A 141,858-nucleotide genomic window follows, 5' to 3' on the forward strand; every position below is an offset into this window, starting at 1 on the left:
TGGTCCTTCCTATTTTTCTCCATCTCAAAACCGTTTATTGCCTTCATAGCTTTGTCACCTTTTTTCTGTCTTTCACCAGAATATAAACTCTATGAGCTCAGGGATTCTGTTTGTTTTATTCATTGTGTATACTGAGCACTCAGCACAGGGTCTGGTACATAGAAGATACTCAATTAAATATTTGTTGAATGAATGAAAACTAGCCATTTTTAAAAGTCTGCTTTAAATCACCTCCTTCATAAAGCTTTGAGTCCTCTAGGTGAGAATTAATCTTTTACTTTACTGGGCGTACAAACAGGCATAAAGGGGAAGAAAGCTTGGTTTACCCTTTGCCTGGTCTACTGTGGTGACATCTAGAATGAATCTGATACATCCTTTTGTATTGTTTCTTTATGTTAGCAGTTTAAAAATTATTTTCTATGTGTGTGTGTGTGTATATATATATATATGTATGTATATATGTATTTTTTTTAAAGGTTTCAGATTACAAGGTGCTGCTTCTAAATATTTCTTCTATGTCCAGGCTGTGAGTTTCACCTCCTTTAATAGTCTGTAATTTGTTTCTATGGCCTCACAATGTTCATGACACATGAGGGTGTCATGATGCTGAGATGAAGAATGACTGGTTTAGTTGGACTTGCCCTCACTGACATGTCCATGCTTTGGGGAAATGCAGGTACACAAATTATTTAGCCAAAATCTCCTAGAGTGAGTCTTGCCAGTCGGTTCATGGTTTTCTTTCAAATGGGACATCGATACACATAACTTGTATGCCTGAAAGCTACCTTCTCACCATTTGCTAATTGCTTTCTATCAGGTACACACATACAAAGATGTATGTTTACCTATAAACAGAGGACAGTTTCATTCTCAAAATAATGTGTTAACATTTTTGCTCATTGTTAACAGATTTTTGCTCTGGAGCTACTTTTAGAAGATATTTTGTCCTCTCCCCAGTAGCAGTATTTTTAGAGTGTTTCTTCCAGTCAGCTGATTTGCAGAATTGTTTAAACTAACACTAATTTTACTGCAGCAACTGAAACAAATGTTTCCATTTTGAAAATGTCTGCTGGAAAAATAAAGATTTGCAATTCAATTGAATGGGGAGATTGTTAGATTGTGTTAAGTAAAATCGATGTTTATACTTACTTTTTTTCAAGAAACATCACCCAAAATATTCATTATTAAATGTTTCCTGGATGGATATAGTAGGTTCTGTATAAGTCCTTATGAATTATGATTAATAGCATAGATGTCCTAATTCTCCATTCTCAATAGACTAAAAAGTGTTTATTAAGATGGATCTATCATTTTAGCAATTGAAAAGAAAGTGCACAGAACCAGAACACATCGCGCCATATCAAGTTAAGCACACAACACAGTTTTATTTCTTTTCAGAAAAATTATAATCCAGGGAGAAAGCTTTTATGCATTCCTCCCAAGGGAGTCTGTTGTTTTTTGAAGGATTGCTATAGAAATAAAACCTGATCTCAGTTTAATTCATAATTACCTAATACATATTTTAAAGTATTCTGAATACCTGAGTCTATGAGCTCAAGGTTTAGGGGGGTTAGTGCTGTTTGTATTAAATCAGTGATTATCAATGTGATTCTGATTTCTGGGCAATTTTGTTGGCTTTTAGAACATTGATTTAAGAAATAAGAACTGATATACTCAGCTGATTAAATCTTAATAGTGTGATGTCAGGCAATAATAAATATTTTAAAAGGTAAAAAGGAACCAACTCTTAGAACAGGGGATGTTAATTTATTTCATGTTTATTGACTGTTATGGACGTGGCACAGACCAAACTTCTGTGCCTCTCTTGCTGTCCTTACCCAGCTAGAGAATCCCAGAACTGTAAACCTGGAAAAAACATTCCAGAGACCTTCTGATTTCCTTCCCTGCCTTCATAAAGGAGAGAACCCAAACCCTCCAGACAATTCACTCATATTCTTCTTGAACACCTGCAGGGTTAGAGACTTACAATCTTTCTTGATAAAAGGAAACTTGTTTTTGTATCAAGTAACAGTAATTGCTACATGAGTTACCAGTATATGGTAACCATGAATTACCATATACTGTACACATGCAGCATCTCCTAATTCTCACAAAAGCCTTACAAGTTAGTTACTTATTAGGGCTATTTTATAGAGAAACCGGGGCCAGAGAGAGTAATTTACTCAAGGTCACACTTATACATACCCAAGTTCTCTCATTAACCCAGCTGCTTCTCAAAGGCAGTGTATTTGCCTACATAAAGGAAAGCAATAAAATCAATAAACACAAGCCTAAACCTATGTTTTAGGAAAAGAGTTTCCTTGGACAATACAAATTAGTGATGAGATAATCATACTAAACAACTCTTACTAAAAGGATATTCCACATTGGATAATTCAGAACCTCAAATCTGGCCGCTTTTAAATCAAATGTCTGTGTGCAAAACATTGACTACAAATCCCCAAGACCTGTCCTCAGTATTTCAACCCATAAATTAGCAAACACACACACACACACACACACACACACACACACACGCGCGCGCGCGCGCTCAAGCCTTGTACGGATAAAGTTCCAGGTCTTTCTTTGGGCATCAGTTTCGAGACTTCCATAGTCGCAGATGTGTGTGTGCGTGCGTGTGTGTGACTAAGGAAAAGAATAGCTGAATCACATCTAAAAGCGAATCCTCCCAATTAGAAATCTATAATAAAAATGAAGATAATTAGGCATTCCATCAGCCTTTCAACCTCAACAGCTCTTCTCCCCAAGCCAACCCAACCTACTCCCCTCTCCTCCCCTCCGCCCCCGGCCCCTGGGAAATAAACCCAAAGGCCGGAGGTAGAAGGGGCGACATCCTGGCCCGGGCTCCGCTTTCTGAAGCCTATCGGGGCACGGAATCCACCGGGGCCAGCTGGTCTCTTCTGTTGGCCGGGGGAAGAGGGGAGAGCGCCGTTCGTGGCCAAGAGCAGGGCGGGGACGTGAAGAGAGCCGGAGTTCGTGAGGGGCCGCAGCAGTCAGACGAGGGTCTAGGAAAAGGGAGCCGAGAGCCTTTTTCCAGGTTACAGAGGCGTGCGGAGGGCGAGAAGAAGCGCCTCCCGCGCAAACTCGTCCGCCTATCCCTCGGTACCGCCCAGCCGCACCAGCAACCCACCGCCTAAGCGGAAGGCAGCGCGGCTCAGGGCCCGGCCCAGGCCGGCGCATGCGCCGCAGCCCCTCCTCCGCTCCGGGCCCCCTCCCCTCCCCTCCCCTCCCCTCCCTCTTCCCCGCGGGTGTGGGGCGGCGGCGGCGGCGGCGGCGGCGGCGGCGGCGGCGGCGGCGGCGGCGGCGGCGTGGTGACGTCAGGGCGTTGGGGCAGCTCCTGTGACAGACGGAGCTGGAGCGGCGGGGCGGCGGCGGAGTCCGGCGGCCGAGATAGCGAGTGAGCGAGCGAACGAGCAGCGACCCCGGAGTCCAGGGAGCGAGAAGGAGAAGGAGGGGAGAGCTCGGGCGCGAGCGAGAGAAACCGCGAGCGCCAGGCTTGGGCTCGAGCCCCGGAACGGCTGAGGAGCCCGCCCGCTCCCCTCCCCTCCCCCTCCCCGGGACAGGGCCCAGCGCGCCATCCTCCCCCTCCCTCCTTCCCTCCCTCCCTCCTTCCTCCCTTCCCTCTCCCTCTCCCCCTCCCCCGCCGGTGGATGGGAGTGAAGGACGGAAGAGGCCCTGCGGAGGCGGCGGTGCAGCGCTCCGGTAAGGCGGCAAGGGTCTGCGCCCTCCCCTCTGTCTTCTCCACCGCGCTCCGGCGGCTGCGGGCCGGGCCCGGCGGCCTGACGATGTGGCTGCGCCGGTCCCCTCCCTCCCATACTCCCCTCCCCCTGCCGCCGCCTCCTCCTTCTTCTTCTCTTCTCGCTCTCAAAATGGCGGCCGCGACGGCCGTTGAGTGAGAGACACGGGAGGAGGGGGGACAGGCCGGGGAGGGCGCTGCCCTCGCTACTCTCCTCCCTGGCTCGGGTTCGGGGGGTGCCAGGGCCGCCGCGGCTCCACCCGCGGCCCTCCCCGGGAAGGGATCGCCCTCCTCCCTTGGTGACTTAGCAAGAAAAGTATTCTTGGGTAGGAAGGGCGTGGAGAGCAGGTCTCTCTCTGATCTTGGGGAAAGGGTTCGGCCCTCCTCTCCCCCGCCGCGGAAGGCGAGCTCCGCAGTCCCCACCCCACCCGCGGCTGGCGCTCAGGGACCGGGCTCAGCCCCAAGCCGCCTCGGCACCCACAGGCCTTCAGGCGTTCCGTCCCCCACCTGTCCTTAGGATGGGGTTGACCTGAGAACGATGGTCCAGCCCTTCCCTGGTCCCCCTGCGCAGTGGTCCAGCCTCTGCACCCACTGAGGAGGAGCGGCCCGACCCACCGAACCATCCGCAGCACCCACCCACCAAATCAGGCAGGATTTTCTTTTCTGCCACCGGCTCCTTCAACGGGAGTTGCCTTTTGACGTTACAGCACTGAGCTTCGAGGCCCTCAGCCATTCTCCTTCTAATCTAATCTCCCCACTGATTTAGGAAACGCAGTGCCTTCCGTAGCCTCCCAGGTGAGAAAATGCCTTTGAGGTGGTGGGCAAATTTTAACTCTACCTCTCTAGACAGAAGAGTGGAGAGGAGGAGGAGGTTTTCAATATCTGAGATAAGACAGAAAGGTGCCTTGGCTTTATTTGTGATTCTGCTTTTCTTCGGTGACTTAGCAAGAAACTCCTTGGGAGCAGGGCAGGAGATTTTCTTTTGGGGCTGGGGTTTGGGTCCAATTTATATCAATCCTTTGGTTAAGAAATTGTGCTTTGGAAGCGAAGAACCAGATTTGTGGTTTCGTTCTCAATGGGCGATGTCATGCCAAGGTCCCCCCTCCCCCTTTACTTAAGAGGCAGTCGGGAGAGAATAAAGATATTACTGATATTCCGACCTTTACTTTAACACACAATCCTTGAGATTGATAACGTTTTAAAGGCTAAACAAAAAATTTGTGCCATTTTTGGTAATTCTGTTTTTGTTGCGAGGTGGGATCGTTTTGTGTGAATTTCATTTTGAGGCTAGGGTGGAGGAGACAGCGCTTGGGCCTTTCATACCAGTAATGTCATCCCTGCCCTTTTGCTACAGTAGTATTTGCTTGAAAAAAATTTTTTTTTCGTTTTTGCTGCAGCAGAGCTTGATTGCTGCAGGGTCCAGTCTTTTAATCGGGAAGATTTCCCGGTTGGGTATGTCGGTAGTGATATAGTGTTGAATATATTAAAAGCTGTTACTTAAAAAATTATGATTTGGGTCTAAGGCATTAGCTAGCTTTTAATCTCTCATGGGTATCTTTCAGGACACAGTTTTGCAAAATAATTGGCAGTTGCAAATTGCAGTTTTTATTAAAGCATAAGAGTAATCTGTGTTTAGGGTGATTTATTCTTTCATGTTCTATTATAAATGATCATTGTTTGGATTGTTCACAAGGGGAGGGTCTCCTAAATGAAACAAAGCTGTTATTTTTATAAACCAGAATGGAACTTAATTTTTCACAAAATATTTCTGTATATCTTGATTTTGATGGAGTTAGCCCAATTTCGGTGCCTCTCCCACACCTTTTTTAAAAATGGGCTAATATTTGTGGTTGCTGTGAACAGCCATTGAGCCGAGGAGACTGGGTGGAGTAAGAGAGCAGAAGCTGTGAAATGCTAGATTGCCCTTTCATAGCATTTTTCTCTTGCTTATGTTTTGTAAGGTTATTTGATGCTAATTGGTACTACAACAAAGGCGTTTCTCTGTAGTAAATCTTAAAATCTCGTGTTTTTAGTTTCCACCTTTTTTGCAAGGTGGGTATTGAATGATTGGGGTAAAAAGCAATGTCCCTGCTCGAAAGCGAATACTTATTGTCTCTATGTATCTGTACATATACATACACACACACATATATGTACACACTTCTTAATGTTTTTTATTGTTTTAGTTAAGTAAGTGTAGATTAACGAATGCCAGAAATATTTGGCAAAAAATAGTAGTAGGAATATTGCAAATATCTAATGAGAACATTGCAGATGTTTTCTTTAACTTTAGTTTGCATTAAAACAGTAAATCTGTGATTTTTAAATAATGAACATCAAAGTGAGTAAGAAAGGATAAGATAATTTGTGTTAAATGCTCTTTATATGACCCTTTCTCTTGTGTTGTCCTTTGGAAGAGACCTTTCAGTAAGGTGCTACTGTAAGAGAGGGTAAGTCATTTTAATGTCTTGTATCAAGCGTTCATGTGAATAGATGTTCTCAGAAGAATGTCAAATTCATGTTGTAAATGTGATTTTGATGGGCCTTATGACTTTGTCAGTGTATGATATATTTTTACATTTTTGTTATTTTTAATGTGATTAGAAAGTAGAAGGGTTCATGTGGTGAGGAATGAGGTTATTATGATAATTCACTGTGTTATGTGTCTAACATATCCCCACCCCTAGTATTTGTAGCTATAAAAGCATACTAAGAGCTGAGATTTTTCAGTAGATTATTAGCTGATTAGGAGTTTAAAATAATTTGACTTAAGTAAGAGAGCTTTTACTTCTAAATGTGTATCTATGTGTGTTTCTGGTACATGTGGCAGAATCTTTTGCTTAATTTGGAGAGCAGTTTTTAAAATTCTTCATAATTCTATACCTATAAAACTTCTAATGAGATTGGGATGGATTAATTTTTTAGTAGACTTACTTGGTATCTTTTTTTCCAGATACAATTACTCTGGTATATAAAAGATTTAGAGATGTTTCTGGAAGGGAAAAATCAGTATCTGATAATTTTTGGTTTTCCAGCTAGAATATCCGTGTTTCATTGTCTATATTTTTTCAGTGTAAATGTTGCTCCCTCTTATGCAATAAATAATACTGTATATATGACTTTACCTTATGCCTCATATTTTCAGTGTCCAAGAAAAAATAGTACCTTACTTTTTGTTTACCTGTGGTTCATATTATTCAGAATTTGTCATCTTAATCTCAATAGGTAAGCCATAGAAACTGTGGCAGTTGTCAGCATTAGGATGGAGATATCTTAAAAAACAAATCCAAAGCAAAATCTTCGGGCATTCAGAGTGAATTTTCCAATTCTTCCCATTGAGTTCTAAAGCAGTGAGTCATGCACTCTTTTGCCAAAGGGACTTGAGGCTCAGTTGGTTTTAAACCACGCCTGTCATGTCCGCTGTGGTCCTAAAAGAGATTTTTTTACTTGGTTGTAAGTTTCTGTTGTGAAAATATTTCATTATGATGGGTAATCTGTTTTTATGCACTTTAGAGAGAGAGAAATAGTTAAAGTGGGAATTCTTTGCCACTTTTACTATACAATTTTTTTTTACTTTAAAAGTTGCTCTATTTAAAATAAAACTAAACAAAAACAAACAAAAAAACTGCTGATACAGGGACTTCTGAAAAGAAAAAGCAAACCTATTCTCCTGAAGATGCTTAGCTGTAGAGTGAATCTTAGTTGCTGAAGGCCACATGTTTTGAGAAATCTGTATTTCATGAAGATGCCATATTACATAAGCCTAACAGGTAACTGCAGTGAAGGCTTTTTGACTTGTTTTAGCTTTGTTGCTGGTTGATATGGCATGTTGGCTGGTCATTTAAGTGGAACCTTAGTTTAACTTCTGCTGTGTGTATAATTTTTAACCTTGCCACGGCAGTTACGAATTTTAATTGATATTGGTGAAATGCTTTATAGTCATTGGATGCAGGTATCATAAGGGCTTATTATTTTGATTTATTGTTTTCTCTTTAAAAGTTGGTGGCTTTTAGTTGAAACTTACCTAGTTAGGATTGATTTGTGGATTTGTCAAGGATACTTCTGGAAAAGTATCCTCTAAAGTTATTGTCATCTAACATTGTTGTAAACATTTTCCTAGAACTTTGTAAATATATTGAACATGGCATTTCATTTGTTCTGTCAGCTACTTTTTGAGATAGAATAGTATTTTTTATGGATGAGAGAACTAAAATTCAGAGAATTTCTTTTCCCAAGGTCACATGTTGGGTTAGTAGCTAGAATGAGGTAAATATTGTAGTCAGTGAATCACTTGGGTATTGCCTTGCATGATCAAACAAACATTCCTTTTTCTTTTGACAAAATGGACTCTTTTCATAACTATTTTTATGTTAATTTCTTTTCTAAAATGGTGAAAACTGGTGGCATTTATTGCCTGCATCATTTAAATTGGTATTTATTAACATGGTCTTGTAACTATTTTGCTTGCATAAGGCATTTGAATAGGGACTTCCAGAAAATGCCTAATACTGCTTTATAGTAATATTAATAAGTAAATACTTGCTGCATACATACAAGTAGTAGTAATAATATCAGTAAATCAATATTAAATCTTTTAAATACATACAAGTGGTATTAATAAGTAAATAAATACTTTTTGCATTTGATTGAATATGGGGTTATGTGAAAGGAAATGAGATATCCTATAGTTCTTTATAGTGGCTAACTTCCAGTGATCTCTCTGGAATTAAGGTGAAGGAGGGAAAAGTGTTCATACTTCCTTTACAGAGATTTTATGTTGTCCCAGGAACAGGGTCATACTTACGACATAGTTGTTTCAGGGCCACAAAACTCTCACCTATAAGAAATGAATTAACCCAACTGGATAAATTTCATTTGCGTTTCTGTTCTTTGCATTTTGATTAGCTGGTCCTTGAGCGCTTATGTGCTGACAAGAATTACTGACAGTTAACTGAGGCTGTTAAGAAATTTTCTGAGAGACTGTCTTTTGATAACAGTGAAATTAAGAATCTGGGAAATTTTTAAGGAATTTAATTGAAAGCTTATGTTATTAAGGATTTGCATGTTGTGGATTAATTCACTTTTAATCTGCGGCAAGATAAAAGGATATGTGTTATGATTTTAGTATTTTGTATGCATAAGGCATATATTTTATATTTTCATCTTCCCTTCCATATTTGTTTTTATTTTATCAAAAATATGCTGACTGCAGAAGAAGGGAAAGTGAAGATAAAAGAGTCAATTGTATTGGGAATTCCTTGGCGGTCCAGTGGTTAGGACTCTGCGCTTTTACTACCGAGGACCTGGGTTCGATCCCTGGTTGTGGAACTAAGATCCAACAAGCCACGTGATGTGGCCTAAAAAAAAAAAAAAAAGAGTCAATTGTATTGATTATTATTATAATTTTTTTTTTTGGTTAACTTATTTTTTAAGGGTGGGAAAAAGCTATACATTTAGCATTATCAGAGAAAATTAAATAAAGCTGTTGACTAAAACCAAAAATGAATATTTTAGATTCTAATCCTAACTCCACAATTTATCAGCTATGAGCCTTGAGCAATAAGCCTCAGTTTCCTAATCTATATATGGATAACGTTGACAGTATGTAACTCATAGGGCGGTTGCTATTATTGGATAAAAGGCCTGTAAATCCTTCAGTAGATATTTTTTTATTGTTAGAGACTTTTTTTAAGGAAGAGAATTAACATACAATTTAATCATAAATAAGCAGTTATTAATACATTAATATAGCTCTTATAGTTTTAAATGTATTTCTTAAGAATTAGTATTAGGGATTCTTTCCCCTTTATCCATTATGTGTATCTGAAACCAGAGATGGCTTCAGAGTTTCTTAGTAGGCAAGAAGTGCTATGTAAATCAATGCCAAATGGACTAATTCCTTTTTTTTAATATAAAATTATATTGCTCATAAGCATGTTATTTAAACTGCAAAGTACATTTATATCTTTATTTTAACAAAACTGTACTTTTAAATATTAATTTAAATAATCCCACGTTTTTCCTGTTTTTCTTTCTAAAAAAACCTTTTTATTTTGGAAAAATTTTAGATTTGTAGTCAAGTTGTAAAGATAGTGCAGAGAGTTCTTGTGTATACCCTGCACCCAATTTCCTCCATTGTTAACATCTTATGTTTCTGTGCTACGTTTGTGAATCTTGGTATTTACTATTAGCTAAACTCCAGACTTTATTTGGATTTCACTGTTTTTCCATTAATGGCCTCTTTCTGTTCAGATTTAATCCAGGGTACCACGTAACATTTGGTTGTCTTTTATCCTCACTCTCCTCTGGTCTGTGATAGTTTCTCAGTCTTTCCTTGTTTTTCATGACTTTTACAGTCTTGAGGAGTCCTGGTCAGGTATTCTGTAAAATGTCCTCCACACTGGGTTTGTCTGGTGTTTTTTCATGATTAGATGGGTTATGGGTTTTTGGAAAAAATACCACAGAGGTGAAGTGCACTTCTCATCACATCATGTCAGAGGCTACATGATATTTCATCACTTGGTTAACGTAGTGTTTGCCAGTTTTCTCATAAAGTTATTATTTTTCCATTCTCTTACTTTATCCTTTGGAAGTGACTCCAGTTCCATGTCGGCGGTGGGGGTGTGTGGGGGGGAGTGTCTGTTTACATATGTTATTTGGAATTCTTCTGTAAGGTGGAGTCACCTCTTCTTCCCCATTTATTAAAACAATTTACATCTTTATTTTAACTATCAGGAAAATTTTGTTTAGAATTTTAAATATTATTAATTTAAATAACCCCCAATTTTTTCTAGCTTTTTAAAAAAATAAAATATTTTAACAGTGGTTTGGAGAATAAAGATCCGAGAAAGCCTTTGAAGGAGCTATGTTTAAGTGAATTATATATCCGTCTAGAAATTACTCTGAGAGTAAAGTTCAGTGTTGGGATTTTAGAGAAGAGCTCCACATTTGGGGGCTTATTTGGAGGGAGACTGCTGTAATCTGAGAAGCAAAGCAAATAGGGTATCTTATTCATTGGTGCTGTGCTAGTATTTGAATCCTCCTTGTTCTTCCCTTTCCCTCAAAAAGCTTGTAAATACTGCAGCAGAAAAGAAAGTATTTTTGACCAATTGGACTCTTATTTTAAAAACAGAACTGGTAGATCTGTGTCCTGAAAGATATTTATTTTACACTAAGGAGAATTTATAACTTGAGTGCAAGGTTATTCTTGAGAATTGCAGTTATTACAGTTCTTTCAGTTGTTTTTATATCTTGCCCTTACATTGTATCACTTGTACAGAAAATATCATTGGGCTTCTACTTTTAAAAAAACTTATTCAGTACCATTACATATTTTTGTTTCTCTTTTAAATTTTCATCAATTTTTCTGTCCAGCAAACATTTATTTAGATATATTATATTCTAAGCACTGGGGATACAAACGTGATTGTCAGCCCTTGACCTCAAAGATCTTAAAATTTATGAACATGCAAAGGTAGCATAATAGTGCTACAATCAAAATATGTACTTGGTGAGATGAGGGCCCAAAGTTTTCTCTTTTTTTTTTTTTTTTTTTTTAAATTTATTTTTATATTTTTTTATTTTTTTGGTTGTGTTGGGTCTTCGTTTCTGTGCGAGGGCCCTCCCCAGTCGCGGCAAGCGGGGGCCACCCCTCATCGCGGCGCGCGGGCCTCCCACCATCGCGGCCTCTCCTGCAGCAGAGCACAGGCTCCAGACGCGCAGGCCCAGCAGCCGTGGCTCACGGGCCCAGCCGCTCCGCGGCACGCGGGATCCTCCCAGACCAGGGCTCGAACCCGTGCCCTCCGCACTGGCAGGCAGATTCTCAACCACTGCGCCACCAGGGAAGCCCTCTCTTTTTTAAAAATATTTATTTACTTATTTTGGTTGCACCAGGTCTTAGTTGCAGCACGCAGGATCTTTAATTGCGTTGTGCGGACTTCTTAGTTGCGGCATGCGTGCGAGATCTAGTTCCCCAACCAGGGATCGAGCCCCGGCCCTCTGCATTGGGAGTGAGGAGTCTTACCCATAGGACCACCAGGGAAGTCCTGAGGGCCCAAAGTTTTCAAGGAGGTCGTCACAAAGATGCTGGTTAAACATTTTTGAAGAAATCTTGTCATGTTGTTTGGGGAGTAATTTGTACCTAGTCTCATAAGTACACCTTGGTTAGTGAGGGAAGTTACATGTAGCTGTAGTTCAGTATGGCTGGAGTGATTGGTGAGTACAGAGGAGTGAGAACATTACCCTGATCTGGCCTGTAAAGTGGGTTGGCACATGGACCATCTTCGTTTGCAGACTCCATCTTAGACTCATGCAATAAAAAGCAATAAAAATTCCATGGTGGGGGGCACCAGGGATATCTGTATTGTCAGTAAGCTTCCTAGTTGAGAAGCTTACTGAAACCAGTTTTTACCCTTGAGGTGCCAGAGGATGATTTTAAGTTATGATAAGTAACATCATTAGATTTCCTTTTTAAAAAGGCAACTGTCAGCATTGTGGAAGATGCAGCTGTGGAGTGGATGGAGGTAGATAGACCTGTGGAGACTATTTAAGAGGCAGTGCAGGTTGAATGGATTCGAAAGGGATTGAGTATGTATAAATTAATAACCAGTTTGATATGGGAAGTAAGAGAAACAAGGAATGAGGAAGGTGAAGAATTGAGGTGTTTTTTGTTTTGGGCTGTTGAGCAGATATGGGTGTTCGGAAGGAGCAAGAAAGAGTTGAGGAGAACCAAGGTTGGGGGAAGTTTTTTTGGTTGTTGTTTGTGTGTGTTTTAACAGGATAACCGTTAGGTGTATTGGAGACTTGAGTTCTAAGATATTTGGTGTTTTCATGTTTTATATGTCTACCAGTGTAATTAATAGTAGAACATTTTTGTTTATTATTTCTTACGACGCATTAAAAATTCATTCTTTCATCAGAGTGTGTTCAGTGCATTCTGTTATAAGAACTGTGTTGAGGTGCTAGAAAGTACTCCAGACAGGGGACAGCAGTAGTAAAATCATAAAGATCACAAAATGAGGAGAGGGAAGGCATGCATTACAAGGTGCTCAGTGTTAACTGGAGTTTGAGCAAAGTGGGGCTTGGTTAGAAATAAGATTTGAAATGTGGGAAGGGACCAGATCCTAATCAAAGAAAGACCTTATAAACTGTGTTAAAGCATGTGGACTTCAGGAAATAGGGAGGCAGCATAGTGCAGTGAATAAGGGCCCCAATTGTGGAGCCCAGATGCCTGTGTTCAACTCTGCTGCTTACATAGCTGTGTTACATTACACGCACACACACACACAATATAAAAGCTCGTTATTTAAATTCTCATAGGTAGTTGTGAGGAGTAAGTGAACACTTCTAAAACATTTAAAGCAGTGACTAGCATATAGTAAGTGCTATTTAAATATTTGTTAAATAAAAAATAGGGAGCCAATGAAGGGTTGTTTTTAAATAAGGAAGAGATATGGTCGGATTGTATTTTAAATAGATAATTCTGGGGCTGAGTAGAAGATAGATGTTAATAGGCCAAGGCTAGATTTAAGAAGACCTGTTGAAATTGGTCCAGTCCAGGTGAGAGACGATGGTGTGAACTGTGGTAGTACTGTTAAGGGTATACAGAGAATAATTCAACAAATATTGAGGCAGTAAACTTGGCAGATCCAGGTAATTGATTGAATATAGAAGAAGAAAGAAAAGAGTCAAGGTTGATTCCAACATAAGATATTATTTCTAAAATTTTTAAAGCAGTATTCATTTAAAGTACTTTGGATCTTAGATGTCCTCTATGCTAGTTATATTTGAGGCTTTGGTGTATATTATGTTGCTTCCATAAAAATGAGAACTAATGGCCTGAGATAGTTTTTAATTTCTCTAAATGTATAGGCCTTTGCTGTTTTTCTCAGTAGGTGGAGAGAAATTTCTCTTTAAAGATCCACTGTTAACGTGGAAAACTCTCATTTAGCCCACGTCCAAAGAGCTAGAAAGCTTAAATATTGATTTTTTATGTTGTTTTTATATTATAACTTTATATTAAGATTTGTGATTATAAAAGTATAGCACCATAGTAATGCTGTAAAAATTTGAAGTGACTGCTGAATCATTAAAGAGGTTAAAATTTGTTAATTCTCTTATATCTAATTTTTTCATTGTTTATTCATATATGATAAATAACTTTGATAGGCAGAATATTCATCACCTGTTCATTCCTTTGATAAATCTTAACTCCCCAAATCTAGATTTGTCAAATTTTAAGAATATTTTTTCTTGCCGTTCAGTTTTATAAAAAGGGGAAAACTTGGTTGAAATTAGAACTTTCTTGAATTTGAATTTTCTCTAGATTCTTAATGAAATAATTAAATGGATAGGAAATTCAGTGTCCTTATATAGTATTTTAAATATGAGTCCTGGGTTGTAGTGGTGTACATAGTGTATGATATCTGTCAATTACGCTATTGCAGGGCTCATCAAATCTCCCCACTGAAGACAGTTGAGCGGGATGATATTTAAACTGAATCTTGAATGAATAATTGGAGTGGACATGGGAGAAGGTCGTTTGAGGTAGAGGGAAGAGCAACATATACAGATACAAAAGCATGAAAAACTATTATGTGTATGCTGGAAAGTAGTTTGCAGAGGGCATTGTAGGGTACATGTGAATATGAGGCTGGAAAGGTACATATGAGCCAGATTGATAGAATTTACAAATTCTGTGTGGTTTATAGGCAATTTGGAAGACACAATTTTAAGCAAAGGTGAGCATTATGATCAGATGTGTATTTAGGTAGTTTATGTAGGTGGCAGTGAGGAATACAGATTGGAGTTTGAAGGTCACTTAGGAGGCTTTTTCAGGAAAGAATGGTAAGTGCTTGAAATAAGACAGTGACAATGAAGGTTGTTGATTGGAGAAAGGTTTAGGAGGTAGAATTGTGAATGAGTAGTGTGTGATGAGGAGAGGGAAGTATTAGAAGACATCTCAGATTTGTGGCTTGGGTGTCTGGGTGGAATTGAGAAACTGGGCGTCATTAGCCATCCATAGTAGAGAATAAGAGGAGGAATTATGTGGGATATTATGTAAAGTGCCAGATTAATTTTCCTGAACCACGGTTCTCAAGTCACTTTCTTGCCAAAAACCCATTGCCAGGTTTTTACTATATTTAGTCAGCTTTGTATATGAATAAATGCAAAGGGTACCTTACTAGAAACATGGTATTTAATAGATGTTTGTTTAATCCTAAATGGACACTCAAGGTCTTTTCTTTGGTGTCCTAGCTCACTTGCTTATTCTTTATCTTCTTGCCTGCCATGTATCCGGTGATTCAACCTTATGAAGATACTTTCTGTTCCTTATGGCATTTTCACTCTTTACCACTCCCTCCCATCTCTTTTTCTCTGTGTATCTTCTGACCTATATATCCTTCAAATCTGCATACCAGGTTCTCCTTTTCCAGGCAGCCTTCCCTAATTTTTTTTTTCTAACTGAAAGAAATTTTCTTTGAATTCATCATCTTAAGGTATCTACTATTTTTGTCTCTTGTTATAGCTTATATAAAACTTTATCTGATATGTCAAGTGAGTTAATGTATTTAAAGAGCCTAGAACAGTACCTTGCACATAGTACTCAGTAAATGGTGGTTGTTATTATGGTGATGTTAAGATGATTAAAACAAATTGATGTAATAGTAATAGGGCAGTCTGCCTTTACCTTCTGCCTTCTTGTGATGGCAAAACTGATTTGTTCTCTGTCCTTGGACACTAGGAAAGCAGTGTCTCTTTTATTTATTTATTTATTTATTTATTTATTTATTTATTTATTTTTGACTGTGTTGGGTCTTCGTTTCTGTGCGAGGGCTTTCTCTAGTTGCAGCGAGCGGGGTCCACTCTTCATCGCGGTGCGCGGGCCTCTCACTATCGCGGCCTCTCTTGTTGCGGAGCACAGGCTCCAGACGTGCAGGCTCAGTAGTTGTGGCTCACGGGCCCAGTTGCTCCGCGGCATGTGGGATCTTCCCAGACCAGGGCTCGAACCCGTTTACCCCTGCATTGGCAGGCAGATTCTCAACCACTGCGCCACCAGGGAAGCCCCCAGCAGTGTCTCTTTTACATTGATAATGTATGTAGAAGTGCAAAAGGTACTGTGCCGTATCATCTTCAAAGTGAAGTTATTCTCTTTGTACATCTTCACTATTCTAGAACTCTATTGAGGGAAGTAAAATGGTAGACAAGCCCTTAACACTGATTATCTAAGCTTCACCACAGTTGTTTGAGTAGGTGGTGATGTTAGCTCCAGTTATATGTGGGCAAACAGGCTTAGGAAGTTTGAAGATTTGCCCAAGGTCAGTTTGTAGGTGGCCAAGTTGATATTTGAACTTCCACTATTTGACTCCAAAATTCTACACAGTAGGACCTCAAAAGTGTAGGATTTATTACTTCATTGCTTTCATATCATTTACATATTCAGCTTGTTTTAAGAGGGCCTATCATGGGACCTATACATAGGAAAGTACTTTTTGTTTTTTCTTCTAAATTTTATTTTACATATTTATAGTTTGTTTATTTTTGTTATGGAACATGTCAACCATGCAGGAGAAGTACCTGCAGTAATATAACAAAATATCCACATAACTACTACCTGAATTAACAGATGTTAACATTTTATCATATTTGCTTTAGAGTTTTTGTGGGGTTTTTGTTTGTTTGTTTTTTAAAGAAATATGGCATTACAGTTAGAGTTGATATCCTCTTTCTAATCCTACTCCCCTCCCTCCCTGTTCCCAGTGGTAAAGTTCTCCTAAAGTTTGTATATATTCTTTTGTTCTGTTTTTATACTTTTACTATACATATATGTATCCATAAACAATGTACAATAATGCTTAGAGTTTACATGAATGTTATACTGTATACTATTCTACAACTTGTTTTTTTCACCTAAAAAATGTTTTCTAGATGTATTGGTATATGTAGATCTAGTTTATTATGTTAAAGAATTTCTTATATATGATCATACTATAGTTTCTTTATACCTACAGTACAGAAATAGGCCTTTAGATTGTTTTCAAATTTTCACTATTACAGACAGTGCTGCAGTGAACATGGGAAAGGTATCTGCAGATAAGATGATAAAATTTGTTTTTTGTTTTTTCATTGCAGAGTTTATCTTAAGATTAATTAAATATTTGTTCTTTAGTAATTTTTATGCTTTGAATTGAATAAATAGAATGAATAATATTGTTGACATTGATTTTAGACCATAAATTCCTAAATTTTGTTCCACTTTCCTCAGTCTGTTCAACTGTTCAAAAACCTGTGTTCAATTCAGTATTGAGCCAGGAGTTGCACACTGGCGGCCTGTAGGACAAACTAAGTGTAAATGCTTGGCCTTGTATCGTTAACATTTTTTTGAGTCAATATTTTAGAGTTAGGTATTTTGTGTAAAGTCTCTATTTTTGGATTATCCTGAAAAATTAGAAGCTTTGGCAACAGTGGGGCCCACATTTTCCCATGGCAACAGTTGGCCTAAGCTGAGTCACAGCTGCCCTCCTTTATTTTTTTAATTTATTTTTAAAAAATTATTTATTTATTTATTTGGTTCTGCTGGGTCTTAGTTGCAGCAGGAGGGCTCCTTAGTTGTGGCATGTGAACACTCAGTTGCGGCATGCATGTGGCATCTAGTTCCCTGACCAGGGATCGAACCTGGGCCACCTGCATTGGGAGCGTGGAGTCTTAACTACGGCTCCACCAGGGAAGTCCCACAGCTGCCCTCCTTTAGATGGGCATAAGCTCTCCAGGAAAACAAGTTCCTACCACTTCCTGTTACTGTTTATTATTGCCCTTGCACTGTTGTTTATAGTGAAGAAATACTTTTCTATTGATGTTTTTATAAAAAATGGGGGGAAAGTGTAGCTAGACAACTGCAATATTCAAGAAAAGTAGAACAGCATATTTCTCTGGAAGTGAAGAATATTGTAATATGATTAATATGCAAACAAAATGAGTCTTGTATGGAAAGATCACAGCCTTGCCTGCTTCACTGGTTTATATTACCTGCATTGTTTTGAGTTTGTGATCTCTGCATTTTGTGCACATAGCTGTGAGGGCTGCCCCGTAGTGAAGTTGAAAATCAAAAGGATATGAAGATGGTTTGTAAATCGTGAAGTTTTGTGTGAATGCAAGATATTTACCTGTTCTTTTAGCTGTTATATACACCCTTGTTCCAGAAAGATTTTAAGCAGAGGGGTTGAAACTGGTTTAATCTTCTCAACCATCCTACCTTTCAGCACTGTATTTATTAAGTACCTTATTCAGAGGCTACAAATGGACGGTCAAGGATTTGGATCAAAAATGTGTTTTGTCTGCTCAGTGTTTTTGTTTTTAATTCGACTTACTTTAAAAACCCAGTTCTACCACTGTTGCCTTATTTCTAGCTGATTCACACTTTTACCTGCCTAGTCTCTCTAAGTATTTGATTTGTAACCTATTTAAGGCAATTTATAAAGATGTATGAACTAGAAAATATCACAAATTAAAAACAAAAAGAAAGAAGAAACGAAAACAAAGGGTAAGGATAAAATGGAATGAGAATCTAGGCCAAAAAGGTCTATCACAATGGTCTTGTTGCAGGCAGAGAGCACAAATTTGACTCTGAGCTTTTCTATGAGGTGGCATTTTTCATAAAGTCCTTAAGATAAAAATAAACAGTTCAGAAAGGTAACTAACTTGATACTATCAGACTCTAATTTCTCATAGGGGTCCTCATAAAGAGGATTATGTAATTATCATTTCCCTCATCAACATCTCTAAGGTAGATGGATGTCTAGTATTTAACAGCACTCAATATGGGAAGACCAACCACATCACATGAGAGTCAGTCTGAATGAGTGGGTAGATTGTCCTTTGGTGTCTGACCAATGGATATAGTTTCCCTCAATCCAGTTGTTGATATTTATTAAGAATAAGCTCCTTGACAAGTACCTAAAGTGCAGGTGTTCCATATATCAAACACAGACCATTCATACGTAGGATTTAAATATTTTTGTGAAAACTTAGTTTTACCCAAATAAAACTTGTGGGAGTGCTTGTAGGTTAAGATTCTTCTTAGAATCTGCTACATTCCTGTCTTGTTTGAAGGTGGACAAAGTAGTATTCTTCCAGAGTATACAAAACTGGTAAAGTCATTAAGAAATAGATTTAAAGAAAAAGGGGGTCAGTACACAACTCTGTTTTATGCTGCTGGAAATTAATTGCTTCAGCAGACCATTCCTGTGAAAATGGACTCCTGGTGGTTTTCAGCATAGATTAAATGTAAGGAGGTATTGTTTTTATTTTTATTTTTTTATTTTTATTTTATTTTATTTTTTTTCACGGGTTTTTAAAAGTAATTTATTTTTTTTCCCACACACACACACTGTATTTTATTTTTACAAGAGATAGATAGACTGACACCAAGCATTGTACATGGATGACCACAACAAAAGCAACAATGATTGCAATTACCAAACATGAAACACACTCATACTATGTCATAATATTGACATTCAGTCCAGTAATCCTCCACTTTAACAGCTCCTTTACTTTGCAGTGCAAAATTGATTTGTATATTCTTTGCCTCTGAGTCCTTGTGGGATTTTTTTTTTAATTCAGACAGAAAGTCACAAAAATTATACTCATCCTCATCAGTTCACTCAGTCCCATGTAATTAATTTTTTTTCCATCTTGATCTTTTGTTAGCACTTTTATGAGTTCATCAGTTTTTCATTAGAGTTCTGAAAATGCTTATTCATTCAGTTCAGCAGTACAGTCAGTTACCAGAAACCTGTACTTGTCAGAGTCTTTTCCATGAAGGTATTGTTTTTATTTATGTTTATAACAGATATGGTCTCTTCCCTCAAGAAACATATTAATATGTGGCTCGGCCCCTTCTCTCTTTACATGTGCTCGATTCCCCAAGTAAGATTTTTTTGTTCAACCCTACTGGAACTCAGTTTTTTATGTTGTTACCTTCACTACTGAATCTCTTGAATTCAGTGTTTAAACCACTCTGTTTTCTTACTGATGACTGCCCTTTGTATTTCTCAGTTTGCCATATGTAGCCTCAACTTTTTAGCAATACTGTATTTTTCAGCTGCTTAAAATAATTTTGCATTTGGTTATTTTGTATTCATGTTATAGTCAACATATTATTTTCCCTTTCTCTAAAACCTGCCTCAAAAAACTGCCAGTCATTTCCATCTTTAGCCTTTCAGTTTATAAAGCTGACTCAGTCAGTCCTGGGCTCATGTTATATACTTTATCACCTCCTTTCCTTTCTCCACTCTCCCATTTTACTCTAACTAGATTGTACATTCTCTTAGGGGGGTGGATTGCATTTTATTCACCTTTATTTATAGTAAAACCTCATATCACAGAGCCTAGCAGAATAGTCAATGAATGAATTAAAGGGTATGTATATATAGCTCAACATCTTCGACTATATTGTAAGTTTCTTATGGACAGGGACTGTCTCTCAACAGTGCTTTTAAGTCACGTGTAGTTATCCATAGATGAGACACTTAAGTTACATGGGACACAGATATGTGTTGTTTGATTTGAATACTTGGCACTTGGTAGATCCTCTGTAAATAAATTGAATAACTGACACTGAGAATGTAGTTATTTCTCATTATTTGTTTCAGTGGAGGCAAGCATTGGTGTGGATAGTAGTAAACTAGAAATCAGTTCATTTGAGAGACAATGGAAGTTTTCCAGTTGGATTGTCACAACACCTGGGCAGTGTCTTTGGTTGTAAACAGGGGATCCACCATTAGGACCAAGGTCATATCCTTGAGAACGCCATCTTTAAGACCAAGAGCAAGTAGTAGACCAGGTCAAAAAAAAATTGCACTCTTGCATAATTGCCGTTTGACTCTAAAGCTCTTTTTTTCCCAAATCATTCTCACTGCTTCCATCCTAGTCCAGGCCTCTTTTATCTTCTAATTGTAGCCTTCCCTTGCTCTAATATCGCCTATACATCTCCAAAAAAATCACCACGAAACATCAATTTTAGAACATTGCTCCCTTGCTTAAGAATTGCAGTGATTTCTGCATTGTCATAATTCCTTTGGACTATCTGCATTAATATTCACCATAACTTGTACTTTAAAAAAAAAAGGTACACAGAACAGTATGTTTTCTGTTATTGTTTGTATGCTTAGAAGTATTAGTAAGCTTTTTTCCTCTGATTTTTAAGACAGTGGATTTGTGTGTGTGTGACTTAGTTTTGATTTAAAAAAAAAAAGATATACAGGCTGTAGCTATGTTTGTCTAATTGTCACTTGAAAATGTAGCCTTTGTAAGCAAAAACCAAAAGAGTAATATGCATGGTAGAAGGTTAAAAGGTCTTTAAGTTTTAAAGTTTTAGTATTAAGTTTGAGACAGTCAGTTGATTTTTCTACAGGATTTTTAAATTGGTATACTTTCTCTGACATACATTAATTAGTGTTAAATCTTTTAAAAGAAAAAAATTACATCGAAACCAGCTCCAAGCAGCTGGACTTTGAATGTATTTTATTGCCCATATTTCAGAATTTGATTTTTGGGAATTTTAAAAAAGAAAGCTGAGAATAAAGTGATATAGTGCATCTTTAGTTCTGAGAACATAGTAAATCTTTATCTCAGTTTTACTGTGATTCCTGTAGCAGACATTTAGAAACACTACGTACCTACTGTGTGTTAATTACCATGGTATTTGGTAGAGATACAATGAGGAATATGTCAAGGTTGCAGCTTTGGAGGAGTATTGTTGAGGAGACATCAAGGAAGATAATTACTGTGTGCCCTGAGAAGTGTTAAATATATGTATGTACAAAGAACTATAAAATCACAGAGGAGCGAGTTACTCTGCTTAATTTTTTTGTCAAAACTATGTAAATAGGGCTTCCCTGGTGGCGCAGTGGTTGAGAATCTGCCTGCTAATGCAGGGGACACGGGTTCGAGCCCTGGTCTGGGAAGATCCCACATGCCGCGGAGCAACTAGGCCCGTGAGCCACAACTACTAAGCCTGCGCATCTAGAGCCTGTGCTCCGCAACAAGAGAGGCCGTGACAGTGAGAGGCCCGCACACCACGATGAAGAGTGGCCCCCACTCGCCGCAGCTAGAGGAAGCCCTCGCACAGAAACGAAGACCCAGCACAGCCAAATAAATAAATAAATAATAATTAAAGGTGCTAATAAAAAAAAAACTATGTAAATAAATCCCTCAAGTTATATTTTTGCTAGCTGCTGAGAGCTTGCTAATGGTGTTTAAACACCTTTGATAAGCATTAGGTTGAACCTGTGTAATTGCCATTATTGGCAATTTTATATGGTTTAACCCTAATAGTATTTCAGTATGGCAGTTAAAACAAGAAAATGAAACATGCTTAATGTCTTTTGCCAATACTGTTTGACAGTTGTTAGATAATTGATATTTTATTAAAATAAAGCTTTGAATATTGAATAAATGTGCCATTTTTGGAAAACATTTTTTAAAGCTCATTTGGTTTCTCTTTTTTAAAAGATAATATATGAAAGAATTTTAGTAACTATAAATTGCTGTGTAGTTATTTTATAATTGCTTGTAACCATGGAGATATAGTTATTTGATTTGGAAAGTTTTGCTTTCATAGCTTGACTCCATACAAACATCTGTTGGGTGCTAGATACTGTACCCGGCACTAGAGAGGCAAAGAAATTCAGTTCAGTGTTTGCCCCAAGGAGATCAGTCTGGTACTAGAGACAGCATGTATATAGTTACAAAGATTGTGGGAGGCAGCACAGGGTAGAATCAGTGATTTTTCAAATTTATTTTAACAGTGGAAACTTTTCCAAAGAGCTTTTATGCAGAAACCCAATATATAAACAGATAAAAAACAGAATCCTGCCTATTTGGCCTCCTCTCTGTCCTCATTCCTACTGTTTGAAACCATTGGCGTGGAAGTCAGAGACAAATCGGGTTTGCATCCTGACCCTGCCACTTGTTTAGCTGTTTGACCTTGAATACATGCTCTAACCTTAGTGAACTTGTTTCCTCAACTGTTAAATAAGTATATTAGTTTTTTTGCTGGGTGCTGTAAGAATTAAACATTGCAGGAAAAGAGCCCAGCATGTAAAGTCATTCAGTAAATGGTAGCTATTAGGATTATATGTACATGACACAGTGAGATTAAAGAAGAGTAGGGAGTAGGCTAGCCAAGGAGGGCTTCACAGAGGTGGTGATGCGCTGCCTTCAGGCTGAATCTTTTTTAAAGTATTTATTTATTTATTTTGGCTGCACCGGGTCTTAGTTGAGGCATGTGGATTTCTTAGTTGCGGAATGTGGGATCTAGTTCCCCTACCAGCGATTGAACCCGGGCCCCCTGCATTGGGAGCGTGGAGTCTCGTGCACTGGACCACCAGGGAAGTCCCCTCCAGGCTGAATCTTGAAGGGAAATGGAAAATTGCAAAACATATGGGTGAGAGGCATGCACCCAAAATAAAATATTTCCATAATGAAGACTTGGGTATGTGGAATGCTGCCTCATTATCCCTTTCTGGAGATAAATGGCCTCACCTGAGTTCTACATAGCACATAGCTTTTCCTTACATTCTTTGACTCACACTTTAGTATTAGGCTGGGTTAAGCCAGGGTGAGAGTCGCTGACTTTCCTTGGTTAATTAAATTGACTACTTAACTAAAGGAAAAAGTACTCTAAACCTGAATTTGTAAGCCGTGTCTTGGTTATAATGTAATGATGCATTTATAGACAAAGTCCTTCCTAACTGCAGTTGCGTTAGTGTACTGAAAATTAGGATCCCTGTGTCCTCCTTTGAGGTCTTAGTATAGATCTTTGTAAATGTTTACTTCAGTAGGTAGGTAAGGGTTTTTTTTTGCCTGAGATTCAGATATATGAGACTACTGCTCTGGATAAATTGCAGGTGGGTGTATTTACTTTGGATTTTTGAGAAAGAGAACTAGCAAATTAGTTTCTAGAAAAAGCTGATGAAACATCATTGGATGCGTTTTCTACCTCAACGATGATTTTTCTTTTTTAATTTTAAAATTTTATTATTTTAAAAAATGTTTATTTTATTTCTTTATTTTTTGGCTGCATATTTTTTGGTCTTAGTTGTGGCACACAGGATCTTCGTTGTGGCACGCAGGCTTCTCTCTAGTTGTGGTGCGCAGGCTCTCTAGTTGAGGCACATGGGCTCAGTAGTTGCGGCACACGGGCTTAGTTGCCCCGTGGCACATGGGATCTTAGTTTCCTGACCAGGGATTGGTCCCCTTCATTGGAAGGTGGATTCTTAACCACTGGACCACCAGGGAAGTCCCCTGATTTTTCTTTTTTATAACAATCAGATTTTAGGCAAAACATTTCAGTGTGATAGGCTAACAAATGGAGGTATATTAAACAAAATAGAGAAGATATGGAAATATTTATCTTAGTGTCTTTCTGTATCTCCTTTGTGTGTGTATGGGTGTGTGTGTGTGTGTGTGTGTGTGTGTGTGTGTAAAATCATACAGCACTTACTGTGTACCAGGCACTGTTCTAAATGTATCAACTCATTTAATCTGCCTGACAACCCTATGAAAGAGATATTACTGTTATTAAAAAAAGCCTGTATCAGATAACTTCATTTGTCTAGATAAGGGGGCTTGCCGTACTATGGCTGGCAAGCCAAATCCTGCCTCCTACTTTTTTTTTTTTAATGATGAGAGATTACATCTATTTATTTATTTATTTTTGGCTGCATTGGGTCTTCGTTTCTGCGCGTGGGCTTTCTCTAGTTGCGGCAAGCGGGAGCTACTCTCTGTTGCGGTGCGCGGGCTTCTCATTGCAGTGGCTTCTCTTGTTGCGGAGCATGGGCTCTAGGCACACGGGCTTCAGTAGTTGTGGCACGCGGCCTCAGTAGTAGCATGTGGGCTCTAGAGCGCAGGCTCAGTAGTTGTGGCACACGGGCTTAGTTGCTCTGCGGCATGTGGGATCTTCCCGGACCAGGCAGGGCTTGAACCCGCGTCCCCTGCGTTGGCAAGTGGATTCTTAACCACTGCGCCTTCGTGCTAAGAATGATTTTTACAGTTTTTAGTGGTTGGAAAGAAGCAAAATAATATTCTGTAAAAATTTTTATACAATTTATTTTCTAAAATAATTTCAAATTTTAATTTTATAAATCGATAATAATTTATTTAAAAGTTACATGAAATTGAAATTTCATTGTCCATGAAGTTTTATTGAAACAGAGACCCACATATTCCACATACATTATTTATTGTTGTTAATTTCTTGCTACAGAAACCATAAGGTCTGCAAAACTTAAAATATTTACTATCTGGCCCTTTATAGAAAGTTTGCTGACCCCTGGTCTAGATACAAAGGAAAGGAGATAGAATCCAGACAAAATATGACAAAATAATATAGTTACAAAAGAATGTGTCTTTATTAGAACATACCAGGAATATGAGGACTACACAGAGTTGTATAATGAACAAGCCAGCAGTATTTTCTTGAAGAATTTTAAAAAAATCTTTAATAACAGCTTAACTATAATGAAAAATGCTTAGTTATTTCAAAGTGTTGTATTGACCTCTTTTTCCTGTTAATATAAAATTTCTCCTCCAGATATATCTGAAGGGCTTTGTAAATATTTCTTTGAATTTGGGTGACAGTTGTTGCAGTTACCATTGAAATCTGAGTACCTTGGCCTCCTGATTTGATTTTTGCCCTTGGAACACAGATGAGTTCTGACACTGATTTCTTGATTTCCCCTTCTTTATAATTTTGCTTTTGGCCCTTTAGGACTGGCTGTAGTCTGTAATGTTGAGTATATGGTTCTCTGCTGAGGATGTGCATCAAAATCATCTGGAGAAAATTTTAAAATTTAGATGGCTTCTCAGAATCTCTGAGGATAAGGTCTAGCCATGATTATGTTCAGGATGTTTCTCAGGGGGTTCTAACATACACTCCTGGTTAAAATCCATAGTTATTTCCTTCAACTATTTTAGTAAATCCTATTTGAAAAAAATACATATGTGGCATTTATTGTTTTGTATCCCAGAGGTGTTTTTCAACCTAAAGAATCATTGCCTAAATTTATGTATACTCACAGAGGTCATCAGCATCAGTTTGGTAAATTCATTTTCTCTTTTGATGTCACTCAATAGAATAGTAGAATACAAGTTGGAATTCACATTAGAGAGCAAGTAGTATAATTTAGTATTCTTTATTTTTATGAGATATTTATTTGGCATCATAGAATCCCAGTGAATCTGGAAATAATGGATTTAATGAGGTAGAACACAATTTATATGAGACTCAATATTTTGAGGAGGAATAGTTTACATTCCAGAATCATTTTGTTTTGTCAGTGGTTCTATCAGGCTATATGGCTGTAAAACAACTGTTTAAATAGTAGATCTTTTCCACTTGTTTTCATATAAGTGTATTTTGACACCAGAGTGAATTTAAAAGAAAAAAGTGACCTGCAACCTCTAAAAGCATACTAAAACAACAAATGTTTGTCTTTTTTCACATTCTATTTCACTGTTTATAGGCATACACAGTTGCATCACACAGAAAACTGATTTGAGATAAAAAGCACTAGAAAGCGATATACAATAAAATCTAAGCAGGTCAGTCAGAATTCCATTTCTTAGGAACCATCAGGTGTTCCAAATGGCTTCATGCCTTAAGTCAAAGAAGAGAGGGATTTTAATCAACAGAGAAACGATCTTTGGAACTTCCCTGGTGGTGCAGTGGTTGAGAGTCCACTTGCCAGTGCAGAGGGACACGGGTTCGATCCCTGGTCCAGGTGGATCCCACATGCTGTGGAGCAGCTGAGTCTGTGCGCCACAACTACTGAGCCTGTGCTCTAGAGCCCGCGAGCCACAACTACTGAAGCCTGTGTGCCTGGAGCCCGTGCTCCGCAACAGGAGAAGCCACCTCAATGAGAAGCCCACACACCACAATGAAGAGTAGCCCCCGCTTGCCGCAACTAGAGAAAGCCCACATGCAGCAATGAAGACCCAATGCAGCCAAAAAATAAATAAGAAAAAAAAAAGCGATCTTTGAGCACCCATCAACAGGTGAACACTGCTAGAGTGAAGATTATATCTAGCATGAGTTTGACGGGTGTGCTGTGAGAATGAGGAGGCATCCTGATTAATGTCCATAAAGGGAAAGCCAAGAATGATGAGGTAGACCAGCCAAGAAAAAAGAAACAAGGAGAGGAAAGAGAAGAGCTGAAAGGTCAACAGTAATGAGATGGTGCTTGTAAGTTGCAATGGCAGTGAATATCAAAAACTTAGTGGAGAGAGTGATGAAGAAACAGAGGATGGGAGAGGTCTCAGTTATCTGTTTCGTACCTCAGTAGTAGCCCTTTGTTCGGGACATCTCTCTTGTCAGTTTTAAGTGGGACTCAGTATTTTACATTTGATAACCCTTGAAGGCATTGATTTACCTGGAGAGTATCCAGGGAGTAGGATTTAAGCAGTATGAGGGGTGAAGAGTATTCATTCCAATAGAGTTTAGTGATAGGCTAAGGCTATAATAAAGGCTGCTATATTATTATAACAGAACTGAGGGTTTGGGGGCGTATTATTAGGGTTCTCCAGCAAAACAGAACCAGTAGGATTTATGTATAAATTTAAAAGGAAAAAGTGACTACAGTCAATCGCAGGGAGAGGGAGAGAAAGGGGAGGGAGAGATTTTAAGAAATTGGCTCATGTGGTTGTGAAGGTTGGTAAGTCCAAAATTTGCAGGGTAGGCTGGCTGGCTGGTGAGCCAGGGAAGAGTTGATGTTGCAGCTCCACGTCCAAAGGCATCTCGGGGGATGTGTAAGTCTTTCTCTTAAGGCCTTCAACAGATTGGATGAGGCCCACCCACATTATGGAGGGTCATCTGCTTTACTCAGAGTCTACTGATGGAAATGTTAATCTCATCTTAAAAATACTTTATCTCCTTTCTTCAGATTTATAATCTAAAGCTGTAGAGCATCTATTTGCAACACTTGCCTTTAATATTAAGAGTTACTAGACTTGGGGGCTTCCCTGGTGGCGCAGTGGTTGAGAATCTGCCTGCCAATGCAGCGGACACGGGTTCGAGCCCTGGTCTGGGAAGATCCCACATGCCGCAGAGCAACTAGGCCCGTGAGCCGCAACTACTGAGCCTGCGCGTCTGGAGCCTGTGCTCTGCAACGGGAGAGGCCGCGATAGTGAGAGGCCCGCGCACCGCGATGAAGAGTGGCCCCCGCTCGCCGCAACTGGAGAAAGCCCTCGCACAGAAACGAAGACCCAGCACGGCCAAAAATAAATAAATAAATTAATTAATTAAAAAAAAAAGTTACTAGACTTGAGATTGGTAGGAGTAATTCTCAGTAGAAAAGGTGATATCTTAATCATTGGTCCAAGGCTAATTGAAAAATGCAAAGTATTTTGGATGAGTGACTTAAATCTTGGAAAATGAGATATGGTAGTCAGTTGTAACTAATAGGAAAGTGAGGAAATGGTGCAGCTGTTGGAAGAATTTTACTTTTTCAAAAAGTGAACTATGCCTGAGCTTAGTCTGTCCCTCAATTATGAACCAACCTGGTGTTTTTTTGCTTTAGTTTTTGTTACTGCCTGCCAATAGCAGGTCCTAGTGAATCATGGACCTCCAAGCTGAAGGAGAATAAGAACAAGTAGACATTAAAGCCTAGGTATTTGAGGGACTTCCCTGGTGGTCCAATGGTTAAGACTCCGTGCTCCCAGTGCAGGTGGCCTGGGTTCGATCCCTGGTCAGCAAACTTGATCCCGCATGCTGCAACTAAGACCCAGTGTGGCCAAATAAATAAATAAAAAACAAACAAAAAAAACCCCTAGGTATTTGATTAAAAACTTTCAGTGATCTAACATTTTCAAATTGTGAGGATGGGGGAAGTCTAACTTCTTCATATTAATTGTTCACACAGACCACAAGATACTGCAAGGACAATTAATGTTTTAGTTACTTTTGCCATCTTATTTTTTATTAGAAAACAATTTCAGAACTCTAGAAGCTTATCTCTGTAGGTGCGAGAGTGAGGAAATGACAAAAATTGATTTAAGGAAATGAAGTTACTCTCGGGGATACTTTGTTGTCTGATGTAATCTTACAGAATTAAACTGTAAATTTAAAAATTTAAATTTGGGGTATTTTTCAGAATATGCAATGCATTGATGTCATAGGTAAGTGTACCTTTTTTTTTTTTTTTCATTATTTGAATGCATTGCAGTGTGGCACTAATGATGTACTTTTAAACATTGTTTTTACCTAGAGTAATAGTCAAAGTCAAATATTGAGAACTTAGAGAAACCTGTAACCTCATGTCTGATGCCATGATAAGGAGCATCATCTGATGAAGTGATGAAGAATTTGCTGGCACAGCCAAAATACCCACCACTATTTACATGGATGAGTCCGTACAGTGAGGACTGTGCAAATCAAAACATGTATGTGTATGTTCTGTTGGGTTAGTTGTACGGAAATCAGAATGATTTGGATGGTGCAGACAATTTGGGGATGGTGAGAGGAAGAGAAGACAGCACAAGTGAAAAAACATTTCTCATCCAGGGGCCAGGACCGTGTTTGGGGAGATGACTGCTTCAGTTTTCATTTCTCATGAAGCGCACAGTTTATGAAGAAACAGGAGATTCTATTTAACTCTAGAAAACTAGTATGAAAAGGTACTCAATAATTCTCCTGCCTTGCCTCATTGCTGTATCTGGAATATATTATTTGGATTAGGGTTATGAGCTATAATATAATATGTGCTATTCAAGGAAGGTAGATAATTTGCTGACCCTCTTTATTTTATTTTTTAAAAAATATACCTCTTTCTCTCTTAGCTGTCATCATTCATTCATTCATTCATTTATTTACGGCTGCGTTGAATCTTCGTTACTGCGCAAGGGCTTTCTCTAGTTGTAGCGAGCGGGGGCTGCTCTTGGTTGCGGTGTGCGGGCTTCTCGTTGTGGTGGCTTTTCTTGTTGCAGAGCATGGGCTCTAGATGTGCGGGCTTCATTAGTGGCATGTGGGCTTAGCTGCTCCACTGCATGTGAGATCTTTCTGGACCAGGGTTCGAACCAGTGTCCCCTGCATTGGCAGGCAGATTCTTAACCACTGCACCACAAGGGAAGCCATGCTGATCCTCTTTAAATAAGGCATTGTTGAGTGACAGTTTCATGAGAGCAGGAACCATTGGTAATCACTTAATGTACATCTAATAATAAGTAAATCTGACAGTTTCCATTTTTTATGTCAGTACACCTCTACCGTTACCATATAATTGGCTGTTTATGTTTTCCCTCAGACACATCCTTTATTTTCTGTATTGTTTTCCCCTATTTCATAAACTCCTGGTTAGCAAAGAACAATGTAGATTATTAGTGAAATAATATTTTACAGTGTTCTGTGTCTGTGTGTGTGTGTGTTGAAATAGGATTTATTTAAAATAGTTCTTCGTTTGGACTTCCCTGGTGGTGCAATGGTTAAGAATCTGCCTGCCAATGCAGGGGACACAGGTTTGACCCCTGGTCCGGGAAGATCCCACATGCCGCAGAGCAACTAACCCCGCAAGCCACAACTGCTGAGCCCATGTGCCACAACTGCTGAAGCCTGCGCGCCTAGAGCCTATGCTCCACAACAAGAGAAGCCACTGCAATGAGAAGCCCACACACCACAACGAAGAGTAACCCCCGCTCGCCGCAAGTAAAGAAAGCCCTCGCGCAGCAACGAAGACCCAACAAAGCCAAAAAAAAAAAAAAAAGTTCTTTGTTTAAAAAGCCAAAAAATTTAAAAGTTTGGCTTTCAGCACATATCCAAGTCACTGTAATGGCCTTCAGAAATATTAAAATCATAAACATCAGTAAATACTCTAAGTCTTCCTTAAACATAATATGACAAGTTCCAGTCTAGTACTCTTTAAGGCAAAGTTGTGTCAGTCCTCATAATTTTGACATTTTGTAGTGTTTATAATTTGAGATCAATGTAACATTCCCCCAAAATGCTGCTGTGTAAGCATCATTACTTCAAAACTGTATGTAATACTGTGTACCAGGAAGAGAGAAAAGAATACAGAAGAATTCTGGAGAAGAATTCTGCATTGCATAGAAATAAAACTCTGCTAAAATAAAACTGTAAAAAACTCTACTAAAAGCCTTTCATAAAAAAATGTAACAACCTTCTGCTTTAGTTTCCTTGAAGCTGGAAACTGATCTCAAAATTTGAAGCCTTACATCACAGTGCCTCAAATTCTAGGGTATTCTTTTGATTTACATCAATTTTACGTGAGGCTGATTGTCCCATTTTAAGAATGGTCTAAGTATTGTGATTTTCTTTTTTTTGAATAAATATTCAACTGGAAAATCCCTGGGTACGACCTTACCAATCAATATTTTAATATTGAAGGCTTTAGCATTTAAAACAATGTTGTTTGAGCAGAAAATTCCCATTAGCCTTGAAGCTTTAAGTCCCAACTTTCGGACCAAAAGCTCTCATTGCAATGGGGTGAAATTGAGAGCTGTGTGGTGGACTTTATTTCCCACCTTGGTAAAACTAGACTTCTGCAGATCTTGTAGCTCTGTCCTGTCCATGTAGTCTCTTTCAGTGTGTTACCACTTTCTATTGTAGTTTTCCAGGTAATTTTTAATGTAACTAACTATTGATACACAGCCTAATACAAAAGAAGTTGACAGGAGAAAAATTTCAAATCGTTTGCTCAGAGATTATAGGATGGTATTATTGTTGTTGAAATGTCTGTCTCAAGTGTGAATCCGTTAGCAGTGAGCCTTGGTGTCCTTGGGAAGTCCATGGGAGATAAAAGAACTTGCAAACTTGGCTAAGTGTGAAACCTTAGCCAGTGTTTTTAACACATTGAAACAAAATGAGAGGAACTTTAATAATTCACTCACCATCCTGATTTGTAAGATTATTTTTTAATATTCTCTTACTTCTCTTTTCTTTTTTTACTTTTCTCCTTTCTCTTTCTGTGGTGAGGTACTTATCCAAGTCATAAACATTGTTGTCTAGGAGAGCTGCATTGGTGTAGCAGAAAAGTGGATATAGTATTAGAATACAGAATACTTAAGAATTCTGCATTCCAGAAAGCATACTGAAGAAGCCTCTGTTTCTAGTGCTCAGGCAACACAGATCTGATCTCTTAAGAACGTCTGGATATTGACATGCAAATGAACAAACCAAACTCTTCTTTGAAATATGTTTGTGATATATACAAGTAGCTTAGAGGGGATTATTGAAGTACTGCCAAAATACATTTCAAAAATGATAAGTCTTTTCATTCATTATGTTGACTTTGGAAGGATTTGTGAACCCCCTAAAAATGCATGTATGTAACATTTTGTTTATCTTCATATGTCCTTTTTTGAGGGAAGAGGTCTTGGCTTTCATCACATTCTCAAAGGAGTCCAGTGACCCCCAAAAAGATTTAGAACTCCTCCACTAGGTGGTATGAAAATACTGCCTGGTTTATTTGTACTGTTGGTTATAAATATAGATTGTTCATTGCAAAGTACTCTAAACTCTGTCTTTTGCTCCATTTGAGAACCATTTATTTTTGTTGTTATGGGATATTTTGCAATTATATGTTAAAATATTAAGCTAAAAGGTAACTGGAAAGGTAGATCTGAGAAATACTGTACATTGTCTATATTAAATTCTTAAGTATGATACTTGGGCTTTCTGGTAACCAATGTGTATGTTAAATAAAGGCAAGAAAGTTTAAAGCTAGGAAATTAATAGAGGATAAAATAATCTGAGTTAAAAGGAACCTTAGATATTATCTTCTTTCCAGAAAAGTTAGATGAATTACTCAGATTTATAGAGTTGATGACTGGCTGGAACCCACATCTTCTTTCTTAATCTGCATTTAGGGCTCTTCATACCTATTGTCTCTCTCTACCATTTGTCATCAATACTTAGCTAGTTGTAATAAAAACATTATTAACCTATAGTAGTAAATAATAACATAATTAATTATAATTAGCAAATTGAGACGTTTTAATCATCCCACTCTCTTACTACAGCCTTTCAAGTGTTCTTCTTCCAGGAGATAGAGACCTCTGCTTTCTTAATCCCTCTACTCTTTATTTGCCTTTCCTGTTATCACTTTCTGCACAACATAGTTTAGGCTCTTTGATCCATTGTTTCAACTCCCTTCATTATGCATTCATCTCACATATCCTGTAAACCCTCAACCCAATCCTAGATCTCTAAATGTATGACTTTTCTGTTTCTGTAGCCAGACGACTGTACATACTTGCTACAGAAAAATCACATCTTTGTAGATTGGCACCAGCAAAAATTCATGGTCTCCGATCTTAAAAATGTCCTTCCTGTACTTCCTGTTGTGTTTCTTTGCCCTCATTCTTCATAGCAGCTATTTCAAGCCTCTTATTGCCTTCTTCCTTTCTCCCCCAGCCAGCAAATGACCTTACTTCCTGTTTTCCCGGAATATAAAAATTTTTGCATCTTTTTCTCCTTTCTAATAGAGTAGAAGAGGTAAGCCATCTTTATATCTGGATCTCTCATTCCTTTTTCTTCCTCCTCCTTCCATTGAGTATTTCCCTATTCTGATTTTTAAAAAAGACTTTTTATTATGGAAAACATCAGACTCATAAACAAAAGTGGAGAATAATAACCATTCATGTACCCATTATCCATCTTCAACAGTTATCAACTCAAAGCTAATATTGTTTCAAATATGTCCCTCCATCCACACTTCCAAATTTTTTTGAAGCAAATCCCAGACATGTTATTCCACTGATAAAATTTTCATTGTATATTTCTAAACGACTTTAAAAAATAATCACAATACCATTATCCCTTGAAAAACTCAGTTATTCTTTAATATCATCAGACATCCAGTCAATGTTCACATTTCCCCAAATGTTTGTTAATTGGTTTGTTTTACAAAAATTATTTATTTTACACTTTCTAAAAATTCAGATCTAAGTAAGGTCAGTGAAGTCCAATGGTTATATCACTTATCTCTTTTAATCTATAGGTTTCCCTTTCCAACTCTTTTTTTAATTTCCTTGGAATTTATTTGAAGAAACTGGGTCATTTATTTTATAGGGCTTTTCACAATCTGGATTTTGCAGGTTATATCCCCATGGTGTCTTTAACATATTCTTCTGCCCTCTATACTTCTTGCAAATTGATAGTTGGAGCCAGAGACTTGAACAGATTCAGATTTGATTTTGTGGCAAGAATACTTTATAGGTGGCGTGTTGTTATTCTGTCAGGGGATACATCATGTCTGGTTGTTTCATTGTTTGCCTTTGGTTAATTAGGGAGTGAAAATGGTCATATTAAAATTATTCATTCCTTTATTTCTCTTGAGTCTTTTTTTCCTCCACCATTAGCATTTAAGCATCTCGCTTGGTTGAGAAAAACAACAACCCAGAAAAACTGCTTTTTAACATTTCCATCTGTTTCTAAGATTTTTTATTCATGGTACCATCTTTACTTCATCTTCTTGCACTCATCAGCCCATTTGGATGTGGGGTTTGCGGTGTTGAACCATACCCTTACCATTTTATTGAAACCATTCTCATCAAGGTTATCAGTGGGAGCTCTATACTGAATGGAACAGACCCATTTCAGACCTTATCTTACTTGACAGTTGGGTAACTTTGGGTATTGTTGGTTGCCTCTCCTTGAAATACTTCCTTGACTTGTGACATATTCTCTCTTCTTTTTACTTTTACCTCTTTAATTGCTTCCTCTCAGCCTCTGTTGTAGACTCTTAAGTGTTGGTGTTGCTCTGCCTGGCTCTAGCCTAGGGCTTCTGCTCATCGTACTCTACACATTCTCCATAGGTCATCTCATCCTTTGTCATGGCTTCAGTTATACCATCTCTTAGCTGGTAAGTACCAGACCTTTTTTTTTCCCCCCATAGGTTGTTTCTTTTCAGAACTGACTTGGTTGTACAGCTTCTGACTAGAAATCTCACAGGCACCTTGGATTCAGTGTATCTAAAGATGGAATGAGTCACACTTACTTCTTCATCCCCTCACACATAGTTCTACTTAGTTCAACTTATTTCTAATCTAGAAATCTAGAAGTTTTTTGAGTTGACTCCTTGACTGACCTTTTACTCTCACCTGTCTAGTTCTCTTTATTTACTGCTGCTATTCTAGTGTAGATCTCCATCATCTATCACCTTCATTACTGCAAACCTTCTATCTGGTTTCTTCCTTTCCCGTCCTTATGGTCCATTCTTCAGTATAAAAATGAGAGTGATTTTTCTAAAAAACTTATCTAATGGTTTACCATTATCCCTAGGATAAATTGTAAAGACCAGAGCTTGTTTTGTGACCTAGCCTGTGCTTACCTGTTCAGCTTTATCTTTTTAAAAATTCATTCATTCATTCATTTAGTCTGTGTTGGGTCTTCGTTGCTGTGCGCGGGCTTTCTGTAGCTGCTGCGAGCGGGGGCTACTTTTCGTTGTGGTGCATGGGCTTCTCGTTGCGGTAGCTTCTCTTGTTGTGGAGCGCGGGCTCTAGGCGTGCGGGCTTCAATAGTTGTAGCACGCGGGCTCAGTAGCTGTGGCTCGCGGGCTCAGTAGCTGTGGCTCACGGGCTCTAGAGCGCAGGCTCAGTAGTTGTAGCGCACGGGCTTAGTTGCTCTGCGGCATGTGGGATCTTCCCGGGCCAGGGCTCGAACCTGTGTCCCCTGCATTGGCAGGCGGACCCTCAACCACTGTGCCACCAGGGAGGTCCCCTTCACCTTTATCTTGAATCATCACCCGCTATGTGGAAGTACTTGTCACACTTTTCGCGCAGTTTTAATTGCCTGTTTCTTGGCTGACTCTTCCAGTAGACTATAACTTCTTCAGTGTAAAGACCAATTCTTTTCTTTTCCCTCATTAAACCTGATGCCTGGCTCATAGTAACTGTTTTGTGTATGTTTGTTGAATGAATAAATTTGTGCAGTACACTATTCAGTGATTTATGCATGCCTTGGTTTTATCGTTATTAGATCATGCTAGTATTCCAGTACTATTGTAATTCTTGTACATTAATTTGCTTTTTTGTCTAGAAGCAGTCTCTCCATAATTAAATTGGACCCTGTAATGTACCTAATACAGTAGAGTTTTTTCCTGATTAAAACAGGAATTTTTGCTATGTTTCTTTTTTACTCTGATTTATATGATTAATTCTCTGTCAGTGGATTACCATTGTCCCAGATAATGGAAATCTGTAGACAGTTCACATAGTTACCAACATCAGATAATCCTTACCCTACTGTAACCTTCGTTAGAGTGTATGAGTTCCAAGATAGTTTGGCTTGGCATGACTAGTGAGATTTAGAAAAGTGAGGCTTAAATAATTAAGAGAGGTTAAATACCAAAGATGGTTGGTTTTCTGAGTTGTCCATTGTGCTTGGTTCTCAATCCACTATTTATTACTGACATTAGTCATATTTCTCTGGATTTAGACATAGTGGTAGTGGTGGCTTTCAGCTATTATTTTGAGGTAACTGGGCTACAGGTCAGAAGAATCATTCAAGATTATAAAATAAATCCCTGATTATATTTACTAGTATTGCTCAGTGGAGAAGGATCTCCATTGAAATCAGCAGCTGCCATTGGGAACATATGAGTACTCACTTTTTGACTCAGGGCTCCTGTTTAAAAGCAGGGTCTGGGGCTTCCCTGGTGGCGCAGTGGTTGAGAATCTGCCTGCCAATGCAGGGGACACGGGTTCGAGCCCTGGTCTGGGAAGATCCCACATGCCTCGGAGCAACTAGGCCCGTGAGCCACAATTACTGAGCCTGCGCGTCTGGAGCCTGTGCTCCGCAACAAGAGAGGCCGCGATAATGAGAGGCCCGCGCACTGCGATGAAGAGTGGCCCCCACTTGCCGCAACTAGAGAAAGCCCTCTCACAGAAACGAAGACCCAACACAGCCATAAATAATAACTAAATAACTAAATAAATAAACCCAAAAAAAAAAAAAAAAAAAGCAGGGTCTGCTCTCTCATTTTTCCTCCTTGACTGGCTTATTCACCACTCTCTATCCCCAGTGCCTGGAATAGTGCCTGGCATGGCATGAAAAGGGTACTCAAGAAATGGTCTTTGACAGCGTAGTGGTTACCAGAGGGGAAGGGGTGGGTAAAGGGAATCAACTGTATGGTGACAGATGGAACCTAAACTTTTGGTGGTAAGCACGCTGGGGGGTACATAGAAGTAGAAATACAATGCTGTATACATGAAACTAAAATAATGTTATAAACCAGTGTTACCGCAATAAAAAATTAAAATTGAAAAAAAGGTACAAACTTGCAATGAGTAGTAAAGAAGTCCTAGAAATCTAAGGCACATTATAGTGAGTGTAGACAACAGTAATGTATTATAATCATCAAACTCGCTCAACAAAAGACTAGAACTTAATTATTCCAGCCACTTTTTAAAAAATTATGTAATATGATAGAGGTACTAATTAACACTACAAAGGCAATGATAATATTATAATATATAAATGTATCAAATTAACATATACCTTAAATTTACACAATGTTATATGTCAAATGTATTTCAATTTTTAAAAAGATATCATACATTTATTTTTTTTAAAGGTTTTTTTTTTTTTAAGTCTTTATTGAATTTGTTGTGATGGCTTCTGTTTTTTAAATTTTGGTTTTTTGGCTGCGAGGCAGGTGGGATCTTAGCTCCCTGACCAGGGATCGAACCCGCACCCCCTGCATTGGAAGGCAAAGTCTTAACCATGGGCTGCCAGGGAAGTCCAAGATGTGATGTATTTAAAACAGAAAGAAATAGTCTTTGTTTCCTCTGTCCGTGATGTGTCTCTTAGTAGGTGGTTTTACATGCCCTTCATTAGACGTTAATTTCATTTGGAAGATGATTTCCTATTTCTTTGAAATGTCCCTTCCAATTGAATTTTGTAGGTACCAGTAGTCTGCATTTTAAGTAAGACTTACTCAGATATATAGTTTACCCTTGAACAGTGTGGGGCTAGGAGCGTCAAACCTCCTCCGCACAGTCAAAAATCTGCGTATAATTTTACAGTTGGATGACTTCATATCCACGGTTTCGGATTGTGTAGTCCCATAGTACATATTTATTGAAAAAAATCCACTTATAAGTGGACCCATGCAGTTCAAACCCGTGTTGTTCAAGGGTCAACTGTATTTCCTAATTACAGTGGACGTTCTATCTAGCTATTTTTATACAGTGTGATAAGACATACTAATATTAAACTTTTGTAAGTTTATACAGGAGATTTGAAGAATAATTTTTTAAAAAAAATATTTATTTATTTGGCTGTGCTCGGTCTTAGTTGCGGCACGTGGGATCTTCGCTGCGGCATGTGGGATCTAGTTCCCCAACAAGGGATCGAACCTGGGCCCCCTGCATTGGGAGCTCGGAGTCTTAACCACTGGACCACCAGGGAAGTCCCTGAAGAATAATTCTTTAAGAAACAATTCTTGATTTTTCTTTTACCTACATTTACTCGCATTGAGCTGATCACAGTACTTTTTAGATATTGTATAGAAATTGGCTTTATAGTGTTGCAAGTATAAAGAAAGGGCTCTGAAATATTAGGTAATGGGGTTACAGAATTGGATTACTGTGTGAGCACAAAGACGTATGTACTTCATTCAGTTTTTAATTTTGTTTAAAACACGTACTGCTTTTTTTTTTTTTTTTTAAACACATACTTCTTAAGCACACAAAATAAATTGAAACAATGCTAAATTATCTCTTTTTTAAAATTTATTTTTGGCTGCGTCGGGTCTTCGTTGCTGCACGCGGGCTTTCTCTAATTGCAGCGAGCGGGGGCTACTCTTTGTTGCGGTGCGCAGGCTTCTCATTGCAGTGGCTTCTCGTTGCGGAGCATGGGCTCTGGGCACGCGGGCTCAGTAGTTGTGGCTCCCAGGCTCTAGAGCGCAGGCTCAGTAGTTGTGGCGCACGGGCTTAGTTGCTCTGCGGCATGTGGGATCTTTCCGGACCAGGTCTCGAACCCATGTCCCCTGCATCGGCAGGCGGATTCTTAACCACTGTGCCGCTAGGGAAGTCCCTAAATTATTTCTTGATTAAATGCATTGGTTAAGAGGGCATGAGATTGCTAAACGGCTTGTTTACATTATAAGTAATATCAGCTATTCTAAGATCACTAGTAACTAATATTCAATCTTGAAGGTTACTTCAGTTATGGTTGGAACCTTTGGCTTGTGGACAGTTTCTGAAGTACTTATCTTTGTTACTTTTTTCAGGTAATGCTTCTTTTTGTAAATGAGAAAATTTGTTTTCTTATCATTAAGGGAAAATTATTGTCTTCTCTAGAAGTTGTATGTTAATATTCAAAATTTAATAAAATTGATATCAATATATCTAGCAGGTGACATGGTTGTGATTGGGTAAATTTTAAAATAGTGTTCTTTTGGCTCAGTAATCTATTAAAGATAATTTAAAATATGTAAAATGACTATTTTAGCATTGATTTTCACAGTAGGTTACAAAACATCATCTGATATTCATATTACCATCATAGTAAACCTCACCTTTGAAAGTGTATACTGCAAATAATAATTTAGAAATAATTTAAATTCTAAGTGAAAGAAATAATCTTTCTCTTTTTCTTCTTAGGTGGAATGAACCTTACTTGTTGAATATCTCCTGGTTACTCGTTGGATTCACTTGTGGAAGAATCATTTTCCCCTGCGTGGAAGCCACTTAGTGGCATATTTAATTATAAATCCAGGGATTGCAAAGTTTTTTGATTTCCCAAAGGAGGGACATACCACTATATCAAATAAGCTTGACATTACAGCCAAAATGGTGCTGTCCCAGAGACAACGAGATGAACTGTAAGTTTCTCTGTTTTGTGATTTTTTAAAAATCCTCTCATAAAGGACAAAGTAGTAAATTAAAATACAGCTTTGGGAGACATATGCTAAATTAAAACTATTGTTATGAGAGTTCAAATATTGGTTTGGGCTCTTGGGTCTGATTTTAAAACTGGATCTTATTTTGACATAGTATTATTTACCCGTTTGACATAAACGTGTGTATGTTTAAAGCAGAGCAAACAAGTAAGTTAGTTGGGATAAGTTCTATCCTAAGCTTGTCTTAACTCTTATGTTCAATAGGAAGGTAGGTGCTTCAAAGCTCTTCAAAATTTTTTTGTCTGGAATCCATGTATTAGAAAAGTGAAAGCTTTTTTGTTGTTTTTACTGCTAATGCCTTTCCTTTTTGTCTTACTGTGTGGTTTTTTTTTTTAATATAAATTTATTTATTTTTAGCTGTGTTGGGTCTTCGTTTCTGTGCGAGGGCTTTCTCTAGTTGCGGTGAGCGGGGGCCACTCTTCATTGTGGTGCGCGGGCCTCTCACTGTCGTGGCCTCTCTTGTTGCGGAGCACAGGCTCCAGATGCGCAGGCTCAGTAGTTGTGGCTCACGGGCCCAGTTGCTCCGCGGCATGTGGGATCTTCCCAGACCAGGGCTCGAACCCGCGTCCCCTGCATTGGCAGGCAGATTCTCAACCATTGCGCCACCAGGGAAGCCCTGTCTTACTGTGTTTTTTATCTTTTATCATCCAATGGCTATTGTATTTGAACTTTATGAGGTGGCTAGTATAGTTAATGCAAGTGCATTAATGAAAGAAGCATGAAATGATTTGACTACTGCTATTTTATAGTATCTTATAGCATCCCATATTTTATAGCATTCTGTTTTTGTAGGTGAGGAATATAGGGGGAACATTTAACTTCATGTTCTAGGTATTTAAAAGATTTTTCTGTGGGTCTTAAAAAACTTCATTTGGAAATAATTTCAAATTTATAGAGAAGTTGTAAGATTAGTACAAAGAATACTCATACATTTTATCCAAATTCACCTGTTGTTGTTTTTTACCATTTGCTCTATCATTTGCAGTCTAGCTGTGTGTGTACAGTATTTTTTTTTAATTGGAGTATAATTGCTTTAAAATGTTGTGTTAGTTTCTGCTGTACAATGAAGTGAATAAGCTATATATATACCTATATCCCCTCCCTCTTGGACCTCCCTCCCACCCCCTGCCCATTCCACCCATCTAGGTCATCACAGAGCACCGAGCTGAGCTCCCTGTGCTATATACAGCAGGTTCCCGCTAGCTATCTGTTTTATACATGGTAGTGTATATATGTCAATCCTAATCTCCCAGTTCGTCCCACCCTCCCCTTCCCCTCACCCGTGTCCACATGTCCGTCCTCTACGTCTGCGTCTCTATTCCTTCCCTGGATATAAGTTCATCTGTACCATTTTTCTAGCTTCCACATATATGAGTTAATATACGATATTTGTTTTTCTCTTTCTGACTTACTTCACAGTATTTTTTTAAAACCATTTGAGAGTAAGTTGCATGCATGAACGACCTTTCCCCCAGGTACTTCATTGTGCGGTTCCTAAGAATAACTATATTCTTTTATAAAACCACAGTACAGTTAGCAATTTCAGTAAAATTTTACATTGTCACAATACTTTTTATTTAATCTACATCAGTTTTGTTAATTGGGCCAATAATGTCCTTTATAGCATTTTTTTCCCCTCTCTGGTACACCATCCAGTCTAGGTTTAGGTACATTGTCATGTCACTTTAGTCTCATTTAACCTGGAACATTTCCTCAACATTTCTTTGTCTTTTATGACATTAATTTTTTTTTTTTTTTTTTTTAATATTTTGCTACAGCATCACAGGGGTCACTAACGTCCCAACTAACGATCTCTATTTCGTGGCTGTTCAAATCCTGGCTTTCTCCACTAAGCCAATGCCGCTCTTGGATTTTAACTAATTAATTAATTTATTTATTTTTGGCTGTGTTGGGTCTTCGTTTCTGTGTGAGGGCTTTCTCTAGTTGCGGCAAGCGGGGGCCACTCTTCATCGCAGTGCGCGGGCCTCTCACTATTGTGGCCTCTCTTGTTGCGGAGCACAGGCTCCAGATGCGCAGGCTCAGTAGTTGTGGCTCACGGGCCCAGTTGCTCTGCGGCATGTGGGATCTTCCCAGACCAGGGCTCGAACCCGTGTCCCCTGCATTAGCAGGCAGATTCTCAACCACTGTGCCACCAGGGAAGCCCGACATTAATATTTTTGAATCATCTTTAAAAAAATTTTTTTTATTGAATGAAAGATTCTTTAAATTCTGTAGTGCTTTACAATTTTCAGAAGCTTCACACATGATTTCATATAATCCCATAGTAACCCTTTTTTCCTCCCTACCCCTATGTTGCCCCTTCCCCACTTCCGTCACCCCACTGGTAACTAACCACTGGCAACTAACCACTGGCTTGTTCTCTGTATCTGTGAGTCTGCTTCTTTTTTGTTTTATCCACTAGTTTGTTGTATTTTTTTTAGATTCCACGTATCAGTGATATCATACAGTATTTGTCTTTCTCTATCTGACTTAGGTCACTTAGCATAATGTCCTCCAAGTCCATCCATGTTGCTGCAAATGGCAAGATTTTCTTTCTTTTTTTTGGCTGAGTAGTATTCCATTGTATGTATGTCACATCTTCTTTACCCATTCATCTGTTGGCGGACACTTAGGTTGCTTCCATACTTTGGCAATTGTAAGTAACGCTGCTATGAACATTGGGGTGCATGTATCTTTTCAAATTAGTGTTTTTGTTTCTTTTGATATGTACACAGCAGTAGAATTGCTGGGTCATAAGGTAGCTCTATTTTTAGTTTTTTGAGAAACCTCCATACCTTTTTCCACAGTGGCTGCACCAATTTACATTCCCACCAACAGTGTATGAGGGTTCCCTTTTCTTGCCAGTGTTTGTTATTTGTGAGTCTTTTTTTTTTTTTTTTTAATAGAGTGTTTCTCATTTTATGTTTGTCTGTTTCCACATGACTAGATCCAGTTTATGCATTCTTGGACAGAATACTACATAAATAATTTTGTATTCTTTTCAGGATATCATATCTAGGGACACAATGTCCATTTGTCCCTCAATGATGATGTTAATTTTGATTGCTCAGTCTAAATGTCTGATGTCTCCACTATATAGTTTCTGTTATTTCCTTTTCAGCAGATAAGTGGGGAGATACTTTAAGATCATGCAAGCTTTTTTTTTCCTGTCGATAATTTCTCCCCTAGATTTAACATCCATTGATGATTCTTGCTTGAATGATTCTATACTACAGTGGTGGAAAAGTGATGATTTTCTAACCCACTACTCATTTTGTATTTATTAGCACTCAGCTTTTTACTGTAATCAGTGGACCTCCTCCTCCTTTTTATATACTTGTCTTTTCATTATTGGTATTAACTCATGGGTTCTTATATTTTCGGTTATCATTCATTACTATTGTACTGTTTTGGTGCTTGAATTGTCCCAGATTGTCCCATAGGAGCCTCTTCAGTTGACTCTTACCTATGCCCCTGTCATTTTTTGTGAGCACCTCCTTACTTTCTACGATAACAGGATATTCCAAGCTTATTGTTTACCTATCTTGCCTTAACCTTAGAATCAGCCGTTGCTCTAGAAAGCCCTGGTTCCTCTTAGTGGGGAATGGTATTTGAGACCAAGATATGGGCACTAAGTGTACTCATTACTACTGGGATGTCTTTGCTTCTGGGCCCTTTAAGTAGACAGAACTAGGATATACATGTATGTATTAACACATATACAGACCCCCTAGCTCACATGTGTACTAAGGTTTCTCAGTCTTTGCACAGTTGACGTTTTGCGCCAAATAATTCTTTGCTGTGGGGGCTATCCTGTACACTCTTGGTTGTTTAGCAACATCCCTAGCTTCTATCCACTAGGTGCCACAACCAAAAATATCTCCAGATGTTGCCACTGTCCTCTAGGAGGGCTTTCATACTTCCAAAATAGTTTTAGAATTATTACGCTCATACCACTACAAAAAACAAATCTCCTGGAAAGGGTCCAGAGTTTGTATGCAGTTCTCCCCCCATCCATCCTGCCCAAGACTGAGAGTATATAATCAAATACTGTGTAAGTTACGTGGATTTGTTTTGTTCTGTTTTTTCTCTCACTCTTCATATACTTATATCATTCATTTGAAATACAGTTGGGTTCATGTGTTCTAGTGTTTCAGTTTCTGTGTTTTGCATCACATTCCCTTCCCATCTTCTCTAGTTGCGGCGAGCCGGGGCTACTCTTCGTTGCGGTACACGGACTTATTGCGATGGCCTCTCTTGTTGTAGAGCACGGGCTCTAGGTGCGCAGGCTTAGTAGTTGTGGCATGCGGGCTTTAGTAGTTGTGGCTCGCGGGCTCTAGAGCACAGGCTCAGTAGTTGTGGTGCACGGGCTTAGTTGCTCCGCGGCATGTGAGATCTTCCTAGACCAGGGCTTGGACCCGTGTCCCCTGCGTTGGCAGGCGGATTCTTAACCACTGCGCCACCAGGGAAGCCTGCAAATGTACTTTTATAAGCCTGCAAATGTACTTTTATATTATTGAAGGCATGTCTGGTTTTTAAATCATTCTTGTTTCTAAGTCACTTCAGATCCTTTTCTTCTAGATACCTTGTGTGAGCTGACTGCAAGTCATGCTTATTACCCTCATAATCAGGATGAATATTTAAACATTATGGCCAAGAATAGAGCTTTTATATATGTGTGTGTGTGTGTGTGTGTGTGTGTGTGTGTGTATAAATTTGTTTATTTTTGGCTGTGTTGGGTCTTCGTTTCTGTATGCGGGCTTTCTCTAGTTGCCGTGAGCGGGGGCTACTCCTTGTTGCAGTGCGCGGGCTTCTCATTGTGGTGGCTTCTCTTGTTGTGGTAGGCACGCGGGCTTCAGTAGTTGTGGCTCACAGGCTCTAGAGCGCAGGCTCAGTAGTTGTGGCGCATGGGCTTAGTTGCTCCACGGCATGTGGGATCTTCCCGGACCAGGGCTCGAACCCATGTCCCCTGCATTGGCAGGTGAATTCTTAACCACTGCGCCACCAGGGAAGGCCCAAGAATAGAGCTTTTAATATGGCTAAAACTCAGTTGAGAAGGGGAGAACCTAATTTCAGGTGGCCAAGTTTTTATAGAATTTGAGATAAGCATTGACTTAAATGTGCTCATCAAGCAAAAAAAAATTGTCTTACAGATCTAAATGTAAATTTGGGAAGTAGATTTAGTGTCTTCCAATTTTTAGTAAGGAGATAAAATGAAGGGATTTGCTTTTTCTCCTGTTTTTGAAAATGATGTGAACATATATTTACTATGATAGCAAGAAACAAATGTTTATGTACCTCTTACAAGTAAGATATTTTTTGGCACCTCTGTTAGCCTTTGTAACATTTTAGCATTTCTGAAGGTTGGATAGCAGTTAGGCTATAAAATTCTTTGAGGTATTTTTGGAAAAGAAATGAAATTAATTTTAACAAACTTGAAACAGGTAATTTGTGATTCAGCTCAGCAAATGTGTATTGCCTGCCTTCTGTGTTCTTACTACTCTAGGGCATATAAACATGAATAATAACATGAAAACATTTTTGTGGATATGACAAACATCTTTGTTTTATAGATAAATCGAGGATGGGAGAAATTAAAATTATCCAATTTTATGACACTAATAGAGGCAGTTTTCTGACTTTAAGTTCACTATTCATTAAACAAAATTCCATTACCAAAATTAATATATGTCAAAAGTAAACATAGCCCCCTAGTTTCTCAGTCCCACTTTCCAGAAGTGACCACCGTCACCTCTGTATATTATAATTTTTTCACATATTTTCATGTTTTTACAAAAATTACATGAACATCTTTTTTTCCTTAAGATTTATAAGATAGAATTATACTTTACAACCTGTTTTTAATATTTTTTGTCACCCTTTCTCTGAGTTTGGAAATGGTACTATCTGTTGTTAGTTCATCTAATAGCTACTTATAGCAAAATAAACTCATATCTCTCCTATTTTTTTTTAATCAAATTTTACACATTGATTTCCCCCCATGAAAGATGAAGGAAGTCTGTTACTTTTATGTTGTCCTGGTTGATAATATTTGTACTGTTTGATTTGATGTTCACCCCTAGTTCCTTTGTGCCACAACTTTCCCATTCTTGTATTTTTTAACAGCTGTAAAGTATAGTTGATATACAAATAACTGTACATATTTAATGTGTACAATTTGATGAGTTTGGACCATTCTTGTATTCTTATTTTTCCCAATCAGAGTTATAAATATTAAGGGAAAAAATGGCCATGCATTAGACTGCAAAGAAAATCTCAAATTCCAAAAAAGCAGAAATCACGTAGGCCTCATTTGCTGACCATAATGCAATAAAAATACAAATTAATAGCAAAAGGAGAGAAAAGAGAAATCTATTCATGTGAACATTTAAAAATATACTTCTAAATAACTGTGGAATAAAGAGAGCAAAATAAAACTTAGGAAGTGAAGAAATCAGTAATAGTGAGGGTACTCACCTCTGGGATATAGCCCACATAGCATACAGAAAATTAGATGGTCTTTACTCTTTTAAGAAAAAAAAACAAAGATGAGGAATGAACATTCAATTCAAGAAAAAAGGAAAATAAGCTTAAAGGAAGCAGAGGGAAGGAATAATAAAAGCAGATATTAATGAAATAGAAAATATAACTTGGTAACTTGATTGGTAAAATTAAAAACTAGCTTTAAAAATAGACAAAACTGGGGCTTCCCTGGTGGCACAGTGGTTAAGAATCCACCTGCCAATGCAGGGTACACGGGTTCGAGCCGTGGTCTGGGAAGATCCCACATGCCGCAGAGCAACTAAGCCCGTGTGCCACAACTACTGAGCCTGCACTCTAGAGCCTGTGAGCCACAACTACTGAAGCCCACATGCCTAGAGCCCGTGCTCCGCAACAAGAGAAGCCACTGCAATGAGAACCCCGCGCGCCGCAACGAAGAGTAGCCCCCACTCACCACAACTAAAGAATGCCTGTGCGCAGCAACAAAGACCCAACGCAGCCAAAAATTAATTAAATTAATTAATAAAAAAATAGATAGTAGGGGAAATTGCAGTGGGGCTGGGAGAATATGGGAATGCTGCACTACCTACTCAATTTGTTTCTGTAAATCTAAAACTGTTCTAAAAAATAAAGTCTAAAAAAAGGATGTTACAGAGTATGTAAATATGAAAAGATTTTTTTTAAAATAGACAAAACTGAAAGAAAAAAGACACAGATGAACAATATAGTAATGAAAAAGGCAGCATAAAATGAACTCAGGTGATTTTCAAAATTATGAGAATGTTCTATCCTATTAGATTTGAAAATCTAAATGACCCGAGTGATTTTCTAGGAAAATGTATATGATAAAATCTGTTCAGGAAGAGGTAGAAAACTTGAATAGATAATTGACTGTAGAGGAAATGGTAAAAATAGTTACAGATTTCAAGTCCGGACGATTTTCAAGCCTAGACTTTCTGTCAAGTCTTTAAGGACCAGTAACTTCCCAGATTATGTTGTCTCTTCCAGAACATAGAAAAAGGTGGAAAACTTAGGAGCTCATTTTATAAGGGTAGAATAACCATGATAGTGACACCAGGCAAAAGGAAAATAACAACAAACATTATACACTAATTTTTTACATGAACTCAGATATAAAGATACTAAATAATATAACAACTGAATCCAGTAGCATATGAGAAAAGTTAGTCATGGCCAAGTATGATTTATCCCAGGAATGCAAAGGTTTTTCAATATTTAGAAACCTGTTAGTGTAAATACTATATTAATAAATAGGAGAGAAAAACGTGATCAATCCAGGAAATACAGAAATAGTGTTTTTTTTTAAAGTTATACAATTTTTATTTATTTATTTATTTATTTATTTATTTATTTATTTATTTATTTATTTATTTATTTATGGCTGTGTTGGGTCTTCGTTTCTGTGCGAGGGCTTTCCCCAGTTGCGGCAAGTGGGGGCCACTCTTCATCGCGGTGCGCGGGCCTTTCATTATTGCGGCCTCTCTCTTGTTGCGGAGCACAGGCTCCAGACGCGCAGGCTCAGTAATTGTGGCTCACGGGCCTAGTTGCTCCGCGGCATGTGGGATCTTCCCAGACCAGGGCTCGAACCCGTGTGCCCTGCATTGGCAGGCAGATTCTCAACCACTGCGCCACCAGGGAAGCCCCAGAAATAGTGTTTTTAATACTCAATCCTGATTGTTAGAAGTTCTGAGAAAATAAGGAATAGGATATTTTCTTAACTTGATTAAGGCTCGTTGCCAGAAATTTACAGCAAACATTAGAAATATCAAGTGCATTTCCATTAAAGTCTAGAAGAAGTTCAGAATTCCTATGTTCCTGCTACCATTTAAACATATTTGAGATTCTAGCCAATGCAGTGAGGCAACAAAAAGAATTAGATAAAACTGTAGGAAAGGAAGAGACCAAATATATTTGTAGGTGATAGCGTCTACGTAGGAAATCCAACAGAATCAACTATAGAGTGATTGGGTTTAGTATGGTGGCCATAAACAAGATGGCATTCAAAAATAAATTGTTTTTGTTATCAGGTAATATAGTAGAAAAGATTACTTTGCCCTGTTTCTAGTGAAAAATGTGAATAATGGGAAGGTGTCAGAACTTTCATATTATTAATAAAATTAAATAGAATCCCAATCAAAATCCAAACAGAAGTTTTCATGAATTTGACCAGCTTGATTTGAAAAGTCATCTGGAAGAGAAAAATGGTTATGAAAAAATTATAAAGGATTAATGAGAAAGAACTAATTGTGCCAGATATCCAAACATTACTACAAAGGTAGTAAGTAAAATATTTGTGGACTAGGCAAATAGGTTAAGGGTACAGATGAAGTTCAGAGACAGGCGCATTTATCCATAGAAATTCAGCGTATGGTAAAAGTGGCTTTTCACATCAATAGAGAAAAGATGTACTGTTCAGCAAATAGTATTAGTACAGCACATTGTTAAGATAAACTTGAGTTCAGATGAAGTAAAAGCCCAAATTTGTTAAACACATAAAAATTACAGTGTAGAGGACTTGCCTGGTGGCACAGTGGTTGAGAATCCGCCTGCCAATACAGGGGACACGGGTTCAAACCCTGGTCTGGGAAGATCCCACATGCCACGGAGCAACTAAGGCCATGTGCCACAACTACTAAGCCTGCACTCTAGAGCCTGCGAGCCACAACTACTGAGCCTGCGTGCCACAACAGCTGAAGCCCGCGCGCCTAGAGCCCGTGCTCCACAACAAGAGAAGCCACCGCAATGAGAAGTGCGTGCACCACAACAAAGAGTAGTCCCAGCTTGCCCCAACTAGAGAAAGTCTGCGCACAGCAATGAAGACCCAATGCAGCCATAAATAAATAAATAAATAATTATGGTATAGAAATGGTAGAAGAAAATACAGCCTTTTGGTAGGAAAAGACTTCCTAAAGATACCAAATGTGGAAAACAAAAGAAGTGGTAAATCTGACTATATCGAATTATAAAATTTTTGTAAGAAGAAAGACCTAAAACAAAATTAAAACACAAGCGACCTGCTGTGGAAAATATTTGCAACACATATAACAACGGAATGGCATCTAGAGTATATAAAGAAGTCCTAAAAATTGATAAAAAATTATCACAAACAACCAGTAGAAAAAAGAAAAAATATTACTAAGGCCATTAACAAACAAAACAAATTTTAAAATTGGCCAGTAAACATGTGACATATTATTTAACATCCGTAAACAAAACAAGATACAGTTTGTTCTTTAAACAATTGTCCAAAATGAAAATGATGATAACCTTGGCTAGCAAGGGTGTAGGGAAATGGGTTCTCTCAGGTACCGGATGGATGTATACATTGTTATAATTTCTTTAAAGGTCAGTTTGACAGTATCTTTTAAAATATGTTCTTTGATCTAACAGTTTTCTTTATAAAGAGCTCTTTTTAGCACATATGCAAATATTTCTGTATGGATAGCTATGTAAAATTATGTATGTTTATTGCATTGTTTTCATTGGTAAGAAACTGGTAACAACCCAGAACGGTCTATCATTAGGGGTATGTTAAATATGGTACATCCATTCTATGGGATACTGTATATCAGCTTAAAAATGTGGTATATTTATGTGTATCTACACGTAAAGAGGTGTAAAATCTATTGTTCAGTCAAATAATCTGGTTGTTAAATAAGATGGTATGATACGTTTCTGTTAAACACCCACACACACAACTATGCATTTCTTTTGTGCCTATATCTGTGTAGGTGCACAGATAAAGGCCTGAAAGGATATACACTAAATTGTTAACAGTGGTTACCTCTGAAGAGAAGAATGAAATTGGATAAAGGTAGAACGAAGATTTCTGATAGTATTGTTTCAGTATTTTAGAAGGCAAATATTTATTTTTTGTGTAAATAAAATAAAAATTTAATGGATTTTCTTTTAAACAAAGAAACTATAGATAATTAATATTCTCTGGCATTATAGGTTGCAATGGAGAAGCTTTAGGTCAGCCTGTTTCTCCTTGCTTTTCTGCCTAGGTATCCGTAGTATTTGTTTACTTATCTTCATGTTCACCCAAGGTAGGTTTTGGATATTCTTTAAGAACATTTGCTCTTATTATATCAGTATTTGGTTATATCGTATTATGTCTTTTTGGATTCCTTTTGTTTTGATTTATTTTTAGTTTTATGTTACCTTAGATTTTTTTTGAAGGTATAGAGTGTTCATCTATAATTTTCTCCTGCTTCCAGGGGTTATTCTTCCTCTAAAGCATGCTTTTCTCTCTATTTTACTTGCTTTGCTACTTTTCCTCTTCTCCTCTTAAAAAAGTTTGCACGGGTCCTTTGTGGCATTTTTGAGGGCAGTTCTGTTCATGGGAAAAAGTGAGACAAAGCTGGCATAGCTTGAAATTGAGTGTGCTGTCTTAGTACACCTTTTTACCATATTAGTACAGTCCTTTGCCCTTGGGGCATTTTACCTCAGCTTTCCACGTCCTTCCCAGGTGAGCTAATCTTCCTCAAGTGATCTCAAGGCTTTTTTGGATAATTTATTGTTTGTCTCTGTTAGCTAATTCTGGCTGGCTCATGTAAAGCTAATTCTCTTTACCCTTCTCTTAAATCCTGCTTTACCTGTAGACAGCTTCACTGTTCTAAAAATCCCCTGTGCTTGCCTATTTGTCCATCATCCCTCCTTCCTCTCTCCAAAACCCCTGGCAACCACTGATCTTTTTACTCTCTCTGTAGTTTTGCCATTTCCAAAAGTTGAAATCATGTGGTATGAGGCTTTTCAGAATGACTTCTTTCACTTAGCAATGTGCATTTAAGGTTCCTTTATGTCTTTTTGTTACTATAATATATTTTTAAGCTGTGTTTTGCTTTAAAAAACTAACCTCTTCAATTAGTTGAGGTGTTCAAGTTTCTCTTCTGCATACATTTGAACATTGTATATATTTAGTATCTATTAAAGAGTGGTTCTGTCCTGGCCTTTAAAAAAAAGTAAAGATCTGTACTTCCCTACACACTTAAAATTGTACATGGGAGTACACTACTACCCCTGTGAATGAGAATCTTCTTAATACTGGGCAAGAAAAGTAAAATACATGAATTGGGTGCTGGGACTGAAATGAGACTGTAACGAATTCATATCCTCTCAGGTTCAAATTTTTATTTTAAAAAGCTATGTATTTTCTTTGACTATAAAAATAAGTATATATTTAAACATAAGCTTCTTAATATATTGCTTTCATCTGGCTTATGTTTTGAGGTTTTGCTACTTTTTAAACTTTAAAAGGTTGATAATAATGAAACCTGTAACCATATTTCCTTGGGGTGAAAGAGTATGAGGCCTTCTGAGTCTTCAAAGGAAGATTAAAGTATTCTCAGTTTGTGTTATATTTAATCTTTTTATTCTTTGAAAGTTTTTAATTGAAATATTTCATTCAGTAGAATGCATCATATTCTGATCATTCCAGATAACAAGTAATGACTTACTATAATGGAGTACTGGTATTTTCTCCTGTTGTTAATGTTAGACTTGTCAAAACAATAACCTAGTAAACAAAAACACATACTTCATTTGTGAAATTAAACCAAAATTATAAAATTGCTGAATGTTTCAAAAACTATATTTCGACATTTGTAGAGAAGAGTGAAATGTAGGCATCTCTAAAGATAATAAAGATGTGGTCATCAATGTCAAAATTGTTGATTTTTCTGTAGAACTCATACAAAGCTTTTATTGTGTCATAAGACATTTCATTTCTCTGAAATTTTTTATTGTATTCTAGAGGATCGTATTAGAAGAGAAGTCATACTGTAAAAGAGAGGAAGGCAGTGCCACAAATACTATTAAGGAAGTTGAGAAAGTTATATGCTGAGTGGCTCCTATTGTCTATGTGAGGTTGAAAGTCAACTGAAAGGTGGGATGCAATTAGGTATTTGAGCGTGCGAAAAGGAGACCAGGGACAAGTGAATGATTCATCAGGCAGCACTGGAATGACAACCACTTGACCCATACCAGTTCTAAAAATATAAATCCATTATTAGCTGTATTGTAGATCATTGACTATCTTGCTCTTCAGTGCAGAATTAAAATTATGCTCCGTCAGCAAATGGAACTTGTATTTAGCCAGGTAATTCTGAGGGTGCTTGTTGTGACTATGACTTGATTTTAAGGGATCTTTACTTTTTACTTTTATGCTTTAGGGCTTGGCTTACTTATGATGCTCTTCCTTTATTTAGTTGGTATCCCATCTAATCTTCCTATATGCTTCTGATAAGTAAGTCTTAAAAATATCACTTAAGTTAAACTGCCTTTTCTTGCCTTGCATGTCCTTCATAATCTGTTTCTGTCCTGTCTTTCAGCCATTTCTCTCATATCTTAATCTCATTTCCAATATTTATATCTATTATTTAGATAGACCACTTTTGAGCAATTTTAAGTAAAAGTGATTATAGGCATTCTTTTCTTCTCAACTTTAATGCAAATATTTCTAGTGCTTTATCATTAACTATAACATTTGTTGGTTGAAGGTTTGAGGGGTTTCTTTTTAAAATATATTTTTTAAAATATTTATTTATTTGGCTGGGCCAGGTCTTTAGTTGAGGCATGTGGACTGTTAGTTGCGGCAGGCGAGCGGGATCTAGTTCCCTGACCAGGGATCAAACCCGGGCCCCCTGCATTGGGAGCATGGAGTCTTAACTGCTTGACCACCAGGGAAATCCCTAAAATATTAATAAGAGATGTCTTTTTTTTTTTTTTTTTTTTTTTTTTGAGTTTGAGCTTTTTTCTTTTTTTTAACATCTTTATTGGAGTATAGTTGCTTTACAATGGTGTGTTAGTTTCTGCTTTATAACAAAGTGAATCAGCTATGCATATACATATATCCCCATAACTCCTCCCTCTTGCGTCTCCCTCCCTCCCACCCTCCCTATCCCACCCCTCTAGGTGGTCACAAAGCACCGAGCTGATCTCCCTGTGCTATGCAGCTACTTCCCAGTAGCTAGCTATTTTACATTTGGTAGTATATACAAGTCCATGCCACTCTCTCACTTCATCCCAGCTTACCCTTCCCCCTCCCTATGTCCTCAAGTCCATTCTCTACGTCTGCGTCTTTATTCCTGTCCTGCCCCTAGGTTCTTCATAACCTTTTTTTTTTTTTTTAGATTCCATATATATGTGTTAGCATACGGTATTTGTTTTTCTCTTTCTGACTTACTTCACTCTGTATGACAAACTCTAGGTCCATCCACCTCACTACAAATAACTCAATTTTGTTTCTTTTTATGGCTGAGTAATATTCCATTGTATATATGTGCCACATCTTCTTTATCCATTCATCTGTCGATGGTTGCTTAGGTTGCTTCCATGTCCTGGCTATTGTAAATAGAGCTGCAATGAACATTGTGGTGCATGACTCTTTTTGAATTATGGTTTTCTCAGGGTATATGCCCAGTAGTGGGACTGCTGGGTCATATGGTACTTCTATTTTTAGTTTTTTAAGGAACCTCCATACTGTTCTCCACAGTGGCTGTGTCAATTTACATTCCCACCAACAGTGCAAGAGGGTTCCCTTTTCTCCACACCCTCTCCAGCATTTATTGTTTGTAGATTTTTTCATGATGGCCATTCTGACTGGTGTGAGGTTTTTGTAGTTTTGATTTGCATTTCTCTAACGATTAGTGATGTTGAGCATTCTTTCATGTGTTTGTTGGCAGTCTGTATATCTTCTTTGGAGAAATGTCTATTTAGGTCTTCTGCCCATTTTTGGATTGGGTTGTTTGTTTTTTTTGATATGGAGCTGCATGAGCTGCTTGTAAATTTTGGAGATTAATTAATCCTTTGTCAGTTGCTTCATTTGCAAATATTTTCTCCTATTCTGAGCGTTGTCTTTTCATCTTGTTTATGGTTTCCTTTGCTGTGCAAAAGCTTTTAAGTTTCATTAGGTCCCATTTGTTTATTTTTGTTTTTATTTCCATTTCTCTAAGAGGTGGGTCAAAAAGGATCTTGCTGTGATTTACGTTGTAGAGTGTTCTGCCTATGTTTTCCTCTAAGAGTTTTATAGTGTCTGGCCTTACATTGAGGTCTTTAATCCATTTTTTTTTTTAAACATCTTTATTGAAGTATAATTGCTTTACAATGGTGTGTTAGTTTCTGCTTTGTAACAAAGTGAATCAGTTATACATATACATATGTTCCCATATCTCTTCCCTCTTGCATCTCCCTCCCTCTCACCCTCCCCATCTCACCCCTCTAGGTGGTCACAAAGCACCCAGCTGATCTCCCTGTGCTATGCGGCTGCTTCCCACTAGCTATCTATTTTACATTTGGTAGTGTATATATGTCCATGACACTCTCTCACCCTGTCACATCTCACCCCTCCCCCTCCCCATATCCTGAAGTCCATTCTCTAGTAGGTCTGTGTCTTTATTCCTGTCTTGCCACTAGGTTCTTCATGGCCTTTTTTTATTTTTCCTTAGATTCCATATATATGTGTTAGCATACTGTATTTGTTTTTCTCTTTCTGACTTACTTCACTCTGTATGACAGACTCTAACTCCATCCACCTCATTACAAATACCTCCATTTCATTTCTTTTTATGGCTGAGTAATATTCCATTGTATATATGTGCCACATCTTCTTTATCCATTCATCTGATGATGGACTTAGGTTGCTTCCATGTCCTGGCTATTGTAAATAGAGCTGCAATGAACATTTTGGTACATGACTCTTTTTGAACTATGGTTTTCTCAGGGTATATGCCCAGTAGTGGGATTGCTGGGTCGTATGGTAGTTCTATTTGTAGTTTTTTAAGGAACCTCCATACTGTTCTCCATAGTGGCTGTATCAGTTTACATTCCCACCAACAGTGCAAGAGTGTTCCCTTTCCTCCACACCCTCTCCAGCATTTACTGTTTCTAGATTTTTTGATGATGGCCATTCTGACCGGTGTGAGATGATATCTCATTGTAGTTTTGATTTGCATTTCTCTAATGATTAATGATGTTGAGCATTCTTTCATGTGTCTGTTGGCAATCTGTATATCTTCTTTGGAGAAATGTCTGTTTAGGTCTTCTGCCCATTTTTGGATTGGGTTGTTCGTTTTTTTGTTATTGAGCTGCATGAGCTGCTTGTAAATCTTGGAGATTAATCCTTTGTCAGTTGCTTCATTTGCAAATATTTTCTCCCATTCTGATGGTTGTCTTTTGGTCTTGTTTATGGTTTCCTTTGCTGTGCAAAAGCTTTTAAGTTTCATTAGGTCCCATTTGTTTATTTGTGTTCTTATTTCTGTTTCTCTAGGAGCTGGGTCAAAAAGAATCTTGCCGTGATTTAATCCATTTTGGGTTTATTTTTGTGTATGGTGTTAGGCAGTGTTCTAATTTCATTTTTTCACATGTAGCTGTCCAGTTTTCCCAGCACCATTTGTAGAAGAGGCTGTATTTTCTCCATTATATATTCTTGCTTCCTTTATCAAAGAAAAGGTGACCATATGTGCATGGGTTTATCTCTGGGCTTTCTATCCTGTTCCATTGATCTATATTTCCGTTTTTGTGCCAGTACCATACTGTTTTGATTACTGTAGCTTTGTAGTAGTGTCTGAAGTCCGGGAGCCTGATTCCTCCAGCTCCGTTTTTCTTTCTGAAGATTGCTTTGGCTGTTCGGGATCTTTTGTGTTTTCATACAAATTGTGAAATTTTTTGTTCTAGTTCTGTGAAAAATGCCATTGGTAGTTTGATAGGGATTGCATTGAATCTGTAGATTGCTTTGGGTAGTATAGTCACTTTTACAATGTTGATTCTTCCAATCTAAGAACATGGTATATATCTCCATCTGTTTGTATCATCTTTAATTTGTTTCATCAGTGTCTTATAGTTTTCTGCATACAGGTCTTTTGTCTCCTTAGGTAGGTTTATTCCTAGGTATTTTATTCTTTTTGTTGCAGTGGTAAATGGGAGTGTTTCCTTAATTTCTCTTTCAGATTTTTCATCTTTAGTGTATAGGAATGCAAGAGATTTCAGTGCATTAATTTTGTATCCTGCTACTTTACCAAATTCATTGATTAGCTCTAGTAGTTTTCTGGTAGCATCTTTAGGATTCTCTGTGTATAGTATCATGTCATCTGTAAACAGTGACAGCTTTACTTCTTCTTTTCTGATTTGGATTCCTTTTATTTCTCTTTCTTCTCTAATTGCTGTGGCTAAAACTTGCAAAACTATGTTGAGTAATAGTGGTAAGAGTGGGCAACCTTGTCTTGTTCCTGATCTTAGTGGAAATGGTTTCAGTTTTTCACCATTGAGAACGATGTTGGCTGTGGGTTTGTCATATATGGCCTTTATTATGTTGAGGTAAGTTCTCTCTATGCCTACTTTCTGGAGGGTTTTTAACATAAATGGGTGTTGAATTTTGTCGAAAGAATAAGAGATCTTTTTTAATGTTAATGAAGACCTTTCCATTTTTAAGGACTGTTTTAAAATCAAGAATGTTGAAGGGGCTTCCCTGGTGGCGCAGTGGTTGAGAATCTGCCTGCCAGTGCAGGAGACACGGGTTCAAGCCCTGGTCTGGGAAGATCCCACATGCTGCGGAGCAACTAGGCCCGTGAGCCACAATTACTGAGCCTGCGCATCTGGAGCCTGTGCTCCGGAACAAGAGAGGCCGCGATAGTGAGAGGCCCGCACACCACGATGAAGAGTGGCCCCCACTCGCCGCAACTAGAGAAAGCCCTCGTGCAGAAATGAAGACCCAACACAGCCATAAATAAATAAGTAAAAGACTTTCAAAAAAAAAAAAAGTGCCTCTTTCCCAGTGAAAGTCTCAGCTGATTCTCAGTGGAGCAGCTTGAATGAGGTGCTCTTCCTTGACCCGGTCCATGTAGTGAGGGAGAAGAGCTCATTCTGATATGTGTCTGCCGGACCTGGGTCATGTGCCTGCTCCCCCAGGCAGAAGCATGAACCACACCTGATCGCAAGGACCAAGACTGGGAACAGATGATTTCCCCCCAAATCAGAGTGGCCCCCGCTCGCCCCAACTAGAGAAAGCCCTCGCGCAGAAACGAAGACCCAACACAGCCATAAATAAATAAGTAAAAGACTTTCAAAAAAAAAAAAAGTGCCTCTTTCCCAGTGAAAGTCTCAGCTGATTCTCAGTGGAGCAGCTTGAATGAGGTGCTCTTCCTTGACCCGGTCCATGTAGTGAGGGAGAAGAGCTCATTCTGATATGTGTCTGCCGGACCTGGGTCATGTGCCTGCTCCCCCAGGCAGAAGCATGAACCACACCTGATTGCAAGGACCAAGACTGGGAACAGATGATTTCCCCCCAAATCAGAGTGGCCCCCGCTCGCCCCAACTAGAGAAAGCCCTCGCACAGAAACGAAGACCCAACACAGCCAGAAATATAAAAAAATAAATAAAAATTAAAAAAAAAAAAGAATGTTGAAGAATTTGGTCAGATATACATTGAGATCTTCATCATGTACCATTCTCATTCCCTTTCTCCTCCTCAGTCCCCTGCCTATAATGCTTACTGTTTCTTTTTCCTTTAAGGCCCAACTCATATCTTGCCTTTACAAAAAGATTCTTCTATTCAGTCTCATTTGTCTCTTTTTCGAATTAGTTTTCACACCCTTTGGTAACTTTGGTTTTGCTCCTCCAATAGATTTATAAGTCCCTGGAAGGCAAGGAACCACAACCTAATCCTCTTTTATATTCCCTAGTATGAAGCTGGGACTATAACAGACACTCATCTCTTCCCGCATTCCCTTTTTTTCTTTCCTCCCTTGTTTTATAGTGAAATTTTGCTTTACATTTAAAAATGTAAACGTTTCAAACTTTTCAACACATGACAGTTATATTGGCTATTCTTATCATACAGCCCGACTTTTCCATACGGGTTTCTTAAGTATGCAAAATAATTTTTTACAGGAATGGATCTAAATGGATCTCACAGTTAAATAAAATAAATATCTACAATTACTATAGAATTTAAAGTTAGAGGAAAAGGGAGAAAATGTTTTTAAAGTTGCGAGTTATATCGAACTGAGGCAAAATATCCCTCCCGTGGAGACGTTGCTGACCTCTTACTTTTATACTAGGCCATGCAACTTCTTCTTCTTTTTTTTTTTTTTTAAATAAATTTATTTATTTTATTTATTTTTGGCTGTGTTGGGTGTTCGTTGCTGCGCGTGGGCTTTCTCTAGTTGCGGCGAGCAGGGGCTTCTCATTGCGGTGGCTTCTCTTGTTGCGGAGCATGGGCTCTAGGCACTCAGGCTTCAGTAGTTGTGGCACGTGGGCTCAGTAGTTGTGGCTCACGGGCTCTAGAGCACAGGCTCAGTAGTTGTGGCGCACGGGCTTAGTTGCTTCGCGGCATGTGGGATCTTCCCGGACCAGGGATCGAACCCGTGTCCCCTGCATGGGTAGGCGGATTCTCAACCACTGCGCCACCAGGGAAGCCCGCAACTTCTTTTTAATGTCAGTCAGTAATACACATGCGTATCACTAATTTGAAACAACATAATTGGGAGGCTGGCCCAGTTAGTGTGAAGCGATGTCATAATCACACCTTCATTTACGTTATTGTAAGGTTACTTTTCTTAACAGATTAAAAGAGTAAAGAAGAAGACATAAACAAGGGGGAGGATCAAAACTGAACTGTTCAGTGGTGCCTTCTGCTTTGTCATTCCATTACTCAAAAAGTTTCGTCTAAATATGAGAATGAAAAGTAATAATGCTTTTTTGTGTGTTCATGCTTTTGGTTTTGCCTTTTTAAAAGAAATCCAACATGGTATACTTATATACCATTTTATTGCTGCTGTGGTATGGAGAGTGAGGGGTGGATGTTACCTCAGACCCAGATCCCTGCTGAAGAGAAATGGTAACTGACAGGCTAGTATACCAGGCGCATATTCTTTTGCTTAATGATGAAGATAAAGGTCCACTCACCCTGGCTCACCCAAATTTTATTTTCCTTTACTTCATCACTGCCAGAATAAGGTCTCATTTTAACCTCTTGCTGTGCTTATACTTGTCCCAAGACTGGTAGTAGGTGAATCCTGGACTACCCTTTTGGAGTAAGTATCAAGTGTGATGATGAAGGATGATCATTGTAACCCTTTGTCAGGGCCCATAAGGTTGGAGAGGTGTAAGACCTATGGCCAGGAACTCATCATATCAGTGCTCCCCTTTCCCCAGAGATTCAGTGGGTGGCTGTAGCATATTTAAGAAGTCATGTTACCTACCTGTCTAAGACTTGGTTAATGTCCTATGGCAGCAGCTTATGGAATGACCTGCAGTAGTGTCTCTGCACTTGAAATGAACTTTATTCACATCTTCCCCAGGACTATGTAGTTCATCTTGGTGTTTGTCTAAAATGGCATAGCCTGGGGTGTTGTGACGGTTGTCTTCTGGAACAGGGCTGATGATGATGATGTACTTCTGGGGGTGTGAACTTGTATGTTTGATCCTGCTGGGTCTTCTCATTATCTTAGTGGTGTGCCCTCCTAACCCTGCAGACATCCCACAGTCATTGGGCCACTGCAGACTTTCAGAACAGTGCACATTAACTCCATTGCTTTCCTCATTCTTGAATATGTGAGATCAGTGTATCTTTTCTGATGGGCCTGGTAAGAAAACATCTGTTTGTCAGCTACTGACTTAACCTTGTTTCTCCTCATATAAACAATAAAATTTAACTATTTATAGAATTCCTAGAACATTTTTATTCAACCTTAGAATGCTAGAGTACACAATTTGAAGAAATACTGTTATTGTCATTTTGGTTTCAAAAGGCTGAATTTTTGATTCTCAGCTTCACCATTTATTAGCCAAAAAAATCAGTTAAGCTCTGTGAGCCTCAGTTTCTTTACCTGTGAAAAAGAGCTTCCATCTCAGTCTCCTGTAACGCATGCTCTGTAATTCCCTCTGCTTCAATTTATATTCGTAAGAGATGCAGGGGACCCTGAAGTATTCTGCTTTTATTGTTGGTGCTATCCAATCTTTTTAGAGTTGTTTTTGTTTAACTAGCAGTTCATAGCATTTAGAAAAACTTTTGAAACTCTTATCTCCCTTTATAAGAGTGTGAGGGTGTGTATGGATTGGTAGTGTTATGTTGTATGTACTACTATGGTAGTAGTCATATTATGTTATGACTGATACCACAGCTACAAAAATTATCCTAGGGATATAAGAACAATGAAGAGAGTGTAAGAAGTCAGCTAAAATGCTTAGAATATAATCCTTGCATTTTAATAAACTTGAAATAGTTTAGAAAAACAAACAAAATCTCATTTGTTATTGTAGTAGTTTCAGAGGACAGCAGTAGAATATGTCCAATGTGGTACTATTCCATATGTAAGTCTAAACTCTGTCTAACCAATTCTGTTTGTTCATACATAAAAGTCCTTCATCTCAGTTCGTTCTTTTGATTTTAACCATTTTCTCTGATTCTGCATGGGGTTACTGGTTTTGGTTCTACTCAGAATGACCTGTTGCACTTCTGCATGAATTTTTCTTTGATTCTAGTGATAGTTGTTTTTCTTCATCTCCTAAGGCTTAGTAGATTTATTTAACTCATGTGTATGAAGTTTCTTTGAGAGATTATTATAAACTGGTGCTTTGATGTCCACTTGTTTCCAAGGGGATAAATCTTCCATCCTAATAAAACTGATGAAAATCAACTCTAGGTCAACAATTGAAATTAGTAGCAAACTCTAGAAGCACCTTTTAGGCTGTTAGAACCAAGAGATTCTTCAGTCTTATTTATTCTTACTTTAAGTGATGGTGGTACACCTTGCCTGAGTTAGAGGTTCCACATTCTCTGGATCAGATAGTTAGCTTAGATATTGAGTGATGAGGTAACAGGGGCAGTAGTGCCAAAGTTATCTGGCCATGGGAACCTGACTTAAGTTTTTTGACTCTGTCAACACCACTCACCTGACATTGTGGTTAGAAGTGTGACTAAGAGGTCTGACTAAATTGTATTTGATGCGGAAATAAAATTGACTAGACTAGTCTGGCCCTGGGTTGTAGACTTTGTACATCATCAGTATGTTGTACTACCCCTAATGGTATCATACTTGCTTAAACTTCAGTTTTAATTTATTTGCCATATTTTTGTATATATCCCTTGCTCTTTGGTAGGTCAGTATTATGATATTTTAATGCTATGTAATAGCTCTTTTTCTAAACTCTTAACAAGTAATACTGTTACCATTTAACCTTCATTAGATAGAAAGAGAATGCATCCCTGATACTCTCGAATCTCACTGCTCCTCCCCAACTCCAGTATTTTACAGTGCTCGTTTGAAGCCTTACTGTGGAGTGGAATACTGAGGCTACTTTAAGTTCTGGAACTGCACTTGCTAAAGTCAGCAGGGACCTCTTGGTAGCCAGATTGTTTGGACACTTTTTAGACTTTACTTGACCTCTCTCAGATCTTTGTCATTGTTAGCCATTTCCATTTCTTTGAAACTCCCTTCTCCATTGGCTTGCTGGCATCTCTTAATTCTCATACTAGGCTTCTTCACTCCCTAATGGCTTCTTAATTATTGGTATCTGTCAAGGTTCCATCATTTACTTTCTAGTCTCCTTTTTTCTTCCCATTATATACCTTCATCCAAAGTGTCTTTCACCACTTACATGGTTTGAATCACTACTTCCTGTTTACTAATTTTCCTAAATCCTTTCCTTACGTCAGATCGATCTTTAAAGCTTCTGACCTGTATATTCAGTTACCTCCTATATCATATATCTTTACTTAAATACTTTATAGCTACTTCAAGTCAAAAGGTTTAAAACTGAACTGATTATATTCTTGCCCCCCCCCCTTTTTTCCTTCCTCCTCTTCTCCTGTTTCCTGTCCAAGTACATGTTATTACCATCTACCAGAAACTTGTAAATCAACTATTTTCTCCCATCTCCCAGATCTAGTCAGTTACCAAAACAAAAGCTTAGTGGTTAAAAGTATGAGTCATTCTTGGTTTCAAGAATTTGTGTGTAGGCTGGTCAGAATGCCCATCATTAAAAGCTCTGCAAATAACAAATGCTGGAGAGGGTGTGGCGAAAAGGGGACCTTCCTACACTGTTGGTGGGAATGTAAGATGGTGCAGCCACTATGGAAAACAGTATGGAGGTTCCTTAAAAAACTAAAAATAGAATTACCATATGATCCAGCAATCCTACTCTTGGGCATATACCTGGACGAAACTATAATTCAAAAAGATACATGCACCCCTGTGTTCATAGCAGCACTATTCACAAAAGCCAAAACATGGAAACAACCTAAATATCCATCAACAGATGAATGGATAAAGAAGATGTACATATATACAGTGGAATACTACTCATCAGTAAAAAAGAACGAAATAATGCCATTTGCAGCAACATGGATGCAACTAGAGATTATCAAACTAAGTGAAATAAGTCAGAAAGAGAAATACAAATACCATATGATATCACTTACATGTGGAATCTAAAATATGGCACAAATGAACCTATCTACAAAACAGAAACAGACTCACAGACATAGAGATCAAGCTTGTAGTTGCCACGGTGGGGAGGGAGAGGGATGGACTGGGAGTCTGGGGTTGGTAGATGCAAACTATTATGTTTAGAACGGATAAACAGGACTTCCCTGGTGGCTCAGTGGTTAAGAATCTGTCTGCCAGTGCAGGGGACATGGGTTCGAGCCCTGGTCTGGGAAGATCCCACATGCTGCGGAGCAACTAAGCCCGTGCGCCACAGCTACTAAGCCTGCACTCTAGAGCCTGTGAGCCACAACTACTGAGCCTGTGTGCCACAACTACTGAAGCCCGCATGCCTAGAGCCCATGCTCTGCAACAAGAGAAGCCACCGCAGTGAGAAGCCCTTGCACCGCAACGAAGAGTAGCCCCCACTCACTGCAGCAACGAAAACCCAACACAGCCAGAAAATAAAGAAAGAAAGAAATTTTTAAAAAATAGAAAGGATAAACAACAAGGTTCTACTATATAGCACAGGGAACTATATCCAATCTCCTGGGATAAACCATAATGGAAAAGAATATTTAAGAAAAGAATGTATATATATATGTGTATATGTGTATAACTGAGTCACTTTGCTGTACGGCAGAGATTGGCACAGCATTGTAAACCAGCTCTACTTCAATAAAAAAATTTTGAGTGTCAGGCTTTTTTAATTGCAGTATAGATCCACTTTTAAAACACTTATGAAGAAGTACAATATATGGAAGTATATGAAAATGGAACAACTCTAGTTAAAGGAAGAAGGTTTTGCATTCCACCTACTTAGCCAGTTTCTTCCCCACCTACCTAATGAATGTTGATTGGAATTATTATCCTAAATTATTTCATTTCATCTTAGTTTTGTGACCTTGGATAAATCAGTCTGTCAGTTTTATTAGTATAGGGGTAATAAACTTTTCTACAGGATGGTTTTAGGATCAAAAGAGACAGTGAATATTGTTTTTTAAATTAGGTTTAACATTTTATAAAAAGTGTAAATGTAACATACAACTCTTTTGAGGTCCTGTTTTATGCACATTTGGAATTACCTATATCTTTCTAATTGCTTTTACCACACAGCATCTTTTTAAAAATACAGATGTTGGGTTAGGCCACATAGAATTTGGAAATCTGGCAGAATCGTAAAAATTTAACATCTACACTTTCATAAAAGCTATATAAGCAGAATCAAAGGGCATCAACTGTTTGTTTTAAGTCAGTAAATGCTAACCCAAATGTCTGAAAAGTAAAGGTGGTAAAGGGATGACATTCGCAACTGCTGGTAGGAGTATAAACTGGTTACAACTCTGGGGAGCAGTTTGACAACAGCTATCAAAATGTCCTAAAAAATGTATTTTTGTTTTGTCTTAGTCTCTTCCTAGACTGCTCTAACAAAATATCATAAACTGGGTGCCTTATAAACAACAAAGATTTATTTCTCACAGTTTAGAGGCTAGGAAGTCCAAGACCAAGGAACTGGCAGATTCGGTGTCTGGTGAGGGCTCACTTCCTGGTTCCTATTCTCTCCATAAGGACATTAACCCCATTTGTGACCTCCTCACATAGGCCCCACTTCCAAATACCATCACTTGGGGGATTAGGCCCCTCCACTAGTTATTGTACTTTTTTTAAAAAATAAATTTATCTATTTATTTATTTGGTTTTGGCTCCGTTGGGTCTTTGTTGCTGTGCGTGGGCTTTCTCTAGTTGCGGTGAGCGGGGACTACTCTTTGTTGCAGTGCGCAGGCTTCTCATTGCAGTGGCTTCTCTTGTTGCGGAGCATGGGCTCTAGGCACACGGGCTTCAGTAGTTGTGGCCCGTGGCCTCTGTAGTAGCACGCGGGCTCTAGAGCGCAGGCTCAGTAGTTGTGGCGCACAGGCTTAGTTGCTCCGCGGCATGTGGGATCTTCCTGGACCAGTGCTTGAACCCGTCTCCCCTGCATTGGCAGGCGGATTGTTAACCAGTGCGCCACTAGGGAAGTCCCTAGTTATTGTACTTTAATCTTTGGTAAGCTAATAATTACCTGGAACATGAAGTGTTTGCTCGAATTCCATATTATCTTTCTCCATTTTTTGTTTTTAACATGCCATTGAATTAAAACGTAGTCCCACCAATTCTACAGTACTGCTTAGAGTGTTTTATTTCCTAAAGCATTAGGTGGGCAGTAGCATTGACATTTATACAAGGATAGTCCTAGCAGCATTGTTTGTAGTAGTGAAAGCATATGTATCTCTGTAATGGAATACAATATTTTTTTTAAAGAGGCAGATTTACATCTGATAAAGAATGATTGCTGAAATTAAATGAGTTTATGTGACATTGTGTGTAAGACATTATCTGTAGTGTACTGCAGTTTGTTTTAAAAACACGTATTAATTATCTCTAGAAGACCATGCAAGGATATGTAGTTATAGGTAGATTATCACTGAAAGAATACACAAAACACTGGTGAAGTGGTTGCCTCTGGGATGGAATATTGCGGGTCAGTGGTGGAAACCACACTTTATTGTGTACTTATATATTTAAAGTTTGTTTAGCCTTGTGTATGTATAAACTTTTAAATTATTTAAATTAATTTGAAATGTTTTAAAGGCAATACCAAGGAAACAACTATTTCTATCACAGTGGGACTTAGGCTCAAAAAAATTGAGAGACATTGGAATAGGTTGCCTTAGGAGACAGGTAGCTGATTTTTGCCTTCAAAGAATATAAGGAGAGCATGAAATTCATTTGCTAATTCAGCTTCTCTAACCTTTGAGTTCTTTCTAATTCTAAATTAATTTCTCATTCTATGATAATATACTAAGCTTGTAGCTTATGCCTTTTTTTCACCCACTCTCATGGTTTAAAGTTGTCTCTAGGGACTTCCCTGGTGGCGCAGTGATTGGGAATCTGCCTGCCAGTGCAGGAGACATGGGTTCGGGCCCTGGTCCGGGAAGATCCCACATGCCGTGGAGCAACTGAGCCCATGTGCCACAGCTACTGAGCCTGTGCTCTAGAGCCCACGAGCCACAACTACTGAGCCCATGTGCCACAGCTACGGAAGCCTGTGCGCCTAGAGCCTGTGCTCTGCAACGAGAAGCCACTGCAATGAGAAGCCTGTGCACCACAGCCAAGAGTGGCTCCCACTCGCCGCAACTAGAGAAAAGCCCGTGCGCAACAACGAAGACCCAATGCAGCCAAAAATAAATAAATTTATAAAGTTGTCTCTAATATTAAAATACTTACTAATTGTAATTTTATCAGAACAATTCTCCCTAAACTAAATTTCATTACTGTCACAAAGTGATAACTAATTATATAAGCCACGTCTTGATCTTACAGCTTGTGAGGGAAGCAACACGTTAGAAACATAACTAAAAGCTCAAGAACAGTGTTATAATCTTAAGGATGTACTATGACAGGGTTAACTGTTTTAGAGGCTTTTGGGGAGGGGTTCCTTTTCTTGTGAAATACTTGTATGATTTGGAAGGTAATACTTTTAAAAGAGTGTCTTAAGATTTATGAGATTTTAAATAAAATATTCTTTCTTCAAAATAGAAATGAGAGTTTATTAGGAGTCATTTGAATTTGTTTTTTTTTTTCAGAAATCGAGCTATAGCAGATTATCTTCGTTCAAATGGCTATGAAGAAGCATATTCAGTTTTTAAAAAGGAAGCTGAATTAGATATGGTATGTTTGACTTTTTACAGTTATTCATAGTATATATGAGTGGATTTTACTTAGGTATCAGTAGTTAACAGTCACCTCAGTTATTCACAAATCTTATCATTTGTTATTGTGGTTTACTTGGCACTAAACCTAGTATTCCCCCTCCCCCCCCCCTTTTTGGTATAATCAGATGTTTTTATTTATTTATTTATATAATCAGGATATTTTTCGTAACGTTTGGGCCTAGAGATTGAATGGTTTGTATGGCTTGAACTATTGTATTTTTGCCTTTTTTTTTTTTTTAATGTTCTCATTTTTTTTTTCTCTAGAATGAAGAATTAGATAAGAAATATGCTGGTCTTTTGGAAAAAAAATGGACATCTGTTATTAGATTACAAAAGAAGGTAACTAAGTCTTTTTTTCTTTTAAGTTGTATTCAAAGTATTATATAAACTGAAAATATCAACATAACATAAATTATTCTTTTACATTAATTAATAATTATATTTAACCTTGAAAAGGCAAATAAAAATACATTTCTATGCATTATTATTTCTATGCATTATGACCTATACAGATCATTGCTGGTAAATGGTAATTTATGCAACCAGGGCTACTGGCTGAGTTGAATCTAACACAACCCTGACTTCAAGGAATTGGTACTGAAGAACCCATTTATGCACTTAGATGGGAAGAACACATGGAGCCAATATGATGCTGGGGAAAGAGCACTAAAGTGTGCTCTTAGACAAGTCATTTTCATCTCTGACCTTTTATTTTTATCTGTAAAGTGAAGGCAATAGGTAATATTCTGGTCCTAAAATTTATACTTTTAGTAGGCAAAATTAGAATAAATAATATTGTTATAACATGAGTTAATCCATAAAAAGCCCTTAGAAAAGTGCCTAGCACATAGATGCTCAGTAATGTTAGCTTTTAATATGAATATTCTGATTAGCATGTACAATGTAAACTATGGTTTGGAAAGAATTTACTAAGAGTGGCAGAATTAGAAAGGCTCAAGATAGGATCCCTACTCTTCCTCTCATTTGTATCCTGGGACCTTCCAAATTTTTCTTTGAGTTAAGGAGTTAAGACACAATTGTATTGAATTTTTCTCAGTTTTTAGTTTTGTCACACTAAGATTTTAGTGATATATTTAATGTAGATCATTTTCAATTAAATCTGACAAATGCTTTGTAAATTACTGAAATTTTATTCTGCATATATGGATGCAAAATAAAGGCAGGTTTTTAAAAATATACAATTTTTATCAGAATCTATCTGTACATAACTGTGTGTTCCTTCTTAAGGTTATGGAATTAGAATCAAAGCTAAATGAAGCAAAAGAAGAATTTACTTCGGGTGGACCTCTTGGTCAAAAAAGAGACCCAAAAGAATGGATTCCCCGTCCACCAGAAAAATATGCATTGAGTGGTCATAGGAGTCCAGTCACTCGAGTCATTTTCCATCCTGTGTTCAGTGTTATGGTCTCTGCTTCAGAGGATGCTACAATTAAGGTAGTGTTTTCAAAATTGAAAGACATACAATAGGGTACTTGTTAGAAGCAACTTTAATGTTAATTGAGTGAAAGAAATGAAAAGATCTTGAAATGAGGAACTACGCAGAGTAACAGGAGGGCCTCTTTGAAACTGTGTGATTGATTCTAAACCTTAAAAGACCGAATAAAATTTCATTGTAGCTCCTGAGAGACAAGCTGCCAAGTAAGTTCACTGATGAATTTGAGAAAATTGGGTGTCACTAATGTAACATTGGACAAATATAGGTCACCCAGTGCTCGAATAACTTTTGTTCTTGAAGAATTAAAGTATAAGTATGTGCCTTACTTATTAGCAGAGGTGATAGATGAAAATACAGGATTACAAAACTAGTAATTCTGGGGGTGAATATATTCCACAAAAAAATTCAATAGAGGATTTATTTAAATTGCACTCTCCTTGATGGTTTTGATTCCAAACTAAACAGTAATTCTCTCTAGGGGTGTGGAAATGTAGCAGCTTTCCATTTTAGAAGTTATGTATTTCTCTCATTTTAAAAAATTTTCATGATAAGCATATACATTTTAATATTTTTTAATCAGGAAAGAAGTTGTTTTTATAATTTCCTTTGATTCAGACACAATACAGTGATAGTTGTATAAACCACGTACAGAAAGACAAGTAAAATGTAGTTTTAAAAATTTAAGTAGGTTTCTCTATCTAAAGCTTATTTCAGATTAAGTTCTAGATTTTAAGTTTCATTTGTAGAGGTATAAATAAGAAAATGTGAGTAGATTGCTAAGATTGTATTTATCACATAGCAGCAGTCAGCATAAAACGCAGGCATGACTTAAATGTATATACTTAACCTGTTCTTTAAACATGATTGTATGTTTTCCTTCTGTGGTTTCTTTAGTTTCTAAATCAGTGGCTTACTTTCATCCTGTGGGCTGGTGATCCATGGGTCGGGCTGCAAAGTAATTGGAAGAGAGTCTTAAATTCTATTTGCATTACATATTTCTGTAGGCTGAGATGATTGCCTAATACACTAATATATTGCTGTCTTTCAAATTATGTAGACATGTACTTAGTTTATTAATTTCATGATGGTCTTGTCTACTGAAAACTGCACTGCTGTCATGAAGCATGGGGGTAAAGATAGACTTATCAAATAGATGGAAAACTCAGTCTTAACTATTGATTTTGCAGCAGTGGTCTAAAAGCGTAAATAAAACTGCTAATATGCCATCTTAAAATTAGCTATTGGTTCAACTTTAAAATATTACAAATGGAAGTTTTAAAAGTTTTATCTATAACCATACCACATGTGTCAACAACTAGTAAAAGTTCTCCCTTCCGTTTAGTCTTTAATGTGCACACATACGAAAAGCATTTGTATTTAGTTTTGCTTCCTTCTTTGATTAAACTTATTTTAGAAATACTTTTCTTTGTTTCTAATGAATCATCATTTTTAATGATTTTAAACTGATCTTTTTACTTATATGTGGAGACTTTATAGAGTAGTTAATGGTCAAGAGCACAAGCTCTGGGTTCAAGTCCTGACCCCCCCACTTAATGATTTATGTGATATGAGCAAATTAACTTTTTGTGCTTCTCTTTTCTCATCTGTAAAATGAAGATAATTAGTACCTGTGTCACAGGACTTTGGGGAGGATTAAATAATACATGGAAACTGCTTAAAATACTGAAGGAGTACTCACTGTCAGCAGTGCCTCAACACCATTAACAAATCTTCCATTGGATTTTTATTTCCAGTCATCTACTATCTTAAGTAATACTGTTCTATTCATTTTTATACATAAGTCTTTCTCATTTCGTTGGGTATTTTGTGGAATGAAAAGAAACCTGTTTCTACCAGTGGTTTTCATTCTTCAATTATGGTAAAGCTAGGGGATTCCTAAGTGATGATTGTGACAGAACTACCTTCCAAAAAACTCAAAGGAGCACACAGAGACAGAATTTTCTGTAATTTTGTGACTATCTTGGGCAAAGTGCTTGATATGTTTAAGGCTCAAATTTCTCATTTGTTGGAAGGGGGATTAAAAATATCTATAAGATTCTTTTGATTAAAATGAAGTAATGTATACATAATGTATATAACAGTACAGTGGTGGATAGATGGTAAGTCCCCAATAAACTGTAGATAATGTTATAGTTATAACAAAATTAAAATTTTATTATATAATTTCTCTTGTGCATCTAGTAAATATAACACGTTCCTTTTAGAGTCATTCATTTACATTATCAACATTTGAACTACAATAATTTAAGAAAAATGATAGAGGATGGATATTTGGAATAGCTCATGACTTTTTAATTGCATCATTGAAATTTTTGAAACGTTATTTCTGGTTGTCATTTAGAATTAGTTCTTAAATGTTAAGAAAAATGAACAGCAAACAAAACTGAAAAATACATTCAACTAATAAAGCAGATTAAGGATTGCCAACTTTAATATATAGAGTTCAAACAAATGTGGAAAACAGTAACATCTCAACAGAAGAATGGACTACAGGACGAGAACAGACAATTCAGAGGAAGAAAAAGTGGCTAACCAACGACAGTGGAGCTTTGGCCTCACTACTAATAGAAGAAGAAATGCAGGTTAAAATATATATCAAATCTGCCAAGATATTTTACTTTTTAAATGAGAATTCCCAGAGGTGATAAGAATTTGATGAAGCAAGCATTCTCATTACATTTGATACAGTCTTATCGGAGAACAATTTAGCAGAATATATGAAGGGCTAAAAAGCTTACACTTTCTGACTCAAAATTCTTTTTCACCATCACTGTCTGACCTAACTGTTGCAGAATGAGGACAGATAGTTTTCACTATTCAAAGGTTTTCACTATAATGTTTTCTATAATAATGAAAAAGTTTTTCCTTTTGTTTAGAAAATATTAGGAATTACTTTTAAAAGAATGTTTGCTAATAAGTTTTTTAATGGCATGGAGAAATCCTTATGATAAGATGCAAAGGGAAAACAGGATAATGAAGTATACACGGTCACCATACTTTTTTAAAAGGAGCATAGAAAAAATGGAAAAACCATGCCGTTGGTAGGATAATGGATATTTTTTATTGCCTTTATATCAGTACATTATGTTTTTTATCATGAGCATTTATTTTATAATCATACAAAAGGTAAATATCAAGTAAAGAAAAAATTCTCATTAATTCCTGACTTTTATAAACACTAAAATGCTCTGTTTGCTTACCATTTATGAAGAGACACAGTTCACATTCTGGGTATATTTATTTTAGAGGAAAATGCTTCAGTGTTCTTTAATGAATGCATGGAAAGAAAATTAACTTAAATGGAAGTGAACTTCAAGGTCACACCTTATTTATTTTCAGTATGTAAAGTATTCATCTGAACTCTTGGTGTTGAAATGAAACAACTAGATATCAAAATGAGTAAAGATACTACAAAAAAAAAAAAACTATAGACCGATATAATACCATTTATGAACATAAATGCAAAATCCTTGACAAATTATAAGCAAATTGAATCCAGCAGTTCATGAAAGGACAGTTAATATGTCATAAGCAAATAGGGTTTATTCCAGAATGCAAGATTGGTTCCACATTTGAAAATCAATCAGTGTGATATACCATATCAACAAAAAAAACATAATAGGTTCAGGAAAAGCATTTGACAAAATTCCAACATCCATTCATGATAAAAACTCTCAACAAGCTGGGAAGGGAGCTTCCTCAGCCTGATAAAAGGTAAAGGTGTCTGGAAAACCTAGAGTGGACATAATACTTAATGGTGGAAAGCAGTGCTTCCCCCCTGAGTTCAGGAAATCAGGGCCAGGATGACCAGTCTCAACCACTTAAATTCACCTTTGTATTAGAGTGCCTAGCCAGTGCAGTAAAGAAGAAGAAATAAAAGGCATATAGATTGGAAAGGAGGAAAGAATGGAACTTGCCTTTATTTGCAGACAACATGATCTTCTATATAGAAAATCCCAAAGAATCTACAAAAACCTGCTGGAATTATGACAGTGTAACAGAATGACAGGATACAAGGTCAATATATAAAAAGTAATTGTATTTCTATAAACTAGAATAATTGAAAATCGAAATTTAAAAATGCCACAGTAGCATCAAAAAACTCCAGAATACTTCAAGATACATCTAACAAAATATGAACAAAACTAAACATACAGTAATCACTTCCATGTAGAAATACTTGAACATTTAGATGGTAAAGTTTTAATATGTTTATTTTGGGAAGGCTGCTACGTAAGTTTACTGTAAAAGAAATGTTTTTAGAGGATAGTTTATTTTTCTTATGTGCATTTTTTAACATAGTTGTAATCGTGTGTAATTTTGTGTTCTTTTTTATATAACATTATTGTATACATGCCATAAATTCCTTACAGTAGCAAATTTTATATCTGTGTAGCCATTTCCCTAATATTGGATGTTTAGATTGTTTCCATATTTTCAAAATACATGTTCTAAGTTTCTCTAAATTGGTTGAAATACACCCTACCACAGATACATTTGAACTTACTATGGAAAGAATGAAATCAGTCACTTGATTTTAGAGCATGTAATTAGTGTTGGTTAAAGACTTAACTTCAGACTAGTATTTGGCCACCAGGATAGAAGTTTAGTATGTTCTTGAGATCTGTTTCTAATAGTAATTATTCTTGATAGCTTATTATTTTTATTTTTTTAGAAAAATTATCTTTAAGAATGTGACTGTGGCTCAGTGTTTTTATATCATAATGACATATGCTTCCGTAAATCTGCTATTTAAGGATAGTTACATCTTGTGTAGTCTTTCCTTGGCCTCTTAGATGTCTGAGCTTTGCTTGTCTAGTAGAATTGAATACTCCTTTATCATTCCCCTAATAGTCTACATATAAATTCATGTCATAGGCCTCTGAAACCCTTTTTTTTTTTTTTTTTTTTTCGGTACTTATATTTACTTTTTAACATGTCTGTTGCCTGCTGTCAGACTGGGATGGGACTCTGTCCTGTAGCATTATATACCTAATCACTAGCATGGTTAGATATATGGTAAGATGCTTAGTAAATGTGGTTTTAGAGGTCTATTTAATAATCGATTTTCTCTATAGAGAAAAGTCCAATTTATACTTGAAGGTGTGCTGTTTCTAAGAGAGTTACCCTTTGTTACTTGCTCAGTTAGTCAATATAGTGCCAGACTGGCCTGCCGAGTGTAGATGTGAAGTGAGAAAGGAGTGATGTGATGCTAACCAATTTTCTGTTCACTTGACAGGTGTGGGATTATGAGACTGGAGATTTTGAACGAACTCTTAAGGGGCATACAGACTCTGTACAGGATATTTCATTCGACCATAGTGGCAAGCTTCTGGCTTCATGTTCTGCGGATATGACCATTAAACTATGGGATTTTCAGGGCTTCGAATGCATCAGAACCATGCATGGTGAGGGGTAGAGGATAGCATTTTGATACTGGTTTCTAACATGGTATTCCAGAGAGAAGGATAATGTTTTCTAACAGTGTGCAAGTTTCCTACATTCAATTCTTTTTTTTTTTTTTTTTTACTCTTTACTAGGTTTTTTTTGTTTTGTTTTGTTTTTTAAAGCAACATCACAGACACAAGTATCTGTGTAGCATTTATTTATTCATTCATTCATTCATTCATTGCTGTGTTGGGTCTTCGTTTCTGTGCCAGGGCTTTCTCTAGTTGCGGCAAGTGGGGGCCACTCTTCATCGCGATACGTGGGCCTCTCACTATTGCGGCCTCTCTTGTTGCAGAGCGCAGGCTCCAGACGCACAGGCTCAGTAATTGTGGCTCACGGGCCTAGTTGCTCCGTGGCCTGTGGGATCTTCCCAGACCAGGGCTCGAACCCGTGTCCCCTGCATTGGCAGGCAGACTCTCAACCACTGCGCCACCAGAGAAGCCCTGTTTACTAGGTTTTAATTTTACAGTTTAACAGTAGTCAAACACAGAAATCTTAATGGTTCTGGAACAGACTGTGTTCTTTTTTGTTGTTGTTGTTACTCACATCACTCTGTTATTGGTCAAATCAGTCATGCAATCAACTGGGTCCCTACATTCAATTCTTATTGTCTATAGTGGAGGAGCATATGATGTAGATAGTCCATGGATAATCATGGTAATTGAGAGTTGTTTTCTGTTATGAGGTTTTAAGTATCTCTTAGTGGTTATAAAATATTTGTTTTCACAAATATTTTTGAATGAGAAAAACTGCTAGGGCATCTATCTGTTCTTGAGAAGAAGAGAAAATGAATTTATTGGGATTGTTTTCTTGTTGTTTCTCATATTTTGCAGTTGGGAAACTGAAGTCAGAGAGAGTAGATGTAAAAGCTGGAACCCATATTCCTTTGCTTACTTTTTAATATTCCACATATCCTGTAGTCTCATTGTTAAGTTGTTTTCCCAGGCCTTGTCATGGAGACTGTTTTCTGAAGCAGTCTGGCTTTATGGAAAGAGCATGGGCTTTGGAATCAGATATCTGGGTTCCGATTCCTACTTGTTTACTTAACGGCATTAGGAAATTTTAAGCTCTAATCTATAAGATGAATAATACTTAAGTATTGAATTAAGAATTGAAGTCATAGGGTTGTTGTGAGGATAAAATGAGATTGTATACTCAAATCATCTGGTTTAGTACCTGGTACATAGGAGGTGCTCACTAAATAAGGATTTTTGTTGTTTTTTTAAATATGATGAAATATGAATGTTTGGGTTTTATATAAGGAGCACATGCTATGTTAATAAAAAAAAATTTTTAATGATTATCCAGTGATGTTAGCACTTGAGTAAGCTGTGTGACTACACAGATGGTGTAATTTGAATGGTATGCTCCCCCGCCCCACTCCCCAAAATTAAGTGCATTAGGGAAGCTTACCGATTAAGGGAGTTCTATTGAATCCTTTTGTAAAATCTGTATTTGCTTCTTTAAGTAGCCTGTATCTTATTCCTCTAACTTAAAGAGTTCTTTCCAACCATTATATGTTCCTTAAAATAATGTGATACTTATGAGGATTCTCTGAGGCTTTTTTTGCAAAGGATAGCTAACTAGCATTGTGAATAATGCATTTTATTTTCTTTACCCCTACGAAATATCAACAACAAAAAGATCATTTCTAACAACTATTTTAAATATGGAACCAAATCCCCATTTTTCTTATCCATTCTGTTCATCTCTGTAAATCTTATTTCTATCTTATATCTTAGAATAACAACCATGGAAAATTTTGTGTTTTTTTAGTGTTCATAAACATTCAGTGTATTAATATATTCACATGCTGATGGTACTGATTCCCTGTGATTTTAAAACAGTTGTACATATTGAAATGTAATTATAAATTGAGCTGGCTGCTTGTTTCATTGTGGATTATTTTATTATTAGTCCCTTAACTTTTTTGTGTAAATCCAGGTTTCTTATCAAATTTACATAAAACTCCATTGTATTTAAAGTTGCTGTGATATTTGAAATCCCATGATGAAATCTCATGGTGAACTGAGGTTTAATTGCTCTTGATGATATATCACTTAATATGTTACTGTGTTTTGTGTTTTAGGCCATGACCACAATGTTTCTTCAGTAGCTATCATGCCCAATGGAGATCATATAGTATCCGCCTCAAGGGATAAAACTATAAAAATGTGGGAAGTGCAAACTGGGTAAGTAGATTTAGTTGAAAAGGCGTCAGCTTAAAGAGCTAATATTCAACAAAAAACCCAAAATTATGTTCTGATTGTTCCAGTAAATTTGGCTGTAACCCAGAATGATCACCATGACAGTTATATTTTAAAACTTAAGTTTCAATCTCTAAATGTCTACCCAAAGGAACAGAAATTATGAAAGAAACTATATCCTTGAGAGCCATTTTCTGTGTAATGGCTTATTTTCTCTGTGGTCTTCTTTTAGGTTATCTCTCTGTGGGTTGAATTAAAATGTAAATAACATTTGTGCAGGTATGCCCCTATTATGCTTAATTTGGTTGTGCTTAGAATTACATGATTGTTATAATAAAACCTTAACCTACTGGTTTTGTCCAGGTTAGTAAGAGCATGCCTTTTCCCCAACATGGCTAGAAATATTTTTGTTAGGTTTACTGTGTGTGCTTAGTTAAAAGATTTTCTCTCTATTTTTTACCTTGTGGATTTTGATTTGGTTAGCTCCTTAATGGTACTTCCATCAGCTTATTTTAACTGATGTTTGACTTTCCAGCCTGTCCCCATCTTTTATTAACCAGGAATGTACGTGTATTCTGTTGACTTGCATATGATGCCATTCTCTTCATTCCAGTGCATAGCTAGTTTTGTATTGCTTCTGGGAAGGGTCCCAATGATTGCCATTCATGATGCAAACTATTACTTATTTTGATAGCTACTGTGTGAAGACATTCACAGGACACAGAGAATGGGTACGTATGGTGCGGCCAAATCAAGATGGCACTCTGATAGCCAGCTGCTCCAACGACCAGACTGTGCGCGTGTGGGTCGTAGCAACAAAGGAATGCAAGGCTGAGCTTCGAGAACATGAGCATGTGGTAGAATGCATTTCCTGGGCTCCAGAAAGCTCCTATTCTTGCATCTCTGAAGCAACAGGATCTGAGGTACTGTATGATTTATATGTTATTTCATGATTTTGTTGCTATTATCTCAGAACTTTAAATAACCTTCCTGATTCTCTATTTCATGCCATTAATGCATTTAAAAATATGCATCCCAGAATTCTGAATCTTGAAACTCTTTACTCTTCCAACTTGCAGATAGATGTGTTTATATTTTTTAACCAGTGGTTACTGTTGCTGTCAGCTGACCCTTGATGTATGCTGGGATGGGGGTTCTCCTGAAGAGTAAAAGTGGTCATTTAAATTAGTCAGAAATGTCATTGTTATAAGAGTATACCAATGCAAAAAATAAAACTTATGGGAGAGGTTAAAGTTATCTTTTAGAAGAATAGTGTTCCTTAATGAACATAATTATTTTATTTATAAATTTATGGTGAAATGCAGTTCAGCATTTAAATATTTGTTTTAAATGAAGAATATTTCATATGGAGGCCTCTGATACTCTTGATCATTAGAAACACTAGCTGAATCTGGAGTTTTATTATTTTTTTATGATTCTTAATTTGTGCTTTTCATGATTTCATTCTTTGTAATACCTTAAAATTACAGAATAATTAATTCTGTGAATAAGTTGTATGAGCCAAAATAGACCACATTTCTTTTTTATAGAGACATTCCTATCGTGGGTTTTTTAAAATTACATTTTAATAAATGAAGGATTCCCCATCCCCCCAGCCCCCAATTATTTTTCAAAATGAAGCTTCTATTGTAATCTCTTTCTAGTTGGCTGGTTGATGGCATTTTCAGATTTTTTTTTTTTTTACTGCCACCTGGTGGTGGTTATCTACCATATGTCATAAATTCATTGTGGCTGGACTTTATATAAAGGACAAATTAAATACTTTTTAAATTTTTCGTGATTACAGAAGTCTTGAGCAGTAAATTTACCATCCATTGGTGTTGTAGAAACTGAATCTTAATCTAAGTGGAAATTTTCTATTTTTATATTATCTAGGTCCTTCCTGTGTAACCTAGGTATGTCAAAAGACTTCTGTATTTCAGTAGAGAACAACAAGATGAATAAGTCCTGGATATCTGATGTACAGCATGGTGACTGTAGTTAACAGTACCGTATTGTATACTTGGAATTTGCTAAGAGGGTAGACCTTCAGTGTTCTCATCACACACACAGAAACGTAGTTATGTGAGGTGATGGTTACGTTAATTAGCTTGATTGTAGTAACCATTCTTCAGTGTATACATGTCTCAGAACATGAAGTTGTATACCTTGAATAGATACAATTTTTATTTGTCAGAAAGTGCGTTTTTACAAAATTAGAAATATAGATCATTGCTAGGTAGTTTTCATTTAAAGTCCTTACCTAACTTCTTGCCTGGGAAACTTAATTTTTATATGTTTTCTATAGACTAAAAAAAGTGGCAAGCCTGGACCATTCTTACTGTCTGGATCCAGAGACAAGACTATCAAGATGTGGGACGTCAGTACTGGCATGTGCCTTATGACCCTTGTAAGTTTGCATAATCTTACTGCTGCTTTCGCATTTTTACTGTGCGTATCTTTTTGGGTCAGGTGCCTTGTGATATCTTATTAAATAATCTGAATTATTTGAGGTTTTAAAATAACTTCTTTATAAATAGACTTTTTGTTGTTGTTAAGTCCATGGTTGCAGTGATATGGAGGTCATTCCTGTAGAATATTATGTTATACAAAGGGTCTGCAAAGCCAGTCAGTGCTAGGAGGGAGAGTCTAGCCACTGTACCTCTAAAAATTATATGACATATATGACATCTCCTGCGGAGGGGAAACAGTAATATTACAGACTCATTCATTTTTTGAAGCTGCTTGCTTTTCGATTTCATTATATTTAATTTTAATATGAATCCTTTTAATTATTACCTATATATTTGCATGTTGGAGTTCATTTGGTTTATTTTATCATTCTGAAATTAATGGTGTTATCTTTATGACTTGGAAATGCTTATTTCATTTAGGAGCCTATTTCATCTAGATTTTATATGAGGATATATAAATGATAGTAGGGGATCTGTGGACAGTAATCCAGTAGCAGTTTTTCTAATTTGGTATCCATGTTGGTTTAGAGATTCTTTAAGTGCTAATCATACCTTGAAGTGATTGTCTCTCTGTAGCATATGATAGACACATATGGAAGTATCATCAAGAATTGATTAGAAAATTAAACTCTCCTCTTAGTATTCTGAGCTGAGTTCAGGTATACTATGTTGCTGTTAGAAAACATGATCTACATTTAAAAATCAGAAAGCATGTGCTCTCTTCTGTAACAACACCATTAATTTCCCTGGAGGTTTCTGGCTCCTGTTTTTCAACTGAAGGAGGATTCTTTTTTCTGCTTTGTTTTGGTGTGGCCACAAGAAATGTGATTTGATTTTTGTTGAAGCTTCTACAACTCTAGTGATTGGTGGCTTTTACAGATAACAAAGTATTTTTTTAAGTAAGGGCAAAGGCAAAAAAGTAAACCAAGGCAAAAGATATGTCACCTTGGTTGTCTCTTTTCTTTTTCTTTTTTAGCTCTTTGGGAGGGAGGTTCTTTTACAAAAGCAATATAGCTATTTACATTTTAGAAAATTTGAGAAATAAACAGAAAAGTTAAAAGAAGAAAATAAAAATCACCCTCAGATCACTTTACCATACCTAATAATACCTACCAAGTGTATTTTCGTAGACTAGAGCTGTCCAGTAGAGCTTTCTGTGATGATATTCTGTGTCTGCACATGCTGTCCAGCATGGTAGCGACTAGCCATGGGCAGCTGTTGAGCTCTTGAAATGTGGCTAGTGAGACTGAAGAACTGAATTGTTGATTGTATTTAATTTTAGTTTATATTTATATAGCCACACATGACTAATGGCTATCCTGTTGGACTGTGCAGTTCTAAACCTTTTTCTTCAATTTCTATGTAGATGAACATGGTGGGGGGGTTTCTATGTAAAAATGGTATACCGTACGTACTGCTTTGCAGCAGACTTTTAGTTTAGAAGGTATGTGGCACTTGCTCATGTCATTAGATACACTTATTACATACAGTGCTTTGCTGAACGTCTTTGTTAACCAAGTCATCTAGACACATTCTTAATTATTTCTTAGGATAGATTGCAAGAAACGAAACTGCTGGACAGGGGATATAGATAGATGAATGGATGAATAAAGATATGCAGTAAATACCTATATATCCTTCACCTAGAGTCACCAGTTGTCAACATTTTCTTTTCTCTATGTGTGTATATGTAGATTTTGCTGAACAGTTTGAAAGTTACTTGTAGACATCATGACACTTGACCCCAAATATTTTAACATGTATCTCCTAAAAACAAGGGGTATTCTGTATAACCATAATAAAATTATCACACTGAAGAAATTTAACATTAATACACTACGTATTTAAATAAGTCAAATACCTTTTTGTTTTTAAGGTGGGTCATGATAACTGGGTACGTGGAGTTCTGTTCCATTCTGGGGGGAAGTTTATCTTGAGTTGCGCTGATGACAAGACCCTGCGTGTGTGGGATTACAAGAACAAGCGATGCATGAAGACCCTCAATGCGCATGAACACTTTGTTACCTCCTTGGGTATGTACAAGTTACGAGGTTTCTGAGCAGTTAGGTTTTGGGGTGCCAGACCTAACAGGTTTATGAAACCATGTGGATGTTTCCAGGTAAGAAATGAACATGTGCTTTCAGGGCAGAATAGAGAAGACAGGTTAAAAACTTTATGGATTCCTGCCATTTGTTTTAAATTCTTCTTTCCTTAACTCTCTCTTTCCATCATCAGCCTTATAATAAAAAAAAATTATTTTCTCCATTCACAACATTGGTTTGGAAACTAGAATTATGAAGAGGATGCTTACTGAGCATTATGATGGGTAATTTTTCTTCCCTACTAGTTTGTAAGTTTCTCAAAGGAAATCTTACTCAACCTTTTTACTCTGGCAGATATATACTATTGTAAACTCAGGGAACTGTTATTTACACTTAATAAACATCCTCAGTATCATCTGGACCTGAATCTAGAATTTAAGATATTGAATAAAGTAAAATATAATACACTAGGGTACGATGGATCTAATAATGAAGGTAAAGCCTCAGTAGAATAGGGCTAATGCTTAACCTTACAGGGTCATTACAAGGATCAAATGTGAATATAAAGCATTAGTACTAAGCCTAGAACACAGTAAGTGTTCAATAAATGGATACATTGAGGCTGTCCTTGTTGTTAGAATTCAGTGTTTATTCAGCCTCAGTTGGGATGAGGATAGTGGGAGAAGTATTTTTTTTTAGGGTGTTTGTTAGTAGTATAGGATTTAATCATTAAGTCTCAGCTTCCCTTACCTAGTTGATAAGTTTGATATACCTGCTAGGGGTAGATGTGTGGCTGTATAGAGAAAAAGAATGGGTATTCCTGGCACTTGGATGTGCTTATTTTATGGCTTATTAAAAATTGTATCTGGCTCGGTCTGATTTTAAAATAAGCCTTCTCTTTTTCTTTCAGATTTCCATAAGACGGCACCATATGTGGTTACTGGCAGTGTAGATCAAACAGTAAAGGTGTGGGAGTGCCGTTGATTGAGTTTCATTTGGCCCCTCCTCCCTTGTTTCCTCTGGATGCACTCTGATGATACCATGGTTACCCCATTGAGCTCTGTTTAAATAAATATTGTCCTTTCATGTAAATTATTCTGGATGTAGATTGAGCTTATTAAATGTTACACACAAAGTATTCATGCATGGTGAATCCAAATTGTATACTGTAAATTTACATACGTTGTCTAGAAGTACCATAGGGTTTAAAAACCTGGGCTGGCATTGGTCACACCAGGCCTAAGAAGGCAGAATTTGAATAAATTGAACTAGGGCACTAAACTGAATAGTTGACAGTGTCATTTTATGTTGGATTATTAATTCCTGTTTTTCTTTCTGCTGTCTGTTGGTGCCTGACTTGATGGCCTCATTTGGGGGAAAGTGGTGGTTATTAGGGCTTTTTCTGAAATGTGTATCTATGTAACATCACTTAAGTGTGCTTAATAAATCTTCTTTAAGGATGTTAGATAATAAGGCTACAATTCAGAATCTTCTGAACCATCTATGTAATTAATGGGGATTACACATTGGAATTTTTGTCATGACACATTTGCCAAATCAGTAGGATACATTTGTTTTGGCAGCCTATCAAGCAAAGGCTAGTGGTATATTTATGTAAGAAAATGACTGTAAATCTGAAATAAGAAAAATCTCAGCAGCTAATAACAAATCATTTATTTCATTTGGGTCTTAATGCTTTGTAAACAGGTTTAAAAAACACTGTAATACTCTTAAGCTTCTATATTCCACACTAGACACACTTCTAGTTGTATTCTCCATACTGTTAGACTGTATAGTGATGTGACTTCCAAGTAGAGTTTAATCTTCCCATTGAGTGTGTCATGGTACAAATCACTATTTGTTTTTGATGTTTTTTAGGGATGTGCAATGTGCATAACATAATGACAAATATTGAAGAGGTTATGTTTGCCCATTTTAAGGGAGTGGGAGAAATACAGCAGTTTGTTTTTCAACATGAATCTGATATCGATTTGAACTGTGTTTAACTTACAAGTTTATAAAAAGACAGGGTTTAATGGAGCGTGCATAAAAATGTACTGTGTTTTCACCTTTTGTTTATGTATAAATGTTTATGAGTATATGGGCCTATCTGTAAGTGGATAAGTCTATATATGTATGTATATCACACACATACAACCTCCATGTCCTTGGGTCCTGGGTTTTTGAAGAAGTGCTAAAACATATAAATAGAATAAATCTTGCTGTGGAATACCATGCTTTAGAACAAATCCTTTTTGATCCTAACGCTTCTGAAAACCAGGTCTGACTCTGTGGGAATTTTTCCCAGCTAAAGGAAAATCACTTCCGTTATCCGCCACCTCCACCCCCAGTTTGGCTGTTGAGCATTTTACACATCCCTGATACATTGTATATTGTGATCCAAAGTTACTACAAGTAGGTTTAAGAAAATTTTTATCTATGACTTTGGAAACAATATTCCATTGCAGATTATTAATAAATAATCCCATTGCTTAGCTAACCAACATTTTTTTAAAGAAGGTCATTTGAAAAGTTAACAGAACAATGAAATAACAAAGATAGTTTAACAGATTTATCCTGGATTGCATCTATTCATTTGTGTAATATGTGATTTAAAAAAAAAAATATCCCTTTTAGTATTAAGTGGAAATTTGGTTCCTGAAAAAGACAAAGGGTTAGAGTTAATGTCCTGTAGATACACACACAGAGAATAGGCCGTATATTTCCTAGAAGCAGCTTTATGTCTAGCTTTTGTCTTTTTGTTTGTTTGTTTGTTTTTAATAATTCCTGAGAGATGTCTCTGGAAGGAAAAGTGTTTTGAAAACTAATGGCTATTTTTGAGGACAAAAATTACAACTTAAGCTAATTTCTTAAATACAGTAGAATAACTTTCAGGACAATATTGCCTCACAACCCTGCTCACATGGAGAAGTCTTTTTTTGTTTCCCCTTAGCTGTTCGGACTGGATTTTTCTACAGAAGCTATGGAAGATATCTTTGTTCTTGTTTGCTGCTATTTCCTGTCCTATTTTAAGAAATATAAATACATAGAAATGGTGCATCTTTAACATTTGTTTGTACATGTATAAATGTCTTGTATTTTAATTCATTTTTAGCATGTAGCAACACGAATTGTTTAAGGGTAAGCCACAACATCTAGAAATCACTCCTAGATACGAACAATAAAGGAAAAAAAAAATGGTACCGATTTAGGAGGAAACAAAGCCGCTGTCGCTGGGTTTTCCCTGCAGCCTGCAGTGACTTCCACTGACAAACAAGGAGAAACTATCACTCTGTAAACAAAGTCGTCCTTATTGGGAGATTGCCACAGCCTGCTGCTTAGCTGAGTTACCAGACGTCCTCCATTTATGAAGCAGCGAACGTTGAATCTCAGGGATGGTCCTCAACTGGATCCAAGTGTAACGAGCCCTGTTTGAATAATGAAGGGGGTGGGGAGAGTGATCCATCCACAATCCGGAAGCAGATTTGCAGAGGTTTCCTGCACTGTTGTTTGACACTGCCCTGTTGATGCCCTTTCTTCCTGTTTCCTGCGTTTTCTCTGTCTGCCGTCTAACCCTGTGCCTTGCCTGGGATAAGTACAATGATGAGGTTACTGGTTTGGATTGTAAGTAGAGGAATTTATTGACTGGTTTAGAGGTTCACTGCTGCTTTGTCACTGTCTCAATCAAATTGGCCACTTATTTAAGAAATAAAAAGCTGGCAGAATTGCATCCTCAGATGATGATTGACCTTTTGTGTGTGTGAAAACAGACATTCCAGTGCCACCCTAATATAACGTGCCCAAGAAGTCCTAGCTGCACTCTTGAAAGTGCAAGCCACGGAAACTGGTTTAGACATGGCTTGGAGAATAGTTGCTTTTTGACATGGCCTCTTGCACTTTAGGAGACTGAGACTGTCCTGTTTTGTCCATTGTGGTGTGACCAATGGTGTGCCCAGAGCACTGCTCTAAAACTCACTAGTGTTAGCACGTCGTCAGGGCTGTGGGCGCTCGCTGTAGCCTTCGGAAGCTTTGGCTCTAGATCACCAAGCCCAGTCTCCTTACTGTCAGTGCCCTGCTCTCCTGTTTGCCTCTTTCTGTTTCTATGTGAACTTCCAGATAATATCACTCATTAAATAGTTTTTTTTTTAATTTATTTAAAGAAAAACTATTTAGAAGTAAAGGATATTTTGTTTTGTTGACAGTGGTGGCTTGATAATCCTTAAGCAACTGAAGATAAAATTGTTGAAGGAAAAGGCACTTAAAATGGTTCCTCTCTGTCCAGCTGTATATAAGTCCAATGTGTTAACTAATCTAGATGATGCAAAGAAGAATCTCCTGGTAGAGAAGCAACATGTACGAAATCGGTGAAAGAGGTTTTGTTTTTTTTCAGTGGGGTAGGGGGAGGGCAAGCTGGATTTACAAGTCACGACTGGACCGAACTGGCCTTTTTATCTTTCCACTATATCATGTAAGTGGCTGCTTCCTTGTCCTGCCTATCCTTCAAGCATCCCTAAAGCTCACTCTGAAGATGGTAGAAACAAAACACACAATCTTCGAGTTAGAAGTTGATCCTGACACTGACATGAAGGCGAACGTTGATTTCACATGAACGAACAGTTACAGAGGTGGTGATTGGAGAAAACAGTTCCCCAGATTGTAAGAGTTAACTGAAGATATTGACACAATTTTAAAAAATCAGTAAAGGAATGTATATAATATTGCTCTTGTGTTTTACAGTAAGATTTGTTGCTCTCAGACTGTGTAAAACAAGATTTATTCATGTTTTCTGCATATTAAAAAAATCTTATTGTACCAATTGGTAAACTATTAAATGCCTATAAAACTAGATGTGTTTTTTTTTTTTTTTTTAGTCTTTTTGTGCACAGATTTGAAACCTTTTAAATCGAGTCCTAATAGGAAGCAGGGTTGTGTTCGGCACCAGACATATGGAGAATAAGATGCAAGTTGCTGGCAGGGCCTGGATGGAAGGCCTTTCTTCAGGGCAGTGCCAGCACTGCCTTTGCTGTCTTGCTTTCTTCACCCAATTTGCAGGAGGGAACTAGGAGCACAGCTGCAGGGGTTCTTGCCTGAGGGGCTTGCACAGCCCACTGGGTCAGGCAGCTCCAGACTGTTTTCCAAGGCTCCACCCTGCCCTCCAGCAGCCCTTTTTGACAGTGACTACAGCTGAGGCCAGGAAGGACCCGTTACAGCCTCAGGGCCCCGGGGAGAAGTGACCCTACTGCCTTTGTTCTGTTAATGAATGAGCCTTTTAATTCTGCCCAGTGGTCTTGGATTCTTGGAGATTATTAATACTGTTTTAAATTTTGGTTGAAATGTACCAAGAATCTTCACCCTTTTCCCAGAAGCCCCACGGCTTTCTATGTGCTTTACATATGTCGGCCATGTCCTGCCTTTCATCCCTGGACTACTGCCCAGCTAGCATGCGTAAGTGTTTTTAGGGCACCCGTGAGGTCTCCCGCAAAGGACAAGTTGAATGATGTGGTGGCTCTTTTCTTACAGCCCAACTGTCATCCTGCCATGTAGAAGGTAGCTCCTCTACCCACCCCCCTCTCCAAATGGGAAGCTGGGCCAAGAGCACCAAAGTAATTTGCTGGAAGTTACAGTTTCCCGCGTTTTGCAGCTTTTCCATTTCTTTGCAGGGCTCCTCTTTTCCCCTAGGCTGAGATCCAGATGATGAGCCTGACCACTTTCCCTAAGGGTGGAGTTCCAGCTTTAGTATCACTATCCGGAAGTGCACTTAGCTGTTCAAAACCTGTTGGTTTGTCGCACACATCAAGCTTCCTTCTAAGACTCATGGTTGCATCTGTCCCTGGTGTAGGACAAGGACTGGGACATGGAAGACTTGGAGAAATGGCGCTGCATCCTGGGTGAGGCAGCTCTGTCCCTGTTAGTCTTTGGTGGAACTTGTCTTGCCTGTAGACTGACGATTCTCCACTGCTGACGTACCAGAACCCTCTAGGAAAGTGATTCTCGGTGTGCTCCCCGTGCCAGCATCCGCATCACCTGGGAGCTCATTAGAAATGCAAGTCCTTGGGCTCTAGCTCAGACCTACTGTATCTGTCACAGGGTGGGACCCAGCAAATCCATTTTAACAAACCAGATGATTCTTGATTCAGGCTCAAGTTTGAGAACCACTGATCTAAATGAACTAACTTCATTGAAGAAAAAAATTTAGACAAGTCACTGGTCCCTGGGCCCTCCAGCTGGGGTTTGAACTCAAACCTCTCTCTTTCGCCGACAGTTTGATACATGGAGTTTGTTCCTTTGTGAATATTTTTCTTCCACTCACATCTCCAGTTTATTATTTCTTATGTAAACATACAGGATAGTTACATCCAGGGAAGAAGGGCAAGGATCTTTCTCTTACACCAAAGTAACTGCCTTTCCAAGATCTTTTATACATAAATCCAGTAAATGAAAAGGCTGAACCGAAACAATGCATTTTTTTCCCCCATATCAGAAACACAAACAACTAAAAGTGAATGTTATAAGTGAATAAATTCAGCACTTTGCCATACCTGCATTTAAAAATAAGATTTCATTTTCCTGCAATTGTTTAGACACATCATGCAAACACTCTCTTAGGAGTGTTTTGAGATCACTGTTTGCTTCTGAACAAGAATAAATAATAAATAACAACCATCACTTTCACGAAACACCATTTTATCATCGTTCCCACTTGGTCACCAGCCCTCTTAAATAAAAGTGGCTGGTGCAGGGACTAAAGGAAGGAAAATACCCAACATTTGAATGCCTGTCAGGCCAACACCCTTATTCTCAACATACCGTCTTCCTCACATACATCCCCTGCTGGCGGATATTAGCACATTTTTACAGACAAGAAAACAGGTTCACTTAAGGTGAGGTCATAGCCAAGGGTATTAAGCTAATTAAAGAGTGAGCTGGGACTTGAACCCAAATGCACTAGCTCTTTCCCTTATCTGGTTCTGCCTGTATTAAGCCTCTAATTAGCTATTTAAGTATAATGAGGGCCTTCTGACATCTGAAACAAATCTTTTAACCTACTTTTGGTCATACAGGAAAGACCCTCATCCCATCCCCAAGCCCCTCTCTGTCACCACACTGCCAACTCCACTGTGGGGTGACCATGAGAAATGGGGTAGAGGCTGGGAATGGATAAGAATTAACGTTGCCCACACTTGCAACATAGGAAGGCTCCTCACTCATTCTATATGAAATGACTATCCTCAGGGCAACTGTGTCCTGAATGGCCTGCATCTCAGTGTCTGAGTTCTTTTTTTTAATCAGTGGATTTCCCTGTTTAATGGGGGTATTTCTTTCCATTTGAGGAGGCCCTCCTGTCCTCTGTAAGGTGTCCTGATCATGCATGCCTTGTTTGATTGCTAATGTAGATACTGGGAGTCGGGGGGAGGAAATACTCGGGCCACATCAGGATACCTTATTCTCACCTTTAGGATATGTAGGAATTCCTCAACTAAGTCTAACAGTTCTCTCAATATTCATATTTAACAATGCAAATGATGCCACCGACAAGGGCTTAATTTCCAAAATATACAAACAGCTCATTCAACTCAATGACAAAAAAAAAAACAACCCAATCAAAGAATGGGCAGAAGACCTAAATAGACATTTCTTCACATGCAGATGGCCAATAGGCACATGAAAAGATGCTCAACATTGCTAATTATTAGAGAAATGCGAATCAAAACTACAATGCAGTATCACCTCACACCGGTCAGAATGGCCATCATTAAAAAGACTACAAATAATAAATGCTGGAGAGGGTGTGGAGAAAAGAGAACCCTCCTACACTGTTGGTGGGAATGTAAATTGATACAGCCACTACGGAAAACAGTATGGAGGTTCCTTAAAAAACTAAAAATAGTGATCCAGCAATCCCACTCCCGGGCATATATCCGGAGAAAACTCTAATCCAGAAAGCCACATGCACAGCCCACTGTTCACAGCAGCACAATACAGTAGCCAAGACATGGAAGCAATCTAAATGTCCATCAAGAGATGAATGGATAAAGATGTGGTACATATATAAAATGGAATACTACTCAGCCATAAAAACAATGAAATAATGCCATTTGCAGTAACACAGATGGACCTAGAGATTACCATGCTAAGTGAAGTCAAAGACAAATACCATATGATACTGCTTATATGTGGAATGTAAAATATGACAGAAATGAATTTATTTACCAAACAGAAACAGACTCACATAGAAAACAAACTTATGGTTACCAAAGGGGAAGGGGGTGGGGCAGGGATAAATTAGGAGTTCGGGATTAGCAGATACAAACTACTATATGTAAAATAGATAAACAACAAGGTCCTACTGTGTAGCACGGGGAACTATATTCAATATCCTGTACTGAACCATAATGGAAAAGAATATGAAAAAGAATACATACATACACATACATAGGTATAGATAAGGTACAACTGAATCACTTTGCTGTACACCAGAAACACAACATTGTAAATCAACTATACTTCAATTAAAATAAAAAACAAAAAAACAATGACAGTTTGGAGGGCAGGAGCGAGTGCAGACAGATGATACAACTTAAAAGTAGCAACAGTTTTTTAAAATATTTTTTAAGTTGTAAAAGTAATATGCATGTTGAGAGAAATGCAAACAGGGAAGAAAAGTAGAGCAGAAAGTGAAAGACCAGAGTGGGGGACACAAAGAGGCTCACACAAGTTAGACCTGAATTCCATCTCGCGCAGCTGCCCCACGACCTGCATGCCAGTTCTCACACTAACCCTTCCTGGATACCACTGTTCACCCTTTTCAAAAATTTGCAATCTGTCAACTAAGAGAAGAGGAGAAACGGTGGATTTCACACCTCTGTGTCCTTTATAAAACAACAGTCCCTCGTCATTTCGGTTGTCAAAAGGCACCTGACAGCGCCAATACGCTTAAGGGATCAACCATGAAAACTGGGCCTCTCAGGTGACTAGTAGGTACAATGGTAATTACACTTGATCCCTTCTCAGCTTTACAAGATCATGCCCACAATTCTAGAAGTGCTGAGAAACACGTGACTGGTGTTCACAGGACAAATGCTCTAGGAAGGCATGCACGTTCAGAGCACAACCAGGAGACTGTAAAGCGGGGTGGGAGGGAGCATCCTTGGGCATCACTTAGAAGAAAACCTCGATGATGTCAGGGACATCTTTTTTTCCGTTGGCTCAAGAAAACTAACAGACATCAGGGTTGGAATTTTTTTTTTTTCCACAATGTCAGACACAAAGGACTCCCCAAGTATTCAAAAAGGCATTTAAGTACGAATGAGGCTGAGGGCCCGCCTGCTGTAGACACTTCTCCTCTTGAGACAGGCCTCCTGCCCACAACCCTCCCATCTCACAGGCCTGGCCCCTCAAGCCCACCTAGGTGGGCTCCACTTCCCCCCGTTGGTTAGATCTCCACGAGGGCCCACCTAGGATGGCAAACTTTAGACACCCTCCACTCTAGCACTCCTAGTTTTCTGGGGGGCACCGCCCAGTCCTCCTGACAAGCAAAGGGACAAGGGCGGATGCCCAGTTAGGTCTTCAACAGCCTACCAGGGCCAGCACGCCCAGGCCTGGGCCCTCACCTTGCAGCACCCCTCACCCCAGCCGGAACCACAGGGCCCTGTATAGGAGCAATTCTCAGCCTTTTCCTCTGTGGCCAACAACAGGTGACGTTCATCTATATGCCACTTCCATGGGTCTACTGACGGGCAGACTGGTAAACCCTAGGTGGGTGCCTGCGGCTCTACCCCCTTTCCTCCCACTTAAATGACATTATAAGGATAACTTTGAGTGTGACCTAATTTTACACATCCATGTGCTTTAAACTCTTTTACTAGTACCACTTCTGGCAACAGCTCTCACAACCAAACAAGACTGGTACAGAACACACAGGAGAGGCTGGGACAGCAGGTTTCAAAAACTCACTTTATTCCAATGTGAAATGAAGACTGATGGTTTAAAAACAAGAAAAAGTTCTTGATCAGCTGTGGGGATGCCTCGCTTGCTAGCTCACACCCACTCCCTTTGAAACCAGGTGTTGGGACAGACCATACCCGGCAGCGGCTCCTCGCAGAGCCAGCAGGCGGAGGCCCCAGCAGCAGGACCACTCCCTCCAGCTCGCAAGGGTGGCCGTCTCTGCCCACCTGCCAGGGCTCTGACAGCAGGCCCAGAGAAGCGGCCTGGGCAGCCGGGCCTGTGGGCCCACCACCTTCTGCAGCCCCCTCCCTTCCACTCCCAGAGCTCCTCTCTGTAGGTGCCTGTGTGTCCTAGGACCAGGTAGGGAGCTAAGCTCCACAAACAAGGGACAGTCACTCCTGTATCTGTGACGTCTCCCCCGGGATCCATGATTCAGTCCAGGTCCCCCAGCCCCCCCCACCCCACTGTGCGTTAGGCAGCTGAGGTTGTTCAACGGGGAGAAGGATACATTCAGACTATACCCCAAGGTTAACCCCAGCTGGGGTGCAGGGAGTGGGAAGGCAGCACCTCCTGCTGGGGCCCAAGGGCCGACAAGCCGGGGCTGGGCACAGGGGTGTCCGGGGAGCCACCGCTGCCCAACCCTTTCCCCACCCCGAGCACAGCCGGGCCAGGCCCGGCCCACCCGTGGTTAGTAAAGCTGCTGCGGCCCTCATCCCGCCATAAAGTGCTCCCCAACCGTCCAGCCCTGCCACAGGGCTCTGGCTCCCCATCCCAGGACACAGGAAAGCTCCCCTTTTCGGCTTCAAACCTGGACTTTCAGCCAGGTCGGGCCCGGGGGTAGTGGCAGCAAAAGCAGCAGCCATAATGTCAAACATACAAATGACCTGAGAAATCTCACCTGCACGTCACCCACCCACTCAGAACCGGCTCGGGGCTACGTACAAGTCAGGAAGGGCGGATCAGGACACTCGCAGGCACAGACACACTCGCGCACACCTGCTTGAGGATGGGGGGGCCCGAGGGGGCACCTGTCCGCCAGCTGGGAACTGATGCCCACGCGCTCCATTCACGTGTCTTCGATTAGGCCTCTGAGTCGTATACTCTCTGAACCAGTGCAAGAACATCTTTCAGAGGGTCAGGCAGGGCAGGCCACGGTCCCAGGAGGATGCTGGGGGCGGGGTGGGGTTGGAAGCGTGGAGGAAGAGGGACTTGCTGCCTCTCCTGATGTGCAGGGCACGCCCCCTTCTCCTGGAGTCTGGATCGCTGGGTAACGGGGCAGCTGGCTGACTGTCCGTCTGTGTCTCCCTTCCTACCCCTGCAAGCTCAGGGAAGGAGGGTCCTTGGCAGCTGCGGGCTGGGAGGCCGCATCCTCTGAGGCCCCTGCTGGCTCTGGCTCAGTAGCCATGGGCTCCTCTGCCTTATCCCTGTTCCCGCTGGCCTCCTGGAGCTGGTGCCGCCGCGCCACCTCGGCTTTCAGATTCTCCAAGTCTTTTTGGCTGAGTAGAAGGACGGGGCGAAGGGTGGGTATCAGAGTGGGCCTGGGCCCTCCGTCACCTCACTGGCTCTGCTTAAACTTAGAGCAAGATCAGGCTCTGTGCTCTCTGCAGTGAGACACACGTGTGGAACAAGTGCTTCCCTCCCGCAAACAGAAAGGCCCCCGAGCGCTGAAAAAGTAAGAACTGCACACACTTGACAGCCTCCAGTTAAGGCCTGGCTCCCAGCAGTCTTCACGCCCAGTTCAAACCCACTGCACCCCGGCCGCTCCTATAGCTGATTACACCCAAAAAAATAGGTGTAGGTGCAACACAGAGCAGATACGCTGTAAATGCCGTAACACTGTGCTGACCAAACCCATGCCCCACACAGGTGGGAGGGAGACGGCGCGAGGGGCTTTCGAAGACAGCACTGTTTGTAAGAGCCGCACAGGGACCCTCAGGGCCCGGCTCTAAGGCACATCCCTACACTGACAGAACAGGAGTCCAGAGAAAGAACAACGCTGCTCTTTACATACTGACACGAAACGATCGCCAAGACAGATTAAGTGCAGGAGAAAAATACCTATGTGCATGGCTCGCTACAATTTTGCGTCTTGGGGAAAAAAGGGAGAAAAGGTTACAAATCTGTGTTTGCCCAATTATGCAGAGTATTTCTGGAAGGATTCACAAGGAACTCCTTGCCACTGACTATACTTTTCAATTTTGAGCCATGTCAATGTATCATATATTTAAAAAACCAAGAAGAAAAATAAAGGCCCACTTCCAAGCGGGGGTGGGGCGCCTCACCTGAGAGGAATGAAGAGGATGCCGTTGATGACGTTCAGCTGTTCCAAGACGCTGGCCATGCTGGGGGCTGTGAACTGAGGGGCAGGGAGGCTGAGCCACTGACTGGGCGCCAGGAGGCCGGGGAGCGGCCCACCCAGCCCCGCTCGGGGACCCACCTTGAGGGGCGGGATGTTGGCGCTGGAGCCGTTGCGGTAGATCTCGTTCATAGTGCGCTGCAGGGCCACGGCCTGCTGGGTCAGGCACTTGAGGTACTCGGAGCTCTCCTTGGTCTTCTCGTGGTCCTCGCCCAGCTGCAGGGGGCGGGAAAATATCAGGGCTGCCCACAGCCCCGCCCCTTCCGCCCCGCCGCAGGGGGCGGGAAAATACCAGGGCTGCCCGCAGCCCCGCCCCTTCCGCCCCTCCTCGCCCCTCCCCGCCCCGCTGTGGCCCACCTGCGTCTTGTAGATGGTGTAGCCTTCTTTCTCGTGCTGCAGGGCTGACCTGAACTCGGCTTTGCTCTCATAGACCCGGGCGACCAGGTGGTGGCTGCAGGGAGGCACGGCGCAGGGGGAGGCGAGGGAGGGACGTGAATGGGCTGGTGGGGACGGAAGGGCGGTGTGCAGGCTATCCCAGAACCCACTCTGGGAACTTTCCAAGGGGGAAGGCAAGTCCAGAACTCAGAGAAGAGATGCAAGTTGAGAGACATTTCCTCAGGAGTCAGATGGAGGACAGAGTGCTGGATCCCGTGCCCGCCCTCAATGCAAGCACTTCCCGGGACCCCGTGGCCCGGGGCCTCCCTGTCCCCTAACCCAGCACAGCCTCACCTGAGGGCCACCTTGAGGGACTTGGGCCCGTGGTACTTGGTGCTGACGGCCAGCGCATTCTCCAGGAAGCGCAGCGATAGGTCACACTCCATCACTCCGTGCAGCACCAGCCCGATGTTGTTCTGGGGGCAGTCGGGAGGGCCCCGGTCAGCTCCCGCTCCCCTGGGCTCGAGGCTAGTCCCGCTGCCCCTCCCCAGTACTCACGTCCAGCAGGGCCATCTCAGGGTGGTCCTCCCCGAACACGAGCAGTGTGAGGTAGCGGGCGCGGTACAGCAGGCTCAGGGCCGTGGACAGCTGGCTGCTGGCGAAGCAGTACAGGGCCAGGTGCATCTGCGGGGGCAGCGGCGTCAGGCCGGGGCGGCCAGGGGTCCCACCCACCTTGCAGGCCGTGCCCCCGGTGGCTACTCACATATTCCTGGATGGTGTTGGGGTGCTCGATGCCCATCACGCGCTCGCTCATCAGCACAGCCTTCTGTTGGTTGCTGAGGGCCTAGGGAGGTGGGGGGCTGTCACCCCCGTGTGGTACCGCCCCACACCCAGTCTGCCTGGCCCACAAGCCTCCACAGCAGCTCGGCCTCTTCACCTCTGGCTGCAATTTCTATTTTTACTTTGCACAAAGGCAGCGGAAGTGTGGTCAAAATCCAGCTGCTGTGACCATGGAAGTCGACACCCCGCTCTGAGGCTGCTTCACATTTTAAAACACTTGTCTTAATCTATGCCAACACATGCATACAAATCTAAAATTGTGCTAAAAATAAAGTATTCGTAATAAGAAAAGGCAGGCACAGGCGAAAGAAAACAGAAATCCTATGGCTGGAGTGGGGAGTGGGGCACCTACAGTGCACCTGGCCTAGGAAACAGCCTCTCAAGCCCCGGGGCCAACAAGGCAGGTGAATGCCACCAGGCCCCAGGATGGTACAGGCAACGGCACAGACCCCAAGCAGCTTCCCTGGTGCTTACAGGGCTCTAGGTACTGAGTCAGAATTAACCCTTCCCTCATCCCTGTGAAGGGAGGCCCTGCCATCACTCCCACTTTGTCCACGGGCACGGCAGCTCTCCCCAGGATACAGCTCTTAAGTGGGGGAGCTGGGGGGGCAGGGGAGGCGGGCAGCCGTACAGGCAGAACAAGCACCTCCCCGGGTCTCCACCTGCTCCTCCTGGGGGGGCCCGGAGGTAAGCAGCATCCCGGGCCCCTGGGGCGACAGGGGCTCCAGTTCCACCTGCCTGGACTCCTGCTTCCTACTGCCGCAGTGGTGAGAACGCAGCCCCAGTTCCCCCATTCCCCCCTCCGCCCCCATGGTGCCAGACCAGGCCCCGGGCCCCTGCTGAAGGCCCAGAGGGTGCGTGTGGCCTACCTCGGCGTAGTCGCCCATGATGTAGTGGAGGCGGGCGAGGAGGCGCAGGCAGGCGCAGATCTCCACGTGCATGGCTCCGTACACGTTGTTAAACAGGTTCAGGGCCTCGTTGATGAGCTCGCAGCCCTCCTTCAGGAAGCCTGCAGGGCACCCCGAGGGCGGAAGGTCAGAGCCGGCCGGGGGGAAGTTGGGGCCCCAACCCCCACGGCTGCATCTGGCACGCACCCTGCTGTACTTTGGCCTGCCCGCTCTGGAAGAAGTGAAAGGCATCTGAAGCCTTCGGGTTGACGTGTTTGACCACGGGGAAGATGTTGAGCACGTCCTCCTCCGTGAACGCGGGCTTGTGGCGGCTGTCGAAGCTGTACTCCTTCAGCAGGATCTGGGGACCCAGCCCAACACCCACAGGCAGCCTCAGCCCAGGCTCAAACGGCCGGCACCGCCCCACCCAGTTCCCCCCGTGGCCCCGGGAGCCCTGCAGAACGCTCTGAGCCAGCCCACCTGAATTCCGGTTTTCAGGGAGATCTCCCGCAGCAGCGTGATCTTCTGCAGCCCGTAGGTCTCCACGGCCTGGTCCACGGTCTCACTGGGGAGGAGCGGCGGGTGGGCCCAGGCAGCCCAGCACCCCTCTGCCCCCTTCTCCACAGCTGCCTCTCCACCCGAGCCCCCTCCCAGCTCCCCTCCCCACTTCCCCAAGCAAGCGGTCCTCCACAGCTCCCTGCTTTCCCCTCCCCGTTCCACTGCCAGCAACCACGGAGGACCCGGACGCTGCCCGGGAGCCCAGCGCCCCTGCACCTGCTCACGTACCACTCGAGGCTGAAGTCAAAGTAGTTCTTGGCCTCCTGGCAGATGTTCTTCCAAAGCTCCTGGGGGGTCATGACAGCCCAGGCTGTGTTATCCGCTGCCCCTGGAGGCCGGTTTCTCCTCCTCCTGTTCCTCTTCTTGGAGACGAGCTCGTCGGCGGGCAGGTGGGCCACGGGGTTGGGGTAGGAGCTCAGGAAGCAGTTCAGGAAGTGGCTGATGGCAGCCGAGAGCCCCGAGAGCTCGACCCCCTGCAAGGGAGGTTGGACCAGTGTCACCACCCGGGCTCCCCCGACATGCCCATGACCCGGGCCGGGGAGGGAGTGCAGTACCTGTAAGTACGTCTTGAAGATGTGCTTGGCAGAGCGGGTGATGAGCTCTCCGATGCCGATCTTCTGCAAGGGTGCAGAGAGGGGAGTCTTGGTCAGGCCCCAGGCCTCCATCCCAGCCCCGCCATCTCACAGCCGCCCTGGGCACCACTCACGTAGATGTGGTCCAGCTGGTCCCGGGCCGGGCTCTGGAGTACCAGGTCCAGCACCTTGCCCAGGTAGCGCATGTTGATGCCGCGCTGACGCATCACCTCGGCCAGCGTGGCCCCGTCCATGGGCAGCACCGCGTGGTCTGCGAAGTCCTTCACCTGCGGGCTGCAGCAGGTCAGGCCCCCGATGCCCAGGGCCTCTGCCTCCTCCCGCCCTGGGTCTTCCCAAGGGAGCTCACGCTATCCTGAGGCCCTGAGGGAAGGAGGGGACTGAGACCCCAGCTCCCAATCGGGAAGAGGTAAGGAGACAAAGCAGCAGCAAGGATGTGAGATCTTGTCCCCAGCCTTCTGCACAGGCCACCATCACCCCTGTGACTGCTGGGCCCACACGGCAGGGAAGCAGGGATATGGGAGCCGCACAGGCTCTCCTGTGACTGCAGAGGAAGAAGCAGGGCCACAGCTTCACCCTGCAGCTGTGCTGCACCTCGCAGGGGCCTGGGGCAGCCAGCACGGCAGGCTCAGCTCAAAGATCGGGGGACACAGCAATCCCACCACTGGGCATATACCCTGAGAAAACCATAATTCAAAAAAAGTCATGTACCACAATGTTCACTGCAGCTCTATTTACAATTGCCAGGACATGGAAGCAACCTAAGTGTCCATCGACCGATGAATGGATAAAGAAGATGTGGCACATATATACAATGGAATATTACTCAGCCATAAAAAGAAACAAAATTGAGTTATTTGTAGTGAGGTGAATGGACCTAGAGTCTGTCATACAGAGTGAAGTAAGTCAGAAAGAGAAAAACAAATACCGTATGCTAACACATATATATGGAATCTAAAAAAAAAAAAAAAGGTACTGAAGAACCTAGGGGCAGGACAGGAATAAAGACGCAGATGTAGAGAATGGCCTTGAGGACACGGGGAGGGGGAAGGGTAAGCTGGGACGAAGTGAGAGAGTGGCGTGGACATATATACACTACCAAATGTAAAATAGCTAGCTAGTGGGAAGCAGCCACATAGCACAGAGAGATCAGCTCAGGGCTTTGTGACCACCTAGAGGGGTGGGATAGGGAGGGTGGGAGGGAGGAGATATGGGGATATATGTATACATATAGCTGACTCACTTTGTTATAAAGCAAAAACTAACACACCATTGTAAAGCAATTATACTCCAATAAAGATGTTGAAAAAAAAAAAAAAAATATCAGGGGACAGCACGGCACCTAAGCTCAGGGTTGCCTTAGTGGGAAGCAAGCACCATGTACATACACAGGGCCTATGTACAAAGCTTGTGGGGGTGAAGATGTCCCCAGCCCCTCTATCAGCCATCCCATCACACGGGGGCTCAGAGGACCAGACCCCAGCTGCCAGCCTACAAGGGAGGGCACGCAGAGCAGAACCTGATGCCTCCCTTGGCCCCTGTGTGTCAGCGGCCCCATTCTGGGGAGGAGAACTCCACCCTGCCTGCCTTGCAGGTCAGCAGGCCTAAGTCACTCCCGCAAAGGTTCCACAAGCTTCCAGAGTCGGAGATGGATGAGGCCCCAGGGCCTGTAACAGCACCCTCTGGGCAGCCCCTCGTCCCACCCCTGCCCTCACCAAGCTGGGGATCTGGCAGGAGAGCAGGAAGGCGGCGGCATCTTTTAGCAGCTGCTTCTGGTTCCGAACTTCCTCCTGGCAAGACTCCGGGAAGCGAACCCCTGGGGGAGGGAGAGCAGAGGCGTGAGCCAGGCAGAAGAGAGGCGGGTGGCCAGACAGATGGCAGCCCTCCGGTGGGCGAGCAGGCCCACCAGCACTGGGGCCCTAGAGGACCATTCACCTGGCGAGAAGATGTCGGGGTTGAAGCGGACGTCGAAGGCCGTGCTGCTGATGGAGCCCACAGCCTTGCATGCGTTGCGGATCACCTCCCGGCTGCGAGGGTCTGCTGTGGAGACACGGCCCATTAGGAGGTAGCCCCACTCCAGCTCCGGTGGGGCAGCAGCCGAGCCTCCCCTGGCCTGGGCTCCCCTGGCAGCCACGGCAGCCCCACCTGTCCCGTCGTCCGAGGCGATGGTCTCTGCCAGCTCCTTCACCTTGGCCAGGCCACTAGCACTGCTGCCCTCCTCCTCGCTTCCCACCTCGGGTGCTGGAGGGTCTTTAGGCTTGGACTCCGAGGGTGGGGGGTCGCCGTTTTCCAGTGACGGGGGGATCTCCATCTTGCTGGCCTTCTGCTGCATCAGCTGTAGGGCTGCCAACTTCATGAAGAGGAGGTACCTAGAGCACAGAGGATGGGGCAGAGCAGGGAATGGAGGAGGGGTATGTAGAAGCGTGACTGCTCTGGTAGCTTCCTGCTGGCTTCGGGGGACCTGAGCCAGGCCCCAGCTCCTGCCCTGCTGGGGTTGACGGATGTTGGGGCTGGCCACCCTGCCGGCCTGGGGACACATCCCATCCAGTGTGCAAGCGTCCACACACGTGTGCGTGTGCCAGCCCAGCAATACTACCAGGGGGCGGCAGCAGGTCACAGCAAAAATGGGGATCTTCCCAGACAGGAAGAGGACAGCTGGTGTTGGGGGGGGCTCACACGCAGGCCAGGGCTCTCGAGAGCGCCAGGAACACCCCTGGCATTCTGACAGGGAGATTATTCTGGGGCATTTGACGGGCTGACCCCTAAGCACAAAACGCCAGCAGCAGGGACCCCAACCCCGCCCCTCCTCCAGGGCCCTGGCACTGGGAGGTTCAAAAACACCCAAGCAGGGCTTCGCTGGTGGCGCAGTGGTTGAGAATCTGCCTGCTAATGCAGGGGACGCGGGTTTGAGCCCTGGTCTGGGAAGATCCCACATGCCGCGGAGCAACTAGGCCCATGAGCCACAACTATGGAGCCTGCGCATCTGGAGCCTGTGCTCCGCAACAAGAGGCCACGATAGTGAGAGGCCCGCGCACCGCGATGAAGAGTGGCCCACGCTTGCCGCAACTAGAGAAAGCCCTCGCACAGAAACAAAGACCCAACACGGTCGAAAATAAATAAATAAATAAAATTTAAAAACAAACAAACAAAAAAAACACCCAAGCAGATTTCCATGTGCTCCTTGAGGGAACAGCCCCGCTTCAGTTAGTTGAAAGCCACTGGTCTAGCCACTTGCTAGTTTCTGATCCACATAAAGCTCTTGGATGTTCGTGTTGGGGAGCATGACGCCACGGTGGGTGGCGCTGGGGATGGGGCTGGGATGACCAGGGCCAGAGCTAGCTCCTCTTCACTTTCCAAAGCCTCCCCCGTCAAGGATCAGGCCCCAGGACCACCCACCGGAGGATGCAGGCGCTTGCCCTGGCTCCCCACCTGTGCTCCACGAAGGCGTCCACCAGCTCCTGGCGCAGGCAGCAGAGCTTGTGGCGGTGGGCGCGGGGGAAACCGGCGCGGGTGCACTCCTCAGGCAGCACCTCGCCGGGCACAGGCAGGAAGTTGAGGTCGGGGGGGAAGGTGCGCAGCAGGTCAAGGATGTAGTGGCGACCGTCGTTGCCGATGATGCCCTTGCACTCCACGGAGGAGCAGAGCTCCACCTCTTCATCCCGGTCGTTGAGCACCCGGTGCCTCAGGATCTTGAGGGGCCGGCTCGTGCGTTCCAGCAGCTCCAGGTAACGTGGGTGCGACACCACCGTCTTGCCAAAGTCAATGGAGCCGTAGACGACACTCTGCTCCTGGTCCCGCTCCAGGATGCCGGGGATGATGGACTGGGCCGTGACACGGTAGCCGCGGTAATCCACCACCACCGTGCCCAGCGTGTACAGCCCCTCCACATCCACGGCATTGTATGTGCGCACGCCGTTCAGGTCGTTGGTGGGCGCCACGTAGGCCGCCACGTCCCCACCGAAGTCCTTGTAGTGGTCGCGGACATCAAAGCCCAAGCTGAAGAAGATGTTGTTCCAGATGAACATCTGCATCTTGGTATCCTCGCTGGGGTTGATGGCCATCACGTTGCCATCGATGACTGCCATGGCGCCCCGCGTGGCTGCCGCCGTGAAGTCGCTGTGTACCTGGGGGCCCGAGGTTGGAGGGTGAGAGAGCCGCGGGGTTCATCCCGCCTGGCCAAGCTCGCCCAGGGCTGGTGGAGGTAAGCAGGACAAAGTTTCCTCACATTTGGAAAAGGGCAAAAACCCCAGTTTTGGGCTTCCCTGGTGGCGCAGTGGTTAAGAATTTGTCTGCCAATGCAGGGGACACGGGTTCAAGCCCTGGTCTGGGAAGATCCCACATGCTGCGGAGCAACTAAGCCCACGAGCCACAACTACTGAGCCTGCACTCTAGAGCCCGCGAGCCACAACTACTGAGCCCGTGCGCCACAACTACTGAAGCCCGCGTGTCTAGAGCCCATGCTCTGCAACAAGAGAAGCCACAGCAATGAGAAGCCTGTGCACCGCAACGAAGAGTAGCCCCCGCTCACCACAACCAGAGAAAAGCCCGTGCACAGCAACGAAGACCCAACGCAGCCACAAATAAAATAAAATAAAATTAATAAATTTATTAAAAAAAAAAAGAAACCCCAGTTTTGAAAAAATGTAACACTTATACTGCGAGAGAGAGCAGAGCTTAGTGATTAAAAGGGAGAGTGAGGATTGGGGTGGGTCTGGGAATCACCAAATACGTGCCAGGTGATCTTGGCTGGATCACCTCTCAGACCTGTTTTCTCATCTATAAAACTGTGACATAAAAGTATCAGCCTTTACAAGGTGTCTGGAAGATTACAGGAGGTAATGCCTACACAGCACCTGGCACAGCCCCTGGCAAAGTGAGCACCCTGGACTTTAGATCTTATTTTTACCATTATCATCTCTAGTAAGATTATGGGAGATTTCAAATAAACTTCTTTCAAAAGCACCGCTTTTGGGCTTCCCTGGTGGCGCAGTGGTTGAGAATCTGCCTGCTAATGCAGGGGACACGGGTTCGAGCCCTGGTCTGGGAAGATCCCACATGCCGCGGAGCAACTGGGCCCGTGAGCCACAACTGCTGAGCCTGCGCGTCTGAAGCCTGTGTCCCGCAACGGGAGGGGCCGCGATAGTGAGAGGCCCGCGCACCGCGATGAAGAGTGGCCCCCGCACCACGATGAAGAGTGGCCCCCGCTTGCTGCAACTAGAGAAAGCCCTCGCACGAAACGAAGACCCAACACAGCTAAATAAATAAATAAATAAATAAAGTAGCTATTAAAAAAAAAATTAGAGGGCAGTATAGTATTAAAAAAAAAAAAAAAAAAAAGCACTGCTTTTTCCTCATCTGTCTCAGGAAAAACACTAAGGATATCACAGTAGGGCACGTGTGTCCAGCTGAGGGCTCCACGTGGGTGTGCTGGGAGGGAAGCTGTCATGGACCTTGCCACTCAGCCCGTCCTGGAGGCGTGTCCCCACCGGTTCCGGCCCACAGACGCTAAATCTCAGAGAGGCCGGAAGAAGGAGTTGGGGTCGTCTACCAGGAGGCGGAAGGCTGGCAGGACACCCTGGAAGGTCCCTGAAGGCCCACCCCGGCTTCCCTCTTGTTCACAGAAAACGAGCAGGTAGGTGGCAGGCGGGCCTGCAGCCACTGGTCAGGCCTGCGGGGCTACGGGCACCTTGAATATGGCTCTTTCTCGCAGCAGCCGCTCAGGCAGGTTCTTCCGAGCCAGCTCCCGCGTTGTCTGCAGCTCCTCATTCCAGTCCCGGGTCTACAGCAGGACAGGGAGGGAGACACCAGCTCAACCTGAGCCCCCAGCACCTGCTCAGGGCAGTCCCGTCCCCCGCCTCCCCGCAGACAGCCCCCCAAGCACCCAGAACCCGGCCTGGCGCCCACCAGGGGAAGGGAGGGAAGAGCCAAGGGTGGGCTGCCAGGCTGCAGGCACCTGTCCTGGAATATGCTCCTCGTAGCCCAGCCGGGAGGTGTAGGCGTCCTCCGCGCGCACGCAGTCCATGGCGTGCTCCGCCTGGGGCGCTGTCCAGCTGTACACCTGGAATGGGGTGGCGATCCTCTCGAACGGGTGGCGCTGGACCCTGTGGCGGGCAGAGGGGAGATGGGGCAGCCCGCTGAGCCCAGAGCCCTGCCCTGGGCCCCTTCTCCAAGGTCCCACTGGCTCTGCCATCTCCCCACCAAGGCTCTGTCCCTGGAGAGTCCGACGGAAGCAAACGGCCGCCTGTCCTAGAGCTGCTAGGCTGACTGCTGCCTAGAAGGAAGCTCTGGGGTGCTGGGGGCACAGCTTAGGGCAGAAGTGCTAGAGTTCAGGCTGTATGGTTCACCCACCCCGTGGGACGTGAGATGAGGGACAGATGGGCCCAGGTGCTACCTTTTCTTCTGCAGGGCGGCAAAGTTTTTTTTGAAGGTTGGGCTGATCTGGTTGAGCAGCTCCACCAGGGAATGGCTGAGGAAGCGGGGGCTGGCAGGCTTGGGGTTGAAGTGGTATGCTGTGGACCTGCAGGGAGAGGGTGGTCACTGTGCAGGGCGTCCCAAGCGGCTGCCCATGGACTCCGAATGGGCTCGCACAGGGACTTACTGGTTCAGGTAAAATCCCCGAGTGGATGCTGTGATGCTGACTTGTCGGTCCTCGGCTGTGATCACAAACAGGTACATGAGGTCCCCGTGCATCTTGCGATTCCCAGGGGGTGGGTTCCAGCCGCTCATGGTGAGCACTTTCAGGCACTGCAGGGGCTGCAGGAATGGCCAAGCTTGAGTGGGCCAGGCTTCCTGGTGTGGCGATCCCCTGCCCCAAAAGAGACCTGCTCCCACCTTCCAATCACGGTTCTGGGGCTGCAGAGGACACAACGGCCGCTCCCGGCTCCCTGGAAGGATGTACTCAGGCGGTGTACAGTCGATGGGGTCCATCTCCAAGCCCTTCTTCCGCTTCCCGCTGTCTGAGGGACCCGAGGCTGGTGGTCAGCCCAGGGCCACCCAGGGGCCAACTCCCTCCCCAGCTCAAGTGGCCCTGGTCTGGGTGCCTCCAGCCCCGCTTCCCTCCAGGTGGGAAGGCCGGGCCCTTGGCCCCTTCACCAGCCCCTGGCCAACTTGCTCCCGGCCCCTCTGCCCAACCGTCAGCCCCAATGCCTCCCGCACCTCCCAGGTCGCCATCAGTAAAGACACTCAGGAAGGACAAGGAGTTGCAGTCAACCCCGTTGAAGGCATCGGATGGGTCCAGGCTCTTGAGCAGGTCTCGAACGTGGCGCACGTGGATGCGGGCCTCTCGCACCGTGTATGGCTCTGTCGGGAGGGGGATGGGCAGGGCGTTACCAGGGCAACAACCCACCCATCAGAGAAAAGTTGGCCATGGCACTACCAGGGGTGGTCTTGATTTTCAATTTTAGGCTTTCACTTACAAATTCCCTTATGAACACATAAGCTGGAATTCTGCTTTCAACACATACACCTGCCTGCTGGTGGGCAGGGATCCTTGTTTGCAACGAACCTTATGCGAAAGGGCACAAGAAATGCCTCTGGAAGTGCACACAGAAGCCCCCTGCTCTCTGCCCACGAGTGTCTCGGGTGGGCAGCCCGGCACAGCTGCTAGGTCCCCATGGGCTCAGTCCAGTTCTCCCAGGGCAGCCCTGGCCGGCGGTGGCCTGAGGACTTACAGGACCTCAAACTGCAACACTGCTCCCCAACTCATGTTTCATGAAATTTCAATGAGGGCTCTTCTGGGGAAGGACAGAGGTTTCGTCATTAGGTAAGTCTGGGCACAGCTGGGTTACATTTTTCCCACATTTGCTCCTTGGCTGACATGCCTAGAACCGCGGTGCCACCTTTCCCCAGGTAACCTAAGTTCACGGGATGTTTTATTTATTTATTTTTTTGCAAACAAACCAGACTCACCATGCCAGCTGACTGCTCCACACTGGGCCTGACTTCCCTGCTCAAGAGCCGTGAAACCTTAGTTTCCTTAAGAGACTGAACTTTTATCTCTATAAAATTTGAACGGGCTGATTTCAAGCACCTGCCTGGTACTGTTTGTTTTTTTTTAAAATCACGACTCTGATATTCAACCCATGAAGTTGGAGGGTGTGCTTGTGATGGCCTGAGAAGCAGACCTGTGCTCCTGTCCTGTCTTCTCCTGCCTCCACAAGTTCAATACCGCCCTGAGCCTCCACACGCTCATCTGTGACACAGTGATACCCAGATACCAGAGGGAGGGGTGGGGTGGGGGTGAGTGCCGCCTGGCCCCGCCTCCTCATGCCCCCCCTTGGCGGGCCGCACAACTTCCGGACAAACCTTCCACCACGCGTAGCACCGAGCCCTCCTGCAGCCCCTCCACACTGCGCAGCTCTGAGAAGTGGTCCAGCATGTTGCCGTCCAGGTGCAGTGAGAAGCAGGTGCGGTGACATGTGTCTTCACGGTCCATGAGCACCTGGTGGATCTCCTGTACCATCTCCTGGGGGGACACCTGCCAGGGAGAAGGCCCCGACCAACCTGGTGAAAACATACAGCTTCCCCAGCCCAAAGTACCTGGGTCCCTAAAGTCAATGCTCCAAATACTGTTACCCCCTTTTTGGCTTTTATTTTAAATTCCAGGCCCTGCCCATACATACCATGCCCACTTGCACGTGTGTGTGTGTGTGTGTGTGTGTGTGTGTGTGTGTGTGTGTGTGTGTGTGTGCAGGGTATATGCACATGTGCAGGACAGAGCCTTGCCCTGTTACCCGCAGGCTTAAACTATTCCTGCAGACCAAGAGCAGGCCCTGAGTAGAGCAGCAGGAGGTGTAAAAACAAGGAAAAGAAAATAGCAATCTTGCCTCCTCCCTTGCCCAGTGCCAAGGTCCCCAGGGCAAATGGCTTCCCCCTTCAGGAAGGTGTGCTCTGGGGCTGAAGCCTGCGGCTCCAGAAGACACAAGAAGGCCTCACCTGGTTCCCCAGTGAGTAACAGTTTACAAGACCTCTGGGTTGGCTCTGCTCTTGAAGACCACCCACTACCACTCTCCTCTCAGACAGACGGTAAAACTCCAGCCAGAGAATTGACCTACCTAAGGGTGGGGAGCCCTGGGACCCCAACACTACCCAGCCACTACCATACCGATCCCCAAACAGGGCTGGCAGTCCCAGCTGGGATCTGTCCCCTTGCAATGAGGCAACGGCCTGAACCTGGACTCCCATGTCCACCACGTTAGCTGAGTGACCTTGGAAGGCACAGGACCCTCGGTTTCCTGCCTCAACATGGGGCCAGACCGGGCAAAGGCAAAGCTTAGCTTTGCATCCTCATCCTCCCCAACAGGCTCAGGCCCTGGCCCCCAGTACCCCTCTATCGTCTCACCTGGAGGGAGAAGGGCTCGATCCCAGGAGCCAGGATCTTCACAGAAAAGCCCGTGTCCTGAATGACAATGACTTCCTGTCCAGTGGTCTCCTCCCCCGGCTCAGCCTCATCCAGCCCATTTTCCCGGGGCGGTTCGGCAGCCCCCTCTTCCTTTTTCAGGCTCTCCGGGCAGTCCCCATTCAACAGCATGACTGATGGCAGCTCTGCGGGGGACAAGAAAGGAGCTGAGTCAGATGGGCCTCGCTGGTGAGGTCTGCCTCACCCACCAGGGTGGACACAGCCCTAAAGAATGGCATCTGCCTGTCCTCCCAAGACTCGGCCCTGCACCAGACTCCGGTCCCACCGCACCCCAGGGCACACCTGCAGGCTACTGCCTGCTCGCTCACCTCCACACCCCGGGCCCTCGCTTCCTATCTGCTCCTCAGGCCCCCAGTCTGGCGGCCGTGTGAATAGGCCACCCAGACCACTCTCCCCAGAGTCACCAATGCCACCCTAAGGGCCAAACCTGAGGGTCTGCTCTGGCCTTACGCAACTAGCTGCTTGGCTCCCCTTCCCGCCACCGCTCACTTCCTCCTCTTCCCTGATGGACACTAATGCTCTTATTCTTCCCTCTCCAGCTTGACCTTCTCCTGGCAGTCCAGCTGTGGGTGTCCTGGGCCCCAGCCTCTCCTCATTCCCATCTCACCCTTGCCCGTGACTGCAAATGCCCTCCCGTCTCCCAGCTCACGTGACCAATCCAGGCCTCGCTCCAGTTTTTCAACATGTGGCCATCCCTTAGGCCTCACCAGACTCATCTTGTCAGCATGGAATTTATCTTCCTTCACAAACCAGCCCCTGCTCTGCGAATGCCCGCCCCCCGTCCCTATCTAGTCACCCAACCTAATCTCCAAACTGGTCACAGGACTGCTGCAGGCCATTTCCCCTATTTCAAGAATACCACTTGCTGTACACCTGAAATTAACATAACATTGTAAATCAACTGTACTTCAATTAAAAAAAAATTAGAACATGCACTACAGTCCTAATTATGTGTGTATATGTACATTTATATCTATTCCAGTAGAAAGACTAAAAGACTCAGAATTCAGTGGCTTTCCTTAAATAACAGGATTAAGAGTGATATAATCCTTTCCTTATAAAGTCTGTACTTTCCAGGTGTTTACAACAAGCTTGTATTATTGTATGACACAATTGTTAAACTAGTGTTTATTTTAGGGTATGATTTAGAAAAAAATGTATCAGGAGCTTTTTGAGAAAACTAGGGCATTGAAGCTGTAGGGAGCAAATTCTTTTATCAACTTTTGTGAACTGTTCACGTTTTATATCCAAAGTCTACAAGTAATTTTCATTTTCATGGTGTGACCATATCCTTAGCTGAGTAGCTAAATGTGATCCAAAGACAACACTTATGCTTCTACAAATGAGATTCTGGTAAATATAGATAACTCCTTTTTTAAATAAAGTGCTTTTTAAGTTGTTATTAAAGGTGACCATAGTAAAAAAGATAAAATGTTTCAATTAATGGTAAATCTGCATAATTAATGGTTAATAGGAATAAGTGAAAATCCATAGAATCAAATAAATATAGCCCTTTTTCCTCTTCTAGTACTCTCCACTGCTCTACTGCTCACAGGAACCGAACATCTTAGGCCGAAAGTCCATCTCAGCTCCTGCCAGTTCTCCCCATCGAGGTGCAGCTACACCAAACTACTCAGAAGCCTGAGAACAAGCCACACACTTTCCCTCCTACCTGTGCTTTTGTTTATGCTGCCCCCCATATACCATTCCATCGGGCAGACTCCTACTCATCCGTCAAGGCCTAGGTGAAATAAACTCTCTTCTCTGAAGCCTGACCAATGACCCCTGGCAGCAGTGTCGTGCTGCACTCGGGGGGTTGTTCACACCAGTAGCTCTATCTTCCTCCTCCTGTCTTGCCCGCACTCAACAGAAAGGCACTGAATTAATTACTGTAAAAGCCCCGCACTTGTGACCAGCAACCGACTCACATGTTGTGGGGAGAAGGAGCAGGTGACAAAACCTTCCATTTCTCCCCAGGCACTAAGGGAAACAGAGGAGAGCCCTTCCCGCCCTGCCCCCGGTGGGGGAGAAGAGGGTGTCCTCGCAGAAACCCTCCAGCAAAACACAGGCCCGCCTGGAGCCCAACTGGCCCACGGGGCCTTCCGGCCCAGGGTCTGCCTGGCAGCCAGACTGGCTCCTTGCTTATCTGGGAGCTCCAGACAGGTCAGCTCACCCAGCTCTGCTCTGGACCCCAACCCCTCTAGACTCCACCTCCTCTTCCCTACCCAGCTTGAGGAGTGGGGATGGGGTGCACCTCCCCAGAGCCGTGTGGGCTCTACCCAGACCTACTAGAAACATGGAGCAGGGGCCTCGGGAAATGTATAGAAGTCCAGATAAGCCTGACACGTAAGGGCACACGGGGGGGACCGGGAACGGGACGTGGAGAGAAGCCAGTCCCTCTTCCCACGTCCCCTCAACTTAGTGATAAACAGAACCGCCAGGAGCTCAGATACAGTCCCCTCCTCCTTCCCCCAAATAAGGACGTCTGAGGCCCAGAAGTTCAGTGCCTTGCCCAAGGTCAAGAGTCAAGAGCTGACCCTGGATTCCACCCTGGAGCGCCCCCCTACCACATGGCTGCGCTGCCCTCAGTCCTGGCCCACGGCGGGCCTTCAGTAACTGTCGCCACCCCCGTCCCCAGCACACTGCTCCAAACCTGAAGGTAAACTCCCAACAACCGCAAGGACGCACAAGGACCTCTCCTTCAAGTGAGCTCACAGCCCTAGGCGGGGCGACCCCAAGCCCCTGGAAACTGAGCGGCCGACCCCAAAGCGAGAAGCTGGCTGACTCTGCGACACAGCAGACAGGGACAGGAGGGACAGGAGGGACAGGAGGGCGGGAGAAGGGTGGTGGTTGGTCAGTTTTCAAAATGCAGCAAGAGGGATGACAGCTATGAGGCGGCCCTCCCCCAGCCGAGGCCTTGAGAAAGGCTCTGCGGGCTGACCAGCCCTCAGGATGAGGGGGCCCCGGCCCAATACAGAACAGCAGCTTTGAGGTCTCTGAGACCCCAAAAGTGGGAAACCAGAGACCTGGACCCAGACAGGTGGCCTGTGCTCCCTGAGTCTGGGCCAGGAGGACAGAGAGGAGGGCAAGGGTGGCCACAGCTCCCACTCCCCGTCCCTGGCTCAGGGAGCCCGCCCAGAAGGCACCTCTGCTCCAGGTTCCCGCCCCAGGGGGCACCCAATCTCCTATCAGATTTCAAAGGAATGTGGCTGGTTCCCAGGGGCCTCCACTCCCCTGAGAACAGCCCGCCCTGCCCCTCCTCTTTCCTGCCAAGCACCCTGAAGGTCTCCCTACAGCGGGATCAAGGCCCAGTGACCTCCCCGCCAGAGGCCAGCCACTTGGCTCCCTGTCCCCACAGCCCACCTGGTGTGCTCGGCGGCTGCCCTCTCCCGCGTCCTGGAGTCACAGGACCTCCATGGCAGCGAGGCAGCCAGCTCTCCAGCTCAGGCCCGGCACTGCCTGTGTGCCTCCTTCCGGTCTCTGCCTCTACCCTTGCCGCCATGCAGCTGGCCGGCCCAGGGCTGGAGATCCGGCTGGCTTCGGGTTGCAGTGGGGCCAGGCCTGCTGGGGCGGCCCTGGGAAGGGCACACTCCCCCTGCCTCGCATCCTGCTCAAGGTCGGCCAGAAGGACGGCCGTGGGCCAGGAGGCCCTGGTGGCTCCAGGACCCCAGGTGGAGCTGCCGTCAGTGCTCAGGCCCACCCCCCTGTATCCCCCCAAAAGGGGGTCACTGCTGGTGAAGCAGTCAGCGGGGCAGGAGAACCCAGCGTCTGGGGTACCTGGGCCCCTCAGGATCGAGGGCCCTGGGGACTGGCTGGCAGGGGTAGAGCCCAGCAAGGGGGTCCTCTCCTCGGCCTCAACCCCAGTGGGGGTGGGCAGGACCGCTTCAGCCGGCTGCCAGCAACAGTTGGCACAGACTCGGGCCCAGGCCATGAGGTGGCCGCCCCCCTGTCCACCGGCTGCACTGAGCACCCTGCCCACCTCCTGCGGCAAGTGGCTGGCTGGGGCCTCTGGCTCATGCTGCCCCCTGCAGGTGACCTGGCAGTTCTCCCCTTCCTGAGAGTCACTAGCTCTGGTGGGAACCCTAACCCCAGACGCCCAGAGGACAACTGCACCCGTGCCCCAGGCCTCCAGCTCCACCAAGAAGCTGGCAGGCTCCGACTTCCCTCCCTAGCAGCCCCTGCGCTGCCAGGAGAAAACCAAGTCTCTCCCCAGGGGAAAACAGAGCTGGCAGCAAGAGACCAAAGGCCGAGCGGCTGTGGACAAGGAACATGCCCAGCCTTGCCAAGGCGCCTTCCCGGGGCCTCTGACTTGTTGCCAGGGCCCAGGCGGGACTGTTCCGGCATCCATACTAACCAGGGTGGGGGCGGGTAGCCAGGCTCCCTTCAGGCCCCCTCCCCGCCCATCTAGTCCCTTCCAGGCAGCCCTGAAGGGCTGGCACCCAGCAGGCCCTCGGCTCCCCGCACCCTCCACCAAGGGTTCTGGCTTGCGCACACTCAGCGGATGGCACAAAGGGCCAGGCCCCGGCAGAGCCCCTCTTCTTCCGCCGCCCTCCCCAGACACACCCCAGCCCTGTGGAGAAGCGGTGGGGGTGGGGGGAGCAGAGCAGCCTGGCAGTGACCCCTGCGTAGCTGCTACAACCACCTCCACCCTGGTCACCACAGAGCCCACGTTCACTCTAGGCCCAGCCCGTAGCAGGTCCCTCCATCAGCTCGACCAGCCCATCTCACTTGAGGAAACTGAGGCTCCAGAAGCTTAGTAACCAAGATGCCCAAGCTCGCAGAGGCAACAGGCAGCCAAGCCAGGTCAAGAAAAAAACCAGGTTTGTCAGACACCCAAGCCCAGGCCTGAGCGCCAGCCCCCAGGCTGCAGCGCCCACCAGGTAAACAGTACCCCCTTCCTCTACACCCCTGCTTCCTTACCGCAGGGGGCACCCCTGAGGATCTGGGCTTTAGGGAAGGAGAAAGGTGATCCTCTGCAGAATGGGAAGGGGTTGCCCAAACAGCATGGCATACACCTCCCGCCCCCAAGTCTTCACTGGCCAGACCAGAATGAAGAGATAAAGCACAGGGGCTTCCCTGGTGGCGCAGTGGTTGAGAGTCTGCCTGCCAATGCAGGGGACACGGGTTCGAGCCCTGGTCTGGGAAGATCCCACATGCCGCGGAGCAGCTGGGCCCGTGAGCCACAACTACTGAGCCTGAGCGTCTGGAGCCTGTGCTCCGCAACAAGAGAGGCCGCGATAGTGAGAGGCCCGCGCACCGCGATGAAGAGTGGCTCCCGTGGCTCCCACTCGCCGCAACTGGAGAAAGCCCTCACACAGAAACGAAGACCCAACACAGCCAAAAATAAACATAACAAATAAATAATAAATTAAAAAAATTAAAAAAAAAAAAAAAAAAAAAGAGATAAAGCACAGCCCTGGCCTGGCCTGGGAGAACGCGGACCCAATGGGCAGCTGAAAGGAGTTAGAAAAGAAACGTAAGCCATCCCAGGTGGCCCCTGTGTGCGTTTCCCAGCCTGGCATGGCCTCACTCAGTAGACTGTGCCAGGGCCAGGCCCCGCCCTAGCCAAAACCTCGGCAGGGTGAGTCTCCTGCAGCAAGTTAGGCCTCAGAAGGCATATCACCCTATCCCAGGAATCTGGGGCTTCAAGGGAAAGGGGTGGGGACAGGCAGCCTAAGGAAGATCCCAAGGAGGTAGGCATCTGTTGGCCTCCTTCCCATCTCCACCCAGGCCAGAAGCAGGTCTGCAGGGTCTGGGGAGAGTCCAGTGTTCCCGGAGCTGCTCTGCTCAGACCTACCCAAAAGAAGAGCTCTAGGGTCCTGTCCAGGAGCTCCCCTAAGCCCCCAAGCTCCTCTCCTGTCTGCCAGCCCCCTTCCCCTCTGCTCTGGGCCTCAACTCCAAGGAGCCCTCCCCTAGGCAGAAGGAACTCGACACACCGCCATGAACTTGAAAAACCTGCTGTTCTCTTAACCGCTAAAAGTAGCTTTATTCCCTACAAGGCAACTGACCCTTGGTCCCCCCACAAAAGGCCGTGATCACCTCCTCAAGGGGACTAGAGACTCTTCCAGAGCTGGGTTCTGAGGTCAGAAGCCTGGGTGAGGGCCTGTTGGGGGTCTCCATTAAGGCCTCCTCCTTTGAATAGATTCAGACTGGCTATAATTCAAGTCCTAGCTCTATACAAGCTTCCCAGAGGCTTAGGGAGCCGACGTTCCACCTGCTAGTATGCTTCCAGGTTCCCCAAAATGAACAGCTGTACCCTCCCCTGACCCAGGTTACCCCAGAGACCCTCTCAGAGAAATTCTCCAACACTCTCCCCTCTCCTCAGTCCCTACGTTCTCAGCATATGATCCCAGCCAACACGCCTCTCCCAGCTTCCTGCGGGACAGGCCAGGGCAGCCTTGGCAATCTGGCTGTGAGCTGGAAATCCAAATGCTGAATTGCTGTGTGACCTTGGGCAAGTCGCTTCATCTCTTCAGGTCTCTTTGCTGAAGGGGAAATCAGCCTCCTCTTATCTAGCCTGCTCCACTGATTCAGAGCCTCATCAGGGTGAAGCCTGACAGGTTGGAGTCATCAGCATTTGTCATTCTGCCCAAACCTTGGCCTTCTCTAGGCAATCAGCAAAGCTGCCACAGTACCTATCCCCCACCATCAGCTAACCTGGCTGTGATCAGTTACAGGGTCAGAGAGCCCACCTAACCCTGTTCCCGTCCTGACTCACCCAAGCTGGGAAGGGAGATGAAGATGACAAGTCCCTTTTGACGAGAGTTATGGGGAGTGGGAGGCATGGGTAGTTCTGCACTCCCACTGTCACCCAGGGCAGAGAGGGACACAGCCCAGCCCTGGGGCTCTGAGAAAGATTTGGAGATGACAACCCAAGGGCTGGGAAGGGGCTTCCAACCTCAAGGTTGTAGTCAAAGATGCGATGGAAGGAACGGAGCAAACAGAGGAGGCCCAGGGAAGAGGCAGGCCCCACCTGAGAAAAACTGCAGCCACTCCCAAAGCCAATGCCACACAGCCCCACGGGGGAGAGCTGGGAGCTTGACTCCATGCTGATGACCTTTGCCTTAAAAACAGCAACTCTGGGCTGACCCACTTTTCGCAATAAGGCGGGTTAATGATCAAGTTCTGGCACAAACACCACCTCCTGCCAAGGAGTTTGGCTTTGCCCCCATACACAGGCAGACCCCCAGGTCTGCCAGCCAGGCCGACATCTAATAGGACGGAGATCAGACCCTGCAGACCTGGGGTTAAAGCCTTGCCTCTGGGAACGAACCACAGAAACCCCCTCACGAAACACATACCCCAACTTGCGCTCTTCCCACAGACCAAGCCTGAGAAGTCCCAAGCTGAGTCTAACTCGCAAGGCTGCAGCCCTATGCACAGGGAATGCTTGGGATTCTGACGCGAAGGGGGTGCTTGACGGAACAAGTGTCAAGTGACCCGAGTCCGGAGAGTTCCCCATGCCCGGGGGCGTAGGGGGTGGGGCCGCCGCGTCCGTCCGTCTGCTGAGCCGGCACACCCCGAAACTGCATGCGCGTGCACGTCTCCCCGCGATCTGGCACGCGTGTGTTAGCCACCGCTGCCCGCCCCGGGACCCCACGTGTGAAGCCCGGGCCGCAGGCGGGGGCGACAGTGAAGGTGACCTTCAGGGCGGGGGCACCCGGTGGAGGGCTCGGCGAGATGCAACCCAGCCAGGCGCGGAGGGAAGGCGGCGGTCCCCGCGCAACCCCGAACCCCCGCGCCCACTCGGCCCGATTCAGCCTCCCGCCCTGCTGCCCCCTGACCCCGGCCCCGCTCACCCGCCGCGCCCGGCCGCCCCTTGCCACCGGCCTGCGAGCTGGGCTCCCGGGCGCTGTCCGCCGGGGCGGCCGCCGGCAACTCGTCCGTTTTGATGACCATGGCGGCGGGAGCGGGCGTCCGCCTTGGCTGTCCGCGCCGCCCGCCGCGCCACTAACCCAAGTGCCCTGCGCGCCTCTGCAGCTGCGGGAAGGACGGAGTCACCGGCCCACGTGGTGCGCGCTATGGCCTTTGACCCCACCGCCGCTCCCTTGCCCCGCCCCCGCGCCCGGCCCGGCCCACGAAGGCCCGCGAGGGACAAAATACGCCACGCCTCGTTCGCTGTGTACCAACGCGGTGACTTTCTCGAACGCCTTAAAGGGAACGTACCCTGGCTCTGGCGAGAGAACGGCTTCGGGCCCCCTCGAGGGGCGGGGCTACGGAGAGAAGTCCTTGCGGTTCGCTGCCCGTCGGGCGGGCACCTTGACCTTGGGTGGAGACTCGTCTGGACTACTGTTGCTTACAGTCCCCTCCCCCAATGGCTTCCTATTGCAGACCTGCCAAATGACCACACGGTGTCTAATCTGCGGTGTTAATATGACCCTCAGCGCCCTGCTCACCGAGTTTGCCGTCCCCGAAATGGTGGAGCGGGGGTGCGTCTGGCTTCTTGAGGAGGGGGTGGAGGGTAGCCTAGGGCATGGTCATAAGAGGCAGGGGTGGCGGGTGGCTAATAGGGATGAAGTGCCAGAGATGGGCCCACCAAACTTTGTCCTGAGCCACAACGGGCTCCCCTCTGCCAGCGGCCTCGACACCCGCCACCAGATGAGTCCTCACATCCGCGCTGGCACATTATCCCCATTTTTGAGTGGGGGAAGCTAAGATCAAGGTCACACAGAGAGCAAGACTTTAGCTAGACCAGGCTAAATCCACAGCCTGGACACTTTACAGTAGTTCATGTTTTCAGATGTTTGGGGCCTGGTGGGGACTGAGAAGTGAAGTCAGAGAATGCTGCCCAGCTGACATTTTACCAGGTCTTGCCAGTGAGCTGAAGTTCTCCAAGCCGAGAGGGTGAGACAGTCTTCCTTGCACAGGCCCAGGAAGCCATTGGGAAGCACTTAAGGCATATTCCAGGAACTAATAGAAATTGGGAAGCTGAAGCTGCAGAGGTTGGCTGGGGTGGGCCTAGTGCCTCATAAAAATTGCAGAGGAAAATGGACTTTGTCCTGGAGTACCGGTGATGGGAAGGGGAGCCAGTGAAAGGCTTTAAGCATTTAAGCAGGAGGAAGGGAGGTGAGAAATGCTTTGGTTGCTGTGTGGAGCTGAGCTAGACCAGGGGGAGATGAGTTTGGACTATTGCACAAGAAGGCTGGAAATAAAAACAAGACCTGACTACAGCCCACCACATGGAAGGTGGGCAGTCAGGTGGTACATGAACCTAACACGGAGTTGGATTGGAAATCTGCATCCTGCAACCTCTACCTTGTCTCTTCTTGTAACCTTGAGCAAGTCACTTGACTATCACGCCTCTGAATCTCAGGAGCTTCCTCTGTCAAATAAAAACATCCATCTGTCTGGCCTCTTACCTAACTGTTGGGAGGAGATAGTGGTCATCAAAGCACTTTAGATAGTGTAAAATACTTCACTCTGTCTTTCAAGCAAAGCTTGCAGGAGCTCAGTACTGCAGGAAGATCAGAGATGAACCAGACCCAGTCCCTGCCAGGAGAAGTATCAATCTGGTGGGTGAAGAGAGATGCACACAGCAATCTCATGTCTAAGGCTGCAGAATAAAAGCCTTTAAAGAAGGCTGTTCTGAGTGTGCAGGGGAGGCAGTCAGGAAGGGCTTCTGGGAAGACGCTGCTTTGAAGCTTTGAAGGATAAGAAGGATTTTAATGAGCAAGACAAAGGAATCATATGGGAAGACAGAAAGAGGGACCCTGGGAATTTATTCACTCATTTATTTTTTTTAAGACCTTTTAATTTTATTTAGAACTTTGAATACATTCACATGGTTCAAATTTCAAAAAGCATAAAAGGGTATATAGTGAAATCTCTCACCTGCCCCCAGCCATCTGGTTTTCCTTCCCAGACCACCAGGATTACCAGTTCTTTAATACTCTTCTAGAGATATTCTTTGCATATAAGAGTGTGTATGTGTGTGTGTGTGTGTGTGTATATTTCCCTTTAGTTACACAAATGGTAACATACTGTACCTGCTATTCTTTACCCTGATTTTTTTACTTACTATATTCTGGAGATATCAGTACACAAAGAGCGTTCTCATTCCATTTTATGGCTGTATAATATCCCAGTGTGCAGAGGTACCATAATTCTTTTAATCAATCTCCCAACTGAAACTCAAGGAATTTGGAGAATTGTACCTAGTCCAGTGTAGCTGAAGTTGGAAGCCCCCTCCATGTTGGTAACACTGCTCATAACCAAAAGCATAGCTCTGTTTTAACACTGTGAGCAGCAAGCTTGGGGATAGGGAAACAGATACACACAAAAAGCATCATCCTCTGACCACTTTCTCTATCGTCTGGTGGTCCAATCATATATTAAGCAGACTATTTCTTACTTTCAAGCTGCTTCCACCAATGTCTTTTCACCATAGTCTTAACAACAACTACTCCCATCACTTTCCCCAACTATTTCCACCATTGCCTATACATTGTGCTATGGTTAAGGTGACCATGTGATGTATCATGCAAACCAGGACACTTTGGGAGTGAAAGTGGACACTATTAATAATGACATTGGGACAACAGGCATAAACCAACACTGTCGTGGCCAAACTAGGATGTCTGGTTCTCAGGTGAGGAGTCCAGCTGCTAGACCAGGGGACTTCTTGAAGGCAATGACCATACCTTATTTATCTGGGTATCCCCAGCATCTCCCCAGAGCCTGATGCATAGTAGGTGCTTAATGCACAGTGGTTGGTTGAATGGAGGTCCTGGGTATAGGCAGAGCCAAGCAGTCCTTTAGAGGCCTCCACAGGGTTTCACCAGATATTTATAATATCTGGGCTTTCTGTGCAAATATTCCTTTTATGTAGTGTATTTCCATGATGCCTGGCTGAGACCCACCAGGCTGAGCCCTGGAGAGGCACCAGCCTATACCTTGCCCTGGCCTTACTCCTATGTCCTCCTTATGATCAAGGTCTGTGAGTGTCTACTGATAAGTAAGGGTGCTAATGACCAGTCTGTCCAGGGGCCTAGTGACTAAGCAGTCCCAGCAGCCTTCGAACCTGCAACATGGCTTCTGTGGATCCTCTTCCCATTTCCTTAGCAGGCTCCTGTTACACAGTCCCCATCCTCAGGGCTGCCTGCCTGGGTGGTACTCCCCATCTTTATGGCCTCTGGGTAAAGATGCTGAGTAAATACAAAAGCAGGTTTACCGAGGCTGAGACCTAACCTACATAATTAGTCTGCTTAAAGCCTCCCATCTCCCTAATTATTGTTATGATGGATGCACCCATTCAGCTGGGCATTCCGATTTCCCCCCCTCATTTTCAGAGTTCCCAAGGGGTTGGAGAGGTGAGCTGGAACCCAAACCCCCCCGGATTGCAGGAAGGCGTCCCCTACCCCGATGGCCTGACTCTAGGAACCCATGAGAGAGGAAGTGCTCCACCTCCCTCAACCCAAACCTGTGTGGGCAGAACTGCCAGGAGGGGTGACAGTTAGCAAGACTCCCTGGGCCTCAGTCTCCTGATCTATAAAATGACAGGATTGAAAAAAATGATCTCTGAGTTAGCTGGCGGTGACATTGCACATCTCTGCTCTGTACTGTGACTCTGGGCTGGGCTCAGCCTAGAACCCCCAGGGGTCTCTGAGAGGACCCTAAGGCCAATCCCTCTCCCCCTTCCTCTTCTCTCCTTTTTCTCTACTTGAAATGGGACCCCAGAGTCCTGGGTAGATGTTTATTCAGGGCTGGGCCTTCCCTTCCTCAGCTACCTGGGGAGATAAAAGGCCAGGGACAAGCAGAGGGAGGCCTGGGCCGTACTTCCTGGGAGGTCTGGTCTTAATTCACCCTGGGCTCAAACCTGATCCCCGGAGGCTGGAGCGAGGAACTAAGATGGGGCAGCCAGGGCTGCCCTGTGTCCTCCACCTGGGCACATTGGGTAGGAATCAATATGCATGTTGGCCCTCCATATCTGTGGGTTCCGCATCCGCATGAATGGTTCAGCCAACCGCGGATCAAAAAAAACAAATTAAAAAAAAATTTTTTTTTGGCGGCACCATGGGGCTTGTGGGAATTCCCCGACCAGGGATTGAACTTGGGCCACAGCTGTGAAAGCGCTGAACACTAACCACTAGACCCAGGGAACGCCCAAGAATGTTAAAAAAAAAAATTCCAGAAAGCTCCAAAAAGCAAAACTTGAATTTGCTGCACTGGCAACTACTTACATAGCATTTACATTGTATTTACAATTCACACAGTATTTACGACTATTTACATAGCATTCACATTGTACTAGGAATTATTAGTAATCTAGAGATGATTTAAAGTATAAGGGAGGGGACTTCCCTGGTGGCACAGTGGTTAAGACTCCACGCTCCCAATGCAGGGGGCCTGGGTTCGATCCCTGGTCAGGGAACTAGATACCACATGCATGCCGCAACTAAGACCCGGTGCAGCCAAATAAATAAATAAATAAATAATAAAAAAGAAAGAAAGAAAAAAATATATATGTACCAAAATGTCAAAAAAATAATAATAAAGTATAAGGGAGAATTGGGTATTCCTGGCAGTCCAACGGTTAGGACTCTACTCTCTCACTGCCAGGGGCCTGGGTTGGATCCCTGGTCAGGGAACTAAGATCCCACAAGCAGAGCAGCATGGCCAAAAAATAAATAAATAAATACAGAATAAGGGAGGATGTATGCAAATACTATGCCTTTTTTTTTTTTTTTAAGGCCTCACCACATGGCTTGAGGGATTAGTTTCCCAACCAGGGATCAAGTCTGGGCCCCTGGCAGTGGAAGCGCAGAGTCCTAACCACTGGACTGCCAGGGAATTCCCATTTTGTATCAGGGTCTTGAGCAGCCTCAGATTTGGTTTCTGTGGAGGAGGGGGGAGGGGGAGGGAGTTTGGGGGGAGTGTCCTGGAACCAGTCCCCTGTGCATGACTGTATGTGACATCATCTATCTGCATCCCTGACTCCTTCACTATGTGACCTTGAGCAAGTCGTTTCCCTTTTCTCAATGCCAACTTCTGTGGGAGAAGCATCATGGGAAAAGAGGCATGAGATCAAGGTCTATGAAATCAAGCTCAGATACCATTGTGTCCGTTAAACTGTTTCTCAGTCCTGGCAGCTGGAAGCAGTCACTCCCTCCTTAGAGTTCAGCAAATATTTTATTCAATGTACTTTATTAGTTGGGGTCCACTTGTTTCTCCCCCATTGATTATTTGCTCTTTGACATCATCAGGCCTCATGGGGTTAGCAAGGCACTAAAACCCAACTCAAAATGGCTTTTAAAAGTGTGTCACAGATTGGAGGAGACTAAGGAAAAAATAACTAAATGCAATAGGTTCCTGGAACAGAAAAAGGACCCTAGGGGAAAACCTGGTGAAATTCAAATAAAGTCTGTGGTTTAGTTAATAGCCATGTACCAATGTTAATTTCTTGGTTTGGATAATTGTACTATGATAAAATAAGATGTTAACAATAGGAGAAGCTGGGTGAGAGACATACAGGAACTCTGTATCATTATTGCAACTTTTCTCTAAGTCTAAATTTAGGTTAAAATAAAAAGCAGAAAACCCCCACAAATTAATGCTGATCATTTAAATACAAAAGTGGCGGGGGGTCTGCTTACTGGTCTATATAACTGAAAAAGGCACGGGTATATGGGCTGCAGGCATAGCAGGATCCAGGCAGCTTAATTATCAGGAATTATCAAACAACAATGTCCTACAGCACAGGGAACTATATTCAATATCCCATGATAAACCATAATGGAAAAGAATATGAAAGAGAATATATATGTATAACTCAATCACTTTGCTGTACAGCAGAAACTAACACAACATTGCAAATCAACTATATTTCACAAAAATTAAAAAAAAGAAAGAAAGAAACACTCATGACAGGAAAAAAAAAAAAAAAAAGGAATTGCCTCCATCTCTCTTGGTTTTACTTCTTTTGTGGAGCTTCCTAATCAGGTAGCCCCATCCCTGGTGATGGCAAATGGCCTACCAGATTTCCAGGCTGATATTCTGCCATTTTAGCCACCCAAGAATTTGTCCTTCAGTAGTCCTGTTTGGTTCCCTGCTGTATCCCTAGCACCTAACTTGGTGTGTTAAATGAATGGTTACAGTAAAAGTTCTGAGATGGACTCTTATTGGCTTAGAGTTGCATGCCCATCTCCAGCCCAATCAGTGTGACCTACCTTACCTGGGTCACATGGGTGGGGTCAGACCCCTGCAACACATTGACTAAGCTGCGAGAAGGCTGTTGCCTGAAAGGAAGTAATAGGTACTGTTATCAGAAGAAAGGTTGCAGGCAAAACCAGTATGTCCGCTGCATCCTTAGAATGCAGAGCTGCTGCTTTTTCTCCTAGAGTCACCCACAGCACAGACCTACAGTGAAAACGTACAGGCCTGAAGACGCTGAGTGTGCTGAGCTCCCAAACCGCAGTCCTTGGACAGCCCTCGTTAGTGGAGGATAAGATTAGGGCTCCTCTCTGGGATGCTGGGCTTCTTGCAGCTGGATCGGATGGAGATGGTTGTCAGGGAAGAAGAACCGGCATAGCCAAAGACGTCCAGAACCCCAGGATTCCTTCTAGGCCAGAACAATGGGCAATTCCAGGCACGGAACCCTTCCAATCTATCCCTGCCAACCCTAGCCAGGAGCCTCTAATCTAAGGTCTTGTTTGTTCATTTGGGTTGGGGTGGCATGGAGAGAGGGACAGGGCTCACCTGAGCAGCAGGACAGACGTCTCAGATGAACGCCTTATGCTTTATGTGAGGAATATCTACTGAGGGGACTTCAGAGTCTCAGCTCCCAGTCTCACCAAACCCACTGGCTAAGTCCCAAACCATTCTCTATCTCCTCCACGTCCTTTCCACAGACCCGTGGTGGGCTGAGGGGATGGGGGCGCAGAGTGCCCACAGGAAAAAAGTCTGACTTGTGTGTTTTTCAGATATTTTATTAAGAATAAGGCATATGACAGTCACCCCTAAAGCACAGGGTTCTATTTCCGTGGGTGAGTGAATACACTCTGAAAAGCATTGGATTGAAAAGCGCAGCCAACAGAGAACTTGGAGAAGGATCCCTCTGCCATGCCCATGGGGCTCCTGCCAGGCGGTTCTGCAGCCTCGCACGTCCCCCTCTCAAGGCTGGCACCTCAGCGAGAGGGTGCTGAGAGATCCCTGGCTCTCCGTGATGAGGAGATGCTGCTCTACACCCTCTCGGCCTCCTTCCTCTCCATCAGGGAGACCTCTATTCTGCTGCTTGTTTGGGGAAGGGCTACGCCATTTCAGCCCTCGCCTGGTCCCCCAAACTGCAGGCTACTGTGGGTGGGATATTGGGGGGCAGGGGTACACAGCCCCATGCTGTATTGCCCCCGGGTCCCTGACCGGCTTCCGGAACGGGGAGGGGTCCCCCCCTGCAGCTCCTGGCTCCAGCTAGGGCCTCTGAGTGTCCATGTCAACACCTTCCTCCTGCAGTGGGGACTCATGCGGCAGAGAAGAAGGGAGAGGTGAGGGCAGGGGAGGGAAGGAAACAACCCCTTCCCTCCTAGCCACCCACGTTTTTTCGGGGCTCGAGGGAGGGGGTCTTTCCGTTGGCAGGGCGGGTCCCCCAGGCTAGGAGAAGGGGAGGGCCAGAAGCTGAGGGCAAGGCTGAGGAGTTTCTGACCACTGAGGCCAAGGGCAGGCCACTGACTCCCAGTCTTATTCTGCTGCCCTGAGGGTTCTGTTCCAAACCCAGGTGCAGGAGAGAGGAAGGAAGCCTCTGTCCATTATTTCCAGGAGAGGGAGAGGGAAGGGGAATTTCTGTTAAAATTGGAACCCTGTATTTGCCTTGGCCCCTGCCCCAGCTTGCTGAGTGGAGGTGGGAGGGGTGCTTGCCTTATTTCCTTTCCCAGGCACCCCGACACCTCAGCTGGGAGTCAGCGAGTCAGCCGCCCCAGCACGCTGGACCTTCATCTGGGGTATCTCCAAGTACCTCACAATTAAGTGTCATTATCTCTGATTGCTGGAAGAGCGACAGGAGGCGGGAGGTGCTGATGGGGTCACTTGGGGAGAGGCAGGCAGGCCACGGGAGGATCCGTGGGGTAGGGGTGTTTTGGGGCCCCCAGCCAGACAGCTTGGGTACACAGGAGGGAAGGAGGAAGAGGGCTATTGCTATAGAGCTGGGGGAGGCCAGGTGGGCGTAGCTATGGCTTTTAGTGGGTGGGTGGGTGGATAAAGTACTTCACCATCTCTGTAGAAGAATTGATGTAACAAAGTCACCCAGTTCACCCCAAAAGTTTGATTGTGGAAGATGAGGGCGCCTCCAGAAAGACCCCCTTTCCCTGCTGCCCAGGATCCTCTGGGCCCCGTCACATGAGAGCAGCCAAGAGCAGAGAGAGGCCTCCTCACTCAGAGCTGTTCTGAAAGGGAAGGCAACGGGTCGAGGGGTACGGTGAGTCACCCACACTTGAGGGGAGACAGAGGGTAGAGGCACAACCACAGAGACTGGGGAGGGGAGAGGTGGGAGCAGGCAGAGCAAGGACCCTAGGCCACTACTGTGGCCCATTAGACTGGACAGCACTGTCCGTTCCAAGGGTGTCCCAGTGGCGGACACCTAGACCAGGCCTGGTTATTGCTCAGTGGTCTCAGCAGTCCTGAGCTGGGAGGGGGCTGCATGTTTGTGAGCTCACTGGTGTCCTGCTCCCTCTAACATATACAGTGAAAGAGGGTATAAATGGGGTTCTTTCCCCCTCTTCTTCATGGGGCCATGACAGAAAAAGGGTTCATCACCCTAGAGACCCCCCAGACCCCTGGGTGACAAACAGAAGGCTCAGCCCCAGCCAGGGTCAGGACCTGCCAGGATGGGGTGCTTGTGAGTGAGATAAAGGACTCTCCCTGCCCCATGTCCTCCCTTGGCAGCCCCTGGAAGACCTCACAGGCACTTAGGACTTGATGCGGGACCAACAGAGGAGGGATGGCATGAGAGGACAGGGTTCTAGGGATTTGTCTTTCTTTCTAGGCCGGACTGCGTGGGGGCAATGAACTGGACTGGAGCTTCACTTCCTGCCTTTGGTCGCGACGGGGAGATGGGGAGAAATGCGTTAGGAGGTGGGCAGTATTCTTTCCTTTTGCCACTCCCCAACCTAGAGAGAGAGCACTGAGCACCCCACCACTGTCAGGTCTGATAGGATTGGGGGCATTCCTGGAGAGGGCCAGGCTGGGGCCTAACCTGTCCATTCCCTCCCACCCCTACCCCCAGCAAACCCAAACCTCCATCAACAACTGCCACTTCCAAGAAGCCGGGCCCTTCTTCCTGCCTCTGGGTGCAGCCAGCTAATTAGGAAGCTGGGCAAAATTAGCACCAATAAACAGGACTAGGAAAACTCCCAGGGCAGCCTTCAGGTTCCCAGCTACCTCCTGAAAGCACTTTCTAACCCTTCCATAAGCCTGATGGGGCAGCCCGACTCTGGCGTGTCCCCAGAGTCTAAATACCTAGGTCGGCATCCTGGGGAAGAACTGAGCTGGAGACAGCTCTAGACCAGGATCTGCCACCAAACCCATTCTGTAATCTTCTCTAAGGGTCTATGGGTACTAATTTCCAGAAGTTCAAACTTCAATAAGTCCACACTTTCCCCACCAGAGGCTCTGGAGGAGGCGACTTCTAAAGTGTTCCGTGCTCACCTGTAAGGACCTATCAGCAGGGTAGGGGGTAGGAGAAGCGGCTTCCAAGGTAAAGGTCCAGCCTCCAGACCCCAGCCCGAATCTCCCCTTGGAGGAAGGCTCGGCGGGAAGGGCAGCCGTGGGGGGCTGGAGGAGGCCGCAGCGGGGAGCTGGAAGGCCTAAGGATGCTAAGGGCCACTCTGGTTCCTTTCCGTAGGCCGCCCAGGCTTCCCCCTCCCGCCAAATGATTGTCAGCTTTCCCGGGGCAGGGCGTGGCACCCGCCCCTTCCCCTCCCAGTGGCAGGGTGGGGACCAGATAAAGATCGGTACTGTGAGTCTTCTAGAAAAAGGATGCATTCGCTGGGCGCCGCGGAGGAGGTCCCCGGCGGGAGGGGAGAGCTCAAAGCTTCGGCGTTGTAGGGCAATACAAAAGGCGGGGGCGGCTGGGAGGGGCAGGGGAGCAGGGGCCGCCTCCGCCCGCTCCCTGGGCGAGGGACCGGCTGCCTCAGCCCCTGGGACCCGCCCGCGCGGCCCGAGCAGCGTCCCTAGTCGGGCCCCGGGCCCGCCTTCCCCCGCTCCCCGCCCCGCCCCGCCCAGCCGGCCCCGCGCTTACTCCGGGTCCGCCGGCGCACTGGGCGGGCTGTGCGCGGCCGGCGGGGCGGCTTGGTCAGGGGGCTCCTGGGGAGGCGGCTGGCGCGGGCTGCGGCCACAGGGCCGCAGGGGCCTCCGGGCGTAGAGGAAGAGCGCGGGGTCTGGCATGGCATCGGCGTCGTCCGGGGCGCCGGCCGAGCGCTCCCAGGCGGCCCAGTCCCGGCCGGGGCCCTTGGCGGCGGCCTCGGCTGCGGGCGGGCGGCGGGCCCGCTGTGCGCGCCGGCGGATCCGGGGCTCGGCGGCGGCAGCGGCGGCGCCGGGGCCCGGGCGCGGAGTCTGCAGTTTCTGGCGCGCCGCGTGCAGCTGGCAGGAGAGGTAGGCGGCCGCCTCGGTGTGCTTCTGCAGCTCAGTGCCCAGCACGGTGGCTCGGTGGCTGCGGCGACGCAGCTCCTCCAGGAAGCGGCGCTCCTCAGCGCGCAGGCTGCAGCGCAGCGCCGACACCAGCGCCTCGCGCTGCGCCACCTCCCGCCGCAGCTCCGCGTTGGCCGCCGCCCGCGCCGCCAGCTGTGACTCCAGCTCGCGGCACTTGCTCTCCAGCTCCCGGGACGCCAACTCTGGGCAGGGGAGAGGGAGGGGAGAGTGAGGGTCCCCGCCTGGCTGGACCTGCACAGCTCACCGATCCTCGGAGCGAAGCCCGGCACCCCCCGCCCCCGACTGCACGTCCTGCGGCGCTCGCCCTCACTGCCCACGCGCCTGCGACGCTGGCCTGCCTTTTTCCTCCTCGGGGCCCTTGCACCTATCTTGCCTTCTGCTTGGCCACTCTGATTCTTCAGTGCGACCCTTAAGTTTAAGTGCATACCCTTCCCTGACCATTTATTCACTCCATGACTGTTTGTTGAGCCCTGACTCTGTGCCTTGTATTGTGGCATTGTGGGTATGGTGGATAGTAAAACATTCCTCACGAAGCTCACAGCAAGCATAGTGGGAGAGGTATGGTACATAACCACAAAAGAATGTGAGGTTGCATCTGTGACACGTGCCAATACCACGACTGTAACAGGAGACTGTGACCTAATCAGGGAAGGCTTCTCAGCCGAAGAGCAACTTGGGCTAGGATCTGACAGGTGAATAGGAATTAAGTAGTGAACAGGGGAGAGAAGGGTGCTTCGGACAGAGGGTAGGACTTGTGCAAAAGCCCCGTAGCAGGAGAGACATACAAGAACAAGGGACTGAAAGAACTGGGAGTGTGAGCAGAAAAGGGGAGTCAGTGTGCCGCGAAGCTTGTTTCCTTCATAAAGAGCATTTATTACATTTTGTGGGGTTTTTTTTTAACTTGTTTATTGTTTGCCTTTGCCCACTGCATTGGGTTTCAAACCTGGATGTACACTGGAACCATCCAGAGAGCTTTAAATAATAGTTTCCTGGGCCCTATCAAAGTATCAAGTACTGGGAAAGGGTACTTCTTGAATCTTCCCTGGTGATTCTGATGTACCCCCAGGGTTGAGGACCCCTACCTCCTGGATCATAAACTCCATTTCAGCAGGGTCTGTATCCCAGGACTGGCACATGTGAGTGAGAATGGTGACAAAGGGTAGGTAAAAGGTGACTCTGGAGGGGATATGAAAACCACCAAGTGATTTTCATATAAAAGGAGGACAAGGAAAGAGAGCTCTCAAGCCCACTGAGAGAGAAAATAAAAACCAGGACACTGGGGCAGTGCCTTGAGTCCAGATGACCCCAAAAGCCCTTTCAGAGGAAGGACAGTAGGTGGAGTAAAAGCTACTATTGTCACAGAACTGTTCTTGCCTGGTGTCTGGGATATGTGCCCCCTTCCTCCCAGCATGTAGGCACAAAGAGGCCACCCATGACTGCCACTTAAAGCAGTTGGCAGAATTAGTTCAGGGCCATAAGTGTTTAGATGTTTATGCATGATATGCAAAGCAGTTTGTAGGGCTCCTAGCATTTTACCTTAACCTTAAACTTCCAGCCTTCCCCGTGCCTAACTCTTGGTCCTGTAGCTGTTGATCTATAAGCAGCACATCAATATGGCAGGGAGCCCATTCTTAAAACCCTCCTGGCCAAGAAATACTACTTTTGTGATTCATTTTAAATCAAGCATTTACGGAGTCCCTCTCCATGTCAGGTAATGTACTTGCACTGAGAGACAATGGGTAACACCCAGTCCTAGTTCTCAGAGATCATATAATCTGGAGATTAAGATCTCAACAATGCAACCCCTCCCATTTTAAAAAATTAATTGTGGCAAAAAAAAAAAGGAACGAATTTTGCCATCTTAACCATTTTTTAAGTGTACAGTAGTGTTAATATACCCCCATCATTGTGCAACAGATCTCTAGAATTTTTTCATCTTGCAAAACTGAAACTCTTTACTCATTGAACACCATCTCCCCACACCACTCCTCATTTTATGGGTGAGGTAATAATCTATAAATACTTTAGTGGAATTTCTACAACGGCAAGAAGTCATGCTTTTGTAATATGAAGTATTTGCTAATGTGCATGTGTCTCTTTTCTCCTCCTCTAGACTATGTTCCTTGAAGTCAAAGACCCCATATTGCTATCGTGTTGAATCTTGACACTCAGCATCTTGGAGGGTGTGGACACGGACTGTGAGAATCACTTGTACAAGGATGAGAAGGATTAGGGAGGTGGGTCACAAAGGAATGAAATCAGCCATGTGGACTTCCTGGACACCATCTCCTTCCTGCTTTCATTTTCCCACTTTGGACAGAGACAGGGATACAGGGCACTATGTATGGTGGTGCAGGTTGTTCATTGCACAAGGTCACCAAGCTGAGTGGGCAAATGAGGCTGACGTCCTGCACTCACTCAATAAGCTGAGGAGTGGCTGTCCCCAAGTCTGGATCAGGGGTGGAGAAGGCTTGGGTCCTAAGTGGTGGGGGAAAGGTGACCACTTGTCCTCTTACCTTGCTGGTGAGATTGGGCCTCTTTCATTTCCAGGTCATGGGTCAGTTCTGGGGGCAGAGATAAGAAAAGGCAGTCGTGTGTATGTTAGAGATAGAGAGAAAGAGTATGTGTGTGAGATCAGGAATCACAGCCCAGTAAAAGTGTCAATAAATATTCTCAGAAACCATCTAAACTACCCCCCCTCCATACTTATTTTACTGCAGCCCAGAGAGGGAAAGAGATGAAAGAGAGGTGTCAGAGGCATAGCCTGAGCCCGATCTAGCTGATTCTAGGCCCAGAGATCTTTCCAGTGTAAGCTTTGTGGCCTGGATTTGGGGGTTAGTTCAACCCTCGTGGGAATGAGGCTTGCTTTTGGGGCTGGGGGTGGGGGAGTATTTGCCCCTTCCCAGAGGTGATGTACAAATATTTAACATGCCAACCAATCAGAGCCAGCCTGGAGGACCCCTGCTGCTCAGGGCACATTCTCTTTACTGTTTAGTTGGTGGGTCTGGGAAAGCTGGAGTGTCCTGGGCTGCTTGGGGACACTAAAGGGGGATTCAGGGCGGTGGCTATTTACCAATAGGACACGTACGTTTCACTGTTGTCACAGCCAGTACTGCTGTGCCTGTGCTCTTTTCTGAACATCAGCCCTGCCGGTTCTAAGCTCTGGTTCCGCCACTTTCCGCAGGGCGGGGAGAAGAGCTTCAATGAGGACAGCGCCACCTGGTGGAGCAAAGCCTGCACGGCGCCCGGCTTGGCGCTGAGCGGGTGGGGCGGGGCAACCAAGGGGCCCACCAAGGGCACTGGTGCAGGAGCAGTTTCCTCCTCTGCCTGCCTGTCTTCCCAGTCCCCAACCCTTAGATCCCAGAATGCCCCATCCCTCAGCCAGCTGGGTTTGATCATTTTTCCAGCCCACTCCCCACTCCCCCCCCAACTCCATCAGGGCTTAAGGGCTGGGAGGGGGGCAGGAGGGAGCCCAGGAGCCGCAGCTGCCTATGATGGAGGGCACCTCCTCAGGAGCACCTGGGTGTATCTGCAGGGATGCAGCCTGGTGCCCAAAGGGAGAAGGTGTGAACGTGGGGGTGGGGGAAGGTAGCAGATCTCTGGGTCCACTGCCCAGCAGCACCAACAGAGAGAGACTCACCCTGTGGGCCCTCTGTCTGCCCCTCCTTGCTGCCCTCACCAGGCTCTTCTAGGGACTAGAGGTTTTTCTGGAGGTGCCTTCTCTGGGGAGGCCAACAGTTGCCAGGAGACAGACAGCCTGGAGTGCCTGGGCCTTTTGCTGTGACTGGAGGCTGAACCTCCTCCCTGGGGTCCCTGGGAGAACTCTGATGCCTCCACCCCGCCAGGGCTTCCTGGGGCCAACTTGGCCCCTCCTCCAAGGCCCTGTGATGTAACCAAAGGGGCCCAGGACTAGGTTTGGGGATGTAGCCCAAGGGACTCTGGCTCTGTCACTAACTGCCTGTGGGCTTGTTTCTCCTTAGCCCTTAACCACTAGAGTAGGGGGTGGGGGGACAGAACCCCAGATGGGCTCCACTCCCCCATCCATCAATTCTCCCTGCCCATCTTCCAGCCAGGGTCCCCATGGTTTAGATGAGTGCGCTGTGAGGTCAGACACACTGTGTGACCTCAGGCCAGTGACAGCACCTCTCTGAGCCTCAGTCTCCCCATCTATGAAATGGGAACGAAGTTGCACCCACCTCACAAGGGGCTGTTGATAAGATTAAATGAGACAAAAGAAATAAAGGGCTCAATCTCGGGCCGAGCCGGCTCTTGTTATAATCCAAGCTACCTCCGCAACCACAGCACATTTACCCACCTCTCAAGCCCCTTCATTTTGAGTTGTCACGCAGGTTCTTCCCAAAGCCCTGCCCTCCTGGTTCCTACACCAGCCCCTCCCAACTCTTATCCTTTTCCCACCCTCTGGGTCCCTCTTTAATCTCTTTTTTTTTTTTTTAATTAATTAATTATTTTATTTTTTGGCTGTGTTGGGTCTTCGTTTCTGTGCGAGGGCTTTCTCCAGTTGCGGTGAGCGGGGGCCACTCTTCATTGTGGTGCGCGGGCCTCTCACTGTCGTGGCCTCTCCCGTTGCGGAGCACAGGCTCCAGATGTGCAGGCTCAGTAAATTGTGGCTCACGGGCCTAGTTGCTCCGCGGCATGTGGGATCTTCCCAGACCAGGGCTCGAACCCGTGTCCCCTGCATTGGCAGGCAGATTCTTAACCACTGCGCCACCAGGGAAGCCCCTAATCTCTTTTTTTAAAAAAATGTATGTACTTATTTATGGCTGCATTGCGTCCTCGTTGCTGTGTGCAGGCTTTCTCTAGTTGCGGTGCATGGGCTTCTCATGGCGGTGGCTTCTCTTGTTGCAGAGCACGGGCTCTAGGCGCGCGGGCTTCAGTAGTTGTGGCTCGTGGGCCCTAGAACACAGGCTCAGTAGTTGTGGCGCATGGGCTTAGTTGCTCCGCAACATGTGGGGTCTTCGTGGACCAGGGCTCGAACCCGTGTCCCCTGCATTGGCAGGCGGATTTTTAACCACTGTGCCACCAGGGAAGTCCCCCAGATTGAGTTTCTTAATGTAGCATGATGCTGCTCAAAAATCTTCAGTGGCTCCCTACTACCCAGGAGGACTTCTTAGCTGTCCTGATATTGGTCAAAGTCTTCCATGATCTGGCTGCAACTGTATTTCCCAGCAGCTTTAAGCACAGCATTATCCAGTCTAATAGAGCTTTTCATGAGCTTTTGGTTTCCTACCTTCTGCATGTTGCCATGCTGTTCCTTTCATTTGGAAAGCTTTCTCCACCCTCGTTGCCCCGTAATATCTCAGCATGTCTAAATCTAACTCAGCTCTCAGGGAGAGGAAGTGCTCCCTCCTCTGGGGAGCGTGGGATGCCTGGTCTCCTCCTCCATCACCCACGCCTCAAGCTGGACATGATCCTGCCCATGAACTCCTGTCAGCCCTCTTCATTTTTTGTGTATCTTTAGATTACCTGTTGGTGTGTGTGTGTCTCACCAACTAGACTGAGGGCTTCTTAGGGCTGGGAGGTGCTTGATGAACATTTTGTATCTCACTTCCCTAAGACTCAGTTTCCTCACCAAGAAAAAGGGGTGATCAAACACCTGCCTGGCAGGATTGTTAAGAGGCTTAGAGAGGCTCTTGGTGGACACCCCATCAGGGACAGTGCTTATGATGATGACAGTCGCCCCCCGCCATCCCTCCAGGCCTCACCTGAGCAGCGTTTCTGCAGCCTCAGGATTTCCAGGTGCAGGTCTCGCAGCAGGGCCATCTGTTCTTTTTTCAGGAAGCTGATGTGGCGTTGCACGCTCTGGATCTGATGCTCCAGGGACACGGTATCCATGGCAACCCAGGCCTGGGCCCCACCTGGGGAGGATGACAAGGTGAAACCACATCTTCTGGGCGCATCCACCCTGCCAAACTTCAGGTCCTTTCAATGGTCTCCTTCAGTCTGGGGTCCTGTTGTACCAGGGAGGTGATTCTGCCACTGAAGTCATTTCCCCTGTATTTACTCACTGAAGCTTCATAAACAAGCAGTGTGTTGGCAGGAAGTATAATTATTCCCATTTAACAGATGAAGAACCAGAGGCTCAGAGGGAAATGGCTTTACTCCCTTGCCCCCATGTAACTTTAGCCTCTTCTATATCTCAGAGAGGGAAAACAAATGGGGCAGCAAAGTCAGTAAAGAGAGACAGACATTTGGGTTCTAGTCTGCTTCTTCACAAGCTGTGTGACTTTGGGCAAGCCCTCTCCCTCTCTAGGCTCTCGGTTTTCTCGTGGGTAAAATTAGGGAATTGTGGAGAGGATGAATGCTGAAGCCTCTCCAGCTCTGCCATCCCTCAAGCATCCCAGCTCAAGGGTGACCATCAATTGGCAGGGCAGTGTGATAGTTAGAGCACAACCCTCCGCCAATTCAATTCCATTTCTCTGACTTAACCTCAGCCCAGGGCTCTGGGCTCTTCCATGTCACAGAAGAGGAAGATCTGATGAATGTTTTATTAATACTGATCCTGTGGGCTGAAGGCAGGTGGTGGAGTCCCTTTTTCCAAGAGGAATAGGGGAGGGTCATATGGAGACCTAAGCAGTAGGTCCACGGTAGAAGCTTATGACACTGTGATGGGAGAGGGAGTCTTGCATCCCTGAATCCTAATGATGGCCTGGCTTTTCAGCGCTCTCTCTTCTGACCCTGCCCCTTTCCCAGTGAGTCTCTTCTGTGATGATCAGCATCTTGGAAAAGCATAGGCAGGGGGCAAAAACAGGTGGCAGAGGGCAGCGGAAGCCGAGACCTCTGGAGTCCAGGACTCAGAGCTCATGCCTTCTCTGCCAGGGACTCCCAAAGCTTGTGATGGCCCTTCCTCCACCTGCCCTAGGAATTCCCTGGCCAGAGGAGAGGAAAACCAGTTGATGGACTGTTCTGTTCAGCAACGGTCCCCTTGAAACAGGCTTTCTGGTAAGCCTCTGCAAAGCAAGATTTTCATTTGTAGGGTCACATCCAGCAGGTGCACCTGAGAACCTCACATTCATAGGTTCCTCTCTTGGGGCCCCCCTTCCCTTGTACCTGCATGGCCTCCCTAATCCAACCAACTGGGCTTCACTTCAGCAGGGGGTGGCCCTTTGGCCTGTGGGAATCACTGGTTACATTTACTGACCATCTGCTATGTTTAGGGAACTTTATGCACATTATCTTACTTCTGCCAACCACTCTTCAGTAGGTATCACCACCTCCATTTCACAAACAAAGAAACAGACTCAGAGCTGAAGTGACTTGTGCCAGTTCACATGGTCAGTAAGTGGCAGCAGATCCAATTCTCCAACCAAGTCTTTTGAATCCAAAGAAGTTTCCCAGTATTTACAGTGAAAACAGTCCTGGGTTTGAATCCTAGGTTTTTCGGTTCCCTGCCCCGTGTGACTTTGGGCAAGAAAGTTAACCTCTCTGAACCTTGCTTCCCCTCTCTGTAAAATGAGGCTACTAATAGTAACAGTCCTAGGATAGTTGTGAGGGTTAAATGAAATTAGAAATTGTAGAGCATTTAGCACAGAACCTGGCTCCATCAACGCCGCATCCCTTCTCCTCCCTGTTTAATGTGTGTTAAGGTTAAGGTTAATCCCTGCCCTGATTTGCTCATTTGTTCATCATTCATTCATTCAATGATCTACTATTACCAACCACTGTGCTGGGTACAGGGACATAGCGATGAACAAAACAGTATTCCTGCTTTCTGCTCTCATGGAGCTCACAGGGCCAAGAGAAGAGAATCAAACAAATAAACAGGTACATCAAACAAACAAATAATACAAATACGTTTACAGTTACAATCTATAAGTGCTGTGAAAGAAACCTACAGGGTAACGTTGAAAGAATATAAAGTGGGACCTAATTATATTTGGGGTCAGGGAAGGTATCTTTGTGGAAATGATTTTAGGCTGAGGGACTTCCCTGGTGGCACAGTGGATAAGAATCCGCACTCCCAATGCAGGGGGCCTGGGTTCGATCCCTGGTTAGGGAACTAGATCCCACATTCATGCCACAACTAAGAGTTCACATGCCACAGCTAAGGAGCCCGTGTGCCGCAAATAAGGAGCCCATGAGCCGCAACTAAGGAGCCCACGTGCTGCAACGAAGACCTGGTGCAACCAAATAAATATTAAAAAAAAAAAAAAACAAGAAATGATTTTAGGCTGAGACCTTGTGGCAGGCAGAATTCCAAGGTGGTCCCCAAGATTCCCAGCCCCTGATATATACACAATATGATAGATTTCACTCCTGATTAGGTTATATGACAAAGGTGAAGGCTTTTATAGATGTAATTAAGGTCTCCAATCAGTTGACTTTGAGTTAAAAAAAAAGGGAGATTATTCTGGGTGGGCCAGGTTCAAAGGGCCCTTGCTATAGGAAGAGATCTGAAGCCTGAGAGAAATTTGGCTTCTGGCCTGGACGGGGTAAACTGCCATGCTGTGAGACAGCCTGTGCAGGAAGCCATAGGCAAGAACCTGAGTGAGGCCTCTAGTAGCTGAGAATGGTCCCTGATTGACAGCTAGCCCGAAAATGGGGACTCCAGTCCTACAGCTGCAAGGAAGTAAATACTGCCAACAACCTAAGGTATCTTGGAAACGGATCTTTCCCTCGTTGAGCCTTCAGAGGAGGATGCAGCCCTACCTTGATTTCAGCCTTAGGAGACCCTGAGTGGAGGACCCAAGTAAAAGGTGCCAGACTTCTGATCCTTGGAAACTGTGAGATAATAAATTTATGCAGCAATAGAAAATTAATACAGACTTGAAGGAGGGGTAGGAGTTAGTCAGAAGACTAAAGGGAAGAGTATTCCACACAGGGAACAGCATCTGTGAAGGCCCAGAGGTAGAATAATGATAGCTTACATTTACTGAGTGCCTACTATGTGCCAGGCTTTGCGCTAAGTGCTTTATGTGGTCTTTTTGAGGAACGGAGACATTGCCACTGCTGGTGAAGTTGAAGTGTAAGGTATTAGCGGAGAGTTGCAGGAAGTGAGGTTAGCAAGTGAAAGATCACACAGGGACTTAAAGCTGTGTTAAGAATTTTGGACTAATGCTAAATGAATTGGGAAGTTATTAAAGGATTTTAAGCAGGAGATGGATGTGATAGGATTTGCATTTTTAAAAGATCACTGGCTGTTGTGGGGAGGGCAGATTAGAGGGGGCAGAGTGGATGTGGGGAGGTCAGCTGGGAAAATGTAGCAGTTATCAAGGTGAGAGATGACAAAGGCCTGGACCGGATGATGGAGGTGGAGTTGGAGACAAGTTCCAGGTGTATTCTGGGGGTAGAATTGGCAGGATGAGGGGATGGGTTGGATTAGATCATGGTGATGGGGAAGGGGATGTCCAGGATATCTCCCAGTTTTCCAGTTTGGGAAACTCAAGTATGAAGGCACTTTTGCTGGATCTTTCCCCATTTCTTCATCTTTCATGCTGGACTTCTTTCACATTGGATCTCTTCTATAATCACTCCTTCCATGATCTCATCCAATCCAATGGCTGTAAATGCTATTTATATGCTGACTCCTAAACTAAATCTCCTAATACCTCCACTTGGATGTCTAATAGGTCCCTCAAACTTACAAGGTTCAATACTGAACTCTTATGATCCCTCCTACAAGCCTGCTCTGGCCCAGTGTTCGGTATCTTGATAAAGGGCACTTGGTTGCTCAGGCCAAAAACTTAGAAGTCATCTTTGATTCCTTTCTTTTTTCTTAAATTTATGTTTGGCTGTGTTGGGTCTTTGTTGCTGCTCGTGGGCTTTCTCTAGTTGCGGCAAGCAGTAGTTGTGGCACACGGGCTTAGTTGCTCCGCGGCATGTGGGATCTTCCCGGACCAGGGATCAAACCCATGTCCCCTGCATTGGCAGGCAGATTCTTAACCACTGCGCCACCAGGGAAGCCCCCTCATTGCTTTTTATTCAACTTGCCAAGCATACTGTAGCCTCAGGGACTTTCCCTCTGCCAGGAATGTCCTTCTTCAGGATACCCTCAGGGTCCATTCCCTCCCTGCATTCAGGACTCTGACCCAGGGCCCTTCTCTGATTGCCTGATTTAAAATAGACCTCTTGGGAATTCCTTGGCAGTCCAGTGGTTAGGACATTGTGCTTCTACTGCTGGGGGCCCAGGTTTGTTCCCTGATGGGGGAACTACGATCCCTCAAGCCGCATGGCACGGCCAAAACAAACAAACAAACAAGATACCAAAAAATGGAACACTCTGTCGCTCTCCATTCTCTTAATCTACATTGTTTTTTTCCCCATGAACTTATCACCACAAGAATATATTACATTTTTGCTTATCTGTTTCCCCTGCCAGATTGTTGGCAACTCAAGGTGAAGGACTCTTGTGTTTCCTCCTGTTCCCTAGTACCTAGCATAGAATCTGGCAAATAGGAGCTACTCAGTAAATATGTGTAGAATGCCTGAGTGAGTGAATCTGTCAAGCTGGGGCAGACTGATGGAGAAGCAGACTTACAGAGAAGTTAAGTCCCAGCCCGAGACATGTTAGATTTGACATGCTCAGGAGACCTCAAACAAGGAGAAATAGATTTCAAGCAGGCAGTCAGTATACTGGTGCATAACTCGGGGGAAACAGGTGAGCTATGTCTGTGCTCTTGTATATCTATGTTGGGATGTGTGTGCCTCTGCACCTGTGCATATACTTGAGCCTGTGTGCATGCCTCAAGGAGTGCATGTATGTGTGCATGTGTGTATGTGTTTTGCGGGAGGGTTCTTGCTTCTCTTGTGTCTATGTGTCTGCTGTGCGTGCACCTGAGGGATGAAGGCGTGTGGGCCTATGCTTAGGATGAAGAGAGAAAATGTCTGTTCCTAGCTGCTGAAAAGCAAATGTTTCTGAAGAGTAAAAGCCCTTTCCACACAGCCCTGGAGACTGGACCCTGGCCACAGTTAGAGGCTGAACCAACCAGCTGTTTCTGTGCCTTCCCAGAAGGACTTGAGTATTTGCTCCCAACTAGGCAGGCTGTTCTTCTCAGGGCAGAAATTTGGGTCACAAATGATCTTGGCAAATATTCTTTCTTAGACGGTATTGTTTAGTTTGTTTGGGGGAGGGCGGGGAATGGAGTGGGGAAGGGGGAACCAGGGACAACACAGATCTCTCTGTGTAGCTGGGGAATCATAGGCACTTCAGAAGGCCTGAGCCAGGAAAATGTCAGGTTTTTGCATAGAAATGCAGTGCTGGAAGCTCCAGATTTCAGAAAATGCTCCTGCCTGAGGACTTGGTCCAGGCCAGTGGCAGCAGATGAAGGGTTAGAGCTATCAGTGCCATCTTCTCCCCGCACCCAGCCCGAGATGCCCAAACTCACAGATTACAGTGCTTGGTGAGAAGGGTCCCTCACCTCTGTCCACTGTCCCGACAACTTCAGGGCCTGCATTGTTTATGCTGCCCACCTTCTCCTGTGCTCCTAGTTCTCTCTTTGAATTTTCTAGTTTGATAAAAAAAGTTCATTTAAAAAAAGTGTCATTAAGAATAAAAAAGGACCTGTAACACAGGCTTCACAATTTATAGAGTTAATTCCAAGTACTTTTGATATGCCTCTCATCTGTTTGAAAGTTATAAATATTTTCCCCTCTTGGGGAAGCTGGTGGGAGAAACCTTCTGTGCTCAGGTCCCCAACCATTGACAAAGTGTCAGGCCCAGGAACTCTGTGACCCTGGTACAATTCTGACTTTCTAAGACCTGGGCTCCTGATCTCTGAAAATGACCTCACCTCCTGCTTGTCTCTGGAGCTTATGGGTACCCACTTCCTTCCCCAGCTATCTATCTACCACAGACCGGGCAAGGAGGAAACTGTAGTTCTCTCTCCTCTCCAGTTCTTAGAGCTCCTTGGGTTGAAAGAACCACAGAAAGTACAGAATAATAGTACTCAGGGCTCAGAGGGGCCCTCAGAATCATCGCAATCAGTGTTTTTCAAACTTTGCTCCATAGAGTTCCAGAGTTCTGCAAAGGGGTCTCAGATGTGGCCAAAAGGTTTGAGGGCAAAAGACAGGACTGGAAGCTTTGCTGTGTTTATTCCTCTCTTATATGGTGGGCTTGTGCATACAAATTCATTGGAGAAAGGGCTTCCACTAACCAAAAGTTTGAAAACCACTTATGTCGTCCAAATTTTCCTTGAGTGGCTAACCATCCTCCCTTCCTTAGTCTGCTCAATGTCTCTTGGTCTCTGCTGCCCCCATCTCTCCCTCAGGCAGACACCGTGGCTGGGAGATGAAGCACCTCTGAAGCCTCTTGCTTTCTGCTTACATGGAGTTTGCACTGTCTGCCACCCCGCAGCCCCTGACTGCTTCTCTTGTCCCAGTTTCAATTTCATTCTTGGTGTCTCTTTTCTCTTTGGGATTGAAAATATTTATTGAGTCAACAAATATCCTTGCGCTGTTCTGAACACTCAAATACCCACATTTTGTTAAAATTCTTTAAGTATGAATTCTTGTTTCAAGGAGAAAGTTAAACTTATGTTTATCATTCTTATAGCCAGGGCAGGTATATTAGATAAGACAGGCTTGGAAATAAATGGATAAATAAATGAATTAATATATTCTTTACTTTTTTAAGTCATTATTCCTCTTCACTACCTGACTCTGAGGCCTGGGGTAGGAGGGAGAGCAGGAACTCAAGAAGTCTTTCTCAGACATGGATGCACAGGTAATAATATTTATAATAATCATCAGTGGAATTCCCTGGCAGTCCAGTGGTTAGCACTCTGCACTTGCACTGCAGGGGGCCCAGGTTCGATCCCTGGTCGGGGAACTGAGATCCCGAAAGCTGTGCAGCCAAGTTAAAAAAAACAAAGAAAGAAAAACATCAGTGCACAGGTATAATAATACCTATAAAATAACAATAAATGGCTGGCACTGCTCTTAGCATTTTATGTATATTAACTCATTTATTTATTTACTTATTATTATTTTTTTTGGCTGCGCGGTTTGCGGGATCTTAATTCCCTGACCAGGGATTGAATCCAGGCCCTCTGCAGTGACGGCACCCAGTCCTAACCACTGAACCACCAGGGAACTTCCTAACTCATTTATCTTTACGACAACCCTGCATTGAAGGTCCTATTAGTATATCCACTCCATAGATGAGGAAGCAGAGGCTCAGAGAGGTTAAGTAGTTTGCCCAACATATACAACTACAGTGCCTGGCAACTAGGATCTCTCCACTGGGTGCTCACCGTGGCATTCAAGGCCCTTCACAATCTAAACACAGTGCACATTTGCAGTCTGAACTCCTCTTTCAGATTCTACCACTTGCTGCTAGCCGTGGACATCCCCTCACTATCCCCCACCCTATCTCTGCCTCCTGAAACCTGACCCATCCTTCAAGGCCCTGCTCAGATGCTACTTTTCCCATGAAGCCTTCCCTGGCCCACCATGCTGGGAAGACTCTCTCCTGCCTTTGTGTTCCCCAGGCATTCTGCCTTGTATCATATTATGCTGTGTGTGTGTGCACGCCCCCCGTGTGTGCGTGTGCAAACCTGGCTCTAAGCCATAAGCTTCCTGAGGGCAGGGCCTCACCAGGCCAAGTCAGTGCACGTATTAAAAAATAATTACTCCCCCCCCTCCAACCTCCCCAAGTCCTTGGCTCTCCTGGGGACTTGCGTTGGGAACAAAAAGTCAGTCCTTGACAAATGTCTGGGACTTTCTGCCAGGTGGGGTCACTTGGCCAGTTGTGGAGCCACAGTTCTCTGGTGGTCTTGTGGTCTTCTCCACTCTGGGGCCCCTCATCCCCCAATACCTCTAGGCTATGGCTCCCCTCTCTACTGAAGAGCCCAGGACCCCCGACCTCAGTGGAGCTGAAGATTCAGGGACACGGGGAGTGGGATGTATGGGGAAACTGGAGCCCCCGCCCCCTTCAGTCTTAATGTTCTGCCCTGATTATGCCTCGGATATGACTCCCAGAGAAGGCAGGGGGGGATGTGGAGACGAAGGAGGACGGCGAAGAGAGGTACCTAGGGAGGACAGGGGAAGGCAGGCAGAAGGAAAGATACGCGTGGTGGGAGATGGCAGGAGATGGCGGTGGCTCGACCTCGGGCCGCTCTGGACTCTTCGCCAGGGCCAGGAAGGGCCCGAGTCTGGGCGGCGGAGGACAACTTCTGCCAGCAGCCCGCGGGTCCTGTCCGTCTCCCGCGCTGCGGTGCGCAGCCCCGCGCCAGCCCTCCCGGGGGAGCTGGAGCCCGGGTCGTGCGGTTCCCCACCCGGGGCCACCCGGGCGCCCACCCCCACGCCCACCGGCCTCCTCACCTTCGGGACCTGAGGGAGCGACGGGCCAGCGGAGCCCTGAGTCCGGGCCGGGCTGCGTGGGGGGAGGCGCTGTTCTTCCCCGCGCTAGCTGCGCCCGGGGTTCCGCAGCGCCCGCCCGGGCTGTGGCGCCATCAGCTACTGCGAGGCTGCGGGGCGGTCGGGCCGGGGCTCCGGGGGGCTCCCGGGCGCCGAGGGGGGTCCGGGGCGGGCTCCAGGCGTAAACACCCAACAACGTGACCGGAACTGGCGAACGAGCAGTAGGGGGGAAGGGGGGGGGGCGGGAGAGATAAGGGGGGAGGGGAGGGACCTGGGACTGGCGAGGAGGGGCCGTGGGCGGGGCGGGGGGAGGGGAGGCTGGCTGAGCGCGGTCGGGGGAGGGGGAATCCCGGGAGTCCCGGGAGCCCCGGGAGCCAGGCCTAAGGACCCCGGCGGGCTGCCGAACTCGCGGAGCCGGCTTTGCCTGGAAGCTGGAAGGGAAACCCGGGGAAGCCGCCGGCCACTTGCAGAGCACGGGCGCGGAGGGCGTATCAGCACCGCGGACAGCGCCCAGGCCCGCAGGCCGCGATCCGCTCCTCCCCTCTGCCCACCCCCTGGCGTAGAAACCGGAGACAGTGCCCCCCACTGGCCCAGGGAAGGGTTGGGGTTGGGGGGGGGGTGAGCTGCCCAGAGGTCAGAAAATCTACCCTGTGCCTCAGATCTGTCACTAGCTGTGTGACCTTGGGTGAGTCACATCACCTCTCTGGGCGGCAGTTAATAAGACATCCCCTTTCCCTCTATTTGAGGGGCCCAAAAGCCAAGAGAAGATCCTTTTAAAACCCTAACTAAAGTCCAGAACATTGGGGTTGATCCGTTTTCACTGTACAGGGGAGGCTTCTGGACCGGACTGCTTGGCTTCTAATTCTGGGTCTACCAATACCTTCCTCCTTCTCGGACCCCAGTCTCCTCATCTGTAAAATGGGGTAATGATGGTCTACACAGCTCATAAGGTCTTTGGGTTGTTGTGAGGTTTAAATGAAATAATACATGTAAAGTACATACAACAGTGCTGAGTGCTCAGTAGGCATTCTTGCTGATGATGGCAAGGGACCAGGTGGCACTGAGTGAGTGGCAGCTGGTTCAGAGTTCCCTCTGGGTGAGTCATTTCCATCCCTGCCTTCAGGGACTGGAGGAAGGGGCTGAGGGACTTCAGACTATAGGGCTGGTCTGGCTTTTCCCGCTCTGTTGCCAGCCGAATACTTCCTTCCCTACCCTCCTAGGCCAAATATCCAGAGAAATCTTCTACCTTTGTCTCCGGAACTGGGAGACCTTTGCATGAGGGCCTTGGGGAAGGTTCCAACGACTCATCAAAGGTCATCCTGCCTTTTCTCTATGGATCCCTTTGCTCCCTTGTCCTTCCTAGTCAACTTTCAAACCTTAACTGGACTTGAGCGTCAATGGATAAAAGCTTTAGCTGCTCTTGGCAGATTCTCAAAAAATTGAAATTACTCTCTTAGTTGGCTTGACAGGCAGTGGGGTTTGAAGGCATCTCAAATCCCGCCCGGTGGTAACTCTAGCTTCTAGCCGTGCTGAAGGTAGCTCCTCTTCACCCCATCTCCCCTGAGGAAAGCCCTGGGAGAGGAGCAGAAAGGCCAGCCCAGTGCTGCTGCTCCCTCCCTTGCTGTCCCTCGTGGGGCAGCATTCCTGGGCCATGTATTGTGTGTGTGTCTCCAGCAGGGCTATGGGTCTGAGAAACCATTGATTTACCAGTGCTGGTGAACCAACCCCTCAATTTCATGAGATACTGGTAAGAAGGATGAAAGGTATGTTTTGTATCCCCAGAAGACATGTGGTATGAAGGACCTGAAAACCTGGTCTCTGGTCTGAGCTCTATTACTTACTAGTTACGTAATTCTGGGGAAGCCTTAACCTCTCTGAGCTCCAGTTCCTCCTTAAGATAGTAAAAAAGGGAAAGCAACATCTACTCTGCCAAAAGGATCATTGTGGGGTTGTCATGAGGTGAGAGTGAAAGGGTTTTGTAAAGTGCATGCAGATGGAAGTGTTATAACCAGGACCCAAGTGTTTTTCTCCTTGATCAGTATCAAGATGGATCCTGGAGGGACTTCCCTGGTGGCACAGTGGTTAAGAATCCGCCTGCCAATGCAGGGAACATGGGTTCAAGCCCCGGTCCGGGAAGATCCCACATGCTGTGGAGCAACTAAGCCTGTGCGCCACAACTACTGAGCCTGCGCTCTAGAGCCCTCAAGCCACAGCTACTAAGCCTGTGTGCCACAACTACCGAAGCCCGCATGCCCAGAGCCAGTGCTCCACAACAAGAGAAGCCACCACAATGAGAAGCCCGCACACCGCAACGAAGAGTAGCCCCCAGTCGCCACAACTAGAGAAAGCCCGCGCACAGCAACAACGAAGACCCAATACAGCCAAAAAAAAAAAAGAAAAGAATCCACCTTCCAGTGCAGGGGACGCGGGTTCGATCCCTGTTCGGGGAACTAAGACCCCACATGTCGTGGGGCAACTAAGCCTGCGCACCACAACTACTGAGCCCACGCACCACAATGAAAAATCCCGTATGCCGCAACTAAGACCCAACACAGCCAAAAAAAAAAAAAAAAAAAAAAGATGGATCCTGGGACTCTGGCTTTTCACCAGCTGAAGCAAACAGCTCCAGATGCCTGTCTGATGGGTGGCCCTGCCTGGTCATGGGGGGCTCCAGCCTTGCCACAAGAAGTGCTTCTGACAGAGTCCTGCACTGGGCCAAGCTCCCAGCTGGGCCTCTAGGGCTGTCCGTGGGACACCTGCAGGAAAAAATCCACATGTGAGACAACAAAAGATGTGCACAAAAGCATCCAAGGAATAACTGAAAATGATGAACCAGCAGAGCTAGGGCTTAAGATTTTGGGAAAGGAGACTTTGAGGTGCTTCCTTGGAGGAGGTTAACAATCAGTCAACACACAGAGTACAGTAATATTGAGCAAAGCTGACTGCATGGTCCTATACCTGACATTATGGGGAGACCCAGAGACATATTATGACATGGAGATTATGATATTGCGGATGATGATGTTGATAATAACACTTATTAAGCATGTTCTATATGCCAAGCCATCTACTAAATACTTAAAAAAAATCATATTTCTATTTTCAAAATTAAACTTGTAACCAAGTCAAAGAAAACTAAATTGTATAAAAAGTGTACATCAGGCCTCAAAAGTAACATTATTTTGAGCTGAGCACTTTACCCACATAATCTCATTGAAACTTCAGAGAAATCCTACTGGAAAGGTTTATTCCCATTTGTAGGTGGAGAAAATGAGGCTCAAGAGAGGTTAAGTTTGATACCACCCAGCTTGTGAGCAGCAGAGCCAGGATTCAAACTCCAGCCCGATCAAGGCCAGGGGTGGGGGACTTCCCTAGTGGCGCAGTGGTAAAGGCTCTCTGCTCCCAATGCAGCGGGCCGGGGTTCGATCCCTGGTCAGGGAACTAGATCCCACATGCATGCCGCAACTAAGAGTTTGCATGCCACAACTAAGGAGCCCGCGTGCTGCAACTAAGACCCGGCGCAACCAAATAAATAAATAAATAAATAAAATAAAATTAGTGGGCTTAAAAAAAAAAAAAAGCCAGAGGTGGGCTTCATCAGGCCCCTCAGAGAGGAGGTGACTCCAGCGGTGGCAGAAGGTACCCACAGTGATAACAGCTCTGCATTGGTCGGTGTCCTGGCAGGGAACATTTAAAATGAATCATTTGAAGAGAGTTAAGGGACTGTCTACAAGGTTGTGGGGCAGAGTTTAAGAACAAAGGATAGGCAGAGATGTTACCATCCCTAGGCCTGGAGGGACAAGAGAAGGCAGTTATGAGAGTTCAGAGAGGATGGGTATGGGGAGAGGGCTACTTGGCAGGAGCTGTGGCTTTCCTTAAAATGAAGCATCTGACCCACAGGGACCTGGGAGGGAACTGAGGA

At 44.0% G+C, this 141,858-nt stretch overlaps 3 protein-coding genes and 1 non-coding gene across 7 annotated transcripts; 2 read left to right on the top strand and 2 right to left on the bottom strand.

Annotated features, from left to right (window-relative positions):
* The first annotated feature begins 3,343 nt into the window (after positions 1-3,343).
* On the top strand, positions 3,344-84,867 carry PAFAH1B1 (platelet activating factor acetylhydrolase 1b regulatory subunit 1). Of its 3 annotated transcripts, none has more exons than XM_068529590.1 (11): positions 3,344-3,723; positions 39,377-39,597; positions 66,245-66,329; positions 66,638-66,712; positions 67,622-67,828; positions 73,090-73,258; positions 75,388-75,490; positions 76,200-76,428; positions 77,814-77,915; positions 79,856-80,012; positions 80,932-84,867. In XM_068529590.1, the coding sequence occupies exons 2-11, from the start codon at positions 39,566-39,568 to the stop codon at positions 81,003-81,005; spliced, it is 1,233 nt and encodes a 410-aa protein (XP_068385691.1). In that variant the 5' UTR covers positions 3,344-3,723; positions 39,377-39,565; the 3' UTR covers positions 81,006-84,867. The 3 variants fall into 3 exon arrangements, with proteins under 3 accessions (XP_068385691.1, XP_068385692.1, XP_068385693.1); XM_068529591.1 differs by lacking the exon at positions 3,344-3,723 and adding an exon at positions 4,534-4,552; XM_068529592.1 differs by lacking the exon at positions 3,344-3,723 and adding an exon at positions 29,072-29,197.
* Positions 84,868-90,432: 5,565 nt separating this feature from the next.
* Positions 90,433-112,988, bottom strand: CLUH (clustered mitochondria homolog). Of its 2 annotated transcripts, none has more exons than XM_068530673.1 (26): positions 112,790-112,988; positions 104,913-105,115; positions 103,877-104,048; positions 102,728-102,871; positions 102,404-102,528; positions 102,171-102,325; positions 101,964-102,089; positions 101,526-101,673; positions 101,259-101,351; positions 99,002-99,696; positions 97,718-97,941; positions 97,508-97,609; positions 97,288-97,388; positions 95,689-95,841; positions 95,537-95,599; positions 95,211-95,455; positions 94,905-94,989; positions 94,632-94,785; positions 94,407-94,546; positions 93,461-93,541; positions 93,256-93,381; positions 93,052-93,173; positions 92,680-92,773; positions 92,404-92,538; positions 92,249-92,322; positions 90,433-91,462 (listed from the first exon to the last, which is right to left on the bottom strand). In XM_068530673.1, exons 1-26 carry the CDS (start codon positions 112,887-112,889, stop codon positions 91,276-91,278), a joined length of 4,047 nt encoding a protein of 1,348 aa, XP_068386774.1. In that variant the 5' UTR covers positions 112,890-112,988; the 3' UTR covers positions 90,433-91,275. The 2 variants fall into 2 exon arrangements, with proteins under 2 accessions (XP_068386774.1, XP_068386773.1); XM_068530672.1 differs by having other exon boundaries at positions 97,508-97,612.
* Positions 112,989-123,209: 10,221 nt separating this feature from the next.
* Positions 123,210-129,491, bottom strand: CCDC92B (coiled-coil domain containing 92B). The gene is made up of 3 exons (XM_068531612.1): positions 129,347-129,491; positions 126,140-126,187; positions 123,210-123,805 (listed from the first exon to the last, which is right to left on the bottom strand). The coding sequence occupies exons 1-3, from the start codon at positions 129,474-129,476 to the stop codon at positions 123,210-123,212; spliced, it is 774 nt and encodes a 257-aa protein (XP_068387713.1). The 5' UTR covers positions 129,477-129,491.
* Positions 129,492-136,334: 6,843 nt separating this feature from the next.
* On the top strand, positions 136,335-136,407 carry TRNAA-UGC (transfer RNA alanine (anticodon UGC)). The gene has a single exon. It is a non-coding gene; the product is annotated as a tRNA-Ala (tRNA).
* The last annotated feature ends 5,451 nt before the right edge of the window (positions 136,408-141,858 follow it).

The sequence above is a fragment of the Eschrichtius robustus genome, chromosome 20 (genome assembly GCF_028021215.1).
Source record: "Eschrichtius robustus isolate mEscRob2 chromosome 20, mEscRob2.pri, whole genome shotgun sequence".
NCBI classification, from domain to species: domain Eukaryota; kingdom Metazoa; phylum Chordata; class Mammalia; order Artiodactyla; family Eschrichtiidae; genus Eschrichtius; species Eschrichtius robustus.

Coding starts and splice junctions, on each gene's coding strand:
- PAFAH1B1 (XM_068529590.1), top strand. CDS start 39,566: ATGGTGCTGTCCCAGAGACAACGAGATGAACT. Junction 66,713..67,621: donor TTATTAGATTACAAAAGAAG/GTAACTAAGTCT, acceptor TTCCTTCTTAAG/GTTATGGAATTAGAATCAAA. Junction 77,916..79,855: donor GCATGTGCCTTATGACCCTT/GTAAGTTTGCAT, acceptor TTTGTTTTTAAG/GTGGGTCATGATAACTGGGT.
- CLUH (XM_068530672.1), bottom strand. CDS start 112,889: ATGGTCATCAAAACGGACGAGTTGCCGGCGGCCGCCCCGGCGGACAGC. Junction 102,090..102,170: donor CGGGGATTTTACCTGAACCA/GTAAGTCCCTGT, acceptor CTCTCCCTGCAG/GTCCACAGCATACCACTTCA. Junction 101,674..101,963: donor GCCGCCCTGCAGAAGAAAAG/GTAGCACCTGGG, acceptor TGCCCGCCACAG/GGTCCAGCGCCACCCGTTCG.
- CCDC92B (XM_068531612.1), bottom strand. CDS start 129,476: ATGGATACCGTGTCCCTGGAGCATCAGATCCAGAGCGTGCAACGCCAC. Junction 126,188..129,346: donor GCTGCAGAAACGCTGCTCAG/GTGAGGCCTGGA, acceptor CTCTGCCCCCAG/AACTGACCCATGACCTGGAA. Junction 123,806..126,139: donor GGCCCAATCTCACCAGCAAG/GTAAGAGGACAA, acceptor TCCCCTGCCCAG/AGTTGGCGTCCCGGGAGCTG.